Source organism: Somniosus microcephalus, chromosome 12, assembly GCF_052327205.1.
Source record: "Somniosus microcephalus isolate GS21.2 chromosome 12, FLI_Smic_1.0, whole genome shotgun sequence".
Lineage (NCBI taxonomy): Eukaryota > Metazoa > Chordata > Chondrichthyes > Squaliformes > Somniosidae > Somniosus > Somniosus microcephalus.
The window spans coordinates 202,754,918-202,899,096 of record NC_140998.1 but is presented as its reverse complement, the minus strand read 5'-3'; the positions used below and the strand labels follow the sequence as shown (position 1 = coordinate 202,899,096).

Below are 144,179 nucleotides of genomic sequence, written 5' to 3'. Positions count from 1 at the left end.
CAAGTAGGACCACCAGCTACAACCCCCGAGGGAACGGCCAGGTGGAAAGAGAGAACGCGACGGTATGGAAGGCCGTCCTCTTAGCCTTAAAGTCTAAGGGCCTCCCAACCTCCCGCTGGCAGGAAGTCCTCCCGACAGCGCTGCACTCCATCCGGTCACTACTTTGCACTGCCGTTAACGCCACCCGCCATGAACGAATGTTTGTTTTCCCCAGGAAGTCGAATACGGGAACCACTCTACCAACCTGGCTGACCTCTCCGGGGCCCGTCTTGCTGCGAAAGCACGTGAGGGCCCATAAAACAGACCCCCTGGTCGAGAGGGTGAACCTCCTGCACGCCAACCCCCAGTACGCCTACGTGGCTTACCCAGACGGGCGGGAGGACACTGTCTCCTTACGAGACCTCGCACCCTCGGGCACTCCGGAGACACCACCTTTACCCCCCCCACCACCCCCCCAATTCCAGCCCAGGTAGACGGCATGCCGGAACCCCACGAGCCTTCGCCGACCGCGCAGACACCAGCATTAACACCGGATAATGCAGCACCGCCGCTGCGACGATCGGAGAGGCTTACGAGGCCTCCGGACAGACTGACATACCAGAACTGGTAGTACACTTCACCCCGCTGGACTCAAATCTAAACAAGGGGTGAATGTGGTAAACCACTTTTATCGTTCACTATCGTTACACTATAGTTATCACTGTTGTACTGTTATCACTGTTCTCACTGTTGTATCACTATACGAGGTCGCCTCTTGTCGCGCTGTTATACCTGGGCTGACCACCTCCGACTCCGCCCATGGCTCCACCTACCTGCCCAGGTATAAAGGTAGTCGACTGGCTGGTATTCCTCCTTGTTGGACCCGATCACCCACGAGGGTGGGCTCTGTTATTTAGTCAATAAAAACCTTTAGTTACGTTCCTAACTCGTCGCTTTTTATTGGACGAATTGATAGGTATATCAATTTTATTGACTAAATTTTAAAGATGTCTACTACTGACCAGCCAGGAGCCCTCCCAGAAGCACAGCCACAGCAGCTTTCAGACACCGGGCTACACCAGCCACACCAGCCGGCTTGGCTGCAAGCCCTCAAACCACCGTACCTGGATCTAAACCCACAGGCAGCAAACTCAGCCCTCAACTTCAAACACTGGCTGGACTGCTTCGAATCCTACCTGGAAGAATCCGGCGTCCCTCAGAGATCCAAACTAAGAGTTCTGAACGCCCAAGCGAGCCCGAGAGTATACGCACTCATCCAGGACACGACTACATACGAGGCCGCTATCAACCTACTGAAACAGCAGTACCGGAGCCCGGTAAATTACATGTACACCAGGCACCTCCTCAGATCCCGCCCGCAACAGCCAGGAGAGTCTGTAGCTGAATTTTTATGGGCGCTAAGAGCACTCGGCAGGAACTGTGACTTTAAAGCGGTGACGGCTGTTGAAAATACGGAAGATAATATCCGCGATGCCTTTGTGAAAGGCCTACGGTCCGACTACTCACGGCAAAGACTGCTTGAAGCTAAAGACCTCGACCTGGACAAAGCTGAAGCCCTCGCTCTCTCCCTAGAGGTGGCCCATCAGGACCAGGAGGCGTTTTCCAGGTACTGCTCGCGACCCTGGGACTCGGGCCCGACCCCTACCGCAATACCCCTCGCAGCGCCGCCCCCGGGACCTACCTCAGCGTCGGCGTCCCAGACCCGACCGGGACCGCCACCCCCGGTACCGGCTCCGACATCGGGCACCCGCGATCGGGCCGCCGGCTGCTTCTTTTGCGGCCAGGAGAAGCACCCGAGGTCGCGCTGCCCAGCCAGGAACTCTACCTGCTCAACCTGCAGGAAGAAAGGCCACTTCTCTATGGCCTGCAGGAGCGGATCTTCAGAGGCCAGCAGTGCCTCATGCGAACTGTGGGGGCGGCCATCTTCTTTCAAGGCAACTGAGGCCAGCATCCCCACACGTGAGTCATGGGGCGGCCATCTTTGATCAAGGCAACCGACCCCAATAGTGCCTCATGTGAGCTATGGGGGCAGCCATCTTCTCCGCCATTTTGTCCTACCTCGTGGGAGACGCCATTTTACCCACCACGCCCGACTGCCACCGGGCCCCCGGACCCGACGACCGCCTCGCCCGCAGACGACAACGACTCGCTTACCTACACAGTAGCCTCCGTCACTCTGGATCAAGCCCACCCACACCACCTGTCCAAGTCGATGATGGACATCAAAGTAAACGGCCACGCCACGACCTGCCTGTTCGACAGCGGAAGCACGGAGAGCTTCATCCACCCAGACACGGCGAGCCACTACTCCCTGTCCTGCCAACGCACAACCGAATCTCGATGGCATCGAGGTCCCACGCCACGGACATTAGCGGCTACTGTGTTGTGACCTTGTCGGTTAAGGGTACGGAGTATAAAAATGTTAAACTCCTTGTCCTCCCCCAGCTCTGCGCTGCCGTCCTACTAGGGCTGGACTTCCAATCCCACCTCCAAAGTGTAACCCTAGCATACGGTGGACCCCTCCCCCCACTCACAGTCGACAACCAGCGAATGTTAAACCGCCCACCGCGTAACACCTGCAGCCTATCCACCCTCAAGGTGCCGCCACCTTCCCTGTTCGCTAACCTCACCCCCGACTGCAAACCTGTCGCTACCAAGAGCAGGCGGTACAGCGCTGGGGACAGAGCCTTCATTAGCTCTGAGGTGCGGCGCCTCCTGAAAGAGGGCATTATCGAGGGGAGCAACAGCCCCTGGCGTGCCCAGGTCGTGGTCGTTAAGACCGGTGATAAAAATCGCCTGGTCATCGACTACAGCCAGACCATAAACAGATACACCCAGCTGGACGCATACCCCCTTCCCCGCATATCTGACATGGTCAATCAGATTGCACAATACCGCGTATTCTCGACCATCGGCCTTAAGTCGGCCTACCACCAACTCCCTATCCACCCCGAGGACCGCCAGTACACCGCCTTCGAGGCGAATGGGCGCCTATACCACTTCCTTAGGGTCCCCTTCGGTGTCACCAACGGGGTCTCGGTCTTCCAAAGGGAGATGGACCGGATGGTTGACCAGAACGGACTGCAGGCCACATTCCCCTATCTAGATAACATCACCATCTGCGGCTGCGACCGGCAGGACCATGACGTGAATCTGGAGAAATTCCTCCGTACGGCCCAACGGCTGAACCTCACCTACAATAAGGGGAAACACCTCGCGCCTTGCCATCCTTGGCTGTGTAGTAGAGAACGGACTCATCGGCCCCGACCCCGAAAGAATGCGCCCCCTCATGGAGCTACCCCTCCCCCACTGCCCTAAGGCACTTAAGAGAACCCTGGGGCTCTTCGCCTACTATGCCCAATGGGTGCCCAATTATGCGGACAAAGCCAGACCCCTCATGAAGTCCACATCCTTCCCCCTCACGGAGGAAGCGTGCGCGGCCTTCTCCCTCATCAAGGGAGACATAGCCAAGGCCACAATGCACGCAGTGGATGAGTCCATCCCCTTCCAAGTGGAGAGCGATGCATCCGACTTCGCCCTAGCCGCTACCCTTAACCAGGAAGGGAGGCCGGTGGCCTTCTTCTCAAGGACCCTACAGGGCCCCGAGATCCGACACTCGTCGGTCGAGAAGGAAGCCCAGGCAATTGTGGAGGCGGTACGGCGCTGGAGGCATTACCTGGCAGGCAAACGATTTACCCTCCTCACCGACCAACGTTCGGTTGCTTTCATGCTTAATAACAAGCTGAGGGGCAAAATCAAGAATGACAAGATCTTGAGGTGGAGAATCGAGCTATCCACCTACGATTATGATATCTTGTACCGGCCAGGTAAGCTGAACGAACCCCCTGATGCTCTTTCACGAATTACATGCGCCAGCGCGCATATTGATAGACTTCAGACCCTCCACAACGACCTCTGCCACCCCGGGGTCACCAGACTTTACCATTTCATTAAGGCCCGCAACCTGACCTACTCCATCGAGGAGGTCAGGACCATGACCAGGAACTGCCAGACCTGCGCCGAGTGCAAACCGCACTTCTATAGGCCGGACAGAGCAAGCCTGATCAAGGCCACCCGCCCCTTCGAGCGCCTGAGCATCGACTTTAAGGGGCCTCTACCGTCATCTGACCGCAATGTGTACTTCCTCAACATCGTTGATGAGTACTCCCGTTTCCCTTTTGCCTTCCCCTGCCCAGACATGACCAGTACCACGGTCATCAAGTGCCTGAACGACCTCTTCGCCTTGTTCGGGTTCCCGAACTATATACATAGTGACCGGGGCTCCTCCTTCATGAGCGAGGAACTCCGTCAGTTCCTACTAGCGAGAGGTATTGCAGCAAGTAGGACCACCAGCTACAACCCCCGAGGGAACGGCCAGGTGGAAAGAGAGAACGCGATGGTATGGAAGGCCGTCCTCTTAGCCTTAAAGTCTAAGGGCCTCCCAACCTCCCGCTGGCAGGAAGTCCTCCCGACAGCGCTGCACTCCATCCGGTCACTACTTTGCACTGCCGTTAACGCCACCCGCCATGAACGAATGTTTGTTTTCCCCAGGAAGTCGAATACGGGAACTACTCTACCAACCTGGCTGACCTCTCCGGGGCCCGTCTTGCTGCGAAAGCACGTGAGGGCCCATAAAACAGACCCCCTGGTCGAGAGGGTGAACCTCCTGCACGCCAACCCCCAGTACGCCTACGTGGCTTACCCAGACGGGCGGGAGGACACTGTCTCCTTACGAGACCTCGCACCCTCGGGCACTCCGGAGACACCACCTTTACCCCCCCCACCACCCCCCCAATTCCAGCCCAGGTAGACGGCATGCCGGAACCCCACGAGCCTTCGCCGACCACGCAGACACCAGCATTAACACCGGATAATGCAGCACCGCCGCTGCGACGATCGGAGAGGCTTACGAGGCCTCCGGACAGACTGACATACCAGAACTGGTAGTACACTTCACCCCGCCGGACTCAAATCTAAACAAGGGGTGAATGTGGTAAACCACTTTTATCGTTCACTATCGTTACACTATAGTTATCACTGTTGTACTGTTATCACTGTTCTCACTGTTGTATCACTATACGAGGTCGCCTCTTGTCGCGCTGTTATACCTGGGCTGACCACCTCCGACTCCGCCCATGGCTCCACCTACCTGCCCAGGTATAAAGGTAGTCGACTGGCTGGTATTCCTCCTTGTTGGACCCGATCACCCACGAGGGTGGGCTCTGTTATTTAGTCAATAAAAACCTTTAGTTACGTTCCTAACTCGTCGCTTTTTATTGGACGAATTGATAGGTATGTCAACATTCATTTGGCTTGTAATACATTAACATAAACATAAACATTATAAAGTGCATTGGCAGATGTGCAGGCTTTAGAGTTTATTTGTGGAGTTCAGTAGGATGACAGCCCTGGGAAAGAAGCTGTTCCTAAATCTGGTCGTTCGGGTGCGAATGCATCTGTAGCGTCTCCCAGATGGCAGGAGGGCGAACAGACTGTGGCTGGGGTGGGTAGGGTCTTTGATGATGGTCACTGACCTCCGTAAACAGCGTTTCTGGTAGGTGTTCTCTATGGTCGGTAGCCGGGTGCCGGTAATGCGTTGGGCAGTTTTGACTACCCGCTGCAGGGCGTTCCGGTCATAGGAGCTACAGCTGCCATACCATACTGTGATACAGTTCGTCAGGATGCTCTCTATTGTGCAGCAGTAAAAGTTAGACAGAATCAGGGGTGACCGGTTACATCCCTTCAGCCTCCTTAGGAAATATAGGCGCTGCTGGGCCTTCTTCACCAGAGAGGAGGTATTGAGGGACCAGGAGAGGTCTTCCGTGATGTGGACTCCGAGGAACTTAACGCTGTCCACCCTTTCCACCTCAGCCCCATGGGCGTGGATGGGGGTGTGACTTCCGCCTTTAGACTTCCTGAAGTCCACAATGATTTCCTTGGTTTTCTTGATGTTAAGGGCCAGGTTGTTATCGGCGCACCACTTCACGAGATGCTGGACCTCCTCCCTGTAGGCTGACTCATCATTGTTGGTGATCTGACCTACCACCGTGGTATCATCCGCAAACTTGATGGTGTTGGAACCATGAACAGCCACACAGTCGTGGGTGAAGAGGGAGTAGAGGAGGGGGCTCAGCACAAATCCTTGTGGGGCCCCTGTGTTCAGGGTCAGCGGGGGGGGTGGAGGTGTGGTTACCTAATTTGACAGACTGGGGTCTGTTAGGAAGTCCAGGGTCCAGTTGCAAAGGGAAGTGTTCAGGCCAAGAGTGTGGAGTTTGGAGGCCAGCTTGTTGGGGACGATAGTGTTGAATGCTGAGCTGTAGTCTATGAACAGCATTCTGATGTAGGTCTCTTTACCGTCTAAGTGATTCAATGCAGAGTGTAGAGCACTTGTGATTGCATCCTCCGTTGATCTGTTTGCACGATAGGCAAACTGGTGTTGGTCAAGAGAGGCGGGAACACTGGCTTTGATGTGAGCCAGGACCAGTCTCTCAAAACACTTCATTATGATGGGTGTGAGTGCGTTTGCTTTGGCACAGGAATAATGGTAGCGGTCTTGAAGCATGTAGGGACTACTGCCTGGGCCAATGACAGATTGAAGATGGCGGTGAAGACATCAGCCAGCTGATCAGCACATTCCTTGAGTACCCGTCCAGGGATGCTATCAGGTCCAGCAGCCTTTCGTGTGTTCACTCCGCGTAGAACACCCCTTACGTCGGAGGTCGACAGAGTGAGCACCTGGTCTTCCGGGGGTGGCAAGGCTTTGGTAGCTGGCTCCCTGTTGTCCCTGTCAAAGTGAGCGTAGAAGTTGTTAAGGGAATCGATTTTTTTTAAAGAAGAAAGAAAGACTTGCATTTCTATAGCGCCTTTCACGACCACCGGACGTCTCAAAGCGCTTTACAGCCAATTAAGTACTTTTTGCAGTGGAGTCACTGTTGTAATGTGGGAAACACGGCAGCCAATTTGCGCACAGCAAGGTCCGACAAACAGCAATGTGACAATGACGCAGATAATCTGGGGTTTTTTTTTCTGATGCTGATTGAGGGGATAAATATTGGCCAGGACACCGGGGAGAACTCCCCTGCTCTTCTTCGAAATAGTGCCATGGGACCACCTGAGAGAGCAGGCGGGGTCTCGGTTTAACACCTCATCCGAAATCCGAAAGAAATGTTTCCATTCATACAAATTGTATTCAGCAATAGCGCATTGAAGATGACAGTATTCCGTCCAAACATTTGCTCCTTCACATGGTGGAATATTTCCTCTACGCCCTATATGTAACAAAATCCTCAGTTTATTTACAATAGTTACGATTTTGCTATACCTGGCACACAGAGGCAATGCTAGGCGGTCGTGGATAAAGAAGGGTTTGCTTGTTTCCCTGTTTTGTCCTACTCCTTTGCTCTAGCAACACCCAATTACATACACGTTTCACCTTGACCTCATTTTATTTGATTTTGAATTGAGCATGTTTTATCTCTTAAATTTATTGTGCTATACAAACCTCTTTGGTATATTAACATGTAGTGGTCACTTTAATGCAATCAGATCTTTCGCGTTAAGTCAAAGGCTGGGTATTCTGTGACAAGTGTCTCACCTCCTGACTTCCCCAAAGCCTTTCTACCATCTACAAGGCACAAGTCAGGAGTGTGATGGAATACTTGCCACTTGCCTGGATGAGTGCAGCTCCAACAACACACAAGAAGCTCAACACTATCCAGGACAAAGTAGCCCGCTTGATTGGCACACCATCCACCAGCTTAAACATTCACTCCCTCCACCACCAGCGTATCATGGCTGCAGTGTGTACCATCTACAAGATGCACTGCAGCAACTTGCCAAGGCTGCTTCGGCAGCACCTCCCAAACCCGGGACCTCTTCCACCCAGAAGGACAAGGGCAGCAGGCGCGTGGGAACACCACCAAGTTCCCCTCCAAGTCACACACCCTCCTGACTTGGAGATATAGCGCCATTCCTTCATTATTACAGGGTCAAATTCCTGGAACTTCCTCCCTAACTGTGGGTCTACCTCCACCACAAGGACTGCAGCGGTTCAAGAAGGCGGCTCACCACCACCTTCTCAAGGCCAATTAGGTATGGGCAATAAATGCTGGCCTTGGCAGCGATGCCCGCATCCCATGAATGAATAAAAAAATGGAGCACACCCACGGACAATGTACAAGGTCAGATGCCTTTGGATAATGAAAGAACCACAATGTGAAGCAGTGTCAATACCACTTGAAACTCAGAGAGGGCAAGTGAACAATTTCTCAACAACAGCTTGCTTAAAGCGCCTGTAACTTAGTAAATGTCCGAGGGTGCTTCACAGGAGCGCGAAACAGTCAAATCTTCCAGTGTCCCTCAGCAGGGGTTAATGTGTATTTTAAGATCTAAGAGCTAAAGCTTTGTTTAAACTTGTGTGTAAAAATCATTCATGTGGGTGTGATGGGCTCAACACGGACTGGTAAAACCTATCGGAGAATTACATAGTTTTTACAGCACAGAAAAAGGCCATTCGGCCCAACTGGTCTATGTCGTGGTGTATGCTCCACACGAGCCTCCTCCCACCTTATTTTATCTAACCCTAGCAACATATCCTTCTGTTCCTTTTTCCCTCATGTACTTATCTAAGTTCCCTTTAATGTATCAACATGCATTATAGTTTTATAAAAATTTACAATGTATTTAAACTGACAACTGAAGTATACTGCCCATCGTCATGTTATAGAATAAAGTGTGTTATCTACGAATATGTTAATTCTGGTTTCAGCCCCTTATTTTGGTTTCTCTGCAATACAATCTGCTCTGTTGTATGTTGAGAAAGGAACTTTGGCTAGAGCACCAGGAGAATTCCCTGCATTTCTTCCAATGCTGTCGTGGGATCTTTAATCCGAAGCATCGTAGCTCCGCCCGGACCATGCCCCCTTCAGTGCTGCACGAAGTGTGAGCATTTGGTCAGGACAGGTCCCCGCAAATCTCACCCAGAGCTTCAGCTGAGCAAGATTAAGTCACAGAAAAAGAAAGACTTGCAATTATATAGCACCTTACATGACCATCCGATGTCCCAAAGTGCTTTGCAGCCAATGAAGTACTTTTTGTAGAGTCATCGCTGTTGTAATGTAGGAAATGCGGCAGCCGATTTGCGCTCAGCAAGCTCACAAACAGCAATGTGATAATGACCAGATCATCTGTTTTTAGGTGTTGATTGAGGGATAAATATTGGCAAGGGCACAGGGGGATAACCCCCCCTGCTCCTCTTCGAAATAGTGCCATGGGATCTTTTACATCCACCTGAGAGAGCAGACGGGCCTCGGTTTAACGTCTCATCTGAAAGACGGCATCTCCGATAGTGCAGCACTCCCTCAGTACTGCAGTGAATTGTCAGCCTAGATTTTTGTGCTCAAGTCTCTGGAGTGAGACTTGAAGCCACAACCTTCTGACTCACAGCAAAGTACAAATGTTCTTTGTAACTGTTCATCACAAGTGTACCACAGTCTGTAGATACAGTACCGCTGTGTATTCACATCTATATCTGTGTCTGCATTTATGTATATTGCTCCCTAGCTGGTTTGACCTAATGTGAAAGACTAGCAGGAAAATCAACATTAAAATGTCAGACACATTCAATGAAAGTTAAATTTTAAATAAATTACTGACACTGATATTGTTACATTTAAGCCCCATCCATTAGAACTTAAAAATAAAACATTCTCGGAATGTGGGCGTCGCTGGCAAGGCCAGCATTTATTGCCCGTACTTTAGTTGCTCTTAAGAAGGTGCTGGTGGGCCGCCTTCTTGAACCGCTGCAGTCCATGTGGTGAAGGTGCTCCCACCATGATGTTGTGTATGGAAGTTCCACGATTTTGACCCATTGGAACTCGAAGAAAGAAAGAAGCAGACAGCCATTTTTGAAGTAGAAATCTGCACACAAACTTCCAGTTAAGAGAGGCAGAGTCGGACTGCAGTTTCCTTGTCTTGTTCCTTAATGACCCGTGCTCAGTAATTTGCTCCATGTAAGGAAGGGGCCTCCATCCTCATACATCAACTTTCTAAGCAGCTGACCACCACGGACTTTCAAGGTCCACGTCAAACAGAAAGCTATAAAAATGACTTATGCTTTCACAAACTGGTACGAAATATTGGTATTTTATCAAAGTTACAACGGAATAAAATAGCCCAATTCCCCCTGACTTGCGACTGTATAACTATTATGTTCAGATAGATTTTTGTTGTTTCCCTTCCCATGATCCCCTTGAGTGATTCACGTTGGCCCAGAAATTCGGGTCGGGGGCTTCCCGCGGGTGTAAGCCCCCGACCTGCACTTACCTAGCGCGTCAGCCGTTGAGCTGTGGGCCCATGGTATTGCGATCCTGGGCCTCCTTCAACTGCCGGCGTGCAGTGCTTGCGTATCCCAGGGGCGCAAGTTAGTTCGATGTGTCCCCTGGGATCACGTGGGCCATGGAGAGCCAATGGTAGCAGGGAATGCTTCATTCATAAGTTTGACAGGAAGACCTGTCAAACCTATAAATACTACAAGCCCCAAAACATAACTAAAACTTCAAATACATTAAAGAAAAGCCATCACATTTTTAAAATGAACTATAAATTACATGAAATAACTATTTTAAACAATAATTTAAATTTTTGAAAAAATTAATTACACTTTCCAACGGGGCTAAAAATAAACTTACCTTTCTTTAAAGTATTTAAAACTAATAAACCTGTGGAAAAAATGTTTAAATTTTAATTAATTCACCACTTACCTTGTAAAAAGCAGGCCTTGTGACTGTTTTTTATATGTCTAACTTCTGGAGACTTATCCTCCTGGGAAAACCTACAAAAAAAATGTAAGTTTGATGCGCAAGCGCTGCCTCTCCTGCGCACGCGTTCGACTTCTGAACCCCTTCGTTCAGGGGAACGGAAGTGCCGGTTTCCCATGCATGCGCAGTGCATGCACGTAACTGGCACTTCCATTGGGCTTATGGGTGAGTACCCCGTGCGTACTCACCCATGGAGACCTGAATTTCTGGGCCATTGTGTCTCCTATAGTCACAAGAAGACGAACAAAATCAAGTCCATTGTCTGGACTGGAGGGCTTATTTCCTTCCACAGTCGGGGCATGATTACTTAAATGATGCCTTTACGCGACGTTCTCCAAATTCTTTCTCTAACCGCCGGTGCAACCTTGTAATCTGCACTTAAATACTGTACCAGTGGATTGCATTTCCTACAACAGGGACATCAATCTTTGACAGCTGAGTTTACATTCAGCCTGAGGGGGGCAAATGTCTACTGTCTCCATTGACATGAGTTTGGATAATCTCAGTGCAAGCTCACAGCAGAAGACTCTCCGCAATTCAAAATGAAAGGACATATTTAGAAAAGATAGAGAAGGAAAAAGGGGAGGCGGAGTAGCTGTACTTATTAGGGATAACATAATGGCAGTGGAAAAAAGTGCTGCAGCTATCAGCAAGACAAGAATAGAATCCATATGGATAGAGATAAAAGATAATAAAGGATCAATCACACTAATAACGTGTAGTCTACAAACATCTAATAGTGGAAGGGAGGTGGTGGAAGAAATATGCAGACAAATTATGGAAATGAGTACAAAACATAGAGTAATAATCATGGGGGATTTCAACTATCCCAATATTAATTGGACAGAAGAGATAGGTAAAGGGGTTAGGGAATGGAGTTCCTACAATGTGTACAAGACTCCTTTCTAACACAATATGTAAAAAGCCCAACAAGGGAGGATTTGCTATTGGATCTAGTAATGGGAAATGAACCAGAGCAGATAAGAGAAGTAAAAGTAGGGGAACATATAGGCAATAGTGATCATAACATAATACGCTTTAAGATGAATTGCGAAGGACATAAGTATGATGGAAACCAGGGTAATAGATTGGAGAAAATAGCTGATTGTGAGTGGCTGAGAATAGAACTTGGGAAAATAGAATGGGCAACAATATTGGCAAACAACGATGTAGAACAGTAATGGGAAAAATTTAAAACGGTGTTCAGCAGAGTGCAGGAAAAATATATTCTGCTAAAAAAAAGAACAAGCTAAACAGTAATGAGGCACCATGGATGAATAAAAACATAAGAGAACAATTGAGGGTAAGGAAAGAGGCATACATTAAGTACATAGACAGCAGGGGAGTGCATGATAAGGGAGCATACCAAGAGATTAGGAGAGAAGTCAAAAAACAATTAGGAAGGCAAAGGGGAACTAAGAAATTAATGTATCAAGGAACATAAAACAAAATAGTAAAATATTTTACAGGCATATCAATTAAAAAAGGAATGTTGGGATGGGAATAGGGCCATTAAGGGATAGACAGGATAATATCACAGGTAATGACTGAGAGATGGCAGAAATAGTAAATAATTGCTTTGCTTTATTATTTATGAGGGAGATAGAACAGGTGGACATGACATTGGATGATGAGATTAGTAATGAAATAAGTGCATTTAAAATAAAAAGAGGAGATATTTTAAATGAAGTAATCAAACTTGACAAGGATAAAACCCCTGGTTCAGATGGATTGCATCCACGCATTTTATAAGAGTCTCGGGAAAAGATAGTAGAGGCATTATTACACATATTTAATAATTCATTAGAAAAATATGTACTGCCAGAAGATTGATGGATAGCTAACATAATACCTATATTTAAGAAGGGGGATAGAACATGTCCAGGGAATTATAGACCAGTCAGCTGAACATCAGCGGTAGGAAATATAATGGAATCCCTACTAAAGAAGACAATAGAAGAAGATCTAGAAACCAAAAATGTAATAATGAATAGTCAACATGGATTTCAAAAGGGAAAGTCTTGCTTGACCAACCTCATTGAATTTTTTGAAGAGGTAACAGAGAGAGTAGACAAGGGGAATGCAGTAGATGTAAATTACCTAGATTTTGAAAAGGCCTTTGATAAGGTACCCCATAATAGACAGATGAACAAGGTCGGAGAATGCGGAGTCAGGGGATAAGTAGCAGAATGGGTAGCCAGCTGGCTTCAAGACAGAAAGCAGAGTGTAGGGGTAAAGGGCAGCTATGCACAGTGGCAGAAGGTGGGTAGTGGTGTTCCACAAGGATCAGCGCTGGGACCGCTGTTGTTCACAATTTATATTAACGATTTAAACTTTGCAATCAAAAACACCATTTCTAAATTTGCGGATGACACCAAATTGTGGGGGGGGGGGGATAGTCAATACTGAGGAGGACTGAAACAAACTACAGGAGGACATAAATAAACTTGCAGAATGGCCATATAATTGGCAAATTAAGTTCAACAGAGAAAAATGTGAGGTATTACATTTTGGTAGGAAGATCAGGGAGGTCACGTACTACTTGGTGGGTGTGAGTCTAGGTGAGGTAGAGGAACAAAGGGATCCCGGAGTACAAATACAGAAATCACTAAAAGTTGCAACACAGCTTAACAAGTCCATAAAAAAAGCAAACCAAGCACTAGGGTTTGTTTCTAGAGGGATAGAATTGAAAAGTAGGGAATTTATGTTAAAATTGTTCCCAACCTTAGTTACACCACACTTAGAGTACTGCATACAGTTCTGGTCACCATGTTATAAAAAGGATATAGTGGCACTAGAGAGGGTGCAGAGAAGATTTACAAGGATGATACCAGAAATGCGAGGGTATACATCTCAGGAAAGGATGAACAGGCTGGGTCTTATTTCTATTGAAAAAGAAGGCTGAGTGGTGACCTTTAGAGGTCCTTAAAATTATAAACAGTTTTGATAGAGTGGATACAGAGAGAATGTTTCCACTTGAGGCCATCAATATAAGATAGTCACCAAGAAATACAACAGTGAATTCAGAAGAAACTTCTTTACTCAGAGAGTGGTGAGAATGTGGAACTCGCTACCACAGGGAGTGGTTGAAGCGAATAGTATAGATGCATTAAAGGGGAGGCTAAATATGAGGGAGAAGGGAGTGGAGGGTTATGCTGATAAAGTTAGATGTGAAAAGACGGGAGGCGGCTGGAGTGGAGCATAAACGCCGGCATGGACTGGAAAGTTGAGCCGAATGGCTTGTTTCTGTGCCGTATATTCTATGAAATCCGATGTGATCATCAGATTTCTACAGCATCTTTCATAACCCCAAGACCTTCCAAAAGCACTTTACAGCCAATGAGGTGCTTTGTAGTACCTGCTAACCACAGATCTTTTAACGAGACATTGGGCAGTGATACAGCGACTCTTGGGGAGGCCCCCTGCTACATTCTGTTCAGAGGCTTCCTGGTTTGCGAGCCAGATCAAACATGTCATTCAAAGTAAATAGACAGCTTGTGTACCTTGGTTAATAGCTGACCCAGACAAGAGAATTGCCGAGCAGTCGGCGACTGTAATGGTGAACACACTTGACTCAAGATGGGGGTGCAAAGTGTGAGGTCGATGGTTCTTTGCTTGTCTATTCCTGTAGGTAGGAAAGACATTATTGCGTGTGAGAGAAGTAGTGAAGAAAGCAATGAGGCAGGAAGGCAGATTCTCCAGAAGTCAATGCCCAGGAGTTAGCAACAGAGCGAACGCATATTTGCTCTTTCGCTGACACATCAGAGAGAACTGTGTCCTCTGATATTAAATTGGGATGTCCTCTTGTTCCATGTACAGGATGACACTGGTAATTTCAATAGGAACACTGATATTGCTTACTTTATCATTATCTATTCCATTCTTTAGATTACCCGCAGCCTTTTACCATAGCGGCAGTGGTTGTATAACATGCACCAGTGAGTCTCCATGTAGATTTCAGCCCATACATAATTTCGGTAAATTTGGTGTAAGTTGCTGGATATTAACATGTGTTCATTAACTGAGTGGAACAGCTCCCACCATCTGCCTTCTATATTTTTGGTGTGGAGATGCCGGTGTTGGACTGGGGTGGACAAATGTAAGAAGTCACACAACACCAGGTTATAGTCCAACAGTTTTATTTGAAATCACAAGCTTTCGGAGCGCTGCTCCTTCATCAGGTGAAGTGGAGAGATGCATAAAGACACAGCTTATATAGTCAGAGAATAATGCCAGATGATTACAGGTAATCTTTCCAACTGCCATTTATCACACCTCGGCAGAGAGATAATCACAGCAATCAAAGGTGTGGATGGTGTCCAAACAGGTCAGTCAGGAAAACATTACATCAAAGAACAATGAGGTGGGATCACAAGGGGTCAAATGTTGCAGATGCTGGGGTCTGTATGAAAAACAAAGAACAGACGTTAAAGAAGCCATCCCCTATGGACAAGCCCTGTGAATACACTGGATCTGCTCAGACAAGGAGGAAAACGATGGACACCTACAGACGCTGAAAGACGCCCTCGTAAGAACGGGATATGACGCTCGACTCGTCGATCGACAGTTCAGACGGACCACAGCAAAAAATCGCATAGACCTCATCAGAAGACAAACACGGGACACAACCAACAGAGCACCCTTCATCGTCCAGTACTTCCCCAGAGTGTAGAAACTACGCCATGTTCTTCGCAGCCTTCAACATGTCATCGATGATGACGAACACCTCGCTAAGGCCATCCCCACGCCTCCACTACTCGCCTTCAAACAGCCGCCTAACCTCAAACAGACCATCGTTCGCAGCAAATTACCCAGCTTTCAGGAGAACAGCGACCACAACACCACACAACCCTGCCACGGCAACCTCTGCAAGACATGCCAGATCATCAACACAGAGACCATCATCACACGTGAGGACACCACCCACCAGGTACATGGTACATACTCATGTGACTCGGCCAACATTGTCTACCTCATACGTTGCAGGAAAGGATGCCCCGGAGCATGGTACATCGGCGAGACCATGCAGGCACTGCGACAACAGATGAACGGACACCACGCAACAATCATCAGGCAGGAGTGTTCCTTCCCAGTCGGGGAATACTTCAGCAGTCAAGGACATTCAGCCTCCGATCTTCGGGTAAGCATTCTCCAAGGCGGCCTTCGAGACACACAACAACGCAAAATCGTAGAGCAGAAACTGATAGCCAAGTTCCGCACTCATGAGGACGGCCTCAACCGGGAACTTGGATTCATGTCACGCTACATGCATCCCCACCTGACGTAGGGTCATCCAGACTCGAGTCGTCATTGGCTTGCTCTCTCTACAGAGATGCGGCCAGACCTGCTGTGATTTCCAGCAAAAAAAATGTTTTTTGTCTGTTTTATTGTTTTTCATACAGACCCCAGCATCTGCAACATTTGACCCCTTGTGACCCCACCTCATTGTTCTTTGATGTAATGTTTTCCTGACTTTCCTGTTTGGACACAATTCACACCTTTGATTGCTGTGATTATCTCTCTGCCGAGGTGTGATAAATGGCAGTTAGAAAGATTACCTGTAATCATATGGCATTATTCTCTGACTATATAAGCTGTGTCTTTATGCATCTCTCCACTTCACCTGACGAGGGAGCAGCGCTCGGAAAGCTTGTGATTTCAAATAAAACTGTTGGACTATAACCTGCTGTTGTGTGACTTCTTACTTCTATATTTTTGATACAGTTTCTAATTATTGTTTTTATGCTCCTGCCCACAGTTGGATCTGAGATTTTGTACATTAATGTTGGGACTCTCATTTAGCAAATCGAAATCTTTGGCTGTCTTCAGCGAGGTAAGTGAACCGGACTCACGGCCAAGTTTGCTTTGGTTAATGTCTAACCTGGCTCATTGTACAGGAGTTGCCGTCCACTCGCTGTCTATAACGGGAGCGGACACTGATCTGTCAGGATGGAGAGGCCCCGGCTCACTGTCGTTGCTGTTTGTTTCTGTCTGTTGGCTGGTGAGGATGACTTTCTCATCTGGGTGTTGGGGATTAAACAGGAAGCGAGGGAAAGTTAAATACAAGTTAAATTAGCAATAGTGACACTGGTTGTGAAGTCTGCGCCATCCAGTCTCCCTTTAGTATTTACTTAAATAAATTGGTTGGATGTTAACACAGGTTTCTTAACTTCTTTCCCCCTCTGTAGTTGAATCTCAGCCTTTCACCGTCTCGATGGAGCAGAGTATCATTGATGCAACAGTCGGACATCCTGTGCTCTTTTCAGTGAGGCCGTCGGTGGAGGTGAGGAGTGGGGCCTGGAAGCACAACGAGAAGGATGTCGTATTGTGGATCGGGACAACTCCAGATATAAATAATAATTACATTGGACGGGTGGAGTTATTATTCCCTAACGCATCTCTCCTGCTCAAGTCAGTGAGTTTTCCAGACAGTGGAGATTACTCTGTTACCATGAACTCATTCACTGACACAGCAATAGTGAGGATCAATCTTCGAGTGTACGGTAAGTTTTATTGTTAAATATTTGGGAAATATTTTACTATGATTTAATAAGTATTCAATGTAATAGACTGGTTAAATATCTCAACAATGGGATGTTGTGGTCGTAACTTTGGGGTAGTGTATAGCGAAAGCATTCACTGGCAGATGAACAGTCTGATAGGGCAATGCCACAGGACCTTTAATTCACAGATTCACAGAAACCCCACAGTGCAGATAGAGGCCATTTCAGCCCATTGAGCCTGCACCGACACATATCCCACCCGATCCCCGTAATCCCTACACCAACACATATCCCACCCTATCCCCATAACCCCACGTATTTAATCCCCCTAGCACTAAGGGTCAATTTTTTTATCATAGCCAATCAACCTAACCCACACATCTTTGGACTGTGGGAGGAAACCGGAGCACCCGGAGGAAACCCACGCAAACACGGGGAGAATGTGCAAACACCACACAGACAGTCACCCGAGGCCGGATTTGAACCCGGGTCCCTGGTGCTGTGAGGCAACAGTGCTAACCACTATGCCACCGTGCACCAATCTACAAACATGATTAAAAAAATATACTAAAATTTACTAAAAGAGAATATTCCAAGACAACATTGGAATTCAAAACAGCAGATTAGCTTAGAAAAATATCATGCCGATTGTTGTTTTATAAAAATATTTCAATATTTCTCTTCGAGACCCCCTTCATTGTTTCCAATTCTATTCACAGAATTAATCTACTCTGCATATATTACATCCAGTGTTTCAAACCCGGTGCAAGAGAATGACTCGGTCTGTCTGACATGTAATGTAATTGGCAATTGTACCCGAAGAGTTTGGTCTGTCAATGGCAGAATTATCCAAGCGAATGAGAGGATAATATTATCCTCGGGAAATGTCACCATGACAATAATTGACGTTAACAGGACTGATTCCGGTGAATACCGATGTACTGGAAGGAGCCCTGTTAGTGAAATTGCAAGTGAACTCTACTTCTTGGAGATTGGCCGTGAGTACAGGGTGATCACAGATTCACTTATATTGAATAGTTACCAGCCTATTGTTTGTAATGTTGCGACTTGACGTCTTTTAGACAAGAAGGCCCCATGAATTTGACTTGTCATTGTAGGTGATCAAATCGTGCTATCCATTAATTAGTTTCCATTGCCATACCTCCCATGTAGATGCTGAGCTCCGGGGCACATGTAAAGGGGAGAAATTATTGTAATCCATATTAGTTAAAAATGGTGAATATAATGGGACTTTAGGATAGATAGATCTACAGGGCCTAATGGTTTCCAACACTGGGTATCAAAGGATGTAGGTGATGAAAATGCAGAAGAGTAAGTCATAATCATTCAAAGCTCTCTTGATTTGGGAATTGTGCCATTAGACTGAAAGATTACTAATGTGACTCCATTATTTAAAAAGGAACGAGAGAGAAACCAAGTAACAATAGGACAGTTTTTTTCAAAGGCAGTTTTGGAGCAGCTATTAGAATCTGCCATTATGGATATGGTGATTGAGCACTTCAACAGTTCAGAGATAGTCAGCATGGCTTTGTTCAAGGTAAATCATTTCTCACTAATCTCGTTGAATTTTTTGACGAGGTAATTGATAACATAGACAAAAGGAATCTCTATGTTTATGGATTTCCAGAAGGCATTCGCTGAGGTTCCATACACAAGGGATTGGCAAAAATGAGGAGGTATGGAATTGGAGGGACTTTTGAATTGGGTTGGAAATTGGTTGGGAGGAAGAAGGCAAACAGTGGAGATAAAGGGTATATACTCAGATTAGGCAGATGTGATGAGTGGTGTTTCCTATGGACCAGTACTGGGATCTCAAAGTTAACCATATTTATTACAAATAAAAAGAGAAAATGCTGGAAATACTCAACAGGTGAGGCAGCATCTGTAGAGAAACAGAGTTAACATTTCAGGTCGATGATCCTTTGTCAGAACTGGAAAAAGTTGGAGATGGAAAATATTTTTAAGCAAGTGTAGGGGCAGGGAAAGCGGGGAGGGGAGGAAAGAACAAAAGCGAAGGTCTGTGATAGGATGGAAGGCAGGAGAGATTAAGAGAGATTAAGAGGGATTAAGGGATGGTGTGAGGCAAAAGGAGATGGTAATGGGACAAGTTAAGAAACAAAAGAAGGCTCTAGAGGAAGTGTAAATGGCACTGGCAGAATGATCGACAGCTGCCATGTGAGAGAGAGGAAAAAATAGAATAAATGGCAAAAAAGGATAGGGGCCGAGGTTATGATCTGAAATTGTTGAACTCTATGTTGAGTCCAGAAGGTTGTAAAGTGCCTAATCGAAAGATGAGATCCTGTTCCTCGAGCTTAATTGAGCCTTACTGGAACAATGCAAGAGGCCAAGGACGGTGAGGTCTGAGTGGGAGTGGAGCGGAGAATTAAAGTGACGGGCGACCGGAAGCTTGGGGTCCCCCTTACAGACTGAATGTAGTTGTTCTGTAAAGCAGTCAACAATCTGCGTTTGGTTTCCCCAATGTAGAGGAGACCGCAAAGTGAGCAGCGAATACAGTATACTAAATTGCAAGAAGTACAAGTAAGTCGCTGTTTCACCTGGAAGGAGTGTTTGGAGCCCTGGACAGTGGGAAGGGTGGAGGTAAAAGGGCATGTGTTGCATCTCCTGCGCTTGCATGGGATGGTGCCGGGTGAAGTGGAAGGGTTGTTGGGGGTGATAGAGTAGTGGCGGGTTAGGGTTAGGGTCCCTTATAAAATGCTGAAAGGTGAGGTGAGGGGAAGATGTGTTTGGTGGTGGGATCACGCTGGAGGTGACGGAAATGGCGGAGGATGATCCATTGAATGTGAAGGCTGATGGGGTGAAAGGTGAGGACAAGGGGAACCCTATCAAGGTTCCTGGAGGAAGGGGAAGGGATGAGCGCAGAAGTGCGGGAAATAGAACAGACACGGTCAAGGGCTGTGTCAACCACAGTAGAGGGGAATCCTCTGTTGAGGAAAAAGGAAGACATGTCGGAAGCACTAGTATGGAAGGTGGCATCTTCAGAGCAGATGCGGCGGAGATGGAGAAACTGGGAGAATGGAATAGAGTCCTTACAGGAAGCGGGGTGGGAGGAAGTGTAGTCCAGGTAGCTGTGGGAGTCAGTGGGCTTGTAGTGAATGTTTGTAAATAGCCTATCCCCAGAAATGGAGTCAGAGAAGTCGAGGAAGGGAAGGGAAGAGTCGGAGATGGACCAAGTGAAGGTGAGGGAAGGGTGGAAATTGGAGGCAAAGTGAATGAAATTTTCTAGTTCAGGGTGAGAGCAGGAGATGGCACTGATGCAGTCATCAATGTACCAGAAAAAGAGGTGAGGGAGGGGACCCGAGTAGAACTGGAGCAAAGAATGTTCCACTTATCCCACGAAAAGGCAGGCATAGCTAGGACCCATGCGGGCTCCCATAGGCTCAAGGGCTGAATGGCCTCCTCCTGTTCCTCCGTTCCTAAATGTAATATTGGATAAACCCAACCCGTGTAACAATGGGTAGTCCTATCCGGTTACTGAGTGAAAAAAGTCACTATTTTAAAAAGGCAGTAATCTCGTCTTCAATATTTGAGTCTTATTCAACTTAAGCAAGAATACACTGGGCATCGATTTACGCGCGCCTTTAACATCTTTGTTTGTTTTGTAGGTTACCTTCAGTCAAATATTGAAACATACACCACCATTATGGCAGTTTTGGGGGTAGCCCTGGTCGTGGCTTTATTCACTATAGGAATCTTAGCCTTTAAAATGCGAAGAATGGCGCGGAGGGAAATGTCTGGTAGGTTAACGTTGCAATAAAATTGATTTACTCTCCGGGAACACATGCCACAGCGATTAATGTTGATTCCGTCAGAAATAACAACATCGTCAGATGCAGTGACCTTTGAGGAGGAAGGAGCTGATCTTACCTGTTCACTCTGTCCAGTAAGATCATAAAAGTGTTTGTGAATCTAAAGCCTATTTACCTAATAAAGGGTGGTGGGAAATGAATGGCAGGGGTCCCTACGCTTTTGGGCGGATTATCTCAAAACCACGGTGGCACATCAATGAATCTTCCAGCTGTAAATAGGGAAATCCCCACCGATGTTATGGCATTTCAAAGGATTCCACCATGGGCTTGATGAATACAAATGCCACACTGCTACATCTAAGTCTAGGTATTGTTCCCTATGTTCCTACAGCAGGACTTTTTGGCATGTTGGCACCGCAACTCCTGGTCTGCTATTTGAATCAGTTGTAATGCCAGAGAGAGAAATATTGAATCAACTTGCGGCACATTCATAATCCACTGTCAAAAAGGGCAAATTCCAGGCTGCACAAAGTAATGGACATTTTACTCGCTCACTCTGGGAACATGGTGACAAAGTTCAACTCTAGCCAGCTGAACTGCATCATTTTCTGCCCCCAGTCAGAATTTCTAAGATGCTGGGTCTCACTTTGATTGACTTAACACCAGAAGTATTGGTCATCCCCAGTTATCACATGCACCATGCGAAATGGTGGCCGAGTGGGAACAGAGGTTTCCGAAACTCGTTCCAAAATATCACCTAGTGGAGAGAGTCCGCAACTACATCGGATCAGTTGAACGACCAGCATTGAATATTAACAGCAACATTTACAATGGCAATTATGAATAGATTAGTGCGGCCAAAAATCGGGACAATGGGGATGAAAGTTTGTGTGTCGTAAAAACATATCCAAAGAAATATATTTAATAATATATGGAATAAGGAACTTCATAGGATTACATAGGCCCAACCAGTCCATGCTGGCGTTTATGCTCCACGCAAGCCTCCTCCCGTCTTCCCTCATCTAACCCCATCAGCATAATCCTCTATTCCCTTTTCCCTCATATGCTTGTCTAGCCTCCCCTTAAATGCATCTATACTATTTACTTCAACCACTCCCTGTGGTAGCGAGTTCCACATTCTCGCCACTCTCTGGGTAAAGAAGTTTCTTCTGAATTCCCTATTTGATTTCTTGGTGCCTATCTTATATTGATGGCTTCTAGTTATACTCTTCCCCACAGGTGGAAACATTCTCTCTGTGTCCACTCTATCAAAAACTTTCATAATTTTAAAGACCTCTATTGGGCCACCCCTCAGCCTTCTTTTTTCCGAGAGAAAAGAGACCCAGCCTATTCATCCTTTCCTGATACGTATACCCTCACATTTCTGGTATCACCCTTGTAAATGCTCTCTGCACCCTCTCCAGTGCCTCTATATCCTTTTTATAATATGGTGACCAGAACTGCACGCAGTACCCCAAGTGTGGTGTAACCAAGGTTCAATACAGGTTCAGCATAACTTCGCTACTTTTCAATTCTATCTCTCTAGAAATAAACCCTAGTGCTTGGTTTGCTTTTTTTATGGCCTTGCTAACCTGTGTCACAACTTTTAGTGATTTATGGATTTGTACTCCGTGATTCCTCTGTTCCTCTACCCCACCTAGACTCGTACCCTCCAAGTGATAAGTGACCTCCCTATTCTGCCTACCAAAATGTAATACCTCACATTTATCTGTGTTGAACTTCATTTGCCAATTATATGACCATTCTGCAAGTTTATTAACGCACTCCTGTAATTTGTTGCAGTCCTCCTCAGTATTGACTATCCCCCCAATTTGGTGTCATCCTCAAATTTAGAAATTGTGTTTTTGATTCCTAAGTCTAAATTATTAATGTATATTGTGAACAACAGTGGTCCCAGCACTGATCATCGAGGAACACCACTACCCACCTTCTGAATTTCATTACACATTTGCTTAAATCTGTTAGATGCAAAACATGAGAGAAATGTCTTGCAGTCATACCCGGGTCACCAGGACAGTCAGGTAATAACCATTACTTTTTCCCCCCCAATGTGAACGCCTGGTAATGCAGGAATATTTTCAGTTACTTCTAGATTTTCTAAACCAGTAGCTATAATCACAAACACTTCGGGTCTCCACGGGTGAGTACACACGGGGTACTCAGCCGTAAGCCCAATGGAAGTGCCAGTTTCATGCATGCACTGTGCATGCACGGGAAACCAGCACGTCCGTTCCCCTGAAAGAAGGGGTTCAGAGGTGGAACGCGTGCGCGGGAGAGGCAGCGCGTGCGCATCGAACTTACGTTTTTTTTTCCAGGTTTCTCCGGGAAGGTAAGTCTCCAGAAGTTAGACATGTAAAAAGCAGTCGCAAGGCCTGCTTTTAACAAGGTAAGTGGTGAATTAATTAAAATTAAAACATTTTTTCCAGAGGTTTATTACTTTTAAATACTTTAAAGAAAGGTAAGTTTATTTTTAGCCCCATTAGAAAATGTAATTAATTTTTTCAAAAATTTAAATTATTGTTTAAATAGTTATTTCATGTAATTTATAGTTTATTTTAAAAATGTGATTTAAAAAAAATGTATTTGAAGATTTAGTGATGTTTTCGGGCTTATAGTATTTATAAGTTTGACAGCCCTTCCTGTCAATCTTATGAATGAAGCATTCCCTGCTCCGACTGGCTCTCCATGGCCCACGTGATCCCAGGGGACGCATCGAACTAACTGCGCCCCTGGGATATGCAAGCACTGCGCGCCGGCAGCTGGAGGAGGCCCAGGATCGGAATCCCATGCGGGCCCACAGCTCAACGGCCGGCGCGCTAGGCAAGTGCAGGTCGGAGGCTTGCACCCGCGGGAAGCCCCCGACCCGAATTTCTGGGCCATTATGTTGTAGCTTTCAATATCCTGGGCAATAATCTTGATGTTGTCATTGCAGAAATGTACACTCTTGCGACGGTAAGCGGTACGCTCGGCACAATGCCAACATACGAAACCTGCCTGCCGTCCGTAAATGCAGAGGTAAGTGGTTATGTTAATCATGTTGGCCTTGAAATGATGCTGGATTCAAGGCATGCGCTCAGTCATCATAATTGAAAGGCTCAGCAAGCTCAGGTGCTCTACATGCGCTGTGAACCAAAATTAAAATCAGTTTCGCGGGTGCAGAGTTGGGTTATTTGCCCAACAACTGGCCAGCAATTGCATACGAAACTTTTATGCCTGGCAAAGCAGACGTAGGGCCAGCTTTGATCAGTGTAAGTGTTATTATAAACATAGAAACATAGGAGATAGGAGCAGGAGTAGGCCATTCGGCTCCTTGAGCCTGGTCCGCCATTTAATGAGATCATGGCTGATCATCCAAACTCAGTACCCGGACCCTGCTTTCTCCTCATATCCCTTTAGCCTTAAGAAATATATCTAACTCCTTCTTGAATATATTTAATGAATTGGCCTCAACTGCCTTCTGTGGAAGAGAATTCCACAGGTTCACCACTCTCTGGGTGAAGAAATTCCTCCTCATCTTTGTCTTAAATGGCTTACCCCTTATCCTTAGACTGTGACCCCTGGTTCTGGACTCCCCCGCCATCGGGAACATCCTTCCTGCATCTAGTCTGTCTAGTCCTGTTAGAATTTTATAAGTTTCAATGAGATCCCCTCATGGGGCTGATTCGCTGGTCTGACACTTCCATGGGGCAGCAGCATTCAAAAGGGGTTGTTCGCTGCAAAATTACTTTCCCACCGCCCCCGGTTTTAGCTCCATTCATTTCAATTAATGGGACATTAGAAGCTGGGGACCCAGGATTTACAGGCTGGCATTCCCTATGATTGCTGCTCCATGCCGGGAGCGGCCAGCCGTGGATTCAGCCCTTTGATTTCAGTATAGTTAATGCTCAGAATAATTTAGCTCTGGAATCAAAGCTCCCAAGAGACCCGCGGCCTCCACAATCTAGAAGGACAAGGGCAACAGGCGCATGGGAACACCACCACCTCCAAGTTCCCCTCCAAGTCACACACACCATCCTGACGTCGTTCTTTCATTGTCGCTGGGTCAATATCCTGGAACTCCCTCCGTAACAGCACTGTGGGCGAGCCTTCACCACACGGACTGCAGCGGTTCAAGAAGGCGGTTCACCACCACCTTCTCGAGGGCAATTGGGGATGGGCAATAAATGCTGGCCTTGTCAGCGATGCCCACATCCCATGAACAAAAAAAAACACATGTTTTCTATGTTTCTATGTGAGTGAGCTGCCCAGTAGATTGACTGCACCCGTCCAGTCGGAAACTATAAGTTGGGAGCTCTGATTGTAATTTGATCCCACTCCACATAATATCGAGAGAGAACAAGGTGCCTGAAGTCTGAATCTCACCTATAAAACCAAAGATAAGGGGTAGGCCATTTAGGACAGAGATGAGGAGGAATTTTTTCACCCAGAGAGTGGTGAACCTGTGGAATTCACTATCACAGAAGGCAGTTGAGGCCAATTCATTAAATATATTCAAGAAGGAGTTAGATATATTTCTTAAGGCTAAAGGGATCAAGGGATATGCGGAGAAAACAGGGACAGGGTACTGAATTTGGATGATCAGCCATGATCTCAGTAAATGATGGAGCAGGCTCGAGGGGCCGAATGGCCTACTCCTGCTCCTATCTTCTATGTTTCTATGTCCCATTATGTAGCACCTATTAAGATAGTGGTCTGTTGCTCTCTACCCACTCACTGATCAATGACACATGTCCCATTATGTAGCACAGATAAATATTGAAAATATTACGGCCTAGAAATTCACTAGCCTTAGCGCCGCTTTTGAGGCGCTAGAGGGACTAGCGCCAGAGTTATGGCCATTTGAAAAATTGAGTGGGGCCCTAAAGCGGCATTGCACCGGTAGCGCTGTGCCGGCACCGATGACGTCATCGGTGTGCGCAGCGTCCCGGTTGCCGTGGTAACCCGCCCGAACTCCGAAATTGAGTTGCGGCCGCCTCGCCCGTGGCAGCCGCAAGCAACGTTCTGTAAAAGGTGCCTTGCTGAAGTTAGTGCCGGCGCATTAAGGTCGTGCGGCGGCCGGCCGCTTCCCCGGCGGCCGCCTGCCCGCACCTCCCTCCCCGGACTCCTCCAAGACCCCCCCGCGGCACAGATGCGTGTGGGCCGCGAGCCCGGCACTTCTCCGAGGTGCCGGGCTCATTTTTATTCAGCCGTCAACGGCCAGCGGTCGGGTGCAGGCAGCTCCTCCTTAACGGAAGGAGGAGGCCTGCACTTCCCCAGCCTGCCGCACCGCATCGGGCGCCGCAGCGCCGGAACAGCACCGCAATGGGGCAGGTAGCGCCCATTGGGAGGTGCTGAAACCCTCCAGTAGCGCCGGCAGCCGTTTGGGCGCGGCGCTACTGAATTTTTGGCGCGCGCAGGGGGACTTAGCGCCGGCACTAACTTCCGGCGCTAAAGCCCTGGCTGCGCCAAAACCCAATTTCTAGGCCTACACCTCTTACTTTTTGCAATATTTGTGTATCTTCACAGAATGAATGTAAGAATCAAGATCAATCAGAGTCAAGCTACATGGTACATAACTCCTTATTTTATTCATTTCAGACACTTCTATTGTTGCAATTAATATCAATAGTTGTTTTTGTCTCTTTTCACAGGCTCTGCAATTCAGAAACGAGTCAGTTTACGATCAGCTTAAAAGGTACATTCATTTTATTGGCTCGCAAACAAACCGGTGGTGGAATTAAATCCTCAGTGAAATGTCAGCGGTAGATTTTCAACCTATCGCCTAGGCTTAAAACTGACGTTGAAATCGATTGACATCAAAATCGGGCGGTCGTTCTAATGGGTGGTCCGTCCGTAATGCCACTTGGCAAGTTTAACAGTTGCTCTCGGAAATGGAATAGGACATTGCACGAGTGTAAAACGGGCTACCGCATTGCGGCCACCCTTTTTAGGCCCTCTGGTCAAGAGCGCTTTCATCACCAAAGTCTCCTCCCGTGGATGGACGCCCAGTTTCAGCAGCTCTCCGTGAAGCCCCTGGGGACGTCTTATACACTGAAGGTGTTTTATCGATGCAAGTTGTTATTGATCTCGGAGAATTAGCCACTACATTCGCATGCAGGCCGAAACAATTTGGGGTGAACTTGATCTTGCGCGGTAGGGCAAAATGGCCCGTGGCCAATTCGCTATTGCACATTTAGCGCCACCAATCTTATCCCTCTTGCTTATAGTCTAGGCTGACATGCCGCTGCAGGACTGAAGGAGTGCTGCACTGTTGGACGTGTTGTGTTTTGGGATGAGACGTTTTACGACCACCTCTCAGGTGAAGGTAAAAGATCCTAAGGCACTATTTCAAAGAAGATCAGGGGCGTTCTCCCTGGTGTCCTGGAGCAATACTTACCCCTCGACCGACACCTCTAAAGCAGATTATCAGGTCATTGTCACACTGCTGTTAGTGGGAGCATGCTGTGCACAAATTGCCTGTCCCGTTTCCTGCCTTACACTTCAAAAAGACCTTCATTGGCTGCGAAGCGCGTTGGAACATCCCGGGGATGTGAAAGTCGCTCTATAAATGAAAGTTGATCATTCTTCTTTTACGTGTCAGCTGGATTCAGTCAGAAGGGACTGCTGCAGATGCCTGCTCACACGCATGTGCAAAAGCCCAATCTTTTCTGGTAGATTTTAAATGTACTGAGAAGTTTGGGCGTAAAGGTTCGCCTTTCTCACAACATGGAAAGAGGTTCTGCTGAAGATTATAACTTCCAACCGCCGCTGACTCTGCCTGATATTGCTCTGCCGCAGCGGGATCAGACTCTCTCTTCTCTTAGGCAGTCCCTCGGAACTGAGGATGACTTGCTTCCACACTTGAAATGAGTTCTCAGGTGACTGATGAGCCCAATGCGGGACCTACAGGACCAGTCACAGGTGGGGCAGACGGTGGCTGAAGGGGCGGGTGTGTGTGGGGTGCTTGGGTTGACGTACGCTCCTTCCGTTATTTGTGCTTGGCTTCCGCTTGCTCCCGGCGAAGAGACTCGAGATGTTTGGCGCCTTCCCGGATGCTTCTCCTTCACTTTGAGCATTCTTGGGCCAGGGATTCCCAGGTGTCGGTGGGGATGTTGCACTTTTTCAAGGAGGCTTTGAGGGTGTCCTTGAAGCGTTTCCTCTGCCCACCTCATGCTCTCCTGCCGTGTCAGAGCTCCGAGTTGAGCACTTGCTTTAGGAGTCTCTTATGGGGCATGCAGATGATGTGGCCCGTTCATCGGAGCTGATCGAGCGTGGTCAAAGCTTCGATGCTGGGGATGTTGGCCTGAGCAAGAACATTGACGTTGGTGCGCCTATCCTGCCAATGCATTTGCAGGATCTTGTGGAGGCAGCGTTGGAGGTACCTCTCCAGTGCTTTGAGGTGCCTGCTGTACATGGTCCATGTCTCTGAAGCAAACAGGAGGGCGGGTGTGGTAAACCACGTTCACTATCGTATCACTGTTAGTAGTTAGCACTGTTCACCACTGTTCGTTATAACTGTATCACTGACCACTATTGTATCACGGTACGAGGTCGCCTCTTGCCACACTGCTATACCTGGGATGACCACCGCCGACTCCGCCTTGGCTCCACCCACCAGGCCAGGTATAAAGGTGAGCGACTGACTGGTATTCCTCCTGCTTGGATCGGATCACCCACGAGAGTGGGCTCTGTTATTTAGTCAATAAAAACCTTTAGTCACCTTCGTAACTCTTCGCCTTTTATTGGAGGAATTGATAGGTATATCAATTTTATTGACTAAATTTAATGATGTCCGACAACGAGTCACAACCGGCGGAGGAGCCACCAGCGCAGCTCCCAGGAGCACAGCCACACCAGCCAGCTTGGCTGCGAGCCCTCAGACCGCCGTACCTGGACCTGAACCCACGAGCAGCAAACTCAGCCGCAGACTTTAAACACTGGCTGGTCTGCTTCGAATCATACCTGAGAGAATCCAGCGTCCCTCAGGCATCCAAACTAAGTGTCCTGCAGGCGCAACTGAGCCCGAGAGTATACACTCTCATCGAGGACATGACTACCTACGAGACCGCCATCAACCTGCTGAAACAGAAGTACCGGACCCCGGTAAACTACATGTACGCTAGGCACCTCCTAAGATCACGGCCGCAACAGCCAGGAGAATCAGTAGCCGAATTCTCACAGGCGCTATATGCACTCGCCAGGAACTGTGACTTTAAATCGGTGTCGGCAGCCGAAAATACTGAAGATAATATCCGCGACGCATTCCTGAAAGGCCTACGGTCCGAGTACTCACGGCAAAGACTGCTGGAAGCTAAAGACCTCAGCATGGAAAAAGCTGAAGCCCTCGCTATCTCCCTGGAAGTGGCCCACCAAGATCAGGAAGCATTCACCAGGTACTGCTCGCGACCCTGGGACTCGGGCCCGACCCCTACCACAGCACCCTTCCCAGCGCCGCCCCCGGGACCTACCTCTGCGTCGGCGTCCCGGACCCGACCGGCCCCGCCACCCCCGGCACCGGCCCCGACATCGGGCATCCGCGATCGGGCCGCCGGCTGTTTTTTTTGTGGCCAGGAGAAGCACCCGAGGTCGCGCTGCCCAGCCAAGAACTCCACATGCAGAACCTGCCTGAAGAAAGGCCACTTCTCCAAGGCCTGCAGGAGCGGATCCTCAGAGGCCAGCAGTGCCGCATGCGAACTATGGGGGCGGCCATCTTCGTTTAGGGCAACTGAGGCCAGCATCCCCACACATGAGTCATGGGGGTGGCCATCTTTGTTTAGGGCAACTGAGGCCAGCATCCCCACACAGGAGTCATGGGGGCGGCCATCTTTGATTAAGGCAACCGACCCCAATAGTGCCTCATGTGAGCTACGGGGGCAGCCATCTTCTCCGTCATTTTGCCCTACCTCGTGGGAGACGCCATTTTACTCACCACGCCCGACCGCCTCGCCCGCAGATGACAACGACTCGCTCAGCTACACACTAGCTTCCGTCACCCTGGACCAAGCCCGCCCGCACCATCTGTCCAAGTCAATGATGGACATCAAAGTGAACGGCCACGCCACGACCTGCCTGTTCGACAGCGGAAGCACGGAGAGCTTCATCCACCCAGACACGGTGAGCCACTACTCCCTCTCTGTCCTACCAACGCGCAGCCGAATCTCGATGGCATCGAGGTCCCACGCCACGGACATCAGCGGCTACTGTGTCGTGACCCTGTCGGTTAAGGGCACGGAGTATAAAAACTTTAAACTCCTCGTCCTCCCCCATCTCTGCGCTGCCGTCCTACTAGGGCTGGACTTCCAATCCCACCTCCAAAGCGTAACCCTAGCATACGGTGGACCCCTCCCCCCACTCACAGTCAACAACCAGCAAACGTTAAACCGCCCACCGCGTAACACCTGCAGCCTCTCCACCCTCAAGGTCCCGCCACCCTCTCTGTTTGCTAACCTTACCCCTGACTGCAAACCCGTCGCTACCAAGAGCAGGCGGTATAGCGCCGGGGACAGAGCCTTCATTAGCTCTGAGGTGCGGCGCCTCCTGAAAGAGGGCATTATCGAGGGGAGCAGCAGCCCCTGGCGTGCCCAGGTCGTAGTCGTAAAGACCGGCGATAAAAACCGCCTGGTCATCGACTACAGCCAGACCATAAACAGATATACCCAGCTGGACGCATACCCCCTCCCCCGCATATCTGACATGGTCAATCAGATTGCACAGTATAAAGTATTCTCGACCATCGACCTGAAGTCGGCCTACCACCAACTCCCTATCCACCCTGAGGACCGCCAGTATACCGCCTTCGAGGCGAATGGGCGCCTATACCACTTCCTTAGGGTCCCCTTCGGTGTCACTAATGGGGTCTCGGTCTTCCAAAGGGAGATGGACCAGATGGTTGACCAGAACGAACTGCAGGCTACATTCCCCTACCTAGATAACGTCACTATCTGCGGCCGCGACCGGCAGGAACATGACGCGAATCTGGAGAAATTCCTCCGTACGGCCCAACGGCTGAACCTCACCTACAATAAGGAGAAATGCGTGTTTAACACCACACGCCTTGCCATCCTCGGCTGCGTAGTGGAGAACGGAATCATCGGCCCCGACCCAGAAAGAATGCGCCCCCTCATGGAGCTACCCCTCCCCCACTGCCCTAAAGCACTTAGGAGAACCCTGGGGCTTTTCGCCTACTATGCCCAATGGGTACCCAATTACGCGGACAAAGCCAGACCCCTCCTGAAAGCCACTTCCTTCCCCCTCACGGAGGAGGCGTGCGCGGCCTTCTCCCTCATTAAGGGAGACATAGCCAAGGCCACGATGCACGCAGTGGACGAGTCCATCCCCTTCCAGGTGGAGAGCGACGCATCCGACTTCGCCTTAGCCGCCACCCTAAACCAGGAGGGGAGGCCAGTGGCCTTCTTCTCAAGGACCCTACAGGGCCCCGAGATCCGACATTCGTCGGTCGAGAAAGAGGCCCAGGCGATCGTGGAGGCAGTACGGCGCTGGAGGCACTACCTGGCAGGCAAACGATTTACCCTCCTCACCGACCAGCGTTCGGTGGCTTTCATGTTTAATAACAAGCTGAAGGGCAAAATCAAGAATGACAAGATTTTGAGATGGAGAATCGAGCTCTCCACCTACGATTATGAGATCTTGTACCGGCCAGGCAAGCTGAACGAATCCCCTGATGCCCTTTCACGAATGACATGCGCCAGCGCGCATATCGATAGGCTTCAGACCCTCCACGACCAGCTCTGCCACCCCGGAGTCACCAGACTCTACCATTTCATTAAGGCCCGCAACCTGACCTACTCCATCGAGGAGGTCAGGACCATGACCAGGAACTGCCAGACCTGTGCGGAGTGCAAACCGCACTTCTATAGGCCGGACCGAGCAAGCCTGATCAAGGCCACCCGCCCCTTCGAGCGCCTGAGCATCGACTTTAAGGGGCCCCTCCCGTCCCCTGACCGTAATGTGTACTTCCTCAACATCGTTGATGAGTACTCCCGTTTCCCCTTTGCCTTCCCCTGCCCCGACATGACCAGTAGCACGGTCATCAAGTGCCTGAATGCCCTCTTCGCCTTGTTCGGGTTCCCGAACTATATACACAGCGACCGGGGCTCCTCCTTCATGAGCGAGGAACTCCGGCAATTCCTCCTAGAGAGAGGTATTGCAGCAAGCAGGACCACCAGCTACAACCCCAGAGGTAACGGTCAGGTGGAAAGAGAGAACGCGACGGTATGGAAGGCCGTCCTCTTAGCCTTAAAGTCTAAGGGCCTCCCAACCTCCCGCTGGCAAGAAGTCCTCCCGACAGCGCTGCACTCCATCCGGTCATTACTTTGCACGGCCACTAACACCACCCCCCATGAACGAATGTTCGTTTTCCCCAGGAAGTCGACTACGGGAACCACTCTACCAACCTGGCTGACCGCCCCGGGGCCGGTCTGGCTGCGGAAACACGTGAGGGCCCATAAAACGGACCCCCTGGTCGAGAGGGTGAACCTCCTGCACGCCAACCCCCAGTACGCCTACGTGGCGTACCCAGACGGGCGGGAGGACACTGTCTCCCTACGAGACCTCGCACCCTCAGCCGATCCGGAAACACCGCCACCACCCCCCCCAACCCCAGCCCAGGTAGACGGCATGCCGGAACCCCACGAGCCCTCGCCGACCACGCAAACACCAGCATCAACACCGGATAAGGCACCAGCACCGGATAAGGCAACACCACCGCTGCGGCGATCGGAGAGGCTTACGAAGCCTCCGGACAGACTGACCTACCAGAATTGGTAGTACACTTCACCCCGCCGGACTTAATTCTAAACAAGGGGTGAATGTGGTAAACCACGTTCACTATCGTATCACTGTTAGTAGTTAGCACTGTTCACCACTGTTCGTTATAACTGTATCACTGACCACTATTGTATCACGGTACGAGGTCGCCTCTTGCCACACTGCTATACCTGGGATGACCACCGCCGACTCCGCCTTGGCTCCACCCACCAGGCCAGGTATAAAGGTGAGCGACTGACTGGTATTCCTCCTGCTTGGATCGGATCACCCACGAGAGTGGGCTCTGTTATTTAGTCAATAAAAACCTTTAGTCACCTTCGTAACTCTTCGCCTTTTATTGGAGGAATTGATAGGTATATCAGCGGGTATCACTATTGCTCTGTAGACCATGAGCTTGATGCTGGGTTTGAGGTCCTGGTCTTCAAACACTCTCTTCCTCAGGCGACCGAAAGCTGCACTGGCACACTGAAGGCGGTGTTGGACTTCGTCATCGACGTCCACCTTTGTTTAGAGTAGGCTTCCAAGCGGGATCAGACAGCCTGTGACTGAACACTTCATACCGCTGTCCCATCAGCTAATGGAATCAGATTTATACTGTCACTATTCCATTACTACCATGCTGAGGATTGGGAGTGCACATTGCTGTTAGTGTAAAGTTTAAAAAAATGAAACTGAAGGCGTTTCCACCAGAGCATTTATAGCTGAACTGTAATGATTTAGTAATAGTGGACATGTACTTTTATTAATATTTTTTATTTACTCGTGATATTTAAGTACTGTCCATTATTGTTTCGTTTTCTAGGGTTTAAATGAATTGCTAGAAGATTGCACACTTAATTTTGGTTGGTCGCTCAGATAAAACTCTCCAGAAAATGTCCTTCTGTTGTAAGGTTCAGAAAATTCTCCAGATTCCCCCAAACCAAGAAGAGAAGAGATTTTTGGACTGTTTAAAAGAATATTGTGGCAAAAGAGGCTGAAAGTCAAAACTCCAGGATTTTGGCTATTTTAGAAAGGCATGTCCAGGCCTGTGGAATTCTGCGACAAAGGAGTTGGGATGGGCCCCTGTAAAACAAACAGTTTGAGTATTGGCATAAGCCAGATTGTTTGGGAATGTTCTGGACCATCTCAGTCATTCATACATAAATACAATAGGCCTACGGAAGGACAGTCCCCGCCAAAACTACAGAGCCATCAAAAATATGAATAATACAGTACATGCCACTAATCAACAAAAGGGACCCTGGCCCCAGCAGGAGAAGACAATCGAACAACAGATTAACCACTCAGAGGAACATCCAAAACCACTTCACACACTTAAACCGATTTCGAAGCAATCCCAAAACTAGTTAAAAATCAATTGAAGATAGATGGGACCAAGTCGAAACTCGATAAAGAACTTGAAACTATTAAAGTTAACGAGCCCACCAAAATTTAACAATGGGCCAGAGAAGATTTGGCGGGCAGATAAGCCAAGCCTCAAACAGTATAATTGAGGCCTGCTTTTACACAGAAACAGTCAGAGAGTCATACAGACAGTCAGTGAAGATTATTCGGACGGTGTGTGAACTTGAAGGTACAGTTCATACAGACAGATGCACAGCTCATTCGAAACACATCAGCCTCGGGACAATCAATCGACGAAAGGACAACAGGAGGAGAACGGAAGGAATCGCGGCAGCCAAGGGCCCCAAGAAACAAACAACCAACAATATTACCAACAACTAGATAATATTGGGCCACCGCGACCAACAAGAACCCAACTCGGAAGAAACCGAAGATCTGCAAGTTTTTCCCACTCTACAAACTATTCCTGTGTTTGGTGAGCATTTCCCTGGTCCTCTGGAATCCAACCTAGTTAGTGTAGTGGGATTGGGAGGGGTGAAGTATTTTGTCTATTGTCATTCTCCCTCGTATATTCCGAAGTGTTCCCCCTTTTAGAGTGATAAGATTATTGTGTTGTGTATATTTTCTTGTCTCAGATAAAAACCAAAGTTCTTGCATCAAATTCAGTTCTTTACTGCAATTTCATTACAACCCCCAAATAAGTCCGGGTCTAGAACCAAGGGAGTGGGAGCGATTTGAACCGCTCAGGAGTCCGAGGCAAAGCTGACCACACACACCACCCCTTACACTGTTGTCAGGCCATGTGCCATGTTGACGAATAAGCCGAGATTCTGGCTGCATGGTGATATGTTATATTATATTGAAATAATAAAAATGTTATATTAAAACACGAGGGCAACCTGGGCCAGTGTTTAGCAAAAGATTGAGAAGTATGTTCAGCGATAAAACAAGACCTTTGCTTGACTTTGGGGAGCACTGGGTTTCCGAGAGAAAAAATAAGCCGATGAACTAATCAATCAATCAATCAATGAAGAAATGAATTTAACCTGGCAAAAAAAGCTTGATTATATTTTATCTACTTTCCCTTCTAACACCGTTAATTTATGATCCATTACTCATGCGGAAATTTGCTTTCCTGGGATCCCAGGACAGCTCTGGTACCTGGTTCATGTGGCCATTCCAGGCTGTGTCGACCTGGAGCAAGGCAGGAAATCCCAGCCATTGCCCTGTCTTCACCATTTTCACACAAGTGCTACACTCGGAAGCAAGGATCACTGGTCTAGGTTTGGGGTTGGGTAAAGACGATGGGCTACGTTCTCGCCAGTCCTGGCAGAGTGAGGTCAAATGTACATGTACAAGTGAGGTCGCCTAACCCAGCACAGACCCGGGGCAGAAACTTAGACTTGTCGAGCCTCTTTCCCTACCATATCACATGATGACTCGATTCACCCAGACTTGGAGGGAAGCAATTCAATAAAGTTCTGCAGCCACAGGGTCGCATCTCACCACAGACACTGAATGAGATATTTGGCAACGCCACAGCAATTCTTGGGGAGGCCCCTGCGACATTCTGTTCAAATGCTTCCGGGTTTGCGAGCCAGCTCACATATCCTTAAAAGTAAACAGACACCTTGTGTACCTTGGTTAATAGCTGGCCCACACAAGAGAATTGCCGAGCCGTCGGTGACTGTAGCGGTGAACACACTTGACTCAAGATGGAGGTGCAACTTGTGAGGTCGCTGGTTCTTTGCTTGTTTATATCTGCAGGTAGGAAATGCGTTACTGTGTGTGAGAGTAGTAGTGAAGAAAGCAATGAGGCAGGAAGGCAGATTCTCCAGAAGTCAATGTCCAGGAGTTAACAACAAAGCGAACGCATAATTGCTCTTTCGCTGACACATCTGAGAGAACTGTTTCCTCTGATGTTAAATTGGGATGTCCTCTTGTTCCATGTAGAGGATGACACTGGTAATTTAAATAGAAATATTGATATTGCTTACTTTATCGTTATTATCTATTCCGCTCTTTAGATTACCCGCAGCCTTTTACTATAATGGCAGTGGTTGTATAACACGCACCAGTGAGTCTCCATGTAGATTTCAGCCCATACATAATTTCGGTAAATTGCATGTGCGTTGATGTTACCGCATTTCATCTCCTGTTCGTTAACTGAGCTGGACAGCTCCCACTAATTCAATTCAATTCAATTCAATTTTATTTGTCATATATGCAGCAGACGTGTGTACTGCACAATGAAATGTTGATTTTTACGAGTCCTCCCAACATTGGAATAAATATGGCATAACAATGATAAAATACTAATAGAAATACAGAAATAATAAATAAAACAACAGTAATAAATAAAAATAAATTATACGTTCATGAGTCTTATGGCCTGGACGTAGAAGCTGTTTCGAAACCTGCTGCTACGAGACCGTATGCTTCGGTATCTCTTACCAGACGGGAGCAAGGCGAAGAGGTTGTGGCTGGGGTGGCTCGCATCTTTAATGATTCTCAGGGCCTTCCCCCGGCACCTCTCAGGGTAGATATCCTGGACAGCAGGTAGTTTAATTCCTATAGTATGTTGTGCAGCTTTCACCACCATCTGTAGAGCCTTGCGGTCTGTGGCGGTGCAGTTGCCATACCAGGTAGTGATGCAGCCGGACAGGATACTCTCGATGGTGCACCAGTAGAAGTTGGTGAGAGTCTGGGGGGCCATTCCAAATTTCTTCAGTCTCCTGAGGAAGAACAAGCGTTGTCATGCCTTCTTTGTTGCGATGTTGATGTGATGTGACTACCTGCCTTCTATCTGTTTTTGATGCAGTTTTTAAGTGTTAACTTGCTTTTGCCAACAGCTCCAATATTTGCATCTGAGGCTTTCGACATTAATATTGTGACTCTTTTTAAAAATCAAAATCATTGGCTCCTTTCAGCGAGGTAACTCTAACCCGGAATCGTGGCCATGTTTCCTTTAGTTAATACCTCTTGGAACCGGAATTGCATTCTGCTCACTGTCGATAATGGGAGCGGACACTGCTCTGTCAGGATGGAGAGACCCCGGCTCACTGCCATTGCTGTTTGGCTCTTTCTGTCTGCTGGTGAGGGTGACATTTCTCATCTCGGTGTTGGGGATTAAACAGGAAGTGAGGAACAGCGAACTACAACTTCAATGAATAATAGTGGCACTGATTGCGAAATCTGTACCATCCAGTCTACATTTTTGATATTAAGAAGGACTTTTTTTCTCCAGTTGGAGATACTGGAAGTCTTACCATCTCGGTGGTGCAGAGTCTTATCAATGCTGCTGTAGGGGACTCTGTGCTCCTATCCATGAGGCTGTGCGGGAACGTGAACATAGAAACATGGAAGATAGGAGCAGGAGTAGGCCATTCGGCCCCTCGAGCCTACTCCACCATTTAATGAGATCATGGCTGATCATCCAAATTCAGTACCCTGTCCCTGCTTTCTTCCCATATCCCTTGATCCCTTTAGCCTTAAGAAATATATCTAACTCCTTCCTGAATGTATTTAATGAATTGGCCTCAATTGCCTTCTGTGGTAGTGAATTCCACAGGTCCACCACTCTCTGGGTGAAGAAATTCCTCCTCATATCTGTCCTAAATGGCTTACCCCTTATCCTTAGACTGTGACCCCTGGTTCTGGACTCCCCCGCCATCGGGAACATCCTGCATCTAGTCTGTCTAGTCTTGTTAGAATTTTATACGTTTCAATGAGATCCCCTCTCATTCTTCTAAACTCCAGTGAATATAAGCCCAATCGACCCAATCTCTCCTCATACGTCATTCCTGCCATCCCAGGTATCGGTCTGGTGAATCTTCGCTGCACTCCCTCCATGGCAAGAACATCCATCCTCAGATAAGTAAGAGTGGGAGCTGAAAACACAACGGGGCAGATATCGCAATGTGGGCCCCAAGAAATCTAAATATAAAGAATGATTACAGGGAATGGGTGGAGTTATTGTTCCCTAGCGCCTCCCTCTGGCTCAACTCAGTATGTCTTTCAGACAGAGGAGAATATACTGTTGGCATGGCCACTGACAGAGGTAGTTCAGTAACAGCGAGGTTGGATCTGCGTGCGTTTGGTAAGTTGCTTTATCATTAAATAGCTAGGAAAAAATCAATGGTTTTAAAAAATATCTTAGTAATGTATCTCAAAAGTCCGATGTTGTCGTCATACTTTCAGTGTCGTGTGAAGTGGCGGAAAGATTAACAGGCTGATTAACAGGTCGCGAGATGAACATGCCTGATTGCCAATGTATGATGGCCAGTCCTATGTTGCATTCCGCAGTGACTTCTTACCCCATATATCCCCATCCATCACAATGGCTTCCTACTTCCACCTCCAGAACATCTCCTGTCTTGTCTCCTACCTCAGTCCACCGACCACTGAAACTCCTACATGTATATTTCTCTCCACCCGAAGCAATTACTGCCATGATCTCCTTGTCATGGTCATCTTGCACTCCCAATCACTTCCCAAATATTGCTGCTTATACAGAGCAGGGAGGTCATGCTAGAACTGTATAAAACACTAGTTAGGCCACAGCTAGAATATTGCATGCAGTTTTGGACAGCACATTACATGAAATTTGGGATTACACTAAAGAGGCTACAGAGGAGATTTACAAGGATGTTGCCTGGGCTCGGGAATTTTTTTGATGCGGTAGGATTGGATAGGCTGGGGTTGTTTTCTTTGGAACAGAGGAGGCTGAGGAGAGACTTGATTGAGGTGTATACAATTATGAGGGGGCTAGATAGAGTGAATAGGAAGGACCTATTTCCCTTAGCAGAGAGGTCAATAACCAGGGGGCATAGATTTAATGTAATTGGTCGAAGGATTAGAGGGGCATTGAGGGGAATTATTTTCACCCAGAGGGTGATGAGGGTCTGGAACTCACTGCTTGAAAGGGTGGTAGAGGCAAAAGCTCTCACCGCATTAAAAAAGTACTTGGATATGCGCTTGAAGTGCAGTAACCTACAGGGCTATGGACCAAGAGCTGGAAAGTGGGATAAGGCTGCATTGCACATTTTCGGCCGGCACAGAAATGATGGGCCGAATGGCCTCCTAATGTGCATTATACTTCCTTGATTCTATGATTTTATGATTCTACACCGGTCACCATGTCTCACTAATCCATCAATCCTCGCCCTTTGTAAACTGAATTGGTTTCCATTCACCCATCCCCTGAAGTTGAACCTTTTGGACTTGCCTTAACTCCCTCCATGGCCTCACCTGGTAAACCTTCACCATCACAAAATATCCATTCCTTTGACTAGAACTGGATCTCCCTGCTTTTGCCCCATCATTGGCGGAGGTGCCTCAAATCCTGTGGTCCACACTCTGGTGTTCCTTCCTTAAGGCCTTACGCCTCTGTACCAACATCTCCTTCTTTGAGAACCTTTTTAGACCGTCCTCTTTGATCAGGCTTTTAGTCATCCCTCCTAATCCCTCCTTCTTGGGCTTGCCTTCCATTGTCCTTATGCCTCCGTAACGCTTCATAGGATGTTTGCGCCACATTAACAGTGTTTACTAACGGCAAGTTGTTGTTTGATTTACACTGCAAATCTTTGCTCACACGTGATCAGCACCTGAAAGACTGGACAGATTCCAATGTTACATTGGGCCGGATTTTGCATAGAAACATAGAAGATAGGAGCAGGAATAGGCCATTCGGCACCTCGAGCCTGCTCTGCCATTCAATGAGATCATGGCTGATCAACCAAACTCAGTACCCTGTCCCTGCCTTCTCCCCATATCCCTTGATCCCTTTAGCCTTAAGAAATATATCTAATTCCTTCTTGAATATATTTAATGAATTGGCCTCAACTGCCTTCCGTGGTAGAGAATTCCACAGGTTCACCACTCTCTGGGTGAAGAAATTCCTCCTCATCTCAGTCCTAAATGGCTTTCCCCTTATCCTTAGACTGTGACTCCTGGTTCTGGATTCCCCTGCCATCGGGAACATCCTTCCTGCATCTAGTCTGTCTCTAGTCCTGTTAGAATTTTATAAGTTTCAATGAGATCCCCTCTCAATCTTCTAAACTCCAGCGAGTATAAGCCCAATCGACCCAATCTCTCCTCATACGTCATTCCTGCCATCCCAGGTATCAGTCTGAAAGGAAAAATAACAAAACTGAATTTGTTAAACTGAGTGTGGGCGCCGCACTTTAGGAAGGATGTAAAGGCTTAAGAGAGGGTGCAGAAAACATTTACGAGAATGGTTCCATGGATGAGGGACTTCAGTTACATGGATAGACTGGAGAAACTGGGGTTGTTCTCCTTAGAGCAGAGAAGATTTGATAGAGGTGTTCAAAATCATGAGGGGTCTGGACAGAGTAGATAGAGAGAAACTGTTCCCATTGTTGGAAGGATCGAGAACCAAAGCACACAGATTTAAAGTGATTGGCAGAAGAACCAAAGGTGATATGAGAGGGAAAACTTTTTTACGCAGCGAGTGTTTAGGATCTGGAATGCACGGCCTGAAAGGGTGGTGGATGCAGATTTAATTGTGGCTTTCAAAATTGAATTGGATAAGTAGCTGAAGGAAAAAAAGTTACAGGGCTCCAGGGAGAGGGCGTGGTAGTGGGATTGGCTGAAGTGCTCTTGCAGAGAGCCGACACGGGCTCGACGGGCCGAATGACCTCTTCTGTTACTGTAACCATTCTATGAATATTTATAAACGTGGTACAAGATGTCCCCTCTCAGAAAACAGGTCTGAACCCACTTTTGACCCTGTGAGCTTCTCTGCCATCCGAGACGCGACTTCGGTAGAGGCAGCGACGAATTAAGTCACTGACCCAGCACCGTGTTAATGGCTCGGGTCAGTAATTTCACACACGTAAATAATGAATCTGGGAGCAGGAATTAACACTTCTTTAGGGAAAACAAGTTGTTTTGCAACCGCCCTTATGTAATGTTAAATATATACTTGGCATTAAACTTTACTTCTATAAATATAAATTCTTAAATTTCTCAATGTGCAGAGCATAAAATGATAGAAAGATTGGCGATCAAACATTAATTGCATTGACAGAAGTAGATGAACAGACAGTAAAAGATACTGGAATGGAAATCGTGGTCGGAGGCTTGCCGCGCACGTACGCCTCCGAATGTCTCCGGAACTTCCGACTGTTCCGGTCCTGGGCCTGCAGGTGCAGGCCTGTATAAAGATCTACGGATCCCAGAAGTGCACGCACTTCGCAAGCATTTGACTGGCTCTGTTCCTATTACAGCCTCAACATCTCAGTAGCTGTTGGCAACTTAGTGGCTAAGATTATGTTCAACTCCTGTGTGAATTTAAATTAAGAAATTGTTTGGGCAGTGGCCAAGGCAAGGCAATAACAAAGGGGGATTCCCATTATGCTCATGAGGATTCCAGTTACGCACAGGATCACCATAAGCATAACTGGAAGTTACCTAAAAATACAATTTCACAACACTGAAATAAAAATAGATGATTACAGGGTCAAAAATAATTAAAATGCAATTTAATTCAACATTTAAAACACAAATTTAATTCTTTGAAAAATAAATGTATGCATTTTTAACCGGGACAAAATTGACCTCAACTAATTTTAAATGTAAGTGATTGTTTAAATCATTTTTTAAATTTTATTTTAATACTAATTTTGAACCTTATGCTGGTAAAATATATTTTTTATGCCTGCTTTTAACAGGCATAAGGGTTTCGTGGGTATTCGCTGGGCATTAGTTGGGCACATAGGCCAACCCTGCACCAGCACAAGTGAATTTCCAGTGGATGGGTACGATCTGTCCATGCAAAACTTGACAGATCATGTGGGCCCAGAAATTCGGGTCTCCAGAGGAGAGTACGCACGTGGTACTCACCCATAAGCCCAATGGAAGTGCCGGTTTTGTGCATGCACTGTGCATGCGCGGGAAACAGGCACTTCCATTCCCCTGAAAGAAGGGGTTCAGAGGTCGAACGCGTGCGCAGGAGAGGCAGCGCGTGCGCATCGAACTTACGTTTTTTTTGCAGGTTTTCCCGGGAGGGTAAGTCTCCAGGGCCTAGAAATTTGGTATAGCCCTGCTTGGGGCATTAGAATTGGCGGAGCGCAAATTTTATAGCCAGACGCAACTTATCGACACCTCGTGCGATATTGGGTTGCAGCACCCCAAAGGTGATTGAGGCGCGAGTTCAGGCATTACACGGGGCACCTAAGGCGTTAACATGCCGGCGCAACCCAATATCGGGGCATCCAGCCACAGCGCAGGTGCTCTCAATTACCCATGACCACGAGACTTCCAGGCGCCGGCCAGCTCTTAAAGGGGTGGGTCAGGCAGCTCAAGCATCCACACTCTGCACCTTGTAGGCCTGCAAATCGGCGCAGGCCCTTCTCTGGTGCAAAAAACTTGGAGCATATGAAGAGGGTGAGGCAGAGAGCAGAGCGCTTCACCAATGAGTCTCTGGAGGAATTGGTGTTCGCAGTGGAGCGCCGGCAAGATGTCCTCTACCCCGACAATGGCAGGAGGCCTAATCATAAGGACTACCGACGAGCTTGGAGGGATGATTCTCAGAGGGTCAACTCCAGCAGCATGGTGACCAGGAGCCCTGTGCAGTGCAGGAAGAAATTCAACGACCTCACTCGGGTCGTCAGGGTGAGTGGAGTTAATGTAAACTTATGCATCCCTCCATTAGCACCTGACTTTATGGCTACAGGGTGTGCTATGCCCCAATGGCCATCTGTCAGCAAGCACCCATGGCCCTTTCTGGTCACACACATCCACATTTGACTCAGGGCATCATGTAAGGGCTGTTCCACCATGGGGGGCATGAGATGATAACCCAGGGCATCATGTAAGGGCTGTTCCACCATGGGGGGCATGAGATCATCACTCAGGGCATCATGTAACATCACTTCCCGTCCTTTGCCCTGCAGGCCAAGCTGGCGAGAAACCGCAAGGAGCAGCTTCGCACCGGAGTAGGCCGTCCTCAACTGGAGCCTCTGATGGATCGCGAGGAGAGAGTCCACCAGATTGTGGGAGGACGTCTGAGTGGTCCTGTCACCACTGCAGCTGCCGACCCCATTGTCCACAGCGATGGTAAGGTTCTCAACTATTACAGCTGTCACCTTCCAGTTGTTTCCCCCGCCAGCATGCTTTCTCAATGTGGACCAATGTCATAGCATTGCCGCACTGTTGCATCCCTTGCTGCCAAACTGTCCTTTTGCTAAAGCCACTCTTGAACCTCCCTGCTTTCAGATGCTGCATCACCAGCTCGGGAGCCGGCCCCAGTGCCAGTGCCTCCGGAGGCGACGACCAGGAGGAAGCCGGACCATCCGTGCCAGCCTCAGGGGAGCCACCGCATGTGGAGACTGGGGATAGTAGTTCCCTTGAGGGGAGGGGGGTGGGGCTCTGATGAGGAGCCAGTTGCAGGAACCAGTGGCCTGCAGCAACGCGCAGGGGGTAGGGATGCTCGGGGGCCGTCTCCCCGGAGGGCGAGGCAGGCCACCATGACTGCTGCACAGATTGCAGAGGAGGAGCGTAGCCTTGCCGAAATGAGCGCCCAGGCCCAGCTCAGGCACACTGAGCTTATGGCTGCAGTGGGGAGGGTGCCTGAGTTGATCGACACACTGGCAAAGAGTGTGCTGGACTTTGGGACAGCAATGGAAAGGACTGTCCAGGGCTTTGGGGCAGCAATGGAAAGGTCTGTCCAGGGCTTCAGGCCACCAATGGAAAGGTCTGTCCAGGGCTTGTCCGTAGCAGTGGAAATGTCTGTCCAGGGCTTGTCCGAAGCAGTAGAAAGGACTGTCCAGGGCTTGTCCGAGGCAGTGGAAAGGACTGTTCTGGCCTTGTCCGAAGCACTGGAAAGAACTGTCCATGGCTTCTCCGAAGCACTGGCACCTGCCACGCAGGTCCTCACTGCTGCCACGCAGTCACTTGCTGGCCTCGCCAACATGCAAATTGAGGCCACGCAAACACTCACTGCTGCCACCCTAGCTGCATCAGGCAGGATCACCCCAGGCCCTTGCAGCACCTTAGCAGGCCATGAATCTGTGGAGCATTCGATTGTGCTGGAGGATCCGGTGCGGCACCGTCAGAGTGCCAGTGTGTCAGCCGACCACGGTGCAGGTGTCCTCTCTCTGCATGTGAGCAGTCCTGATGCCACTGCTGGCACGTCAGCAGTGCAGCTGCCACCACCTGCGCGGCAGACTGCTAGCAGACATGCCCAGTTGGAGCAGCCTGCTTGTGGGCCCTCCAAGCCCAGAGGTCGTCCAGGCCGTCCCTCAGGGGCTTCAGCACTTCCAGACACTCAGCAGGCGTCCCCCAGCCTTGACGCAGCCACTGAGGTCCAATTACGGAGGAGCTGCAGGGAGGGAAGGGGCCGACCTCGTAAGAGGAGTCGGTCTCCATCAAGGGGTCACCAGTAGAGGGAGGTGCTAGGACGTGTGTTTTTTTGGATTTAAGGCCGTCCACACATGCTGTGTTTGTTTGTTATGTTTTGGTTAGTTTCGCCGGGTTGCCAGACAGTTATCTGTTAGTTTGTTAGTTATGATTTCTGTTACCATTACGTTGTCATGCTGGAAGGAAGCACTTGTTTGAAAATAAAGAAAACTTTTTATTTACATTCGAGCCGTAGACTATTTACAATAATCGAGGCCTTCATAGGCTTACTGCAAACCGGAGGGCGCTGTTCGAATCACAACCACCATTCCGTCCAAGGGGCCTAGAACCGAGTCCTTATGAGCCTCTGACGAATGGCCCTTCGAGTTTCTGGAGCCCTCCCATCTTCCTCCTCCTCCTCCTCCTGATCCTCCTCGCCCGCATGCTCCTCCTCCTCCTCCTCCTCCTCGTCCGCCTGCTCTGCTGGACCTTGAGGGTCGGCTGGCATTGGCTGGGTGCGTCGAATGGCCAGGTTGTGGAGCATGCAGCAGACAACAACGATGCGCGCCACATGCTCCGGCGAGTACTGTAGGGCGCCCCCCGAATGGTCTAGACAACGGAAACGCTGCTTCAGCACACCAATTGTGTGCTCCACAATGTTCCTGGTGGCCTGATGGCTGGTGTTGTAATGCTCTTCTGCCGGGGTGCTGGGCAAACGGAGCGGGGTCATGAGCCAGGGGCAGAGAGGATAGCCCTTGTCGCCAAGAAGCCAGCCTCGTGGGTGAGCCGGGGCCTCATAAAGTTCAGCCACTGAGGTCTGCCGCAGGATGAACGCGTTATGGCTGCTGCCAGGGAATTGTGCGTTCACCGCCATGGTCATCTGCCAGTGATCACAGACCAGCTGCACATTAAGGGAGCGGAACCCCTTGCGGTTGCGGACCTCCTCAGGATTCTGTAATGACGCCCGCAAAGCCACGTGTGTGCAATCAATGGCCCCCTGCACCATGCGGAAGTCTGCAATAGCCGCGAAGCCCTGCGCGCCCTCCCCCTGCTTCTCCAAGGTCACCGGGAAGGTGATGAATTCACGCCTCCTTCTGTAGAGGGCAGCTGTCACTTGCCGGATGCAGCAATGCACCACAAATTGTGAGATATTTGAGATGTCCCCAGTTGCTGCCTGAAACGAGCCGCTGGCGTAAAAGTTGAGCGCAACAGTGACTTTCACGGCCACCGGCAGAGAGGTCCTGCACCGTATCCGCGGCTGCAGATCCCCAGCAAGCAGGTGGCACAGCTCAGTCACAACATCCTTACCGAATCTGAGCCTTCGCAGACACTGCTCCTCCGACATGGTAAGGTACGAGACCTGCTGCCTGAAAACCCTGGCAACGCATGGTCGGATTTGGCGACGTCCATTGGCCCTCCTCCTTCTGGCCAATCCCAGCCCTCTCTCCCTTCGTCTCTGTGCCCTTGCCAATTGTTCAGCCAGGATGACGTTCCCCTCCAAAGCAGCTCCCATTATTCTGGCAGATGAGTAAGACGCAGTTAGCTTTCTGTATCCAACTGTTCTGGACAGGGCTGATGGTCCCAAGGCTCCTCTGGCTCAATGAGAACAACTCTGTCCAAGTGAAGGTCTGCAACTCTCTCCAGCAGCGAGCAGGATGGCCAGGCCAAATGGCTGCCGCTTTTATACTAGTGCTGTCCCCTTTACAGAGCCACCCCCGAGTCCGAGAAGGACCTGGTAAGGTTCCATCCAACTGTCACTAATAGCGCCAGGCGGAACGGAGGGGGGCGCCACTGAATTTCCGGTACGGGGCACCAAATAGGCGTTGCACAATGAAATGATGTCATGATCTGGCTGCGCCCGCGAGCGGGCGCAAAGAATTAGCGCCGGTGCTAACAGGCTACTCAATATTGCAGGATGCGCTGGGATCACTGCGCACGTCCGAAAATTGGGTAACGCCCCAAATCTCGGGTTCATTTGGCGCTAATCGCTGGCGCAACCAACCGAATTTCTAGGCCCAGAAGCTAGACATGTAAAAAGCAGTCGCAAGGCCTGCTTTTAACAAGGTAAGTGGTGAATTAATTAAAATTAAAACATTTTTTCCACCGGTTTATTATTTTTAAATACTTTAAAGAAAGGTAAGTTTATTTTTAGCCCCGTTAGAAAATGTAATTAATTTTTTCAAAAATTAAAATTATTGTCTAAAATGGTTATTTCATGTAATTTATAGTTTATTTGTAAAATGTGATTTAAAAAAAAATGTATTTGAAGATTTAGTGATGTTTTGGTGCTTATAGTATTCATAGGTTTGACAGCTCTTCCTGTCAAACTTATGAATGAAGCATTCCCTGACACCATTGGCTCTCCATGGCCCACGTGATCCCAGGGGACGCATCAAACTAATTGCGCCCCTGGGATACGCAAGCACTGCGCGCCGGCCATTGGAGGAGGCCCAGCATTGGAATCCCACGGGGGCCCACAGCTCAATGGCCGGCGTGCAAGCTGAGTGCAGGTCGGGGGCTTACACTCGCGGGAAGCCCCTGACCCAAATTTCTGGGCCCATACGTTCCGGGTTTTGGTGTATGCGCATCGCCTGCGGAAACCCGGAACTTGCGGAGACATTCTGAAGGATTCCAACAGCGTACGCTGCCGGAAGCACCGTAAAATCCCGGGCCATCACCAGTGTGATAGACAATTGAGTTGGATGGAAATCTGACGTTAGAAAAGAAAATGCTCCCTAATATAAATAGTCAGCCTCTGGAAGAAATAGGGAGGTTAGCTTTTCGTTTGAGAACCTTCATCGCCCAGTAACACGAGACCACGCTGCGGGTTCTGAGAACCCACGACCTTGTGAATTGCTACTCAGTGACATGCGACCACTAGATGGTGCAATTAACCTGCGCGTTTGAAATGGGAACATACCTTGAAGGTGAAACGAGCCCAAAACAGTCCAATGTCAATTTTCTTTATGATGGCATGACATTAAGCGGCGTAATGAAGTCTGTCGTCTTAAATACCATCACCCAATCGCAAGAGAGCATTGTCTCGTCGTCTGCGCTCCTCCAATTCTGGCCTCTTGCGCATCCCCGATTTTAATCGTTCCATCATTGGCGGCCGTGCCTTCAGCTGCCTGGGCTCTAAGCTCTCGAATTCCCTCCCTAAACCTCTCCACCTCTCTCTCCTCCTTTAAGATGCTCCTTAAAGCCTACCCCTTCGACCAAGCTTTTGGTCGCCTGCCTAATATCTCCTTATGTGGCTCAGTGTCAAATTTTGTTTGATAACATATGGGATCTTGGGCTTCATAAATAGACGGATTGAGTACAAAAGTAGAGAAGTTATGCTAAACCTTTATAAAGCACTGGTTAGGCTACAATTGGAGTATTGCGTCCAGTTCTGGTTACCAAACTTTAGGAAGGATGTGAAGGCCCTTGAGAAAGTGCAGAGGAGATTTACCAGAATGGTTTCGGGGATGGGGGATCTTAGCTACAAGGACAGGTTGGAGAAGCTGGATTTGTTTTCATTAGAGCAAAGGATGTTGAGGGGTGAGTTGATAGAAGTGGCCTTTATTGCAAGGGGGTTGGAGTATAAAAGCAGTAAAGTCCTGCTACAACTGTACAGGGTATTGGTGAGACCACACCTGGAGTATTGCGTACAGTTTTGGTCTCCTTATTTAAGGAAGGATATACTTGCATTGGAGGCAGTTCAGAGACGATTCACTCGGTTGATTCCTGAGATGAAGGGGTTGACTTATGAAGAAAAGTTGAGCAGGTTGGGCCTATACTCATTGGAATTTAGAAGAATGAGAGGTGATCTTATTGAAGCATATATGATACTGAGGGGGCTCGACAGGGTAGATGCAGAGAAGATGTTTCCCTTCGTGGGGAAATCTAGAACTCGGGGGCACAGTCTCAGAATAAAAGGTCGCCCTTTTAGAACTGAGATGAGGAGGAATTTCTTCTCTCAGAGGGTCGTAAATCTGTGGAATTCTCTTCCCCAGAGAGCCGTGGAGGCTGGGTCATTAAATACATTTAAGGTGGAGATAAGACAGATTTTTACAAGATAAGTGAGTGAAGGGTTATGGGGAGCGGGCGGGGAAGTGGCTTTGAGCCCAAGATTAGCCATGATCTTATTGAATGGCGGCGCAGGCTCGAGGGGCCAAGTGGCCTCTTCCTGCTCCTATTTCTTATGTTTATTGACAGTGGGTGAAAGTGTAAGAAGCAACTCCAGAGGTAAAGATGCCTCCTTAATGTCCATTTGCTTGTAAGTTCAAATAACTTTCTGCGTGACAAAAGACTGAAAAAAGTGCTGCCAACTGCAACACATACACGTACACACAGAGTGGTCCCCGGTGCACCGAGATTAGAAATTTACTGAAATTGGTCTCAGTTTTGTAACCGCTCGGTGCTCTACAGGCGCGTTGGTGGATCTCCGTTGCTGCCTCCCTTCTCTCAATATTTCCAGATAATTTCACTTTTCCTTTCGGCCTTCTGAGGTCCCGCAGAAACTCCGTATGAGTCCTTGTCATGTCCTCTCGCCCTCGCCCACGTCTGCCAGCTTGGCTCAGAGTCAGAAATTTGTAGGTACAAGCATCCCTCCAACAGCAACGCGTATTTATATAGCGCCTTTAATGTAGTAAAGCGTCCCAAGGCGTTTCACAGCAGCGTTATGAAACAAAATTTGACACCGAGCCACATAAGGAGATATTAGGGCAGATGAAGAGGTAGGTTTTGCATTTGACTTGCATTTATATAGCGCCTTTCACAACCACCGGACGCCTTACAGCCAATGAAGCACTTTTGAAGTGCAGTCACTGTTGTAATGTAGGAAAAAGGAGGGGTGGAGAAATGGAAAGGTTTAAGCAGGGAATTCCAGAGCTTAGAGCCCAGGCAGCTGAAGGCACGGCCGCCAATGGTGGAGCGATTAAAATCAGGGATGCTCAGGAGGCCAGAATTAGAGGAGTGCAGATATCTTGGAGGGTCCTGGGGCTGTAGGAGATTACAGAGATAGGGGGATGCGAGGCCATGGAGGCATTTGACAAAAAGTATGAGAGTTTTAAAATCGAGGCATTGCTTAACCGGGAACCAAAGTAGGTTAGCGATCACAGGAGTGAACGGGACTATTCCTGCTCCAGGCAGTCAGGCGAATGGAAACTTCATCTCCGGCTCTGAGTTGAAATTCAGCTGGCGTGGATGCCACCCTTCCCCCATGTGGGTTGTGAGAGCCCATAAAGCTCGCCTACAGTAAAGAAATAACCACTCTGTAGGCTGGTATAACATCATCTCACTCACCTTTAGATATGTATAAATCCTGCAAAGGAATGATTGATCTTTCGCACTGTCCATGTCTCCATTTATAAATAATGGGAATATATCTTGTAAGACGACCTTCTTTAAACTGGCAACTAATCGGCTAATGTGTGATCATTACTGTTGTTTGTTAATGCACTGAATCATTGACTTTGATTGGAACCCCATCCACCAACTTAAACATTCACTCCCTCCACCACCGGCGCACCCTGGCTGCAATGTGTGCCATCCACAAGATGCACTGCAGCAACTCGCCAAGGCTTCTTTGGCAGCACCTCCCAAACCCGCGACCGCTACCACCTAGACTGACAAGGGCAGCAGGCGCATGGGAACACGACCACCTCCAAATTCCCCTCCAAGTCACACACCATCCTGACTTGGAAATAAATCGACCGTTGCTTCATAGTCACTGGTTCAAAATCCTGGAACTCCCTCCCTCACAGCACAGTGGGAGCACCTTCACCACACAGACTGCAGTGGTTCAAGAAGGCGGCTCAACACCACCTTCTCATGGGCAATTAGGGATGGGCAATAAATGCTGGCCTTGCCAGCGACACTCCCATCCCATGATCGAATAGAAAAAATAACACTGACCTCCCGATTCCACTGATGTTATATTCTGTAGACAATGTAATGTGTTTTAGCAGTATATATATCGACCTCATTCTACCCTTAATGTGGAGCTAACGAAAAGACTTAGGGGTAGACATTCGTCGTGGATGGTAATGCTAAACGGGCTCGCAGCCCACCTGTTCTACGCCATGCTTCATATTGGCCCAGAAATTCAGGTCTCCACGGGTGAGTACGCACGGGGTACTCACCCGTAGGCCCAATGGAAGTGCCGGTTTCCTGCATGCACTGTGCATGCGCGGGAAACCGGCACTTCCGTTCCCCTGAAAGAAGGGGTTCAGAGGTCGAACGCGTACGCAGGAGAGGCAGTGCGTGCGCATCGATCTTACGTTTTTTTTTGCAGGTTTTCCCAGGTAAGTGGTGAATTAATTAAAATTAAAACATTTTTTCCACAGGTTTATTATTTTTAAATACTTTAAAGAAAGGTAAGTTTATTTATAGCCCCGTTAGAAAAAAAAATTGTTTTTTTCAAAAATTTAAATTATTGTTTAAAATAGTTATTTCATGTAATTTATAGTTTATTTTAAAAAAAAATTATTTGAAGATTTAGTGATGTTTTGTGGCTTATAGTATTTATAAGTTTGACAGCCCTTCCTGTCAAACTTATGAATGAAGCATTCCCTGCTACCATTGGCTCTCCATGCCCCACGTGATCCCAGGGGATGCATCGAACTAACTGCGCCCCTGGGATACGCGAGCATTGCGCGCCGGCAGTTGGAGGAGGTCCAGGATCGGAATCCCACGGGGGCCCACAGCACAACGGCCGGCGCGCTAGGTAAGTGCAGGTCGGGGGCCAATAAGTTCTATTGAAGTCAAGGGAACTCATTATCAGGCCGGAAGTATAACGAGCGGTCGATACCATAATGCCCTTTTTGCGCTAGGGATCAAGATGTATTTCTACCCCTAGCCTCACGTTTAATTCATGGTCCAATTTCTTGCACTTCACAACCGTTGGGCATCTGATTGCTGCATGTTAAACTAGCCATCACTGGATCTGTGCCCATGTGCTATCATTTAACCAACCATTGTAACAGTGAGTCGTAACACCAATCAAATAAGCACCCTGCTGTCGTGACAATTTGTGAATAAAAATTGTATTCCCTTCCATATGCGCACAGGCAAGAGCGGGATAAAATCAGAAAGTCTCCCCTCCGGATCCTGGCTATCTCTAGTGTGGTATAGAGTGACATGGCTGGACGAAATTCTAAATCAGTAAGTGGTTTAGTGATTCTGACTTTGTTTATTGTGCCAGCAGAAGGTGGAAAACCTCCCACACCTCCCCCACCCCAATTTTATTCCACTCACTGTGATTCATATTTCAGCAGTAGGGGGCAATCCAATTGAAGATAAGGGCTTTCCCAGATGTAAGGAGGGAATTTTCCACGGAGAGTCATCCTGAACCATCATTGCCTACCACATTTCCAAATGGACCTGATGGAACTACTCTGCCCAGCTCACACATTCAAATAGAATACAAGGGAGAGCGACAGGAAATGGGGAAAAGATGAGGAGGGATGTTCTTGCCATGGAGGGAGTGCAGCGAAGATTCACCAGACTGATACCTGGGATGGCAGGAATGACGTATGAGGAGAGATTGGGTCAATTAGGCTTATATTCGCTGGAGTTTAGAAGAATGAGAGGGGATCTCATTGAAACTTATAAAATTCTAACAGGACTAGACAGACTAGATGCAGGAAGGATGTTCCCGATGGCGGGGGAGTCTAGAACCAGGCGTCACAGGCTAAGGATAAGGGGTAAGCCATTTAGGACAGAGATGAGGAGGAATTTCTTCACCCAGCGAGTGGTGAACCTGTGGAATTCTCTACCACAGAAGGCAGTTGAGGCCAATTCATTAAATATATTCAAGAAGGAGTTAGATATATTTCTTAAGGCTAAAGCGATCAAGGGATATGCGGAGAAAGCAGGGACAGGGCACTGAATTTGGATGATCAGCCATGATCTCATTAAATGGCGGAGCAGGCTCGAGGGGCCGAATGGCCTACTCTTGCTCCTATTTTCTAAGTTTCTATGATCAAACAGGGAAATGATATCCTCAAAACAGAAAAAAAGATAAGTAGTTAGTGCATCTCACCAAAAAAGAAGAATTCTAGTGTGACAGAATGAAACTTTTCGCCACTTGCTATGTACTTGAAATGGGGTCCACCCAGTCACCACAGTTATGTGTCACCTTGAGCAAGCCCGTGCCGACTTTTTATGACTTCATTCACATGACAGACTGTACTCAGTTAATTACAAATAAAACTATTTATTTTAATGCCAGAAAAAAAAACCAGGTTAGATTTATATTGAAGCAAGCACGCCAATGTAATCCGGACCATTTACAAGCCATTCCAAGGGTGCCAACTCGAGAATACCCGTAAACCTTCGTGATACAGCAGAGTCCACTCCATATTTCTGTGACTGATATTTTTCGGTGCAGCAGCAAGGCAGGATTGAAAAGTTGGCAACTGGTACATATTAGAATGGCACTATAACAAAACTCTATCACAAGCCGATTGTTACAGTAACCTGCGCCTTTGAAAATAACCCAGCGCGGCGAAAGTTCCATGGCCGGGCAATGAAAGCCAAGGTGCACTCCATATTGTACCAGCCCCTACGAGGTTTTAACAACAGGGTTCATTTATCAATATGAAAGCGATTTCAGCAGTTGACAGACACCCCAGGAGAGGAATTGGCAGCATTTGCTTCTGAGTGTTCCTTCGCGTAGTCTGAGCGCGTAGCAAAATTTCTTCCGTATCTTATCCGCCTGTCCAATATAAAGGAAATCGCATCAATTGAGAAGCAATCGTGAGATCGTAAACAACTAGCAACAACGACAACTTGCATTTATATAGCGCCTTTAATGTAGTAAAACATCCCAAGGTGCTTCACAGCAGTATTAAAATACAAAAAAAATTTGACAGTGAGCCACATAAGGAGAAATTAGGGCAGGTGACCAAATGCTTGGTCAAAGAGGTAGGTTTTAAGGAGAGTCTAAAAGGAGGAAAGAGGTAGCGAGGCAGAGAGGTTTAGGCAGGGATTTCCAGAGGTTAGGGCCACGGCAACAGAATGGTTGAGCGATTATAATCAGGGTTGCTTAAGAGGGGAGAATTAGAGGAGCGCAGATATCTTGGGGGGTTGTGGGGCTGGAGGAGATTACAGAGATAGGGAGGGTGAGGCCTTGGAGGGATTTGAAAACAAGGATGAGAATTTTGAAATCGAGGTGTTGCTTAACCGGGAGCCAATGTAGGTCAGCGAGCACAGGGGAGATGGGTAAACGGGACTTGGTGCGAGTTAGGACACGGGCAGCTGAGTTTTGGATGACCTCAAGTTTACCTAGAGTGGAATGTGGGAGGCCAGCCAGGAGTGCCCCGACTATGCACCTGAAGGGGTCGCAAGATACGGCCTAAGGCTGTATTTTCTGATCGGAGGCTTCCTGCGGGTGGAGACCTCCGACCTGGAAAAAATCCACGGAATTACCTGAGGACTCCCGAGGTCCGGAAACCTCCGCTCCAGGGCCTCTCCAACTCGAAATGCGCAGGGCTCATGTAACCCAGAGGCGCATGTGGTTCGCAAGCCTCCCTGGGATCACGTAGGCCATGGGGAACCAATAGGAGAAGGGAATCTCCCTTCATACACTTGACATATAGACCCGTCAAATATATGAATGGAGATCACCCCCAAAAACATAGTAAAACATTAAATACATTTTAAAAAACCAACACATTTTTAAAATTAGTTGAAATTACAATAAATTACAAATTTTAAACAAAAATCAAATTTTTTGAAAAAAAATTAAAGTTTTTTATGGGGCTAAAAATAAATTTACCTTTTTTAACGTATTTTTAAATGATAAATGATAATTTTTTTTTACTTTTTCCAAATCTTATGCTGATGTGTACACACCTCGTACACCCCTGTAGCGATCGGAATATACGACCCAATGCTTTTCAGATCTAGTAAAGAAAGGTTTCAGTGAGTGTTGCCGAGTTAGGAAGTCAAGTTAGGAGGAGGGCCAAAAATTCGAATCCCCACGGATGAGTACGCACTGGGTACTCACGTGTTGCCCTAATGGAAGTGCCGGTTTCGTGCATGCACTGCGCATGCGCGGGAAACCGGAACTTCCATTCCCTTAAGGGAAGGGGTTCACAAGTCAAACGCGTACACCGGGGAGGCAGCGCGTACGCCTGGAACTTCCATTTTTTTTGCAGGTTTCTCCGGGAGGGTAAGTCTCCAGCAGTTACACTTTTAAAAAGCAGTCGCAAGTGGTGAATTAATTAAAATTAAAACTTTTTTTCCACAGGTTTATTATTTTTAAATACTTTAAAGAAAGGTAAGTTTATTTTTAGCCCCGTTAGAAACTGTAATTAATTTTTTTTAAATTTAAATTATTGTTTAAAATAGTTATTTCATGTAATTTTTAGTTATTTTAAAAATGTGATGCTTTTTTAAATTTATTTGAAGTTTCAGTTATATTTTGGGGCTGATTTGTAATTAGTTTTGACAGCTTTTCCTGTCAAATTTATAAATGAAGCATTCCCTGCTACCATTGGCTCTCCATGGCCCACGTGATCCCAGGGGACGCTTCGAACTAACTGCGCCCCTGGGATACGCAAGCACTGCACGCCGGCAGTTGGAGGAGGCCCAGGATCGGAATCCCGCGCGGGCCCACGGCTCAAGGGCCGGCGCGCTAGGTAAGTGCAGGTCGGGGGCTTGCACCCGTGGGAAGTCCCCGACCCAAATTTCTGGGCCATTAGCCCCCGACCCAAATTTCTGGGCCATTATGTTTCAATTGAAAAAAAAATCCTTTTCGGGAAATTCCTTCAGGGTTCTTCAGATCAGCTGGCTGAACAGTGGTGTATACCCCGGTTTAATTGTTTTGGGGTCATTTGAATTTGGGTAATGTTGCAAAATGAACAATATCGATAAGCCTGCCCAATATACATTCGAGAATATATATGTCGAGAGGAACATTTAATGTAGTTTGCATGGTTTGTTTGGCTGAACTGTGAGGGCAGAACTCAAGGAATAAGGAATCCAATTAACGACACTTGGGTAGATCTCGACTTTGTGCGATATTGTAAAATGCATGATATCAAGGCAGGAAGGCGTTCTTCATCTCTGCTTATATTTATTTTTGTATCCTCTAAAGGCAATGCAAATTCAGATTCGGCAGGGATTCCAAACATGCTGTTAATCCGCTATCACCTGCTTTACAAAACTGCAGAAAGGCAAACTAGCCGCAATTGTGTCATTCTTCACTGATAACAGAGGATGGAAATGGTTGAACCCACGCAATCGAACCTTTACTGTGCCAGCCGTGGCTGATTGGCAGCACCCTCTGCTCGGAATTGGATGAGGGGACCAAATGTATTGGCCCAGAAATTCGGGTCGGGGGCTTCCCGCGGGTGTAAGCCTCCGACCTGCACTTACCTAGCGCGCCGGCCGTTGAGCTGTGGGCCCGCGTGGGATTCCGATCCTGGGCCTGCTCCAACTGCCGGCGCGCAGTGCTTGCGTATCCCAGGGGCGCAGTTAGTTCGAAGCGTCCCCTGGGATCACATGGGCCATGGAGAGCCAATAGTAGCAGGGAATGCTTCATTCATAAGTTTGACAGGAAGAGCTGACAAACCTATAAATACTATAAGCCCCAAAACATCACTAAAACTTCAAATAAATTTTAAAAAAATACCACATTTTTAAAAGAACTATAAATTACATGAAATAACTATTTTCAACAATAATTTAAAATTAAAATTTAATTACATTTTCTAACGGGGCTAAAAATAAACTTACCTTTCTTTAAACTATTTAAAAATAATAAACCTGTGGAAAAAATGTTTTAATTGTAATTAATTCACCACTTACCTTGTTAAAAGCAGGCCTTGCGCCTGCTTTTTAAAAGTGTAACTGTTGGAGTCTTACCCTCCCGGAGAAACCTGCAAAAAAACGTAAGTTCGATGCGCACACGCTGCCTCTCCGGCGCACGCGTTCCACCTGTGAACCCCTTCTTTGAAGGGAACGGAAGTTCCGGTTTCCCACGCATGCGCAGTGCATGCACAAAGCCGGCACTTTTGTAGGGCCTACACGTGAGTACACAACGCGTACTCACGCGTGCGGACCCGAATTTCTGGGCGAATGTATGCACATTTGCTGATGATACAAAGCTGGGTGGGAATGTCAGTTGTGAGGAGGGTGCAAGGAGGTTTCAAGGGGCTATAGACAGGCTAAGTGAGTGGGCAAGAACATGGCAAATGGAATATAATGAGGAGAAATGTGAAGTTATCCACTTTGATAGGAAAAATAGAAAAGCAGCATATTATTTAAATGGTTAGAGATTGGGAAATGTTGGTGTTCAGAGGGACCTGGGGTCCTTGTACATGAATCACTGAAAGTTAACATGCAGGTACAGCAAGCAATTTGGAACACAAATGGTATGTTGGCCTTTATTACAAGAAGGTTTGAGTATAAGAGTAAAGATGTCTTACTGCAATTATCCAGGGCCCTGGTGAGACCACACCTGGAGTATTGTGTACAGTTCTCGTCTACTTACCTAAGGAAGGATATACTTGCCATAGAGGGAGTGCAGCGAAGGTCCAACAGACTGGTTCCTGCATGGGGGGATTGTCCTATGAGGACAGATTGAGTAGACTAGGCCTACATTCCCTAGAGTTTAGAAGAATGAGAGGTGATCGCATTGAAACATGCAAAATTCTTACAGGGTAGATGCAGGGAGGATGTTTCCCCTGGCTGGGGAGTCTTGGACCAGGAGTCACAGTCTCAGGATAAGGGGTCGGCCATTTAGGCCTGAGCTGAGAAGAAATTTCTTCACTCACAGGGTGGTGAATCTTTGGAATTCTCTACCCCAGAGGGCTGTGGAGGCTCAGTTGTTGAGTATATTCAAGACAGAGATCGATAGATTTTTGAATATTAAGGGAATCAAGAGATATCGGGATAGTGCAGGAAAGTGGAGTTGAGGTACAAGATCAGCCATGATCTTATTGAATGGCGGAGCAGGCTCAAGAGGCCAAATGGCCTATTCATGCTTCTATTTCTTATGTTCTTATGATTCAGAAGGTTGCGGATTCACTCAAGAGACTTGAGAACAAAATCCAAGCTGACACTCTAGTGCAATACTGAGGGAGTGCTGCACTGTCGGAGATGCGGTATTTTAGATGAGACAATTAACCGAGGCCCCGTCTGCCCTCTCAGGTGGGTTTCAAAGATCCCATGGACAGTATTCGAAGTAGAACACGGGAGTTCTCCCCGTTGTCCTGGGGCCAACATTTATCCTACAACCAATTCACCAAAAACAGATTATCTGGTCATTATCGGATTCCTGTTTGTGGGAGCTTGCTGTGCGCAAATTGACTGCCACGTTTCCTACTTTACAGCAGTGACTACAAAATGATTTCATTGGGCAGATGCATGGCAGATGCAGTATAATGTGGATAAATGCGAGGTTATCCACTTTGGTGGCAAAAAGAGGATGGCAGATTATTATCTGAATGGCAATAGATTGGGAGAAGGGGAAGTGCAATGAGACCTGGGTGTCCTTGTGCACCTGTCGCTGAAGGTAAGCATGCAGGTGCAGCAGGCAGTTAAGAAAGCAAATGGTATGTTGGCCTTCATAGCGAGAGGGATTGAGTACAGGAACAAGGATGTCTTGCTGCAGTTGTACAGGGCCTTGGTGAGACCACATCTTGAGTATTGTGTGCAGTTTTGGTCGCCTTATCTGAGGAAGGATGTTCTTGCCATGGAGGGAGTGCAGCAAAGATTCACGAGACTGATACCTGGGATGACAGGAATGACGTATGAGGAGAGACTGGGTAGATTGGGCTTATACTCGCTGGAGTTTATAAGAATGAGAGGGGATCTCATTGAAACTTATAAAATTCTAACAGGACTAGACAGACTAGATACAGGAAGGATGTTCCTGAAGGCGGGGGAGTCCAGAACCAGGGGTCACAGTCTAAGGATAAGGGGTAAGCCATTTAGGACTGAGATGAGGAGGAATTTCTTCACCCAGAGAGTGGTGAACCTGTGGAATTCTCTACCACAGAAGGCAGTAGAGGCCAATTCATTAAATATATTCAACAAGGAGTTAGATATATTTCTTGAGGCTAAAGGGATCAAGGGATATGGGGAGAAAGCAGGGACAGGGTACTGAATTTGGATGATCAGCCATGATCTCATTAAATGGCGGAGCAGGCTCGAGGGGCCGAATGGCCTACTCCTGCTCCTATCTTCTATGTTTCTATGTAAAGCACTTTGGCACATCCTGAGGTCATGAAAAGCGCTATAAAATGCAAGTTCTTTCTTTACTGGGGCCTCAATGTTTTTATGTTCACCACCTAAAATTGACAAATTCGAATATTCTGGCAAGTGCTGGTACCACTTGATCCTGGTGTCAATGACTTTGGTTAAGGTGTAGGCATATGAAACTGAGCAAAGTAAAATCATATATTTGGATTACGCTGTTTGAAGATTGCACACGCGCAGATGGCAATAAGGACCAGGAGACCAACAACAGCCGCAGCGATCCAGGACTTATTCTCATAATCGTCAAGATCCTTTGTTTCTGAAAGAAAGGAAAAACACAATTGTCACAATGCTAACGATGAAATAACTATTCTTCACACGCCAGGGAACACCAAACAAATTATATTTTACAATTATATTTATTCAAGATATTGCTCATTTAGCTCCAGTTATCATAATTCAAGTGGTCTATTATTACAGAGTAAAATTATTTAGCAATGAAACGAGTTCTCTCCCTGTGCTGAGGACTATGCCCCATCTTCTACCCATTTCTCTATGCAAAAAAGTTGGATCCAGTAGCCTAGTGATTATGGTACCCGTCTACCAACCCAAAGTGCACATCCCCCATGGAAAGTTCGGCAGCTGAATTCAATCCCAGAAATTCGGGTCTCCACGGGTGAGTACGCACGGGGTACTCACCCGTAGGCCCAATGGAAGTGCCGGTTTCCTGCATGCACTGCGCATGGGCGGGAAACCAGCACTTCCATTCCTCTGACCGAAGAGGTTCAGAGGTCGAATGCGTGCGCAGGAGAGGCTGCGGGTGCGCATCGAACTTCGTTTTTTTTTAAACAGCTTTTCCCGGGAATGTAAGCCTGCAGAATTTAGAAATGTAAAAAGCAGGCGTAAGTGATGAATTAATTAAAATTAAAACATTTTTTCCACAGGTTTATTATTTTTAAATACTTTAAAGCAAGGTAAGTTTATTTTTAGCCCCATTAGAAAATAAAATGATTTTTTTCAAAAATTTAAACTATTGTTTAAAATAGTTATTTCATGTAATTTATAGTTTATTTAAAAAATGTGATTTAAAAAAAAAATTATTTGAAGGTTTAGTGCTATTTTGGGGCCATAGTATTTATAAGTCTTGACAGCACTTCCTGTCAGACTTATGAATGGAGCATTCCCTGCTCCGATTGGCTCCCCATGGCCCACGTGATCCCAGGGGACGCTTCTAACCAACTGCGCCCCTGGGATACACAAGCACCGCGCGCCGGCAGCTGGAGCAGGCCCAGGATCGGAATTCCACGGGGGCCCAGAGCTCAACGGCCGGCACGCAAGGTAAGTGCAGGTCGGGAGCTTACACCCGCGGGAAGCCCCCGACCCGAATTTCTGGGCCAATATATCTGCTAAGTTGTAGCTCGAAGTACCAAAGTGATCATGAAAGCTGCCTGATTGTTGTAAAAATCCCATTGGTTCACTGAAATCCTTAAGGGACGTGAATCTACCACATCTGGACTACATATGACTTTAGTCCTTCACTAACCACCTCATTCTTATAAAGAATGGGGGTAAGATTCAGTTGTTTGCAGCTCCTGTTAGCACCTTAATAGGACGCTAATGGGGCGCAAATCAACTCGCGCCTGGCACGGCAATGTTTGCGCCGCTCACGAAATTAACTAGACATTTTGTGGTGGCACTAAACACTACCGCCACGATCTCCTGCGCCGGCAGATCGTGATGTCAGTCGAGTACGCAACGCCCCGTTAGCGCCCTGGACCAGATATTGAGTGGCACACCCTGTCTTACCGCCCGCCGCTAGCAACGACAGGTTGAGAGGAGCGTTATGCTGTCAGAAAGGGATTGGGGGAGCGCTATTTAAAGGCGACCGCTTCCTGCCTTTTTTTGTCGGTGACATTTTTGCACCTCGCATTCTGAGAGAGAGAGAGAGAGACTTCTGGAGAGATTCAACGCTGTGTAAAGGAGTTTTGAGTACTGAGCAGCACTTTGCAGGTTTATTTTTATTTGCCCTTCCTTGCTTCACCAGCGCTCTGAGGTAGCGCCTCGCTCCTCGGCCTTTGCGCCTTAAGACAGGTGTGAAGCGCCTGAATTAGCGCTCCACTCACCTCCAGGGGCGATAAAAGCTAAGTTTGCTGTCGGAGGCGATAATAAGCACCAGGCGATAAACATTGAGCATGGCCAATAATGGCACCCCAAATGGGGCAATACCGAATTTTTCCCCCAATGGATTTATATTTAGGTGGGGTGCACACAGGCGGTGATGGAGTGGCTGCCGTTTGAAACATCATTTGGTTTCCCTTCCCATTCAATAAGCAAATATACTATAATAGAGGAAAGTGGTTATGTTACTGGACTAGTAATCCAGAGGCCAGGACTGATAATCCAGAGACGTCAATTCAAATCCCACCACGGCAGTTGGGGAATTTAAATTCAGTTAATTAAATAAATCTGGAATAAAAAGCTAACAGCAGGAATGGTGACCATGAAACTACCAGATTGTTGTAAAAACCATTTGGTTCACTAATGTCCTTTAGGGAAGGAAATCTGCTGTCCTTACCCGGTCTGGCCTATATGTGACTGCAGAAACACAGCAATGTGGTTCACTCTTAACTGCCCTCATGAAATGGCCACTCAATCAAGGATGGCCACATCCCGTGAACGAATAAAAAAAAAATTGCGACAGAAATAAGATTCATTGACAGGAAGTATATGTTGCTTATAAGATTATTGGTACTACACGTCAATCTCCCTTGGCGTTATACGTGGATCTCCCTTGGCGTTATACATGGGAGTCAAGATCAAGTTTGGTGTTCAGGTGAAGTGACGGTTAGACATTGAGCAATAATCCATAATTTGCTGACCAGGGTAAAGTCATACATTCGGCCCTTATTTTAATTCTTCCATTATAACCCTTATTTCCACATTTATAATGGCAGATGCCTATGCAAATTCCTCATGTTGTAACCATGCCCTTCCAAACCTGTTGTTGTCGTGGCGCCTCCACAGACAGAATAGTATAATTACAGCGCCAAACACCTCGAGTCTCTTCGCCGGGAGCAAGCGTAAGCCAAGCGCAGGCAGCACAAGGAGCGCATGTCAACCCAAGCACCCCACCCACCCGCCCCACCTGTGACAGAGACTGTAGGTCCCACACTGGACTCATCAGTCACCTGAGAACTCATTTTTAATGTGGAAGCAAGTCATCCTCGGTTCCCGAGGGACTGCCTAAGCGAAGAGAGATAATTACAGCATGGCTCAGCTTAGGCAGTTTCAGCAAACATGTTAACATAGGAATTTATCATGTAAAAATTGAAAGGAAGTGCACAAAGATCCATTTTAACATATAGATTTGTGCATAAAAAGTAACATAATTCTCAACAGATTTGTTTGATTCTCTCATCGAATGTTGGAATAATTATAAACGATCCATACTTTTACTGGCCCTCTCCACTGTTTCCTCCTTATCTATACACACACACACGCCAACACAAACCTTGCTCACGTACATCCATAATATAGCTGGTACTGATAAGCAAACAGAGCGATAACGCTTCCATCTTTGCCATATTGATGAAATCTAACAACCGACGGATCATTTTCTGTGAATTTGATGGTAATGCATTTTGACTCTTTTCTACATTCGCCCTGAACAATGTAGAATGTTTATTGCAGCAACCTGAAAATAGGTACCCGCTAAATTTATATGCCCGCTATTGCCATGCCTTGAAGGACAATGACGAAAGCTCAGATCAGACTTGGAGACTGGAAACTGGGGCGAGACCTCATTGCAGTGGCTGTCTTCCCCATCTTTAAGTGTGGAAATTCGCACTGGCAGGGGCCCGGCAACAACTTACACCTGTCTCTCGCGAAGTGACATCACCCAAAGTCATTGAAACGTATAGAATTGTGACAGGACTAGACAGACTAGATGCAGGGAGATGTTTCCCCTGGCTGCGGGGGGGGGGGGTCTAGAACGAGTGTCACAGCCTCAGAATACGGGGTAGGACATTTAGGACTGAGATGAGGAGGAATTTCTTCACTCAGTGGGTGGTGAACCTATGGAATTCTCCACCACAGAAGGCTGTGGAGGCCAAGTCACAGAATATATTTAAGAAGGAGATTGATATATTACGAGTCACAAAAAGCATCAAGGGGTATGGAGAGAGAGCAGGAATATGGTATTGAGATAGAGGATCAGCCATGATCATATTAAATGGCGGAGCAGGCTCGAAGGGCCGAATGACCTCCTTCTGCTACTATTTTTCTATGTTCTATATTTCTAAGCGACAGAACTTGCGGGTTGACGTTCACTCGCTACAGACGCTCTTCATTTTCATGGGCCAATGAACGGTAAGCCTTAATAAAGCAGACATACCCATTTCAACAACATGGCGGTAGAGCTTAACACCATCGGCTGCCCATCACATGCAACCAAGAATTAGGCGGATTTTGAAAATGATTACTCAGCCTAACTGGCCCCAATCCTCTGACGGAACGGCAAAGGCTGATATTCTTGCCGGCATCTCCAGAGGGGACATCCAAGGAGTGCCATTACCAGTGCCGGTGTCTGACCCCTATAAGTTAATGACGCCCTGCCCTGGATTAGGGACGGGGTCAAACGCGGAGTATAATAGCAATTGCGGAGCGGGGCTCCAGGAACTTTGGCACAATATGCCTAAAAAGTTTTTACCCTGAGAACAAAATGTCAAGGTGCTCATATTTTGCAATATTGATCATCACGTTTATGATAAAAGTACCTGACAGAATAACTGGTATGCTTTTCCATTTGCTGAGCTTTGTTTTCTTGTTATAGGTCTCACATGTATAATTTCCGGAGTTATTCCGGGAAATGTTATTGATGATCAATTGATTTTCGTTCTGTAGAAGTGAGATTCCGTTGAGATACCATTTAAATTCAGAAGGTGGTAGTGATGCCACCGTGCACGTGAGGGTAACATTTGATCCGTAGTGGAATATTTGCTCCTCTGGATCCATTAATATCTGGGGTTCATCTGGTCCATCTGAAATATGTCAACATATTAATGAATCAGTATAACTGTAGGTAGCATTGCAATCAGGTCGGAGATGCGCACCGTTTTGCAAGGAGCGGTGCACAGTTTTGGTCTCCTTACCTGGGGAAGGATATGCTTACCTTAGAGGCGGTGGAACGAACGTACACTAGATTGATTCCTGCGATGAGAGGGTTGTCCTCTGAGGGGAGATTGAGTCGATTGGGCCAATACCTCTTTGGAGTTTAGAAGAATGAGAGGTGATCTCTTTAAAACATCTAAGCTTCTGAGTTGGCTTGACAGGGTAGATGCTGAGAGGTTGTTTCCCTTGGCTGGGGAGTCTAGAACTAGGGGGCATAGTCTCAGGATAAGGGGTCAGCCATTTAAGACTGAGATAAGGAGGAATTTCTTCTGAGGGTTGTGAATCTTTGGAAATCTTTACCTAAAGGGCTGTGGATGCTGAGTCGTTAATTGCCCAGAAGTTCGGTCGGAGGCTTCCCACGGGTGCAAGCCCCCGACCTGCACATAACTAGTGCGCCGGCCGTTGAGCTGTGGGCCCGCATGCTATTCCGATCCTGGGCCTCCTCCAACTGCTGGAGCGCAGTGCTTGCGTATCCCAGGGGCACAGTTCATTCAATGTGTCCCCTGGGTTCACGTGGGCCATGGAGAGCCATTGGCAGCAGGGAATGCTTCATTCATAAGTTTGACAGGAAACCTAGAAATACTATAAGCCACAAAACATCACTACAACTTCAAGTAAATGAAAAAAAAATCACATGACTATAAATTACATGAAATAACTATTTTAAACAATAATTTAAATTTTTGAAAAAATTAATTACATTTTCTAACGGGGCTAAAAATAAACTTAAAATTCACCACTTACCTTGTTAAAAGCAGGCCTTTCAGGGGAACGGAAGTTCCGGTTTCCCACGCATGCGCAGTGCATGCATGAAACCGGCACTTCCATTGGGCTTACGGGTGTGTACCCCGTGCGTACTCACCTGTGGGGACCCGAAGTTCTGGGTCATTGAGTTTAATCAAGGCTGAGATCGATACATTTTTGGACTGTATGGAATTAAGGGATATGTGGATCGGGCTGGAAAGTGGAGTTGAGGTCGAAGATCAGCCATGATCTCATTGAATGGCGGAGCAGGCTCGAGGGGCCGAATGGCCGACTCCTGCTCCTATTTCTTATGGTCTCATAATGAGACAACCGGAGCTTTAACATGATGCCTCCAAGGAACTATTGCTTGAAAATAAAATGTGCTGGCTTTAGATTACTTAACGATACGGTATATGTAACATGCCTGGATTTTGCACTATAATCAATCATTAGTCAATCGACCAATAATGCAATCAATCATTTAATCAATCAGTTCGTCAATCAATCAATTTGACAGCCAGTCGAAGAATAAACCAATCAACCAGTTAACACTCAATCAGAAGGTCAATCAATCTCTCAGTTAGTTAGTCAACCAAGCAATCATTATCAACTGTTGCTGGCAGGTTGAACAGAATTTTCTGAAGCTCAACTGTGCCAGTAGAGCGTTGGAAAAAATGAACGGGTTCATTGAATTGCGTTGCCTGCAATTTTTATTTTTGGTAAGCCTCCTGTCCATTTTACACGGTTTCAATTTTTAAAAAAATGATCCTTTTCTTATCTCCAAGTTAGAGTTCCCGGGTGGCTACAGACAAATATCCCAACACATTGAGGTTATACGCATACATCCACTTGCCCCAATGTGCCAAAAGGTTTCCTCTGTGTGAGGACGCAAGAGGCAGCGTCGCTCGGGAGTGAGAGCGCGATCTGACTTTCAAATGCGCTAAGCTAAATGAGTGTTGAATCTGCTGCTAGAAGCAGCCTGGCTGTAATTGTGCCGGGCGCCATCTGGGGAAATACTGGTGTGAGGCCACTTATCTTAAAAGGGAATTATGCTCGCTTGGCCCATTGTAACTTGCCAGCACTTTAAAACCTTTGTGTAATGGTCCTGATTTGGCGGTCGGAGGCGTACCTTGCGGAGTACGCCTCCGACCCACCAAAGATCTACGAATTTACCTCCTGGCTCTAGAGCTTGGGAGAGTTCGGGTCCCCATGGATCCCAGGGACACAGGTGGTTCAGAAGCGTTCCTGGGATCACATGAGCCAGGTCCTCCAATGAAAAAGGATGATTCTCCATAAACCCTACCGAAATCCCCAAATAATTAAACAATTTAGACAACTGTAATATAAAAAAGTTCTGATTTTCAAATTTAATTAAAAGTCCCTTCATTACAGCAAATACAATAACAAATTATGTTTTTTGAAAAATGATTTTAAACATTTTCATCTGGGCCAATATTTGTATAAACTAATTTTGAGTGCATGTGCCTCATTTTTAATTTAGACATTTTTTATTTTAAGATTTATAATAACCCTTACGCTGGCCCTACACCTGCTTTTACCTGGTGTAAGAGTTTTGTGGGCAATTGCTGGGCAGTAGTTGCTCAAATAGCCCCACTCTACAACCCTACACCAGCAAAAGTGATTTTCTCAGTGGTTCGGATGATCTATCAAGATGGACCTTATGAGATTGCAAGTTCCAGGTTTTCGCGCATGCAGGAACCCAGAACTTGCGAGGCCTTTTAGAAGGCTTATGACGGCGTACACTGTCATGGGGACGGGAAATTCTGGGCCATGGGGTCAATTTTCCTGGAGCCGTCAGGCGGGGTTTCAGGCATGGGGGGGGGGGAGGAAATCCCGAATTCGGGGGTCCCGATACCATCCCGCCCAAAAACCACCCTCCACGCAAGTTTCAGAGGAGGCGGGTACCTGCCCCACACTGGGACCCACCGACCCCAGGCGGGAAGGGATTAGTGCCAATTAACTGCCTGTTAACAGGTAGTTAACAGGCAGTTTTTAGCCTAATCCCTATTTTGAAGGGTGTCATGTGGGATTCCCGATGGCTCCAAACCATGCCAGGTTAGAGCAGGTGGGTCGTCGGGTTGAAGGACTTGGCGGGGTCGCGATGTCGGTGTTCAGGTGAGTGATGGGTGCATGAGTGCAAAGGTAAATGTGTTTGCTGTGTCTAAAGTGTGTCGAGATCTTTTACTTACCTGTGCTTACCTTAACAGCCTTTCTTCCTGTAGGCGTCGGGAGCCCATCACTCAGCTGGCACTGAAAGCTGAATGGCTGCGATCTGTCAAAAGTGACAGTCTTCAGCTTTGAGTGCCGGTGAGAGTTCTAACTGAGTCTGTGTAGAAGGACTCAGGTTAGAACTCAGACTGTCAGTGTTTGACCACTTCAACCAGCTGTAAAACACTGATATTTCATCTGTCAGGACGCCCTGACAGATGAAATTTCAGTCTGTGACGTCACCTGTTGCCGGGTGGCCCTTAATTGGCCTGCTGAGCCCGCTGGGCGGGCTCAACAAGGTCAAGCAAGGGGAAATCGCGTGGATTGGCATGACGTCAATGGCGGCGGGACTAAAACCTGAAAGTTGTAGTCCCACCTCCTTCCCGACAGCTTAATGAAAATCAACCCCGATAACTCTGGTCTTACCCGCTATACTTCGCACGCTACATCTGCGAGGAGGGGATAAATGAAAGTTGAAGTGAAAATAAAGGAGATAGCAGTAATAGACCCGTATATCGAGCAGCAGCCAAAATGTGCATGCTAATGGCCACAGAAAGAATTCGGGTAACAGAGGCATGACCAGTACTAGGAGAGACATTCCGTGGTTGTAAACGTAGGACAGGGAGGAGTTGATGTGAGAGTATTGAATGGCAACCTCCCAGTTTCAGTGGTGGGATGAAGTTGACTTGTGAACAGGATGAAGCCAACTTGGAGCAGCCACAAACCAATGCCCGTGTTTTCAGATAATTGAAGAGAGGAAGTGAATCCAAGAACAATTAGAGGAGAAGTATATCAGCGGGAGCATAGCTAGAATCAGTCCCGTGGAAAAAGAGGGACAAGGCGGGATCAAGAGTCGACCACGGCCCATCATGATCCAGAGGTTCAGCAGATTCACGTAGTGGCCTTAGATATTAACAGTGCACACCAGTCGATTCAATATACCAGTGGAGGAGCGAAGATAAAGGGGGGGGATGAATGATAGATCCATGCGATCAGTACAGAGGAGGGAGTAGGTGCAAGGAACACTTGAACAAGATTGAGGAGCTCACAAGATTGTGAACAGTAACAGTAGCTGGAGTTGCCCGTCCGCCAAAAGAGAGAAATGTATTTATATGACCTCATGACCTCAGAACATCCCACAGTGCTTTACAGAAAATGAAGTACTTTTTGAAGTGTCGTCGCTGTTGTAATGTAGGAAACGAGACAGACAAATTTGGCATAACAAGCTCCCACAAACAGCAATGAGAAAATGACCAGATAATCTGTTTTAGGTGTTTATTGAGGGACAAATATTGGCCCAGGACACTGGGGAGATTGATTTGAATAGAAAAGGAAAATTGAACGTTTTCTATAACAGGTGGCCGACCTGCAGTGGCTACTTTAAGCTCCATTGGTAAGTCAAAAATGATTTCTACAGTCTCAGTAGAAAGCTGCGATCAAGGTAGTGATCACAGTAAAGGCCAGTGGAGATATGGCCTTTGGCACAGGAGAAGGTGGGTTTGTGTCCAGGACTTAACAGCAACAACAACAACTTGCTTTTATATAGCACCTTTAACGTAGTAAAACATCCCAAGGCGCTGCACAGGACTATTTTAAGACAAAAACTTTGACACCGATCCACCTAAGGATAAATTAGGGCAGGTGACCAAAAGCTTGGTCAAAGAGCTCGGTTTTAAGGAGCGTCTTAAAGGAGGAAAGGGAGGTAGTGAGGCGGACAGGTTTAGGCAGGGAATTCCAGAGCTTAGGGCCTAGGCAACAGAAGGCACGGCCACCAAAGGCCTCAGGCAGATGTTAGGGAGAGGGATGGAGTCAGTGGCTAGGGAACGGAGTTTGTAGCGGGGGCCGAAACCAGTGGCAACACCATGGCAGACTCAAGCTGGGAAGCCAGCAGTGCACTGATAGGAAATTCTTGGAGCTCACTTCAGCAAGTGGCAGCAGTAGGTAGGGTGGTTATGGATGCTGTAGACTGGAGAATACCACCTTCAGCTGTAAGCGATTGAGTGGTAGAGCAGAATCATGGCCGCCGAAACTTACAGTGTAGTCCAGCAGCATAGTTCAGTCTAGATGGCGGGGTCGTCCTTGCGGCTAATACTCACCTTCACTTCTTGGGTGAGGCATAATTTTAACTTTGTTAGACGGAGTTGAATTGGAAGTCCATTATACGCCACGCCTGGTTTTCCCTCTATTAAAAGCAGTGTAGAGGAAAATCGGGCGTGTTGTTTTATGGGGGTCTAATGTGAGTTCGCAGATTGAACAAAATCACCTAAAATTTAATTTTCCCCGGTGGACTGGATAGCCCGCCATGCATAGAACCCGCCTGATATTTAATCCATTCATTGCATTGGATTCAAAATTAGGCGGGTTGTATAGTGGGCAGGTGAGGGGGTGAAATTGGACACGGGCGCAACACAGGCAGTATCACATGGCTTGTCTGTTATACGGTCAGCCCGATATTTAGTTCCTGGACGCCAACGGAACTAATATCAGGTCTGTTGTACAGCGGTCGGCAAATCCGATTCTTCCTGTTTTGTACCCTGCCTAAAAACAACAACAACAATTTGTGTTTATATAGCGCCTTTAACGTAGTAAAATGTCCCAAGGCGCTTCATAGGAGTCTTAGAAGACAAGAAAATTGACACCGAACCAAATAAGGAGAAATTAGGGCAGTTGACAAGAGGTAGGTTTTAAGGGGCGTCTTAAAGGAGGAAAGAGAGGTCGAGAGGTTTACGGGGCGAATTCTAGAGCTTAGGGCCTTGGCAGCTGAAGGCACGGCCACCAATGCTGGAGCGATTATAATCAGGGATGCTCAAGAGGCCAGAATTAGAGGAGCGCAGATATCTCGGGGGGGTTGTGGGGCTGGAGGAGATTACAGAGATACGAGGGGGCGAGGAGGCCATGGAGTGATTTGAATTTTTTTTAAATCGAGGCTTTGCTTAACCTGGAGCCAATGTAGGTCAGCCAGCACAGGGGTGATGGGTGAACGGGACTTGGTGCGGGTTAGGACAGGGGCCTAGGTCCAATTTCACCCCGTTATGTACTGTAAGCTTAGCATTCACGTTGAAAATTATCCCCGGATTTCGAGCAATCAAGGGTGCGAAATTCCACTTTGGTGAGGGCACAAGTGGGTGGCAGTAGATTGGCTGCCCGTTCTAAACACCATCCATTTATCCTCTCCACTCAGCTCACTGGAGAAGAAAATAGGGCGGGGGTGTATAACGAGCGGCCTTTCCGCTACTCTGAGAGATAATCCAGTCTGACACTATTCTGCCTCCCCCTGCTGAATTTCTGGTATTTCAAGCGATTCGAATGAACGAAGGGATTCAGCAACAGGAACACTCCCAGGTCTTTGGCCTTTCTGCACTGAGGAGGTGGGAGCTGATGGATATTATGCTCTGTAAAACCTTAAACTCCCTGACCAGCTTCCAGAGCCGGAGACAAGTTGCATTGCCTTCAGTAGCAGAATAAGTGAGGGCTTACTCTTTATGGGGCTGAGGGCAGTATTTCAATTGCCCTAACACATTCTCGGAGATACTTGTGCCATTTGATGGACAAGCCACTTGTGACAAGACTTTGAATGCCAATTAAGTTTATGATTTCACGAGGCACGGATTAAATCATACCCCGGTTGTAATAACAAAACAACAACCTAAAACAGTTACTGCACAGTTCTGTTAAAAGACCGTTCAGTACTTACAGTAAATGGTTAGTTGGAACAGGTCACTTTCCTTGTTACCGATGGAACTCTCCGCTTTACACGTATAGTTCCCGGCGTCAGATCGTTGCACCGCGCTGATTGTTAACGTCTTATTTTCCTGCGAGAGTTTGGTGTTCTCACTACCCGGGAGCACATTCTGGTCCCTGCTCCAAACAAGAGAACGTAAACTACCAATTACATCACAGGTCAGCATCACCGTGTCATTGTGTTCTATCGGATGCGAAGAATTGGCAGTAATCTTTGGTTTGGAAATATCTCCTGCAAAAAAAAAACACATGTTTATTTATGGAACAGGACAATCATGTTTATTTGTGTGCTTTACTTAGAACTGCATTTACAGATCTGGAAAACAGGCTTAAAATTAGAATGTGGATCACAAAACCAAACTCATATGCCACTGTGCACTGCACAGGAAGTCTTATAGCAACTGTTCGTCTCAGTCTTATCTAATATTGTATCAAGTACCTAACAACATTGAACCAATAAACACGTAGCCATCGTGGGCCAAGATCGCGACTTATCATTGAGGTTGACCAGTCTATTTATTACTTCGGAAGATTTAGCCTCGATTCCCCCGAGTGGAAACATAGCAGAGGGCTGGGGGTGGGGGGGGGGGGGGGGTGCGGGGGAGGGGGGGATTTGCGGCGGAGTCTCGGCGCTCTTTTATTTCCCCGAGACAGCGATTCCCGTCTTCTACGAGTGGGTTGCTGAAGAGCTTGCATTCATCTCATGTGCAAGCCTCACTAAGGCCCATACTTATTGCAAACTTACTTAAATGTACATCACTATTGTGATTTATGTGAGCAAAAACGAAAATGCATAGATTTCGAGCAAAGCTGTTGGCTTGGATAGGGAATTGGTTAGGAGGTAGAAGACAGGGAGTAATGATAATTGGTTTGTACTCAAATTGGCAGGATACAACTATGGGTATGTACTGCGGCCCCAACTTTTCACTATATTTAAAGGTGACTTGGCTGAAGGAAGAGAGAGAAGTATATCTAAGTTCTATGATGAAACTAAGACAGGTAGCACAGTAAAAAGTTGGGAGCAGAAGGTACGTAGAATCATAGAAGAATCATAGAAATTTACAGGACAGAAGGAGACCATTCGGCCCATCTTGTCCGTGCCGGCTGACAAAGAGCTATCCACCCTAATCCCACTTTCCAGCACTTAGTCCGTAGCCTAACAGATTATGGCACTTCAAATGCATATCCAACTACTTTTTAAATGTGATGAGGGTCTCTGCCTCTACCACCCTTTCAGGCAGTGAGTTCCAGACCCCCATCACCCTCTGGGTGAAAACAATTCTCCTCAAATCCACTCTAAACTTCCAACAAATTACTTTAAATCTATGACCCCTGGTTATTGACCTCTCTGCTAAGTGAAATAGGTCCTTCCTATCCACGTTATCTAAGCCCCTCATAATTTTATACACCGCAATTAGGTCTCCCCTCAGCCTCCTCTGTCCCAAAGAAAACAACCCCAGCCTATTCAATCTTTCCTCATAGCTAAAATTCTCCAGTCCCAGGCAATCTCCTCTGTACCCTCTCTAGTGCAATCACATCCTTCCTGAATGTGGTGACCAGAACTGCACGCAGCACTCTAGCTGAGGCCTAACTAGTGTTTTATACAGTTCAAGCATAACCTCCCTGCTCTTATATCCTCTCCCTCGGCTAATAAAGGTAAGTATCCCGTATACCTTCTTCACCACCTTATCTACCTGTCCTGCTACCTTCAGGGATCTGTGGACATGCGCTCCAAGATCCCTCTGATCTTCTGCACTTCTCAGTGTCCTACCATTTATAGTGTATTCCCTTGCATTGTTAGGCCTCCTCAAATGCATTACCTCACACTTCTCCAGATTGAATTCCATTTGCCATTGTTCTGCCCATCTGACCATTCCATTGATATCTTTCTGCAGTCTGCAGCCTCCTTCTTCATTATCAACCACACGGCCAATTTTTGAATCATCTGCAAACTTCTAAATCATACTTCCTACATTCAAGGCCCAATAATTCAGATATACTACAAAAAGCAAAGGACCCAGTACTGAGCCCTGTGAAACCCCAATGGAAGCAGCGTTCCAGACACAAAAGGCTGCAAAGGGACATTGATAGCTGAAGTGAGTGGGTAAAACAATGCCAGATGGGCTCTACCAGTCCACCATTTGCCCATAAACTCAATGTTGTGCCTCCACAGTATTTGCATGTCTTTAACTCCCTCTTATGCCCCGGTCCTCATAGAGCCCTTGCAAATGCTGCAAATATATGCAAACTATTTTATTCATATTTTCTAAAAGATGCCCCTATTGCCCGGTGAAGGTAATTACCTTTCAGGTGCCACCGCAGGGCCTCATCACCTAAATTTGGTGCAGCAGCTCTTTAGAGGCTCCTCACACAAGGCTCAAGCTGGGTAGGAAGATGGTGGAAAATATTGGAGTGACCTATCCCTGCAGTGTGCAGCATCACAGCATTGCATAGGATCAGCGCGAGTATGGCCTGTAGTGGCCTCGACCGCCCTCTCTTTTTTTCATGGAATCATTGAAATTCGTATGTCGAAACCACAGGGACTCGCGTTCAGTTTAAATTTAAAGCACAACGGCCCAGATTTTCCGGGGCCCATGGCCACATACGCACAGCATGCATGGTCATAAGTGCCCCACAAGGTCTGGGTTTCTGCATGCGATGCGGTAGTTTCAGCTTGACAGATCGTACCCATCCGCGGGAAATGGACATTCGCTGGTGCAGAATCGGAGCTATTTGCCCGACTACTGCCCAGTGAATGCCGACAAAACTTTAACACCTGGTAAAAGCAGGTGTAAGGCCTTCTTTTACCAGCGTAATTGTTTACATAAATATTAAAATTATTTTTTAAATGATTTATCCATTCAAAAACCTTTAAAATTAGTTTGTTATTTTTGGTCCCTTGAAAAATGTTTAAGTTTATTTTTCAAAAAGTTACATTTTTGTTTTAAATGTTTAATTAAATTGCATTTTAATTAATTTTGACCATTTGATGATTTATTTTTATTTCAGTGCAGTATAAAGCAAGGCTTTTATCAACTTGTTTCAGAACATGGAGGTCTAGTTGTACTTCACTAGTTCCTGTCTTACAAAATGTCCCTGTAAAGCTGGGCCCACGCCCGAGTATTTATACTCCTTGGACGGCACCACCAGCTGGCCGTCCAGCATTATTTCATGAGTAGTTTCTTGTTGATGATGAGATTTATAACAAACCGCATGCGCCCCCGGTATACGTGGGCCTCTATGCGAGCGTACAACTGCAGGTCCAGGAGCGCAGGTCTTCGAAGGTGCGGAGGCACCAGGTAGGTGCGGAGTTTACTTGAGGTTTGGAGAGGCTCACCCGTGGCAAGCCTCTGACCGCAATTTCCAGCCCATTATTTCTTGCCCCAAATCAATGAAAGACTGGGGTAGATTTTCCACTTTCCACTTACAACTGGTATAGCGGAGCCAGAGCCTGTTATAGGAAGCGCTCAATCATTGTTTCCATTGTGGTGTAATTTGAATCTAAATCAGCTGGTGGAAAGCTAACATGATCAGATCAAACGGCCATGTAACACAGCATCTAATTTTACTTACCAGATAAATTATATCAGCTAATTCCTAACATTCACTTAATTATGAAATGTCTATTGTTTTCAACATACATGTTTAGCAACAGATCTGACTGAATACATATTCTTGCCCTTTAATTGTTGTAACTTCACATATGTTGTCCTTCTGGCCCATTCAGTGCTGTTTTGCACAACAAATGTTTTTGGCCTCTGAAAATGTGGTTCTGTAAGTAATTACTGAAACTGAACCAAGTAAAACAGCTGGGAAATGCACGCCACAGCTACAAACATCTGGAAAAGAAAACTATACGGGACAGAGGAGACTGACTTTTTTTAGATTTCAGCAAAGCTTTCGACAGCGTGCCTTAGAGCAGATTAGCCCCCTGGTCGGAAGACATGGCACAGGTGGCGCACTTCAGAAAGGGATCGGAAATTAGTCGAAGCAAGCTGAAGCAATGGGTGGTTGTCTGTAGACAATGAAGGAGGTAACTGCCAACCTTCCCTGCGAAGTAGACAGCAGGTTGGAATGCAGATAAAGCATCCAAAACTGGGAAAGGGGCAACACTCTCCAAGTCTGCAGATGATTCTGAACTGGCAAGTGTTCAAACTACTGTACAGAGAACAAGGTGATAAAATGGAGAATACACTTTGATAGATTGGGAAACCGTTCTGAGTAAAATCAGAGAACATTTAATGCAGACAAATGTAAATTAATGGGTGTGGAAAGGGTTAATAAATAGTGGCATTTACCAGCACCTAACTAGCCGGAAATCTCTGTCAACCGGCAAAATTCAGGAGTAGGTTCAGGTAAGCTTTGCTTCATATTAGTGGCAGTTCCTGGATCTGTGGCTGTGTAATCGGGGTTCCTGCACTTGTTGCTAAGCAACAGGGAAGCCTGGAGTTGTTGCTGTGTACGGAGCTCTCGTACCTTTTAAACTATACCTCTCTGTAATCCGGAATTTTTGATAAACCGGCACCACTTCGGTCCCGTTGGTGCCGGATAATAAAGAGGACATGATGCCATGCAGATGAGGGATTTGGGGACACTGATGCATAGATCATTGAAGCCATCAGCAGTAAGGAATGACAATCAGATTTTGGGCGGCATAGTCAGTGGAATAGAGCACAAACCTAAGCAGGTGATTCTGGAAGTGAAATTTGTCTTGAGCAACAGCCCATGGTCAAAGTGAAAAGCGGGCTGGTGATTCGCTGCCACCCCTTTTGCGTTATGGCCCAAGATGCATTTCACTCCCTCTGAGTTTGTGCAGAGTGCTAAAGTATTGGTCGCCTTGTTATAAGACAGACATCCTTGCAAACGATAAAGGGCAACCTAATTGAGAGCTGGGATTAGGCACCTCGGCCTAGAAATTTGCCCGGGGCAGTGTCACACACAGGGCAGTAGCAGATCAGCAGCCGTTAGGCACGGCGCCTGATATTCAGTTCCATTGCCAATCCGACAGAGACGTATTTGTTTTTTCATTCATTGGATGTGGGCGTCGCTGGCAAGGACCATCACGTATTGACCATCCCTAATTGCCATTGAGAAGATGGTGGTGAGCCACCTTTTTCCAAACTGAGGGGCAGTTAAGATTGGGTGACCGCTTTGCGGAACACCTCCATTCAGTCCGTAAGGGTGACCCCGAGCTTCCGGTCGCCTGTCATTTTAATTCACCGCCCCATTCCCACTCGAACCTCACCATCCTCGGCCTCTTGTATTGTTCCACGGAAGCTCAACGTAAACTCGAGGAACAGCACCTCATCTTCCGATTAGGCACTTTACAGCCTTCTGGACTCAATATCGAGTTGAACAATTTCAAATCATAACCTCGGCCCCTATTACATTTTTTCTTGTAATTTTTCCACTCCTTTCCCCCCCCTTTTCCTTTTGTTTCTCTCTCACACCTGGCAGCTATCTCTTAACCTGCCAGTACACTTCACATCTAATCTCAGCCTATTACCATCTCGTCTAGCTTCGAACACCTTTTATTGTCTCTTTTACTACTGCTGTTTCTTTTACTTCTTTTGTCCGATCGCAGCCCTGCCTTCAATCTATTTTCTTTTCTTTCCAGTTTTGAAGAAGGGTTCGACCCGAAACGTCAACTCAAATTTCTCTCCACGGATGTTGCCTGACCTGCTGAGTTTTTCCAGCATTTTCTGTTGTTATTTCGGATTTCCAACATCTGCAGTATTTTGCTATCGTAAGAGTCAGCCATATTGCTCTGGGTCTCGAATCGGATGCAGGAAGTATGTTCCCGATGGTCAGGGAGTCCAGAACCAGGGTTCACAGTCTAAGGATAAGGGGTAAGCCATTGAGGACAGAGATGAGGAGGAATTTCTTCACCCAGAGAGTGGTGAACCTGTGGAATTCTCTACCACAGAAGGCAGTAGAGGCCACTTCATTAAATATATTCAAGAAGGAGTTGGATATATTTCTAAAGGCTAAAGGGATCAAAGGATATGGAGAGAAGGCAGGAACGGGGTACTGAATTTGGACGATCAGTCATTGGTCACATTGAATGGTGGAGCAGTCTCGAGGGGCCGAATGGCCTACTCTTGCTCCTATCTTCTATGTCCATGTCTATATATAGGCCAGACTGGGTAAGGATGGCATATTTCCTTCCCTAAAGGACATTGGTGAACCAGGTGGGCTTTTACGACAAACTGACAGTCATATGATCCCCATTACTGGTGCTAGCTTTTTATTCCAGGTTTATTTAACTGAATTTAAATTCCCCAGCTGCATGGTTGGGATTTGAACACTTGTCTGCAGCCTACTGTAATTAGTTCAGGCCTTCTAGGATTACTAGTCCAGTAATATTACCACTATGCTACCATTCCTGGTAGAAATTGGACCTCGTTGGGCCCAAAGAGATATAATTATGATGACCAACCTCCTGCGCCCCAACGATGTCTGATAATTGGGTGTGATCATTACTCAGAGGTACCTCCGGCTGCCTAAACCAGATGCTGGGTTCCATACCTATGTAAATGTGGGGCCTCAGGCCTGCTTTGGGCCCCTTTGCAGAAATTGGATATCACAGATTCTTCAGCAACTGCTGCGGCCTAAACAACGGCCGCCAACAATAGGTAACATGCATTTTTAATAAAATATCTTTCTGTGCAGGCAGGAGTAGCAGGACTGTCCACCACCCCCACTCCACAGTGTCCCGATTGGCCACCCTACATGCCTTTTGCAGTTCCACCCATTCCCGGACTTACCTTCAGGCTGTTGCCTTTTATGCAAGCGGTCGGATATCGATATCTTCAATTGGACAAGTTGCCTATGCCCAACAGGCGCCGGAATATCGCCTAAATTACTTAACTGAGGCCCGAGGCCTAATTTCTAGCTGATTTGATTGAGGCACATTACGCGGTCAATGCTTATTCTGTGCCCGAAGTCAGGCCCAAACGCTTTCTGACCGAGTTAGTTAGATAGCATATCCTGCCCTTTGTGACACATGAGGCAACCAATTTCTTACATTGCAGTCTGATCAGAGTATCCCCTTGCCTTACATCCAATAGTTCCTGGTTCTCTACAGTTATTGGCCCAGAAGTTCGGGTCCCAACGCGTGAGTACGCATGGGGTACTCACACATATGCCCAACAAAAGTGCTGGATTCATGCATGCATGCACTGCGCATGCATGGGAAACTGGCACTTCTGTTCCCCTGAAAGAAGGGGTTGAGAGGTGGAACGCGTGCGCAGGGGAGGCAGCGCGTGTGCATCGAACTTACGTTTTTTTTTTCCAGGTTTCTCCGGGAATGTAAGTTAGACATGTAAAAAGCAGTCGCAAGGCCTGCTTTTAACAAGGTAAGTGGTGAATTAATTAAAATTAAAACATTTTTTCCACAGGTTTATTACCGTTAAATACTTTAAAGAAAGGTAAGTTTATTTTTAATCCCATTAGAAAATGTAATTTTTTTCCAAAAATTTAAGTTATTGTTTAAAATTGTTATTTCATGTAATTTGTAGCTTACTAGCTGGATTGCCCCGTGGTGCCGAGCATTTTTTTAGGGCATGTTGTTATGAAAAAAGTAGAAATAATTTTTATGTATATAAATGAGTTTGTCTGTCTGTCTGTCTGTGTGGGAAGGAGAGAGAGAGAGAGGGAAAGAGAGAGACAGAGACTGGGGGGGGGGGAGAGGCCTGGAGGGAGAAGAGAAAGACTGGGGGGAGAAGAGAGAGATGGGGGGTGAGAGAGGTTGGGGGGGAGAGAGCGACTGGGGGGGAGAGAGCAACTGGGGGGAAGAGGGAGAGAGACTGGGGTGGAGAGAGGGAGAGACTGGGGGGGGAGAGAGAGAGAGAGAGACTGGGGGGAGAGAGAGATTGGGGGAAGAGAGAGAGAGAGAGACGGGGGAGAGAGAGAGAGACGGGGGAGAGAGAGAGAGAGACTGGGGTGGAGAGTGACTGGGGGGGAAGAGAGAGAGAGAGACTGGGGGGAGAGAGAGAGAGACTAGGGTGAGAGAGAGAGAGAGACACTCGGGGGGAGAGAGAGAGAGAGACTGGGGGGGAGAGAGAGAGAGAGAGACTGGGGGGAGAGAGAGAGAGAGACTGGGGGGAAGAGAGAGAGAGACTGGGGGGAAGAGAGAGTGAGATGGGGAAGAGAGAGAGAGAGACGGGGGAGTGAGAGAGAGAGAGACTGGGGGGAAGAGAGAGAGAGAGAGACTGGGGAGAGAGAGAGAGAGAGAGAGAGACTGGGGGGAGAAGAGAGAGACGGGGGGAAGAGAGAGAGAGAGACTGCTGGACTTAGTTCAGGATTAGCCTGGAGAGAGAGGGGGGGAAGGAACGCCTCAGGTCTGGCCTGATGGACCCCTGCGAAGGAAGGAAGGAAGGAAGAAGGCGAGCTCTCCCTCCCTCTCCCAACCCCTCACTCTTTCCCTTCCATCACCCTCTCTCTCTCCCTCCCCCTCTCTCTCTCCCTCTCTCTCTCTCTCTCCCTGCCCCTGTCTCTCCCCTCTCTCCCTCCCTCCGCGCTCTCTCTCCCTCCCTCCCTCTCCCTCCCTCCCCTCTCTCTCTCCCTCCCCCTGTCTCTCCCTGCTTTCCTCTCTGTCCCTCCCTCCCTTCTCCCTCCCTAGCGCCTCAGGCCCGGGCACTGAGCCGAGCCCCGGGACCGGGCCGAGGGGGGGAAAGGCCGAGTCACCGGCCCGCGGCAGCAAACGGAGCCAAGCCCCGGGACCGGGCCGAGGGGGGGAAAGGCCGAGTCCCCGGCCCATTGCCGCAAATGGAGCTGAGCCCCGGGACCGGGCCGAGGGGGGGAAAGGCCGAGCCCCCGGCCCGTGGGCGCAAGTGGAGCCGAGCCCCGGGACCGGGCCGAGGGGGGGAAAGCCCAAGTACCCGGCCGCAAACGGAACCGAGGCCCGGGACCAGGCCAAGCGGGGAAAAAAACGAGTCCCCAGCCACAAACGGGGCATCCAGCTCCATAAGCTGGGGAGACCTTCCCTGGAAGACAACTGAGTTCCCTAAATACAATTTAAAACTGAATTAATTTGTTCTTTTCCTTAGTTCCCTGTATTAAAGTTCAGGTTTTTAAGCGCCCCATAGCTAAGAAGACAACTGCACTACATGATCTGGCATTAAGCCATATAGAACAGGAAGGTGGCAGCTGTTAAAATGTGAATAAAATAAAAGCTGAGGTAAAGATGGCCGAATTAAAGGCAGTTTGAAAGATTAGGCCCCGCCCACACACGACATAAAACGCCCCCCGTGATGCAGCGCGCTCCCCCCGTAGGATTGGTCAAACTTCACGTCACTCAACGCTAATGAGCGGATTTCACCCGCATGATTGGATAACCGCTAATGAGCGGCATTTTGAACGTTTTTTGTCTACTGTCTGAACAATTTTTGTCTGACCAAAAAGTAAATACGCCTAGGACACCCTCCTAATCATAACCTTTCTTTTGGTATAACATATGTGTAGGTACGCTCTATAACTTTTGAGTGATGCCCGGACAGACAGACAGACAGACAGACAGACACCACTATTCTTCTATATATATATATTTTAAAAATGTGACTAAAAAAAAATTTATTTGAGGTTTTAGTGATTTTTGGGGCTTATAGTATTTATAGGTTATGAACGAAGCATTCCCTGCTACCATTGGCTCTCCATGACCCACATGATCCCAGGGGACGCATCAAACTAACTGCGCTCCTGGGATACGCAAGCACTGCGCGCCAGCAGTTGGAGGAGGCCCAGGATCGGAATCCCACGCAAGCCCACAGCTCAACGGCCAGTGCGCTAGGTAAGTTCAGGTAGGAGGCTTGCACCCGCGGGAAGCCTCCAACCCGAATTTCTGGGCCAATGTTTATATTTACAAATCGGTATCAGGCTTGTCAGTGTTACTTTAACTTAATCCACCGTGTGGGAAATTGATAGCATCAGGTCAGCAGACTAGTTTGTATTCCATCCGATCTTACTCTCCATTGTATTCCTGATATAAAACCTTGGCCGACCCAATCCTGTTAATTTCCAGCCTGGTGGGTTAAGTTTATATTATCCACCTCCCCCCACCCTGTCCCATCCCCGGGCGGGTCTCTGGGTTGCTTCCGTAAGGAAATACACTTTTACATGAACGAGTAGTTTGCCTGACACACAACCAAGAGACTGTATAAAGTCTGGCCCTCGACCAATCGAGGTCTTTTGACTTCTCTGGCTGGATATCCCTCCCTGGAATTATGCTCCCACGAGCATAGCTCTCAGGGTCATATGAAGGAGCAAGCTCTCCCACCACGTCAAGGTGCACCCCATGGTAATTTATATAGCACCTTTCACGACCACCGGAAGTCCCAAAGTGCTTTACAACCAATGAAGTACTTTTTGAAATGCATTCACTTCCGTCAGCTGTGGCTCAGTGGGTAGCACTCTCGCCTTTGAGTCAGGAGGTTGTGGGTTCAGAGACTTGAGCACATAAAGCTAGGCTAACACTCCAGTGCAGTGCTGAGAGGGTGCTGCACTCTCAGAGGGGCCATCATTCCAATAGGACATTAAGCCGAGGCCCTGTCTGCTCGCTCAGGTGGATGCAAAAGATCCCATGGTACTATTTTGAAGAAGAGCAGTGGCGTTATCCCCGGTATCTTGGCCAATATTTATCCCTCAATCAAGGTTGTGGTGAGAATGAGGAACTTAAAGAGATTATTATTAGTAAAAAAACAGTACCAGTAAAATTAATGGGAGTAAAAGTCGATAAATCCCAAGGACCGGATGACCTACATCCTAAAGTTTTGAAAGAGGTGGCCATTGGGATAATGGATGCATTGGTTGTCATCTTCCAAAATTCTATAGATTCTGGAACGGTTCCTGCAGATTAAAGGATAGCAAATGTAACCCCGCTATTTAAGAAAGGAGGGAGAGAGTAAATGGGGAACTACAGACCTGTTAGCCTCACATCAGTAGTAGGGAAAATGCTGGAATCTATTATAAAGGATGCAATAACTGGGCACTTAGAAACTAATAGTAAGATTGGGCAGAGTCAACATGGATTTATGAAAGGGAAATCCTGTTTGACAAACCTAATGGAGTTCGTTGAGGATGTAACTAGTGGAGTAGACAAAGGGGAACCGGTAGATGTGGTGTATTTGGATTTCAGAAGGCCTGTGATAAGGTCCCACACAAGAGGTTGATGAACAAAATTATAGCACGTGGAATTGGGGGTAATAAACTAGCATGAATTGAGAATTGGTTAATAGACAGAAAACAAAGGGTAGGGATAAACGGGTCTTTTTCAGGATGGCAGGCAGTGACTAGTGGGGTACCGCAAATATCGGTGCTTGGGCCCCAGCTATTCACAATCTATATCAATGATTTGGATGAGGGGACTAAATGTAACTTTTCCAAATTTGCTGATGATACAAAGCTAGGTGGCAGTGTCAGTAGCGAAGAGGATGTAAAGAGGCTTCAAGGGGATCTCGACTGGCTCAGTCAGTGGGCGAGAACATGGCAGATGGAATATAATGTGGGTAAATGTGAAGTTATCCACTTTGGTAGAAAAAACAGAAAAGCAGAGTATTTCCTAAATGGTGAAAGATTGGGGAATGCAGATGCTCAAAGGGACCTGGGTGTCCATGTACATGAGTCATTGAAAGCGAATGTACAGGTGCAGCAAGCCATGAGGAAGGCAAATGGTATGCTGGCCTTCATTACAAGAGGATTTGAGTACAGGAGTAAAGAAGTCTTACTCCAGTTATATAGGGCCTTGGTGAGACCACACCTGGAGTACTGTGTACAATTTTGGCCTCCTTACCTAAGGAAGGATATACTTGACATAGAGGGAGAGCAACGAAGGTTCACAAAATTGATTCCGGGGATGGCGGGACTGTCGTATGAGAAGAGATTGAGAAAACTAGGCCTGTATTCTCTTGAATTCAGAAGAATGAGAGGGGATCTCATTGAAGCATACAAAATTATTACAGGGCTTAATAGGGTGGATGCTGGGAGAATGTTTCCCTTGGCTGGGGGTCTAGAACCAGGGGCCACAGCCTCAGGATAAAGGGTAGGCCATTCAGGACTGAGATGAGAAGAAATTTCTTCACACAGAGGGCGGTGAATCTTTGGAATTCTCTATCCCAGAGGGCTGTGGATACTCAGTCATTGGGTATATCCAAAACAGAAGTCGATAGATTTCTGACTAGTAAGGGCATCAAGAGATATGGTGATAGGGCCGGTGAATGGAGTTGAGGCAGAAGATCAGCCACGATCTCATTGAATGGTGGAGCAGGTTCGAAGGGCCGAATGGCCTGCTCCTGCACCTATTTCTTATGTTCTTATGTTCTTAACAAAAACAAATTATCTGGTCAGTATCACATTGCTGTTTGTGGGCCTTTGCTGTGCGCAAATTGGCTGCCGCGTTTCCCACATTACAACAGTGACTCCACTTTAAAAGTACCTCATTGGTTGCAAAGCACTTTGAGACGTCCAGTGGTCGTGAAATACTTTATCTAAATGCAAGTCTTTCTTTCTTTCACTGTTGCAATGTAGGAAATGCAATAGCCAATTTGCGCACAGCAAGCTCCCACAAACAGCAACTTGACAATGACCAGATAATCTGTTTTTTCAGTGATGTTGACTGAGGGATAAATATTGGCCAGGAAATTGGGGATAACTCCCCTGCTCTTCTTCGAAATAGTGGTCATGGGATCTTTGACATCCAACTGAGAGGGCTTACAGGTTTTCGGTTTAACACCACATCTGAAAAAGGGCACCTCCGACAGTGCAGTGCTCCCTCAGTACTGCACTGGAGTTCCAGCCTAGATTTTTGTGCTTAATTCTCATGGAGTGAGGACTTGAACCCACAACCTTTTGAGTCAGAGGGGAGAATGCTACCCACTGAGCTACAGCTATCACATTCGAAGTAGCAAAGCTGTTAATATTTAGACTAGAGATGTCAAGGCTCTAAGTGATCTCATTAATGTATAGAGACCCCAGACACGACAAACGTCACTACATAGTCAGAAATTCTACAAGAAAGCATTCTCTTACACTTAGAGGAGGATAGATTCAAACAGCAGTTTATAAGTAAATAATTCACACAAAGGGCAAATTTTTAAATTTGGACGTGGTGTAAAATATCGTGCTGGCCGCCAATTATTCCTTTCCATTGGTTTCAGCAGAAAGGTTAATCGCCCGATTTACATTATCACTCGAAGTTGGAATTGTCCCTGAATGTGGTGCTTGTTTAGAGTGGACTTTCAAGGGAAGCAATAGGGGCTGATTATAACAGCGACTTGATGAGAGTTTGACAAATGCTGGGACAATAAAGCAGTTCCTCAGGGCTTTCGGAGGCATGACCGGAGATGGTTGGTGAAGCGTTCACCTTCGATGGGTGTGTAAAATGGACAGTATTGGATTGACCACCTGTTATACCCAACACTCAATTTTCCTTGACTTTAATGGGAAGGAAAATCGGATGTGGTATGAAACCGGCGGGAGATTCGATGCTGCCCATTTGGCATCCCCATTGAAGTTGAAAGGTTTGCCTGACCATTCCTAGACTGTGAGACCTGTCAGTTGTGCTCCTGTGGTAATTTCTGGCACAGTACATTGCTACGTTACTATATGTTAACATTTCAATTAGCAACCTCCGCTGCTCTTTCAGGTGCTGACCAATATAATATTTGCTCCTATCATTTTCTATTTTCATATCAGGAGGCACAATTTTTTTACTCCTAACAGATGCCAGTCATGTGTAACTGCATCTTACATGACTACCGTGTTTGGTCACTTTCATCTCCTTCGTCTCTCTCTCTCTCTCTGCCTTAATTTCTCCTGGCATTCAACCTATCTGAATAATTAAAACCCTATTTTGCAGCTGACAAAAGAACTGTTAAAATACCAATTTGTAAATACTGATGAAGAAGCCTAACATGTTGATAATAGACACTTATTGTGGTACTATTTTTAATTCATTTACAGGATGTGGGAGTTGCTGGCAGTGCCGGCATTTATTGCCCATCCCTAATTTTCCTTGAGAAGTATGTGGCAAGCCGCCACTTACAGAGGGCAGTTAAGAGTCAACCACATTGTTGTGGGTCTGGAGTCACATGTAGTCCAGACCGGGTAAGGACGGCAGATTTCCTTTCCTAAAGGACATTAGTGAACCAGATGGGTACTTACGACAATTCAGTAGCTTCATAATCATCTAACTTTTTATTCCAGATGTATTTAATTAACTGAGTTTAAATTCCCCAGCTGCCATGGTGGGATGTGAACTCATATCTCCAGAAAATTAGTCCAGGGCAAGGTCCAGGTCAATCTGAGATTACTAGCCCAATAACGCAACCACTATGCTACCGTACACTGTAACATGCAGGGTATCTTCTATTGCAATCTTAGTCTATGCACTCTGAACAATGTAAGGTACTATTAGCATCGAAGCGCTGTGTACAACCTAAATTCCGGAAACTGACCAATGACACATTCCCATTCTTCTATCAGGAATATAGAATGAATTCCTTACCGACTTCAATGATTCGTTTTGTTGAGATGGCATATATTTTGGTGCGATTATTATAAGCCTTACAGGTGTAATTCCCAAAGTCAGCCTTGGTAATATTGAAAATGGCCAGCTCTTGATCATTCTGTTGAAGGACTTTTCCATTTAACAGCCACTCAAATGTGGCAGCCGGAAGTGAATCCGCAGAGCACTTGAAAGTGACGTTTGATCCAGGAATATATGCGTCTTTCTCTTCTATAATGATTAGTTGAGGTGCATCCGGTCCGTCTAGAATGAGGTAAATTATTGTCATTGTTAATGGAACACATATTATATCAAGTTGAGCTCCTAACTAAAAGTAAACCCTTTACTTCAGGCAAAGATCTAGCTCTTGGTCATAAGTGGTGCAAATATTATTTATATACATCGAACAGAATGCCAAATATTTGGTTAAAATTAGGAATGAATTCATCTCCAGTAGACTCCCTCAGAGTATGTTACTTTCAGTATTTAGGTAGGGACCTGGAGTACTGTTTACAGCTTTGGTTTCCTTACTTAAGGAAGGATATACTTGCCTTAGAGGGAGTGCAATGAAGGTTCACTAGACTTATTCCTCTGAATAGGGGATTGTCCTATGCGGAGAGCTTGAGTAGACTAGGGCTATATTTCCTTGAGTTTAGAAGAATGAGAGATGATCTCCTTGAAACATTAAATTCTTCAGGAGCTTGACATGGTAGATGCTGGGAGGATGTTTCCCCTGGCTGGGGAGTTTTGAAGTAGGGGTTGACATGAATCTTGTCATTCATGTGAAAATGACTTATATAATAATACTGGGCGGCCTGCTGGTGGCGCTGTCCAGGGAGAGTATAAATACTCGGGCATGGACCCAGCTTGTGCAGGACATTCTTTAACAGGAACTAGTGAAAGACACAACTAGACCTCCATGTTGAAAAACAGTTGATTAAAGCTTTGTTTAATACTCAGACCAAGTGCCCAGTAGTTTTCTTATGTCAGGGGTCACAGTCACAGAAAAGGAGTCAGCCATTTAGGACTGAGAAGAAGTGATTTTTTTTTCTCAAAGGTTTGTGAATCTTTGGAATTATTTAACCCACAGGGCTGTGGCTGCTCAGTAGTCGAGTATATTCAAGACAGAGGTTGATAGATTTTTGGAAACTAATGGACTCAAAGGATATGAAGATTGGGCGGGAAAGTGGAATTGAGGCAGCAGATCAGCCATTTTGATCTTAATGAATGGCAGAGCAGGCTCGAAGGGCCGAATGGACTACCCCTGCTCCTATTTCTATTTCTCTTATGAGCTGATCAATTGCCTGTGGGCGGACATCATACCTGTCTATAGAAAGTAAGTAGGGTATTATGGAATGTGGCTCCCAGTCAACATGACCTTCCAGAACTTGTCTGATTGCCTTTTGGGATAAGAGAGGAATTTCCCAAAGCTTTGTTCCTGTTCTAACTCAGTTTTTCTCTCTCCTTCTACCCCTCTAGTAGTTTGCCTGTCTGGAAGGTGGGTGATTGGGGTGGAGATGTAGATGATATGCCTAAATTAAACCATATGGTTTTACCCTTCCTTCTTTCATTGTGTGTTCATTATGTTCATTAGTAAAAGATAAGTTTAGCTGTAAAAGTCAGTTTCTATGAATATCTTCTAACAAGACTTGCGATGAGATCCATTATAGTCAGTGGAAAGGAAAATTGGGTGAATTGTAAAATGGGCGGTCACTCCGCTACTGTGCCACAGTTGAATGGGAAATTCTTCCACTATGTGCTTGCTTTAAATGAACTAATGGGTGGTCTCCAGGAGGTGAGACCAGAAACGTCAAGCATCATGACTTTGCGTTTGCAACAGCTCTCCAACTGAACATTGGTTCATTAACAGGTAGGGTCAAGACTTCGAATGAGCTGTTTTGATGTTTGTTTTATTGAAACTAATGCGAGATGGTTAATGGGTAAAATTTTCAACCTGCCTCTCATGGTAAAAAGTAACATTCAGGATCGGCCGCCAGTCATCCGATTTCCATTACCATTGAGTTCAAATCGTTCAAAACTCTAATAATGGTACTTCCTTAATTTGAATAAAATATTTCAATAAATGAACTTGGTATAAGAACAACGTCTGAAAACACAATCCCGTCACCATGGTGCTGTACTTACAGGAAACGTCGAGTGGAAAGGGATCACTTGTTTCGTTATTAGTATGGCCCCATGCCTGGCAGCTGTAACTGCCTGAATCCGATCTATTCACTGATGTTATAGTCATTGTCACATTGTCCGGTGATACCTTTATCCTGTTGTTATTCTGAATAAACTGGTTGGTCTCAAACCAGTAAAGGAATCTTACATCGCCAGTTACGTTACAAATCAAGGTCACTGTATCATTGTTTTCGATAGGGTGTAAAACATTCGCAGTAATTTTTGGCTTGGAAACGGGTTCTGAAAAAGAAAGGCACATGACTATTTTATATGGTTGCATAATCATTGATTATTACTGCACACAATAATTTGGCACTTAAGTAAAGTAAGATTTGTATTTCTATAGAAACATAGAAGATAGGAGCAGGAGTAGGCCATTCGGCCCCTCGAGCCTGCTCCACCATTCAATGCGATCATGGCTGATCATCCAAATTCAGTGCCCTGTCCCTGTTTTCTCTCCATACCCCTTGATCCCTTTAGCCTTAAGAAATATATCCAACTCCTTCTTGAATATATTTAATGAATTTGCCTCTACTGCCTTCTGTGGTAGAGAATTCCACAGGTTCACCACTCTCTTCGGTGAAGAAATTCCTCCTCATCTCTGTTCTAAATGGCTTACCCCTTATCCTTACACTGTGACCCCTGGTTCTGGACTCCCCGACCATCGGGAACATCCATCCTGCATCTAGTCTGTCCAGTCCTGTCAGAATTTTATAAGTTTCAATGAGATCCCCTCTCATTCTTCTAAACTCCAGCGAGTACAAGCCGAATCGGCCCAATCTCTCCTCATACGTCATTCCTGCCATCGCAGGTATCAGTCTGGTGAATCTTCGCTGAACTCCTTCCACAGCGCCTTTCATGCCCACCAGACATCCCAAAGCACTTTATAGCCAATGACGTTTTTTTAGGTGTACTCACTGTTGTAATGTAGAAAACGTGGCAGCCAATTTGCGCTCAGCAAGCTCCCACAGACAGCAATGTAATAATGACCAGATGATCTATTTTCGCGATGCTGTTTGAGGGATAAATATTAGCTAGAAAATCAGGGATAACTCCCCTGCTCTTCTTCAGAATCAGCCATAGGATCTTTTACGCAGACAGGCCCTCTCAACCGAAAGATCACACCTCCGACAGTGCAGTGTTCCCTCAGTGCCACATTGCAGTGTCAGCCTCGATTTTTGTGCTCAAGTCCCAGAAGTTTGATTCCGAATGCACAACATGGTGTCATAGTGTGATAGATTTATACAGCACAGAAAGAGGCCCTTCGGTCCATCGTGTCCACGCCGGCCATCAAGCCCTGTCTTTTCTAATCCCAATTTCCAGCACTTGGTCCGCAGCCTTGTATGCTATGGCGTTTCAAGTGCTCATCTAAATGCTTCTTGAATGTTGTGAGGGTTCCAGCCTCTACCACCCTTTCAGGCAGTGAGTTCCAGATTCCAACCACCCTCTGGGTGAAAAAGTTTTTCCTCAAAACCCCTCTAAACCTCCTGTCCCTTAACTTGAAATGATGCCCCCTGGTTATTGACCCCTCTATTAAGGAAAAAAGTTCCTTTCTATCTATCCTATCTATGCCTCTCATAATTTTGTACACCTCAATCAGGTCCCTCCTCAGGCTTCTCTGCTCCAAGGAGACCAACCCCAGCCTGTCCAGTCTAACCTCATAGCTGAAGCGCTCCAGCCCAGGTAACATCCTGGTGAATCTCCTCTGCACCCTCTCCAATGCAATCACATCCTTCCTATAGTGTGGCGACCAGAACTGCACACAGTATTCCAGCTGTGGCCTAACTAGCGTTTTGTACAGCTCCATGATAACCTCCCTGCTCTTATATTCTATGCCTCGGCTAATGAAGGCAAGTATCCCAGATGCCTTTTTAACCACCTTAACAACCTTCTGACTCGAAGGTTGTTAAGGTGGTTAAAAAGGCATCTGGGATACTTATGTTTCTAAAGCTGCCTCCTTTTACTGCAATTTAAAACAAAACGACGCTGAGGATTGTGCCAAAGTTGAAATGCATTATATTTTCCTGATATTTAGTAATAATGACTTCATTTTAAATCTGCATTGTCAGAATTCCCTTAGGATGGTTACTGCCCCGGGTAGATTCTAGATAATAAATACAGGCGTCACAAGTTTCAGCTTTGTCATTTAAAACCAGTCTGCTCATTCTACCCAGTATTTTGCTAAAGATTTTATGCCCCGCCCGATAATTAGTTCCACTGATGACACGAGGTACCGCTCATCTTGCAAAACAAATTTCTACCCCTATCAAAGGTCATTAGGTCTTGTGCGAAGATGCACAATTGGGTGTAATGCATCTGTCGCATGTTATACACCCCGCCCGAAATTCAGTTCTAATGAAGACCCCCCACCCCCAGCCAGATTTTAACTCTAGGTGGATTCCCCACTCAGGCCTGAGTTAAAATTACCATCAGGTCTCAATGATGTCAGGCTGCACCATGCATAAGCAAAGAAGGACCCCGTTGGCTCTGAGCACGTGTCCATGCTGTCTGTTCAGGAGAGCAGGTTAAAATTGCAGATGTTGGGATCAGGGTGGCTTTCAGCCAGTTAAGAGCCAGGCCGATTTTAACTGCCCACCTGCCAGGTTTCTGCTGATGGGGTAGGGTTACAATCGCCCCCAGTGGAACTGATTATTGGACGGGGCGTATAACAGCTGTCAGATTCGTTACTGCACATTTTACGTCCCCGCCCAATTCGATTTTCAACCGCATTACATTTTTTTGGTCATTTTCAATAGCTTGAGAAGAGTAATACAAGGTTACTGAATTCCTTATTTGCCTGTATGATTGATGGAAACATTACAGAGAACATGGGCTTTCTATACATCAAGCTATTCCGAAATAGCATCAACTCGATAATCCTTTAGTGCCAAAAATAAGCACTTTTGTTTTCACTTATTTTTCTTCCCTCAAATTCCTGGGCACACTGCAACTCAGTGTGCATGAGAGCGACCTTTATAGGCCTTGCTCTGAATTCCCTGAAAAGAAGCACTGACACACACTTCCGTTGCTTTGAACTCAGATAAATGAATAGAGCCAGCAGAATTTCCTGAGGCCCACGCAACCTGCAGCCCGCACCACTTCATGCAGCGGGAAACTTATTGGAATATAACAGGTGCACTGTCTACATTTTTGTTCATCAGTTATGTCAGTGCGCCTGATCTTTGATGAGACACCCGTCCCGAACCCCACCGCCAACTGGGTGGCTCCACCAATAGCTTGGGGCTTCTGAAAATTATGTCAAAGTGCAGAGATAGGATAGCATAAGATTACAGTAGGTATTCTTAGCTTTGCTGTAGATGGGGCAAAACATGATTTCAGCGAGCGCAAAACAGGCGGTAGCGGATGGGATGGATGTTATACACACAGCTGATCTTACTTTCCATTGAAGGCAATAGCGAGCAAAATCTGACAGGTGTAAAACCAGCGTTCAACCTGATCCTGTCAGTTTTCTGCAAGGCAGGTTAGGTTAATATTACCCCCAATGTATGACACATTGTGCATGATTTAACCTTTGGGCAACAGATAGTAAACTGGCGTGGCTGATTGACCACCCGATATAGAACGCACCTGATTTTCCTTTCTATTGGACGTATCCACAAATCACTAGAAGCTAACGTATAGCGACTGAAGTGGGGAAAGAGTTAAAATGACATCGCTGGCAGTTTCACTGAACGGTGTAAGAAAGACATGTGCTAACATGACAGGCCACATCCATAAAGATGCGGTCAAGATAGCTGACCTTTGAAGTCTAAAAACAGTTAAGTGGAGACAGGTTGTCCAGCATTTCAACTGCCCTTAGCAGCTTTATTATCTGGATCACATTCCAAGTTATCTTTTAATCAGCATTCAGCAGTTTTAATGAATGACTGTGGAGGTAGCTTACACATGTTTACCTTAGGATATATAACCAATCCGTGAAGGTACATGCGGGCCAAGATCCAATCAGCTTGCAGGAATGAATTGTGCATGAGGCTGCCATGCTTATTTGAATGTATGAAAATGTAGGGCTTGCTGTAACAATTTGGAAAAGTCTGGCTAAAGACAGAGCAGACTGTCTCCCCACCGGTGTAATAAAGTCAACTTGACTATCGATCTGAAAACCTTGTGTGGAGTGTTGGTTCAAAATCCACCACAACACTACAAAATATCTAATGGAATTCTTGGTCTTTATCTCAAGAGTGATGGAAATCAAAAGTGAGGAAGCGATGCTTCAGTTGTACAGCACGTTGAGCAGAAGCCATCTGGAGTACTGCATTATGTTTTGGGTTGTGCACCTCAGGGTGGATATATTGGTCTGGCGGTGGGTGCAGTGCACCTTCACCAGCATTGATACCAGGGCTTAAAGGATTAAATTATGAGGATGGGTTGCATAAACTTGGCTTGTATTCGCTTGACTATAGAAGGTTGAGAGATGCTCCATTCGAGGATTTAAAATGATTAAGAGAACCTTCAGGATAGAGACAACAACAGCAACAAGTTGTATTTATATAGCGCCATTAACATAGTAAAACGTCCCAAGGCACTGCACAGGAGTATTGTAAGGCAAAACATTTGACACCGAGCCACATAAGGATAAATTAGGGCAGGTGACCAACAACTTGGTCAAAGAGGTAGGTTTAAAGAAGGAAAGAAAGGTAGCGAGGCGGAGAGATTTAGCCCGGAATTACAGAGCCTAGGCAACAGAAGGCAGGGCCACCAATGGTTGAGTGATTATAATCAGGGATGCTCAAGAGGGCAGAATTAGAGGAGTGCAGATATCTCGGGGGTTTGTGGGGCTGAAGGAGGTTACAGAGATAGGAAGGGGCGAGGCCATGGAGGGATTTGAAAACAAAGATGAGAATTTTGAAATGGAGGCACTGCTAAACCAGGAGCTAATGTAGGTTAGCGAGCACAGGGGAGATGGGCGAACGGGACTTGGTGCGAGTTAGGACACGGGCAGCCGAGTTTTGGATGACTTCAAGTTTATGTAGGGTGGAATGTGGGAGGCCAGCCAGGAGTACTTTGGAATAGTCAAGTGTAGGGGTAACAAAGGCATGGATGAGTGTTTCAGCAGCGGATAGAGAGTAACTATTTCCACTGGCTGGGGGAATCTAGGACGACAAGCACAATCTTAAAATTAGAAACAAAAACAGATCTTAAAGTTAGATCTAGGCCTCTCAGGACTGTAATCAGGAAAAAGGCAGCAGGACAGGTAGATAAGGTGGTTAAAAAGGCTTAAGGGATACTTGCCTTCATTAGATGAGGCATAGAATATAAGAGCAGGGAGGTTATGATGGAGCTGTACAAAACGCTAGTTAGGCCACAGCTGGAATACTGTGTGCAGTTCTGGTCACCACACTATAGGAAGGATGTGATTGCACTGGAGAGGGTGCAGAGGAGATTCACCAGGATGTTACCTGGGCTGGAGCGCTTCAGCTATGAAGAGAGACTGGACAGGCTGGGGTTGTTTTCCTTAGAGCAGAGAAGGATGAGGAGGGACCTGATTGAGGTGTACAAAATTATGAGGGGCATAGGTAGGGTAGATAGAAAGGAACTTTTCCCCTTAGTAGGGGGGCAATGACCAGGGGGCATATTTTCAAGGTAAGGGGCAGGAGGTTTAGAGGGGATTTGAGGAAAAACGTTTTCACCCAGAGGGCGGTTGGAATCTGGAACTCACTGCCTAAAAGAGTGGTAGAGGCAGGAACCCTCACAACATTCAAGAAGCATTTAGATGAGCACTTGAAACGCCTTAGCATAGAAGGCAACGGACCAAATGCTGGACATTGGGATTAGAATAGACAGGGTTTGATGGCCAACGCGGACACGATGGGCCGAAGGGCCTCTTTCTGTGCTGTATAACTCTATGACTATGACTTTTTCACACACAAGTTAGAGAACATCTATAATTCGATGCACCCAAATGACTGGATGCTGCGTGACTTAAAATTTTCACTAGTCTTGTGGGTTCTATGATAGGCCTACTTTTACAACACCTGCTTACTACCTGGCGCACAAACTTAAAATCATTCCCATGGGCGTAACTTTCAAATTCCACAGAGTGCACAACAGGCAGTAGCAGTTTGACCGAGTGTATAAGATCTGCTACCATACCATTGGTGCTCCTGCTCAAGTGGAACTTTACCCCCATCCTATGTTTAAAGCGTTTTTATTTATTTATTCATGGGATCTGGGCAAGGCCAGCATTTATTGGCCATCCCTAATTGCCCATGAGAAGGTGGTGGTGAGCCACCTTGTTGAACTGCTGCTGTCTGTGTGGTGAAGGTGCTCCCATGGCGCAGTTAGGAAGGTAGTTCCCGGATTTTGACCCAGCGACGATGAATGATCAGCGATATACTTCCAAGTCAGGATGGTGTATGACTTGGAGGGGAACTTGCACCTGCTGCCCTTGTGCAGCGAAGATTCACCAGGCTGATACGTGGGATGGCAGGAATGACGTATGAGGAGAGATTGGGTCGATTGGGCTTGTACTCGCTGGAGTTTAGAAGAATCAGAGGGGATCTCATTGAAACTTATAAAATTCTAACAGGACTGGACAGGCTAGATGCAGGAAGGACGTTCCCGATGGTCGGGGAGTCCAGAACCAGGGGTCACAGTCTAAGGATAAGGGGTAAGCCATTTAGGACAGAGATGAGGAGGAATTTCTTCATCCAGAAAGTGGTGAACCTGTGGAATTCTCTACCAAGGAAGGCAGTAGAGGCCAATTCATTAAATATATTCAAGAAGGAGTTAGATATATTTCTTAAGGCTAAAGGGAGCAAGGGATATGGAGAGAAGACAGGGCCAAGGTACTGAGTTTGGATGATCAGCCATGAGCTCATTGAATGGCGGAGCAGGCTCGAGGGGCCGAATGGCCTACTCCTGCTCCTATCTTCTTTATTTCTATGTTTCTATGCCCTTCTAGGTGGTAGAGTTTGCGGGTTTGGGAGATGCTGGCGAAGAGGCGGTGATGCAGAAGAAAATTTACCAATATTTTATTGCAAAATAAGCAAATTTTTCACCTATTCTATGTGAAGCCCATCCTTGTAGAAGTACATTACACATTTTCGATTTGAACTGCGGCTTAAGGGCAACACGTTTACAATGAGAGGAGCTGTTTTCTCACCTATGACATTCATTGCTTTTGTTACATTGGTGTATTTTCTGGTCATATTGTTAAAGGCCTGACACGTGTAATTGCCGGCATCGTTTACACCAATGCTGGGAATGGTCATCTCTTCTCCTTTGAGCTGCAGTGGTTCACCATTGAGAAACCACTCGAATTCGGAAGGTGGAACAGATTGCACCGAACAGGCGAAAGTGACATTTGATCCCAAAGTAATGTCCCGATTGTCTGGATCAATGGACATTTGAGGTGCTTCGGGTCCATCTGTAACGGGTTAAGTATATATAGATATTGGAAAGAATGCAACAGACACGAAATGATAGTAAAACAAACGATATAATAATGAAACACACTCAGTCTTGTAAGCAAGAACATGATTACTGGAGCCATGTGAATGAAACTGTAAGTTTGAAATATGAGGCACTTTCACTAGTTCTCTTTTTACAAAGTTATAAATAAGTCAGGCAGATTGGCTAGAGTTACTGATGTGTTTCACTTTCGTTGTTAATATTCACAACTTTTCCCATATTTCCAATCTTGGGAATTTCCTGGATGGGCAACGCCTTGCATTTTTGTCTGCACAACACCAGCTGCCAGGCTGAGATAAGATCCCGTCCCTTTCCAGAAACTGTGAGCGCTGTAAGTTCAAAGCTGAGAACAGAATTCGTGGGGTCATGACATGGACCCGAACTACACCACACTCCCCGGACAGATCATCGTGTCTCAGATATGCTGATAAGACTTGTGTGAGAACGGTACATGGGAGATTTCTTTGAAATCATTGTTGGCCCTCGAGGACAATTTTGCTTTTCTTAGCTGGCGAGTTTCACGCATTACATCAATACATATAAATAACCTCCCCACTCCCCCACCACACACATACATATCTATACAAATAGATAGATAGACAGACAGACAGACATAGATAGGTAGATATTTGGACAGACAGACAGATAGATAGATAGATATTTGGACAGATAGATAGATAGATATTTGGATAGATAGATAGATAGATATTTGGACAGATAGATAGATAGATAGATAGATAGACAGACAGATAGATAGATATTTGGACAGATAGATAGGTGACAGACAGACAGATAGATAGATAGATAGTTAGATAGACAGATAGATAGATATTTGGACAGAGAGATAGATAGACAGACAGACAGACAGATAGATAGATGCTCATACTTACAGTAAACCGTCAGAGACAATGCATCACTTGTTTTGTTACTAATTGGGTTGTGCCCCTCGCATTGATAATTTCCCGAATCGGATCTGTTAACTGCTGTTATTGTTAATATATGATTGTCCGATGACAAATTCATCCTGTCATTGTATTGGAGGTATTGACCGTCTTTTATCCAAAGAATAGAAGGTGAATCGCCAGAGAGGTTACAGTTAAAGATCACGGTTCCATTGTACTCTAAGATTTGAGAAACGCTAGCGACAATTTCAGGCGTGGAAACAGGTTCTGCAAAATATAATCCATATGTCTGTAGACCACAATGTTAAATTCATAATTGTCAAATAGAATATCATGATTATCATATACAAATCAGATTTTAATAATTCTGCATGACGGAAACATAAACCTTACTGGCCCTTCCGTGCTATTTGTATATCTGTGATAAAACTCTGCATGAGGTAAAAAAAATATATTCACATTGTTTAGGCATCTGCAACAATACATAGTGAAGACGTGCATACCAATGCTAAACATCCGTTCTTAACAGCCACTAAGAGGTTCGCCCATACAACCTGGGCAACCTAGACAACATAAGAACTGTAGTTGAAAATATAATTACATCATGTGGGAAAAATAGGTTATTGTTGCAAGTTTATTGCTACAAGCCCTTATATTATGAAAACACACAGCTCTTAACTGGTGTAATTAAATGAAAATAACAAATTGCCTCATTGTTCAAACTTTGTCTGCAAACAATTGATTGTGCTGCTGTGTACTTACCATAATTCGCTGGGGAATCAGTAGTAAGTGAGTTCCTGCATCCGCTCGTCCAGCCAATACAATGAAATAGTGAACTGCCAGCTCCTGACCAGGCACGTGCTCAGCGCAGCATGTCGCCATTTGTCATCAATATATGGTGATATTGCAGCTTTACAGAAGCGTCCTACACTTTAGCTTTCAACGATGGTTTGGTGATGGCACGCCCGTCTTTTAGGCGGAAGGTCACTGTCGTGGGTTTAAGCCCCGCCCCAGCATGTGCACAAAATCTAGGCTGACATTTCAGGGCAGTACTGAGGGGGTGCTGGACTGTCTTTCGGATGAAATGTTAAACCCACCCTGTCTTCTCTCTCAGATGGACGTATGGATATAGAAACAGCCTTAGGCCGTTCAGCCCCTCGAGCTTGTTCAATAGATTATGGCTGATCCGCCTCTCAACTCAATTTGCCCGCTTGTTCTCCATATCCCCTGATACCCTTATCTAACAAAAATCTATAAAACTAAATCTTAAAAATTTCAATTAATCCAACATCCATTTCCAAGAGTTCCTCTGGTTTTCTGGCCAATATATATCCCTCAGCCAACACCAATTAAAATAGCCTAACTTGTCAATGATCTCATTGCTGTTCATGGGACTTTAAGTGTGCAAAATGGCTGCCTTGTTTTCCGATATTACAATAGTGACTACATTTAATAATTGGCTGTAAAGCACATTGGGACGTCCTAATGTCGTGAAAGGTGCTATATAAACGAAAGTTTGTTTTAATCTTTCCTTGAATCAATGATGACAAGGACTTTAATTACATCTACCAATATAAAACCTAAACCTGCAGCAACTTCCTGCTTCCTATTCCAGTAGAAATTCCGATGCTCATGTTTATTATCGAACTGCCAATGTAAATGAGTTACTGTGTAATTTTCCCCCTCCCACCAGCCACAATGTTACAGCGCCACTACTGGTGGGAGAATTTAATTACAGAATGACAAATTTAGGTGGAATTCATTACAAATGCGGAAATAGGAGTTTCTCATGGAACTATAAAGTTAAGAACATAATACCTGAATTTAAAAATACATTTTCCTGCCCTGTTCCAATTAACGCCGTCCCATGGTTAATACATGGTCATGGCTCCCCATCTGCAACACCAGAAGGAGATTGACTGATTTGACTAATACATATACATGTGTGTGTGTGTTTGTGTGAGGAAGACAATTTTACGGGTTTGACATACGCGCTAGCCTATCACTGTGCTTGAGAGTTTCCAAAAATATACATACATCGACATAGATGGAGTGTCTCCTTGTTTGAAACGGAGTGCAAAACCTCTCCTTATGGGGATACATTCCACTTCGCCTAAGTCTGGGCTCAACTGTGGGGAAGAGGACCGCGGGAGTTTAAACAGGTAAAGTCCCCTGGTTTACCAGCACATACCACAGATTAGCACCTGCTTCATGTCAAGTTAAGATATTGGCTTGTAGGATTATGTGGAGCCACATGGTAAGAAACAATGACGAAGAAAGAAGGCTACACTACTATGCCCAAGTAATGAGATAAACTACGTGGAGAATCACCTGCAGTGACTTGGAGTGGCGTCAGTATGCTTTGCTCGTATCCACATTGAGTTTGATAATACAATGTCACTTTTGGTGCATTTATCCAGCAAATGTAGTGTTGCTGTGAACTGGCTATAAGAACATAAGAGCATAACAATTAGAAGCAGGAGTTGGTCATAGGGCCCCTCGAGCCTGCTCCACCATTCAATAAGATCATGGCTGGTCATCGACCTCAACTCCACTTTCCCGCCCTCCCCCCATATCCCTTGATTCCCCTTGAGTCCAGAAATCTATCGCTCTCAGTCTTGAATATAATCAACGACTCAGCATTTACAGCCCTTTGGGGTAGAGAATTCCAATGATTCACAACCCTCTGAGTGAAGAAATTCCTCCTCATTTCAGTCATAAATGGCTGACCCCTCATCCTGAGACTATGCCCCCTAGTTCTAGACTCTCCAGCCAGGGGAAACGACCCCTCAGCATCGACCCTGTCAATGCCCCTCAGAATGTTGTATGTTTCAATAAGATCACCTCTCATTCTTCTAAACTCCAGAGAGGATAGGCACAATCTACTCAATCATACTGCTAAAGCTACTGTTTCACTCTATGGTAGACTTGCTCACTGACCTTAAAGGCAAGATGAGTAAGACATTCCAGAGGTGCTGATCCCATGCCATTAGGATTTGCAACCACTCTTTAATTTAGTCGATGTTTTAAAGCATGCGTGAGCGCCTGCCTGTGATCGCGGTCCATGCCTGCACTCCCAGAGTGCTTTGTTAGGCATAGGAATTGCCGTTCAAGTCCAGGAAAGAAATAAAACCTGTATTTATATAGCGCCTTTCAGAACACCGGAAGTCTCAAAGCGCTTTACAGCCAATGAGTGTATTCACTGTTGTAACGTGGGAAACGCGGCAATTTGCACACAGCAAGCTCCCACAAATAGTAATATGATAATGACCAGATAATCTGTTTTAGTGATGTTGATTGAGGGATAAATATTGGCCCCAGGACACCGGGGATCACTCCCCTGCTCTTCTTCGGAGTTATGGCCATGGGATCTTTATGTCCACCTGCGAGAGCAGATGGTGCCTCGGTTTAACGTCTCATCCAAAATATGGCACCTCCGACAGTGCAGCGCTCCACTGGAGCATCAGCCTACATTTATGTGCTCAAGTCCCTGGAGTGAGACTTGAGCCCACAACCTTCTGACTCAGAGGTGAGAGTGTTACCCACTGAGCCACAGCTGACTGGAGCATACAGGCCATACTGCTTGCCTCGAATCGATAAATGCACCATTTGGTACAATACAACAGTGACTCCACTCCGGAAGTACTTCATTGGCTGGAAAGTGCTTTGAGACGTCCGGTGAACGTGAAAGGCGCTATATAAATGCATGTCTTTCTTTAATCCTTCATCTCTAGGCACGTCATCTGCAAGACAGCTGAACCTCAAAAGAACACACTTACGTCCTCGCCAAGGGAAATGTACGCTAATAGATCATCAAACGAGTGTAAGTTTGACCCCTCCTTACACAGACAGCCGATTTATAGAATTCTTCGCCAGCAATACCGTCAGAAGCTGAACTCACCATGAACTGGTGGTTACAGTGCAAGAAAAGCTCTCTGGTCAGCCCAAGCAGCATATCAGGCCCTACTATAGGGGCTTTCCTACCGGGACAGGGTCTTGGTCATGAACTAGCTCTTGGTTGTTATGCTCTGTTTGGCCACGATGATTCCTTCCTTGCAATTGGTCAGAAGAGTTCAGAGACCTTGCATGGCCCGAAAAACGCACTGTGCCTCTACAGTTTTCTCAGTTGACCCGGTGAAAATGCTGAACAATCTTTTAGCTACAATAGGTAATAACTTTCCATCCTTAGACCCTGCAGATATGACTTTACATAAGGACTTCCTCATTTACTGGTCAAGTGCATTTTCCTAGGAATATGACTGGCAGGTCGTTAAATAGACTGGTAAGGTCATACTCTGCCTAAGCTGCCTGTCTATTACCTGGATCTGCTCCAACAGAAGCACTCCTCTAACCGCTATAATCGACCAGTCCATCCTTTATAACCATGCCTCATTTCAGAAGAATATGGCCGAGAGACGGAGAGAGAGAGAGAGACTTGCCGCATCTGAGGGGATCGCCACGTTCTGGGAAGGTTTAGATGACAGCAGATCGGGCAGCATGATGCCGAAAAGCATTAGCTGCCAAATCGTCCCTGTGCTCTACCGTCCTGCTGAAATAATCATATTGTCACTAAAATGGACCCTTAACCCATCAGGATTAATAAAGGCGCATTGCGGGCCAGGGCGGTTCCCGTTCGTTTTTAAATTCATTCTTGGGACGTGGGCTTCGCTTTTGTATTGATTGTTCTTTGAGTAGCGTAAAACAGAGGATAGCAAATCGGTAATCCATTTTAAGTCCGGTCAATTTTCATTTTCAATGAATTCAATATCGTTTTGCACCATCATTAACTACGAAGTTTATTTCCAGATTTTTAAAAAAAAACACTGAATTCAAATTCTCAAACTGTCATGTTTGGATTTGAACTCGGGGTTAATTTTCCAGACAGCTGGATAACCAGTCCAGTGGCTTAACCAAGACACTACCGGCTTCGTAATTGAAACAAAAATGACAGATATTACTAATGTTTTGAATTTTTTGATGAAGTTACAGCGAGGGTTGATGAAATGAATGCAATGGATGTTGTCTACATTGATTTTGGGAAGGCGTTTGGCAAAGTTCCACATAGAAGGCTGGTTAACAAAATTAAGGCTCATGGAATAGTTGGGTCAGTGGAAGCTTGGATAAGGAATTGGCTTAAGGACAGATAATAGCGAGTTGTGGTAAATGGCTGTTTTTCAGATTGCAAGATGGTAGACAGTGATGTTCCCCAAGGGTCAGTGCTGGGGCTACTGCTGTTTTGATATATATAAATGACCTGAATATTGGAATATTGAGTAGAGTTTCTAAATTTACCGATGACACCAAACTTGGGGGTGTGGCAACATGTAAGGATGATACCAATCGAATGCAACAGGACATAGAAAGGCTAGCAGAATCGGCAGACAAGTGGCAGATGGAATTTAATACAGAGAAGTGTGAGGTGATGCATTTTGGCAGAAGGTACAGGGAGAGGTAATTATACACTTAATGGCACCGTTTTAAAGAGTGTGCAGCGACAAAGGGACCTGGGAATTAATGTGCATCGGTGCCTGAGGGTGGCAGGACATATTGAGAGAGTGGTTAGCAAAGCATATTGGATCTTGGGCTTAATAAATAGAGGTGTTGAGTACAAAAGTAGAGAAGTTATGCTGAACCTTTATAAAGTGCTGGTTAGGCCACAACTAGAGTATTACATTCAATTCTGGTCACCACACTTTAGGAAGGATGTGAAGGCCCTTGAGAGAGTGCAGAGGAGATTTACCAGAATGGTTCCGGGGATGGGGATCAGGGGATCTTAGCTACAAGGACAGGTTGGAGAAGCTGGATTTGTTTTCATTAGAGCAAAGGAGGTTGAGGGGTGACTTGATAGAGGTGTACAAGATTATGACGGGTTTGGATAGGCTAGACGGGGAAATGCTGTTCCCACTAATTGATGGTACAAGGACTAGGGGACACAGATTTAAGGTTGTGGGCAAGAGATACAGTGGGGATGTATATATTTGTGAGGAAAAGCTTTTTTACGCAGCGAGTGGTGATGACCTGGAACTCACTGCCGTTGGAAGTGGTAGAAGAGGAGACACTCAATGTTTTCAAGGGGAGGTGGATAGACACTTGAAGAAAGTAAACTTGCAGGGGTACGGGGATAGAGCGAGGGAAAGGGACTGACTGGATTGCTCTACAGAGAGCCGGCACCTTATTGGTGGGCCGAATGGCCTCCTTCTGTGCCGTTATGACTCTATGACTCTATTGCTTGGAACGACCAGAAACTCTGCTGAACCACCTGAGCCATCTCCTGAAATTGGGGATTGGGTTCCACATGTAAGATTTCCTGTCACTCTCTGCCACTGCAATTCTTCTAACTCCTTGCCATCATCTCGCATCTGGATACTGATTGGTGGAAGGTTTTACCGTGTACGAAAAACAGGAATCCCAGTGAATGCTATCTTATCAGAACTGCTGGGACTTATGTGGTGCAGTAGCCAGTAACAGGTTGCTAATCTACTCCATGGATTCCTCCAGTGATACCCTATTTTATTATATTGCCTAGAATTATATCCAATTCATAGCATAGAAACAGGCCGTTCAGCCCAACTGATCTATGGTGGTATATATGTTCCAAACAAGCCGCCCCTTCTACTTCTAACCCTATACGTATATTCCTTTCTGCCTCATTCATCTATCTAGTTTTCCTTAATTGCATCTATTCTATTAGCATAGGTGCATCCATAGTTTTGAGGAAATGAAAAATCCATATTTTGCGTGTGTGTGCAATATTAGAGATGAAAAATTCTATATTGGGCCAGAAATTCGGGCCCCCACGGGTGAGTACGCGCTATGTACTCACGTGTAGGGCCAACGAAAGTGCCGGTTTTGTGCATGCACTGCACATGCGCTGGAAACTGGAACTTCCATTCCCTTGAAGGAAGGGGTTCACAGGTCGAACATATGCGCCGGAGAGGCAGTGCGTACGCCTTGAACTTCCTTTTTTTTTACAGGTTTCTCCGGGAGTGTAAGTCTCCAGGAGTTATGCTTTTACAAAGCAGTGGCAAGGCCTGATTTTAACAAGGTAAGTGGTGAATTAAATAAAATTAAAACATTTTTTCCATTTATTATTTTTAAAACTTTAAAGAAAGGTAAGTTTATGTTTAGCGCCGTTAAAAAGTGTAATTAATTTTTAAAAATATTTAAGTTATTGTTTAAAATAATTATTTTATGTAATTTATAGTTATTTTAAAAATGTGATGTTTTTATAAAAAATTATTTGAAGTTTATTTAGGTTTTGGAGCTGAATAGTATTCATAAATTTGACAGGTCTTCCTGTCAAATCTATGAATAGAGATTCCCTGCTCCCATTGGCTCTCCATGGCCCACGTGATCCCAGGGGACGCATGGAACTAACTGCGCCCCTGGGATACGCAAGCACTGCACGCCGGCAGTTGGAGGAGGCCCAGGATCAGAATCCCACGTGGGCCAACAGCTCAATGGCCGGCATGCTAGATAAGTGCAGATCGGGGGCTTGCACCCGCGGGAAGCCTCCAACCCAAATTTCTGGCCCAATTACCTTTCATCATAAATGATTGGTTATCTGGAGCACTGAGTAAGTAAATCCTGATAAGTTTGCTTTTGGGCCTAGGATGGTGTGCCACACACTGGTCCAGGATTTATAGAGTTGTTAGGCAGCATTCCAACAACAGATTCCTCATGTTTCGTTCCTTAGTCATGCCTAGGTACTTACTGAGTACCACAATCTGACATCTGATTACACACTGAATATTTTGCATGGCCAGTGGCACACCACGTTATTTTGTTTGGATTGGCCTCAGTTTATTTTTTTGTGTTTCATTTTCTTATTTTGAGTAGTTTTTTTTTCTTTTCCCTGGACCTCGAGCAGTGTCTCCCCTCTAAATCGACACATCTGCTGTAATCCAATGCATTAGGGCTAGCCCAATCACATTGTTTCAGCGATCAGACTTCAAAGAGGACCCTTTCATGTTATAAACATTCTTTGTGATACCAGTTCCTTTCTGGGCAATCCTACATTTTTTCCATATTCAAATCCTTTTACCATTTATCAGCCCATCTGTGCAATTAGTCGTAACCTTACTGAAAACGGTCAAGCTTCTTTCTGCCAGAAACATTTGAATCATCCACAACTTTACCCATACTACCAGAGCGATTCCAGTCCAAGTAAGTCTCATATATCAGAGATAGCAAGGATGCCAACTGAGATTCGTATGACATTCCATTTGTTATAACTTGTTCCCTAAGCAGAGCATTTTCCTTGAATTTGGTGCCAAGCTAATTATAATTCAATCTAGACAATGTGTCAGCTGCCATGACCCTCAACTTTCCGTATTAGCTTGATATGAGGAAATTTGTCCATCAGCATTTCCAAAACCCAAGCAATCTGCCTCTATGGAATTACCCTTGCGCATTAGCATACTCCCGCCTTCAGTGAATGAGAATCGGGTTGCAAGGCATGACCAACTATTATTAAGTCTGTGACAACGATACATTACAACATGTCTTCTTTAAACGCTCATGAATAGTAAATATTTAAATGTCTCTTAAGCATTGTGTGATAATAGATATTAGGACAACTGATCTATAATGAATAAGGTTCTGTCTGCTTTTTTAGAACTTTGCAGTTACACTACTGTTAGGAATCTTATGATCCATGAAGAAAGACTCATGAAATAACACTGGACGGCCAGCTGGTGGCGCTGTCCAAGGAGTATAAATACTCGGGCGTGGGCCCAGGTTGCCCAGGACATTTTGTAAACAGGAACTAGTGAAATATAACTAGACCTCCATGTTCTGAAACAAGTTGATTAAAGCCTTGCTTTATACTTGAACCAAGTGCGTTGTGAGTTTTATTATGTCATCCACCATATTCAAATTTTCGGAGTCTTCTGCACCTGTTGTGCCCTGGAACATATCAATAAAATATCACTAATTTCTTCCTTTAAATCCTCAGGACAATCTAATATTAATCCCGCTTGGTCGGGGAGATGTGCAGGTATGTATCCTTCTAATGTCTACTTAACACATTCCATTCTCGCTTCTACATTGATCGCATATTCATTTATTGTGAATAGAATGGCCTACGTTCTTCCTTGGTGAAAACTACTGCAAAGAATCTGTTCCACCAAACCTTGTTTATCCGCAACATATTTACCAAATTTATCTGCTAAGGCCCTCGCTCATCTTCTTTCTACTATTGACAGAGTTGTTAAACGTTCCTGCTCTCTGTAATTCACATTTCCACTGCTTGTTTCCTAGTATTTTCTTTAATAATTCCCAGTTGCCTCTTGTAGGACTTCTAATATTTCCTATCTTTTGCTTCCTTTGATTTTGTAAGTTTTTAAATTTGTTTGGGGATTCTTCTAAACACGAATTAAACCATTGCTTTTGAAGTCTTGCTGTGCATTTAAACATAATATGCATCATTTTTCCCCTGCTGCATAATAGCTTTAAATAGATCCATAAAGAGACACGGAAGACATTTAATTGTTAAGGAATGCAGCACCAAACATAAGAACCTGAAAAATAGGAGCGGGAGTAGGCCATTCGTCACTTTGAGCCTGCTCCGCCATTCAATAATTTCATGGCCAATCAACTACCTCACCTCCACCTTCTCGCACTATCCCCATTACCTTGATTCTCTTAATCTCCCGCATCGTTCCCTCTGGTGACCCCAAGAATCTATTCTTGGCCTCCAGCTATTTCTCATCTGCATGCTGCACCTTGGCGACATCATCAGAAAACAAAGCCTCAGTTTCCACATGCTGACGACACCCAGCTTTACCTTACCACCACTTCACTCGATCCCTCCAGGGTTTCTAAATTGTCAGACTGCTTGTCCGACATCCAGTTCTGGATGAGCCAATTTTTTATGCAATTGAATATTGGGAAGACATAACCCATTGTTTTTGGTTGCTGACACATAAGCCGTTCCCTAGCCATTGATTCCACCCCTCTTCCTAACCTTTATCTGATGCTGAACCACATTGTTCACAATCTTGGTGTCATATTTGACTCGGAAAGGAGTTTATGACCATATATCCACTGCATAACTTAGAATGCCTATTTCCACCTCTGCCCTTGCCTCAGCTCATCTGCTGCTGAAACCCTCATCCATGCCTTTGTTACCTCTAGGCTTGACTATTCCAATGCAGTCCTGGCTGGCCTCCCATGCTCTACCCTACATAAATTTGAGGTCATCCAAAATTCGGCCGCCTCGTGTTCTAGCTCGCACCAAGTCCCATTCACCCATCACTCCAGTGCTCGCTGACCTACCTTGGCTCCCGGTGAAGCAATGCCTCCATTTCAAAACTCTCATCCTTCTTTTCAAATCCCTTCCTGGCCTCACTCCTCCCTATCTCTGTAATCTTCTCCAGCCCCACAACACCCTGAGATATCTGTGCTCCTCTAATTCTACCATCTTGAGCATCCCTGATTATAATCGCTCAACAATTGGTGCCCATACCTTCTGTTGCCCAGGCCCTAAGCTCTGTAATTCCTTGCCTAAACCTCTCTGCCTCTCTACTTCTCTTTCATCCTTTAAAACGCTCCTTTAAACCTACCTCTTTGACCAAGCTGTAATTTCTCCTAATATGGCTCGCTGCCAAATTTTTGTCTTATATTACTCCTGTGAACACCTTGGGACGTTTTAGTACATTAAAGGCGCTATATAATTACAAATTGTTCCTGTTAATAGCCAAATATCTACCTATTTCCGCCTTGAGTATACTCAACGACTGAGCAACCACAGCCCTCTGGGGAAGAGAATTCCAAAGATTCAAAAGCCTTTGATTGAAGAATTTTCTCCTCATCTCAGTCCTAAATGGCCGACCCCTTATTCTGAGACTGTGAGCCCTGGTTCTAGACTGCCCAACCAGGGGAAAGGTCCTCCCTGCATCTACCCTGTCAAACCCTGTAGGAATTCTATATATTTCAATGAGATCACCTCTCATTCTTCTACATTCTATGGAATATAGGTTTAGTCCCTTCAGTCACTCCTCGTAGGACAATCCCTCCATCCCACGAGGTGAAACCTCGCTGCACTCCCTCCCTTTGTACCTCCTGCACAAATACAATATAGTCTAGGAACTCAAGGAGAAAATGTTGAAAAAGTACTGTCAGAAAGGGAAGGCAATATCCACGAGAGCATGGAAGTGGTAATAACGGGTCATTCTACAATAAGGGAAGTAAACAGCTTATTTTGCAGCTGTGAACAATAGTAACCAATGACACCCTCCCAATGCCAGGGTTAGGCACACAATAGAACAGATGGAAAAGCTTGTGGAAATGGAAGGAAAATCGACTCATTATCAATGATTTTCAATTGTAAGCGTTGGTTAACAATTCATATTGTCTAAGAGTCTTCTTAATTTTCGCAAATCTGCTTTCTCAAAGTTGGGTGTTACCACATTAATGTTTTCACTTTAACTTTGATCACAATATCAACACAACAGTGTTCAGTTTTGGTCTGCTCACAGGTTAGGTGATATGGAGGCTTTAAAAAGGTGCAGAGGAAGTCTACACTATCAATTCCTAGCTTAAAGCATTTAGTTACCGATATGGGCTCAAAGAGCTGTTTCTCGAAATGTTAGAGATTTAAAAAAATTCATTCTTGGGATGTGGGCGTCGCTGGCAAGACCAGCATTTATTGGCCATCCCTAATTGCCCTTGAGAAGGTGGTGGTGAGCCGCCTTCTTCAATCACTGCAGAACGTGTGGTGAAGGTACTCCCACAGTGCTTTTAGGTAGGAAGTTCCAGGATTTTGACCCAGCGACAATGAAGGATCGGCGATATATTTCCAAGACAGGATGGTGTGTGACTTGGAAGGGAACTTGGAGGTGGTGGTGTACCCATGCGCCTGCTGCCCTTATCCTTTTAGGTGGAAGAGTTCGTGGATTTGGGAGGTGCTGCCAAAGAAGCCTTGGCATGTTTCTGCAGTGCATCTTGTAGATGGTACACACTGTTGCCACAGTATGCCGGTGGTGGAGGGAGTGAATGTTTAAGGTGGTGGATGGGGTGCCAATCAAGTAGGCTGCTTTGTCCTGGATCGTGTCGAGCTTCTTGAGTGTTGTTGGAGCTGCACTCATCCAGGCAAGTGGAGAGTGTTCCATCACACTCCTTACTTGTGCCTTATAGATGGTGGAAAGTCTTTGGGAAGTCAGGAGGCGAGACACTCACCGCAGAATACCCAGCCTCTGACCTGCTCTAGTCGCCACAGTATTTATTTGGCTGGTAAAGTTAAGTTTCTGGTCAATGGTGACCCTCAGGATATTGATGGTTGGGGATTCGGCGATGGTAATGTCGGTGAATATCAAGGGGAGGTGGTTAGACTCTCGATTGTTGCAGAAAGTCATTGCCTGGCCCTTGTGTGGCGCGAATGTTACCTGCCACTTATCAGCCCAAGCCTTAACGTTGTCCAGGTCTTTTTGCTTGTGGGCATGGACTGCTTCATTACCTGAGGAGTTGTTAATGGCGCTGGACACTGTAGTCATCAGTGAACATCAGAGAATCGTAGATTTAGGTGTGATTTGATCGATGTTTGTAAGATGATGAAGTGATTAGATTTTAGTTGTGTACAAATAATTGTTTCAACTTAAAAGGTTCGTGAGGACCAGGGGTCACACTCTCAAGTTATGTAATGGAAGAACTAGATATGATGCTTGAAGGTTCCTCTGTCCCCAGAGAGCCTGGAGTGGAGATAACTTCATACAAGGGTTAGGTACGGTAACATTAATCCATTCCGGAATTGTTCCGTGACTAGTTTAGATCATCTAAGGAGATTAGAGTGGAATTGTCCAGATTTTCTGTGCTCTAATTAGTCTGGATTATTTGTCTGTTTTTTGTCTCTCCCAGGAGGTTATATGGGTTATGACGTAATAAAACTCACTCCGCACTTGGTTTGAGCATAAAGCAAGGCTTTAATCAACTTATTTCAGAACATGGAAATCTAGTTGTTTCCACTAGCTCCTTGTCTTTACAAAATGTCCCTGGCAAGCTGGGGCCAATGCCCAAGCATTTAGACTCCTTGGACGGCGCTGCCAGCTGGCCATCCAGTGTTATTTCATATGTAGTTTCTCGATGATGAGGTTTATGACAGGTTATATGGTGGGGTGGAAAATGTATGTATTTTAATTCATAAGACAAAACAATTGTGTGCGATAAGTGGATGAACCAGTAGGGGTTTTCCTGTATGTTATCGCTCGTATATTCGTGTGCATGAATAGCCTACAGGTGAAACAGACTGGCACATATTTTATGACCCTCACGGGACTGTGCAAATTCTGGGTTTAGGCATGCGAAGCGCATGCACTGAAAGCCGAAACTTGCGACCTGTCAAGACTTCTGTTGAGAAATCCAATGCATGCCCAAGAAAAGTGCCTCTGCGGGTGGAGATTTGCAATTTTTGCACAACTTCCACCCGCTGTAAGGCCATAGAATTCTTATGCCTGGTAAAAGCTTTTTAGCAGCATAACAGTTTAAAAAAATAGAAAAATCAGATTTTATCTCTCACTTATAAATTAAAAATGCTGTCCAATGTGTTAAGTATATATTAAGCCCCGTTAAAATATATTTAAGAAAATCAAAATATTAATTGTTTCTTTAACATATTTAATTATATGCCATTTTAATTAATTTTATACATGTAATGGTATTTCTTGATTTATTTCAGTGTGTTGGAGCATTTTTGTAGTCATCCCCATTCATACGTTTGACAGTTCTATGCATACGAAACTGTCAAAAGTATGAAGGGGGATTCCCTTCTTCCATTGGTTGAGCTTGCCCATGTGGCCCCCTGCGCATTTCTAAGAGGAGAGGCCCACGATCGGAAGCATCCATATCTCCAGGACCAGCAGGTAGGTTCGTAGATACTTTGCTGATCAGAGGCATCCGCCCGCAGGAAGCCTTTGATCGGAAATTCAGGACCTCATTTTCAGGTTTCTAATAATCCGTAATGCATTGCTGGACACCAACAGCAATACAGTATCTATCTCTAGTAGCCTGTCTCACATATTGGCCCAAAAGTTGCGATTGGAGGCCTCCCACGGGCACACGTATGGAACTCCCATACGTATGAATGGGGAGCACATAAAAAATACAAGAACACATGAAATAAACAAAATACAATGTCCCAGAAATTCGGGTCCCCATGGGTGAGTACGCATGGGGTACTCACCAGTAAGCCCAATGGAAGTGCCAGTTTCGTGCATGCACTGCGCATGCGCAGGAAACCGGAACTTCCATTCCCCTGAACGAAGGGGTTCAGAGGTCAAATGTGTGCGCGGGAGAGGCAGCGCGTACGCATTGAACTTACATATTTTTTCGAGGTTTTCCCGGGAGGGTAAGGCCTGCTTTTTACAAGGTAAGTGGTGAATTAATTAAAATTAAAACATTTTTTCCCCAGGTTTATTATTTTTAAATACTTTTAAGAAAGATAAGTTTATTTTTAGCCCCGTTAGAAAATGTAATTATTTTTTTCAAAAATATAAATTATTGTTTTAAATAGATATTTCATGTAATTTATAGTTTATTTAAAAAATGTGATGTTTTAAAAAAATTTACTTGAAGATTTAGTGCTGCTTTGGGGCCGTAGTATTTATAAGTCTTGAGAGCTCTTCCTGTCAATCATATGAATGGAGCATTCCCTACTCCGATTGGCTCCCCATGGCCCACGTGATCCCAGGGGATGCATCGAACTAACTGCGCCCCTGGGATACGCAAGCAGTGTGTGCCGGCAGCTGGACCAGGGGGCCCACAGCTCAATGGCTGGCGCAGAAGGTAAGTGCAGATCGGGGGCTTGCACCTGCGGGAAGCCTCCAACCTGAATTTCTGGGCCATTGCATATTTAAAATTAATTAAAATGCCATTTAATTAAACCCTCATCATATTGAGCACCTCAATTAAAATTTCCCTTAACCTTCTCTGCTCTAAGGAAAACAATACCAGCTTCAGAATACTTTGCACATAAAAGAAGTTCTCATTACTGCTACCATTCCAGTAAATCTCCTCTGTACACTCTGCAACGCCTTGACATCCTTCCTTGACATGTTGTGCCCAGAATGCGACACAATACTGTAACTGAGGTCTAACCAGTATTTTATAAATGTTTGCATTGCAGATATATCTTTAGAAAAGTAATAAACCACCTTTAGTCCAGTTCTTAAACATCCTCTGTTGCCTTCCATGCTTCTAAACTACAAATTAGATCAATATTTCGAGCTATGAATACCCCTAACTCCAGTAACTTAATTCAAATCTTTCTTTGATGACGACCCAACCAAATATTATTTTTTCTTATTTTAACTTCCTGTGTCTTTCTGTGACCTTTACTGATTCCCTTTCATTTGTTAAAAAAAGTAGACTTGAGCAAGAATTGTTAGAGTGTATATGGGATGGTTTCTTGGAACAATGGCCCAGAAATTCGGGTCTCCACGGGTGAGTACGCACGGGGTACTCACGCATAGGCCCAACAAAAGTGCTGGTTCCGTGCATGCACTGCGCATGCGTGGGAAACCGGCACTTCCGTTCCCCTGAAAGAAGGGGTTCAGAGGTCATATGCGTGCGCCAGAGAGGCAGTGCATGTGCATCGAACTTACGTTTTTTTCCAGGTCTTTCCGGGAGGGTAAGACTCCATCAGTTACACTTTTGAAAAGCAGGCACATAGCCTGCTTTAAACAAGGTAAGTGGTGAATTAATTTAAAATAAAACATTTTTTCCACAGGTTTATTGTTTTTAAATACTTTAAAGAAAGGTAAGTTTATTCTTAGCCCCGTTAGAAAATGAAATTAATTTTTTCAAAAATGTATATTATTTAAAATGTTTATTTCATGTAATTTATAGTTATTTTAAAAATGCTATTTAAGAAAAAAATTTGAAGCTTTACTGATGTTTTGGGGCTTATAGTATTTATAGGTTTGACAGCTCTTCCTGTCAAACTTATGAATGAAGCATTCCCTGCTACCATTGGCTCTCCATGGCCCACATGATCCCAGGGGATGCATCGAACTAACTGCGCCCCTGGGATACGCAAGCACTGCGCGCCGGCAGTTGGAGGAGGCCGAGGATCGGAATCCCTCGTGGGCCCACAGCTCAATGGCCGGCGCGCTAGTAGGTAAGTGCAGGTCGGGGGCTTGCACCCGCGGGAAGCCCCCGACCTGAATTTCTGGGCCAATATGTTGCGCAACCAACCAGGGAGAAGACTATTTTAGACCTGGTAATGCATTACAAGGCTGGAATAATTAATGATCTCGAAGTGAAGGATCCTCTTGGGAAGAGTGATCATAGCATGGTAGAACTACAGGTTCAGTTTGAGCATGAGAAAGCTAGGTCACAAACTAGTGTTCTGAACTTAAAACAAAGGTAATTACAAAGGTATGAATGCAGACTTGGTTAAAGTGGACTGGGAAAATATATTACAGGGTAAGACTGTAGAAAAGCAGTGGCAAACATTTAAGGAGATATTTAATAACATTCAGCAAAGATATAGTCCAGTGAGAAAGAAAGACTCTAAGAGAAGGATGAACCATCCGTTGATAGCTAAGGAAGTAAAGGATGGTATCAAATTGAAAACAAAAGCATACAATGTTGCAAAGAATAGTGAAAGGCCAGAGGATTGGGAAATTTTTTTAAAGCAGCAAAGGACGACTAAAAAAAAAATAAAGAGAGAGAAGATAGCTTATGAGAGTAAGCTAGCAAGAAATATTAAAACAGACAGTAAGAGTTTTTCAGGTATATAAAGAGGGAGTGAGTAGGTACAGTAAACGTTGGTCCCCTAGAGGATGAGTCTAGGGAATTAATAATGGGAAACAGGGAAATGGCGGAGACGTTGAACAAATATTTTGTATCGGTCTTCATGGTAGAAAACTCTAAAAGCATCCCAATAATGGATAATCAAGGGGTTTTGGGGGGGGGGGCTTAAAACAATCATTATCACTAGAGAGAAAGCACTAGGCAAACTAATGGGACTAAAGCTGAATAAGTCCCCTGGATCCGATGGCGTGCATCCTAGAGTCTTAAAAGTGGTGGCTGCAGAGATAGTGGATGCATTGGTTGTAATCTTCCAAAATTCCCTGGATTCTGGAGAGGTCCCAGAGGACTAGAATTCCGCAAATGTAACACCCCTATTTAAGAAAGGAGGGAGACAGAAAACAGGCAACTATCGACCAGTTAGCCTAACATCAGTCATTGGGAAAATGCAGGAATCCATCATTAAGGAAGTAGTAGCAGGACATTTAGAAAATCAGAATAAGCCATATATTCCAATCCCTACAGGTGTGCACGTGCTTGATTCAGGCATGCCAAGTGCATGCGCTGAAAAACGCTCTTGACATATCAGACACCTGCCCCAGAGAAGGGCCCCTGTGGGTGGATAGTACCGCTTTCTGGAGAACCTCCGCCTGCAGAATACCCTTAGAAATGTTACACCTGGTAAAAGCAGCATAAGAGTTGAAAAAATAAAAAATAAATTTTCACTCATTTATCATTTAAAAATATTTTTAAAAAGGTAAGTTTATTTTTATCCCGCAAAAACTTTCATTATTTTTCCAAAAATTAAATTTTCATTTAAAATATTAAATTGTAATTTCAACTCATTTTAAGTTTTACAGTGTTTTTGGGGTGATCTCCATTCATATATTTGTCATGTGTGTGAAGGGAGATTCACTTCTCCTATTGGCTCCCCATGCCACACGTGATCCCAGGGATGCTTGCGAACCACTTGTGCCTCTGGGAATACGTGGGTCCTGCGCATTTTGAGTTGGAGAGGCCCAGGAATGGAAGTGTATGCACCTCGGGAGCCCTCAGGTAATTCCGTTGATTTTTTCCGAATCGGAGGCCTCCGCACGCAGGAAGCCTCTGATCGGAAAATATGGGCCAATATAGTCAAGCAGAGCCAGCATGTTTTTATAAAATAGAAATCATGGGCCGGATATTCCGATCCCTATGGGTGTGTACGCGCTGTGTACTCACCCGTAGGGACATCGGAAATACCGGTTTCAGGCATGCACAGCGCATGTCCTGAAAACCGGCATTTCCGTTCTGTCAAGAATGCTCTTGACAGATCATACGCCTGCCCGGGAGATAGTTCCGCTTTCTGAAGAACCTCCGCCCACAGAAAATCCTTATAAATCTTACGCCTGGTAAACGCAGGTGTAAGGCCTGCTTTTACCAGCATAAGATTTGAAAAACGTTAAAAATATATATTTTTTTCACTCATTTATCATTTAAAAATTATTTTAAAAAAGGTACGTTTATTTGAAGCCCTGTAAAAACCTTTAATGATATTTTTCAAAAAATTAAATTTTTGTTTAAAATATTTAATTTATTGTAATTTCAACTAATTTTAAAAATGTGATGTTTTATTTCATTTATTTAATCTTTCAAATTGTTTTTGGGGTGATCTCCATTCATATATTTGACAGGTCTTCATTGACTGGCTCCCCATGGCCCACGTGATCCCAGGGATGCTTGCAAACCGCATGTGCCCCTGGGATACGTGGGCCCTGCGCGCTTGGATTTGGAGAGGCGCAGCATCGGAACTATAAGCACCTCAGGAGCCCTCTGGTAAGTGTTTTTTTCAGATCAGAGGCCTCCACACGCGGGAAGTCTCCGATCAGAAAATACGGCCCCATGTTTGACAAATTTGCTGGAGTTCTTTGAGGATGTAATGAGCAGGGTGGATAAAGGGGAACCAGTAGATATTGTGTATTTGGATTTCCAGAAGGCATTCGATAAGGTGCCACATAAAAGGTTACTACCCAAAACAAGAGCTCATGGGGTTGAGGGTAATATATAAGCATGGATAGCGGATTGGCTAACTAACAGAAAACAGAGGCTAGTAACTGTAACTAGTGGGGTGCCGCAGGGATCGGTGTTGTGGCCTCAACTATTTACAATCTGTTTTAATGACTTGGATGAAGAGACTGAATCTAAGGCAGGCAAATTTGCTGATGATACAAAGATAGGTGGGAAAGCAATTTGTCTGCAGGACACAAAGAATCTCCAAAGGGATGTAGATAGGCTAAGTGAATGGGCAAAAATATGGCAGGTCGAGTTAAATGTGGGAAAATGCGAGGTTATCCACTTTGGTAGGAAAAATATAAAACACAAATTATTATTTAAATGGGGAGAGATTACAGCATGCTGAGGTACAGAGGGATCTGGGGGTCCTTGTACATGAATCACAAAATGTTGGCATGCAGGTACAGCAAGTAATTAGGACGGCAAATGGAGTGTTGGCCTTTATTGCAAAGGGAATGGAGTATAAAAGTAGGGAACTCCTGTTACAGCTGTACAGGGCGTTGGTGAGACCACACCTGGAGTACTGCGTACAGTTTTGGTCTCCTTATTTAAGGAAGGATATACTTGTATTGGAGGCAGTTCAGAGAAGCTTTACGAGTTTGATTCTGGAAATGAAGGGGTTGTCTTATGAAGAAAGGTTGAGCAGATTGGGCCTATACTCATTGAAGTTTAGAAGAATGAGGGGATCTTATTGCAACATATAAGATTCTGACGGGGCTTGACATGTTAGAGGCAGAGAGGATGTTTCCCCTCGTGGGAGAATCTAGAACCAGGGGGCATAATTTTAGAATAGGGGGGGACCCTATTAAATCGGTAATGAGGAGGAATTTCTTCTCTCAGAGGGTCGTGATTTTTTAGAATTCTCTTCCCCAGAGAGCTGTGGAGGCTGGGTCATTGAATATATTTAAGGTGGAGATAGACAGATTTTTGAATGATAAGGGAGTCAAGGGTTATGGGGAATGGACAGGGAAGTGGAGTTGAGACCAAGATCCGATCAGCTATGATCTTATTGAATGGCGGAGCAGGCTTGAGGGGCCGAATGACCTACTCCTGCTCCTACATCTTTTATTATTATGTTCTTATCTTCTTAAAAAGTCCTCACAGCCAACCCCACATCAATTAGATTAAATCCTAGCTCACCACATTATTGATCCTTTACTGCCAATATCAAGCCGGTTTTCATGAAGCCTGTCCTGGCCGCACAGCTTCCAGCAGCACAGGACTGATCTCAGTGCCGTAGGAATCTAAGATTCTGCCTGATACATCAAATTGACTTATCAGATAATTTACTGTGTTATCCATCCTGTGCATGGCAGCGGGCATAGCCTGAGGCGATTTCTCTTGAGACACTGTGCTTCACTATAGGAGTTCACTCTTCAAATCTCCCCTGCTAGGCCTGCATCCTTTTTTGTACACGATTTATGGGCTGCTTTTGCCCCATTTACAGAAGTTATACACCCGTTCCACTGTGGCCCTTTTAGTGGCTTACTGTGTAGTTTGGAACTAAAGTCACCTGTAGTCGAGAGGTTGACAAGTTTGGTTCCCCTTTAAAACAACCAGGAGCATTCGCAGTTTTGTTTTCTGGTGCTAGTTTACTATCGGTAAGATTAATTGCATGGACTTAACTTGCTGGGACTGGAGCTCCTGAAGCCCGAGTTGCTGGTCTCATACCATAACTGCACCATTACCACACCATTTTGGGTCACACTTTCGGTGCTGAGAACTCTGTTCCAATTGGCTAGTCCTCATAACATAAGAACATAAGAAATATGAGCAGAAGTTGGCCATTTGGCCCTACGAGCCTGCTACAGCTTTCAATAAGATCATCAATGCTCCTCTACCTCTTCTCCACTTTCCTGCACTATCCCCATATCCCTTGATCCCCTCAATATTCAAAAATCTATCGATCTCTGTCTTGAATATACTCAACGACTAAGCCGCCACAGCCCTCAGGGGTAGAGAATTCCAAAGATTCACCACCCTCTCAGTGAAGAAATATCTCCTCACCTCAGTCCTAAATGGCTGACCCCTTATTCTGAGACTGTGATCCCTGGTTCTAGACTCCCCAGCCAGGGGAAACATCCTCCCTGCATCTACCCTGTCAAGCCCAGTAAGAATTTTGTATGTTTCAATTAGATCACCTCTCATTCTTCTAAACTCTAGAGAATATAGGCCTAGTCTACTCATTCTCTTCTCGTAGGACAACCCCCTGCTTCCAGGAACCAGTCTGGTGAACCTTCGTTGCACTCCCTCTATGGCAAGTATATCCTTCCAAGGTAAGGAGACCAAAACTGTACACAATACTCCAGGTGTGGTCTCACCAGGGCCCTGGATAATTGCAGTAAGATGTGTTTACACTTATACTCAAATCCTCTTGCAATATAGGCCAACATACCATTTGCTTTCCTAATTGCTTGTTGTACCTGCATGTTAACTTTCAGTGATTCGTGTACAAGGACGACCAGGTCCCTCTGAACACCAACATTTCCCAATCACTCATCATTTAAAAAATACGCTGCTAATCAACAAAGGTTTCCCACACTGGTTCCTCCTTACACTCCGAAGTCTCTCTGCCCCTGATCACCTTTATGCTTCGTTCTTTAACTATTTTTTCACTATTCACTCATTCTTCTTTCACTATAACTCAACAAATCACCTTCAGAACCACTGATAAAAGCCCGACTCTTCCATGATTTCTCATATCAACAATATTCTCCATCATGTGGCTCGAAGCCAGAGAGAAAGAACGACGGATTGAGAGACTGAGACTGCAAAGCACATGAATCTCCATAAAAGTAGCGTTCTATTTTCGTAGGCTGCATCAGGCTTTAGGATTCTTTGCTGAACAACAACAGAACTTGCAATCATATAGCGCCTTTAACATAGTAACATGTCACAAGGTGCTTCACAACATTTGACACCGAGCCACAAAAGGAGAAATTAGGGCAGGTGACCAAAAGCTTGTTCAAAGAGGTAGGTTTTAAGGAGCGTCTTAATGGAGGAAAGAGGTAGCGAGGTGGAGAGATTTAGGGAGGGAATTCCAGAGCTTAGGGCCCAGGCAACAGAAGGCACAGCTGCCAATGGGTGAGTGATTATAATCAGGGATGCACAAGAGGGCAGAATTAGAGGAGCACAGATATCTCGGAGGTTTGTGGAGCTGGAGTAGATTACAGTGATAGGGAGGGGCGAGGCCATGGAGAGATTTGAAAGCAAGGAGGAGAATTTTGAAATCGAGGCGCTGCTTAACCGGGAGCCAATGTAGGTCAGCGAGCACAGTGGTGATGGGTGTTCGGGACTTGGTATGAGTTAGGACACGGGCAGCCGAGTTTTGGATGACCTCAAGTTTACGTAGCATAGAGTATGGGAGGCCAGCCAGCCGTGCGTTGGAATAGTCAAGCCTGGAGGTATCAAAATTATGGATGAGTGTTTCAGCAGTGGTTGAGCTGAGGCAAGGGCAGAGACGGGCGATGTTACAGAGGTGGAAATAGGCAGTATTAGTTATGCCGCGGATATGTAATCGGAATCTCATTTCAGGATCAAACATGATACCAAGGTTGTGAACAGTGTAATTCAGCCGCAGAATGATGTTAGGGAGAGGGATGGAGTCAGTGGTTAGGGAACGGAGTTTGTGGGGACCAAAAACAATAGTTTCAGTCTTCCCAATATTTAATTGGAGAAAATCTCTACTCATCCAGAACTGGAGTTTGGGCAAGCAGTCTGACAATTTAGAGACCGTGGAGGGTTCGAGAGAAGTGAGCAGAGAGAGGCGGAGAACCGGAAGGGTTTAGGGAGGGAATTCCAGAGCTTAGGGCCCAGACAGCTCAAGGCACGGCCACCGATGGTGGAGCGATGGAAATCGGGCAAACGACAAACTTTTAACAAATTTTTTTCGGAAAGTACAATAACATTTTAAAACTCTTTGCATTTTCTTCACTAATGCAGGGGACAGAACTCGAAACAATGCCTCCTATGAATGCATTAAGCTGTGCACAGATTTTAGAATCACAGATCTCTGTTGTGTTAATGATAGGAAAAATAAAACTGACATGATGATTCACCTCCCACCCGACCCCACCCCGTACAAATATGTATGCTTCACGGCGACTTACCAAGCACATTCAGATCGATGCGTGATGTTACCGAACGGTTAGAGAATGGTGGGTTCATGGTAACGAAGTATTCTCCGCTGTCATTAACGGTCAGGGATTGTAGCGAGAGAGATCCGTTAGCGAGAAGCTCGGCTCGACCCGAGTACTCGTTGCTGATATCCGTCGTGTTGCCAATCCAGAAGGCTACGTCCGTGCAGTTGAACCTCCAGCTACCGCTTCTGACAGTCGCGGCCGCCCCTCCACTCAGGAGGATGTGGGCCCCTGCCGCCGCATCCACCGTCTGCTGTCCGTTTGCGATCGCGAAAAAGTGCGATTCGGCTGAAACAGAAGGACCCGTACCAAGTTAAAGTGCGTTCAGCTTGAAAGCCAACTCACTTTTAAATCACAGTCTAAAATATATATATATATATATAATATATATACATGGGATGCAATTCTCACCAGAAGCCATACAGAAAGTGCAAACGAGCAGGGGGAATCCGAGGCTCCTCATCTTGCCGGAGCAGAATGGCTTTCTGCTGCTGTCTGCTTCTCTCCAGCCCCGTTTCGTTGAGCTCAATGATCACAAAACACACACGCACAGGCGCAGTGCGAACGTGGCCATTGTCCAAATTCCTGTTCTTATCTCGGCTGAAACGCCCTGGAACAGTCAAAACAACTCCCATAAAGGCAGGAAGTGCCGGCCAATTACAATCCTTTGGCACTTCCTTTCACAAGCTGCAATTGTTTACATTGGCGGCTGAATATTTTGAGAGTAAACCGATGGTGTGTGACTTAACGGTCTCCCCCCCGCATGCCTCCCCCCTCAATTAACTGCCTATGAAAGCTTAACGGATTGTGGTTAAACATATTGAACGGCTAGAACCAGAATATATAAATAAAAATTCTAAAATCAGAAAAGTTCCTTGGCTGCTGAGAGAGCGACTTTGGTTCTGTTTCCCTGCTGTGGAATGTTGCAGCCGCTGCCAGTATTTTAACTTGTTCTCCCCCACAGCACATACTTTAAATGGTACAGAATCTACGCAGGAAATAACTGGCTATTGTAGCCCGCTGAGGTTTACTTTCACAAGCTTTTCGCGTTTATATTGGCAGCTAGTTGATTAGCTCAGCCCATGAGCATTTTTTCGCCGCGAGCTGTAATGAGGAAAGGATATCAAAGGGCGGCCACTCCCTTAGACCGGTTTCTACATGCAGCACCTGCTTTGAAACCGAGTCTCATCAGATCAATGCCCTGCCTAGCTTTCGCTGTTTGGATGGGGCAGGGTATGTCGAGAGGGTGCAACCAATGGTAAGGATATCCCGATGAAATAATCAAACAATAAACCTAAAATATCGATTGTATAAAATGTTTAACTCGTTAATTAATACATAAAACAAGGTTAGAGATGGCAGGGCAGGTGGTGTGTCGTAACTGCAGCATGTAGGAGTCATAGAAAACATAGAAACATAGAAGATAGGAGCAGGAGTAGGCCATTCGGCCCCTCGAGCCTGCTCTGCCATTCAATGCGATCATGGCTGATCATCCAAACTCAGTAACCTGTTCCTGCCTTCTCCCCATATCCCTTGATCCCTTGAGACTTAATAAATATATTTAACTCCTTCTTTAATATATTTAATGAATTGGCCTCAACTGCCTTCTGTGGTAGAGAATTCCACAGGTTCACCACTCTCTGGGAAAGGAAATTCCTCCTCATCTCTGTCCTAAATGACTTACCCCTTATCTTTAGACTGTGACCCCTGGTTCTGGACTCTGGACTCCCCCGCCATCGGGAACATCCTTCCTGCATCTAGTCTGTCTAGTCCTGTTAGAATTTTATAAGTTTCAACGAGATCCCCTCTCATTCTTCTAAACTCCAGCGAGTACAAGCCGAATCGGCCCAATCTCTCCTCATACGTCATTCCTGCCATCGCAGGTATCAGTCTGGTGAATCTTCGCTGCACTCCTTCCATGGCAAGAACACCCTTCCTCAGATAAGGTGACCAAAACTGCACACAATACTCAAGGTGTGGTCTCACCAAGGCCCTGTACAACTGCAGCAAGACATCCTTGCTCCTGTACTCGCATCCTTTCGCTACGAAGGCCAACAAACCATTTGCCTTCTTACCCACCTGCTGCACCTGCATGTTTACCTTCAGCAGCCACAGAGTCTGTGGAGAGCATCCCAATCCTGAGCTACCATATCTGCAGTGTCTGTGACTCACGGAACTTCGGCTCAGAATTGTTGAGCTGGAGTCCGAGCTGCAGACATTGCGATGCATCAGGGAGGGGGAGAGTTACCTGGAAACTTTGTTCCAGGAGGCAGACACACCTTTTAGGTAAAGTAATACTTTAGAGTACGTCAGTGGTCAGGGACAGGAGGTGTGACTGCGAGTCAGGAAGGTATGGGGACCTAGGATGTAGTGATGGAGGAGCCTCAGCCCTGGGCCTTGTCCAACAGTTACGAGGTACTTTCTACCTGTATGGAAGGGGAAAAGGACTGCAGGGAGGATGGGCAAACTGACCACGGCACTGTGGTACAGGGGGCCATCCAAGTGGGGGGAGAAGGAATGAATGTGGTAGTAGTAGGGGCAGTATAGTCAGGGGGATATATACTGTTCTCTGCAGCCGTGGAAAAGAGTCCCGAAGGCTTTGTTGCCTGCCCGTTGCCAGGGTTAAGGATATTACCTCATGGCTGGAAAAGGACTTGGAATGGGAGGGGGAGGATCCAGTTGTTGTGGTCCATGCAGGAACCAAAGAAATAGGTAAAACTAAGAATGAGGTTCTTCTGAGGGAGTTTGAGGAACTAGGGTGGAAATTAATAAGCAGAACCACAAGGGTAATAATCTATGGATTACTACCTGAGCCACGCACAAATTGGCATAGGGTCAAGCAGATCAGAGAATTAAATGCGTGGCTCAAAGAGTGGTGTGGGAAAAAGGAGTTTCAGTTCATGAGGCACTGGCACCAATACTGGGGAAAGAGGGAACTGTTCCTTTGGGACGAGCTCCATTTAAACTGGGCTGGGACAAGCGTCCTGGCGAATCGAATAACTGTGGCTGTAGATAGGGCTTTAAACTTAAAAAGGTCCGGGAGGGGGTCAGGTGAGGGGAAATTTACAAATCTAAGTAGAAATGTCAAGGCAATAGAGCAGTGTAGCGATTTGTGTAAAAATAAGCAGTGTGACAGGAAGGGACAGAGCGTTTAATGGCAGCAGTGCAGCCGAGAATAAGGTCGAAGCAGGGAATAATGTTAAACAATTTAAATAAAAGGCTCTTTATCTGAATGCACGAAGCATTCGCAACTAGATAGATTAACTAATGGCACAAATAGAGATAAATGGGTTTGATCTAATAGACATTACAGAGACATGGTTGCAAGGTGGCCAAGGATGGGAACTAAATGTTCCAGGGTACTTGACGTTTTGAAAAGACAGGCAGATTGGAAAGGGAGGGAGGGAGGGGGAGTAGCCCTGATAATAAAGGATGACATGAGGACAGTAGCGAGAAAGGATCTCGGCTCAGAAGATCAGGAAGTAGAATCAGTATGGGTGGAGATAAGGAATAACAAGAGACAGAAAACATTGGTAGTGATATATAGGCCCCCTAACAGTAGCTATACTGCTGGACAGAATATTGATCAAGAAATAGTAGGAGCTAGCAAAAAAGGTAATGCATTAATGTTCGGGGACTTTACTCTTCATATAGACTGGACAAATCAAATTGGGAAAGGTCGTCTGGAGGACGAGTTCATGGAATGCATTTGGGATAGTTTCCTAGAACAATAAGTCATGGAATCAACCAGGGAACAGGCTATTTTAGATCTTGTATTGTGTAATGAGACAGGGTTAATTAGCAATTTCATACAAAGTATCCTCTGGGGCAGAGTAATCATAATATAATAGAATTTGACATTAATTTTGAGAGTGATTTGCCTAAGTCCGAAACGAGGGTCTTAAACTTAAATAAAGGCAATTACATAGTTATGAGGGGCGAGTTGGCTAAGATAGATTGGAAAAATAGATTAAAAGGTATGGCGGTAGGTAAGTGGCTAGAATTTAAAGTAATTATTCAAAATTCTCACCAAAATACATTCCATTGAGAAACAAAAACTCCACGGGAAAAGAGATCCAACCGTGGGTAACTAAAGAAGTTAAGGATAGCATTAGATTGAAAGAAGAAACTTATAATGTTGCAAAGAATAATAGTATGCCTGAGGACTGGGAAAGTTTCAGAAACCAGCAAAAGTTGACCAAAACATTGATAAAAAGCGAAACAATAGAATATGAGAGAAAACTAGCAAGAAATATAAAAGCAGATTTCAAGAGTTTCTACAAGAGTGTAAAAACAAAAGGCTAGCAAAAGTAAAGATTGGTCCCTTAGAGGCTGAGACAGGAGAAATTGTTATGGGGAATTTAGAAATGGCAGAAACCTTAAACAAGTATTTACTATCTGTCTTCACAGTAGAAGACACAAAACGCATACCAAAAATGGTGGGGAACCAAGGGTCTAATGAGGGTGAGGAACTTAATGTAATTAATATAAATAGAGAAAAATACTGGAGAAACTAATGGGACTAAAAGTTGACAAATCCACTGAACCTGACGGCCTACATCCTAGGGTTCTAAAAGAGATGGCTGAAGAGATAGTGGATGCATTGGTTTTGATCTTCCAAAATTCTCTGGATTCTGGAATGGTCCCAGCGGATTGGAAGGTCGCAAATGTAACACAGCTATTCCAGAAAGGAGGGAGAGAGAAAACGGGGAACTACAGGCCAGTTAGCTTGACATCATTCATCGAGAAAATGCTGGAATCCATTTTTAAGGAAGTGGTATCAAGTCACTTAGAAAATTATAATATGTTCAGGCAGAGTCAACATGGTTTTATGAAAGGAAAATCGTGTTTGACAAATTTATTAGAGTTTTTTGAGGATGTAACTAGCAGGGTAGATAAAGGGGAACCAGTGGATGTAGTATATTTGGATTTCCAAAAGGCATTCGATAAGGTGCCACATAAAAGATTATTACACAAGATTAGGGCTCATGGGGTTGGGGTAATATAGTAGCATGGATAGAGGATTGGTGAACGGACAGAAAACAGGGAAGAGGGATAAACCGATATATTTCAGGTTGACAGGCTGTAACTACTGGGGTGCCGCAAGGATCAGTTTTGGGGCCTCAGTTATTTACCATCTATATTAATGACCTAGATGAAGGGACCGAGTGTAATGTATCCAAGTTTGCTGATGATACAAAGCTAGGTGGGACAGTAAGCTGGGAGGAGAACACAAAGAGTCTGCAGAGGGATATAGATAGACTAAGCGAGTGGGCAGTAAGGTGGCAGATGGAGAATAATGTAGGGAACTGTGAGGTTATTCACTTTTTTAGGAAGAATAGAAAAACAGATTGTTTTTAAATGGTGAGAAACTTTCAAATGTTGGTGTTCAGAGAGATGTGGGTGTCCTCGTGCAAGAAACACAGAAAGCTAGCATGCAGGTACAGCAAGGAATAAGGAATGCAAATGGCATGTTGGACTTTATTCCCAGGGGGATGTCATATAAGAGTAAGGAAGTCTTGCTACAATTGTACATGGCCTTGGTGAGGTCACACCTTGAGTACTGTGCACAGTTTTTGTCTCCTTATCTAAGGAAGGATATATTTGCCTTGGAGGTGGTGCAACGTACGTTCACTAAACTGATTCCTGGGATGAGAGGGCTGTCCTATGATGAGAGATTGTGTAGAATGGGCCCTTACTCTCTGGAGTTTAGAAGAATGAAATGTGATCTCTTTGAAACATACAAGATTCTGAAGGGGATTGACAGGGTAGATGCTGAGAGGTTGGTTCCCCTGGCTGGAGTGTCTAGAATTAGGGGGCATAGTCTCAGGATAAGGGGTAGGCCATTTAAGACTGAGATGAGGAGGAATTTGTTCACTCAGAGGGTTGTGAATCTTTGGAATTCGCTGCCCCAGAGGGCTGTGAATGCTGAGTCTTTGAGTATATTCAAGGCTGAGATGGATATATTTTTGGACTCTAGGGGAATCAAGGAATATGGAGAATGGGTGGGAAAGTGGAGTTCAGTTTGATGATCAGCCATGATCTTATTGAATGGCGGAGCAGACTGGAGGGGTCATATGGCCGACTACTGCTCTTATTTCTTATGTTCTTAAATCTAATTGTTCCCAGTGTACAGACAACAGCTTTCAAAATGATTCGCCCTCTGTGTGAAATAAATTAATAAGTTTACGTGCGAAACAGTTGCCCTTCAGTTTATATTTCCACACATTAAAATAGAGAACGGTAAGTAGAGATTTAATACTTAACTGGAGGATTGTATCCAATTCTGTGCACCACACCTTAGGAAGGATGTCAAAGCCTTGGAGAGGGTACAGAGGAGATTTATTAGAATGATACCAGGGATGCGGGTCTGTAGTCATGTGAGAGAATAGAGCAGCTGGGGTTGCTCTCCTTAGAAGAAAACAGATTAAAGGAAAGTTTAACAGGGATGTTCGAAAAGTATGAGGGATTTTATAGAGTAGATGGGGAGAAACTGTTTCCACTAGCAGGAAGGTCGGGAACCAGAGGACACAGATTTAAAATAATTGGCAAAAGAAGCAAGAGTGAGATGAGCAGATGTTGTTTTATGTAGTGGGTAGTTATGATCTGGAATGCACTACCTGAAAAGGGAATTAGATATATATTTCAAAATGAATAATTTTCAGGGCTAGGGGGAAAGTTCAGGCGGTTGTGTCTAATTGCACAGCTCGTTCAAAGAGCTGACAAAGGGACGATGGGCCGAATGGCCTCCTTCTGTGATGTACATTCCATAATATAGGTTTTCAAAATGAGGAAGGACTTTGATAGAATGAGTAGGGAAATATTATTTCCTCTCGCTGGCAGCCATTGACCAGAGATCACCGATAGAAACTTGTTACAGCGAGAGTGAGGAGTGAGGTTAGAAGTGACTGTTCCATAAAGAAAATAAATAAATGTTTGCATTTCTACAGCGCATTTCACGGCCTCAGGACGTCACAAAGCGCTTAACAGACAATGAAGTACTTTTGAAGTGTGGTCACTGTTGTAATGTAATAATCGCAGCAGCCAAACTGCAAACAGCGAACTCCCTCAAACCGCAATGTGATAATGGCCAGATAATCTGTTTTATTGATATGGATTGAGGGATAAATATTGACCAGCATACCGGGGATAACTCCCCTGCTATTTTTAGAAATAGTGCCATGGGACTTTTTTACATTCAGCTGTAAGAGCTGTGGTTTAAATGTTTCATCCAAAAGGCGACACCTCTGACAGTGCAGCAGTCCCTCAGTACTGCACTGGAGTGTCAGCCTAAACCTTTGTGCTCAAGACTCTGGGACATAAGTGCATAAGAACATAAGAAACAGGAGCAGAAGTAGGCCAGTCGGCCCCTCGAGCGTGCTCCACCATTCAATAAGATCATGGCTGATCCAATCTTGGCCTCAACACGACTTTCCCGCTCGCTCCCCATACCCCTTGACACCCTTGTAGTTGAAATGTCTGCTAATCTCCGCCTTGAATATATTCAATGACGTCGCCTCCACAGCTCTTTGGGGTAGAGAATTCCAAAGTTTTACGACCCTCTGAGAGAAGAAATTCCTCCTCATCTCCGTCTTAAAATGGGCGACCCCTTATTCTGAAACTATGCCCCATAGTTCTAGATAACCCCCCACTAGGGAAACATCTTCTCAGCATCCACCCTGTCAATCCCCCTCAGAATCTTATATGTTTCAATAAAATCACCTCTCATTCTTCTAAACTCCAATGAGTATAGGCCCAGCCTGCTCAACTTGTCCTCATAAGTCAACCCCTTCATCCCAGGAATCAACCCAGTGAACCTTCTCTGCACTGCCTCCAATGCAAGTATATCCTTGCTTAAAGAAGGAGACCAAAACTGTAAGCTTTACTCCAGGTGCGGTCTCACAACGCCCTGTAATGTTGCATCAAGACTTCCCTACTTTTCTACTCCAATCCCTTGCAATAAAGGCCAACATTCCATTAGCCTTCCTAATTACTTGCTGTACCTGCATGCTAACTTTTTGTGTTTCATGTACTAGGACCCCCAGATCCCTCAATACTGCAGCATTTTGAAATCTCACTCCATTTAAATAATACTTTGCTTTTTCATTCTTCCTTCCAAAGTGGATAACCTCATATTTTCCCACATTATACTCCATCTGCCAAATTTTTGCCCACTCTCTTAACCTATCTATATATATCCCTTTGCAGACTCTTTGTGCCCTCCTCACAACTTGCTAACCCACCTATCTTTTTTAGTGGGACTGGAACCCACAACCAGTCAGACTCAGAGGCGAGAGTGCTATCAACTGAACCACGGCTGACACGCACAGTGAATTATGAGAGTACCGAAAGCCTTGCTGCATAAAGTGGCTGAGGCAGAGACGATTGCATCCTTTCGGGGAAGAGTAGATTAACGTATGGAGGAGAAGATATGGATGTTTTGGGGAGAGAGAATGGCAGTGGGACCACTCTTGGCTACAGAGCCAGTACTGACACAATGGAAGAAGAAGAAGAAAGAAAGATTTGTATTTCTACAGCACCTGTCAGGAACTCAGGATGTTCCAAAGCGTTTTACAGCCAATGAAGTACCTTTGAAGTGCAGTCACTGTTGCAATGCAGGGTGTGCACTGAATGGTCTCTTTCGGTGCTTTAAGGTTATATAGTTCTAAATTACTTAGTTTTCTTCTCCTGATCCAATGTGAAAAAATAAATCTGCGCATCTGTTCTATTTACGATTCTATCCATCTTTTAATCCTCTTCATTTCTTCAATTCAATTATGGGCCTTCTACCATCAAGGTAGAAAATTTCGGTCACAATGCTATTTAACAATCTAATTTTAATTGAAACACATTTGGCTTCTTTAGTTCTTCTCTGAAATCGTTGATTTCCCTAATCCTGTTGTTTGATATATATTCCCATAGAGAAGTGGGGAATTCAGCACAGCAGCAATGAGTTATTGACAGCAAAAAGAATGCGGGGACGTGATCTATGTTTGCTGTTTCTAATCAAATTAATAATGGGCTAGAACTTCGGGTCTCCACGGGTGAGTACGTGCTGGGTCCTCACACGTAGGGCCCAATGAAAGTGCCAGTTTCGTGCATGCACTGCACATTGTGCTGGAAACCAGAACTTCCATTCCCTTGAAGGAAGGGGTTCACAGGTCGAATGCATGTGCTGGGGAGGCAGCGCGTACGCCTGGAACTTCTGTTTTTTTTTGCAGGTTTCTCCGTGCGGGTAAGACTCTAGTGGCTACGCATTTAAAAAGCAGTCGCAAGACCTGCTTTTAACAAGGTAAGTGGTGAATTAAATAAAATTAAGACATTTTTTCCACAGGTTTATTATTTTTAAATACTTTAAAGAAAGGTAAGTTTATTTTTAGCCACGTTAAAAACTGTAATAAATTTTTTCAAAAATTTAAATTATTGTTTAAAATAGTTATTTTATGTAATTTATACTTATTTTAAAAATGTGATGTTTTTTAAAATTTATTTTAAGTTTTAGTTAGGTTTTGGGGCGAATCTCTATTCATAGATTTGACAGGTCTTCCTGTCAAATCTATGAATACAGATTCCCTGCTACAATTGGCTCTTCATGGCCCACATGATCCCAGGGGACGCATCGAACTAACTACGCCCCTGGGATACACAAGCACTGCGCGCCGGCAGTTGGAGGAGGCCCAGGATCGGAATCCCCCGCGGGCCCACAGCTCAACGGCCGGCGCGCTAGGTCAGTGCAGGTCGGGGGCTTGCACCCGCGGGAAGCCTCCGACCCGAATTTCTGGCCCAATGCGTTCTTAAAAAAACAAATTTACATTCCGATCAAAACAGCAGAGAAAATTGGGCCAAAAATTGTAGTCAGGCGTACACCCAGAGTACGCCTCTGTCCCATGAAAGAATGATGCTCTTACCTGATGGCGGCAAGGCTGCGAAAACTGGTGATCTGAGGAGGCGAGGCACAGGGCAGCGCAATGGTCCCACGGATCCTGGACACGCAGGCAGTGCGGAAGCATACCTGTGATCACGTGGGCCTGGTCCTCCAATCACAAAGCAGAATTCGACTTTAATCATTAAATCCCATAATGAGGTGTAACAGAATCCCGAAATCCAATCTGATTACAATTTACAGAATTTAAATTTAGATCGTAATTAATTTCATTCCACCAAACTCGCTAAAAATTAATTTTTTTGATGATAATTTTCAACGTCATTAAAACTCTAATCCGGGCCAATATTTGCAGAATCTCATTTGATTTAGTTTACGTGTATAATTACCGATATGGAAATATTTCAATCATGCCTGAAAATTCCGCTTACACTGATGTAAACAGGCCCTGAGCCTGTTTGCACCAACCATAACATTTCCGTGCACAATTGCTGGCCAGTCAGTGGGCAAATAGTCCAACTCTGCACTGGCAATTGTTTTTTCATTGCCTCTGTGGATGACCTGTCAACGCGTACCTTGACAGACTGCAAGTTCCGCATTTAGCGCATGCACAAGCGCATGCAGAAAGCCCTAACTTGCAGTCGATTTCAAAGGACCTATGGTGGCATACTCTGAGATTATGCCACCATACCGACTGCAAAATCTGGGCCATTATTTCTCTATATTTATGATTCAATTACTGCACACCAACTATAGGAAATGTCTCCTCAAAACTACAATGTTTCATGTTTGCAAGGGTTGCAACTTCGTTCTTTTAATAGTACCCGTACCTATGAGCCAGAAGGCTATGAATTCAACCCAGAAGTGACCCCAGAGTATACCAACTCAAGGCTAACCTCGATTCGAGCTCCATTTATGAACCCTTAACCTTTGTGTCCTGATGGTCAAGCTAATATCTACCAGTGTCGCTACATTTCCTCTTATACCATTCGACTAAATTTATGTAACAGCCTTCCTGTGAGACAGTAGATCACTTTCTGAAAGTCCATATACAACACATCCAACGCATTCTCTTTAACTACCCAATTGGGTCAAGCCTTAAAAACTATATTAGTTTAGTCTTAAACGACTTACTTTTAACCTAAGTGTGCTGGCTGGCTTCGATTGGTCCCTGATTTTCTAAATGATCTTTTGTTCATCATTCTTACTCCACATATTGTCCACTGTACTTGTGAAATAATCTCGATCATTCTTGTCCTTTTTATGAACTTCCTTCTATACAATGCTCATATTTGTTACTAATGACACTGTACATTGCAACATCGGTGCAGGCCGAGTGCACCAAGTTTATATTCCCATTTTAATGTTATATTAGCCCAGCACTATGCGACAAATGTACTTCAAGACATCTTGTAAATGAACATTTGTGAACAAAATGTTTCAAACTTTCTCAGGAAATCTATTCATGATCAGTCAATTCCATAACAATATACACAACAACAACAACTTGTATTTATATAACGCCTTTAACATAGTAAAACGTCCCAGGTCACTTCAGTCGAGCATTATAAGAGAACAAGTTTGACACTGAGCCAAATAAAGAGAGATTAGGGCAGGTGAACAAAAGCTTGGTCAAAGAGGTACGTTTCAGCGAGGTTTAGCGAGGGGATTCCAGAGCTTAGGGCCTAGGCAACAGAAGGCACAGTCACCAATGGTTGAGCGATTTTTATCAGGGATGCTCAAGAGGATAAAATTAGAGCAGCGCAGATATCTCGGAGGGTTGTTGGACTGCAGGTGGTTACAAAGATAGGGAGGGGCGATGAGGCCGTGGAGGGATTTGAAAAAAAGGATGCGAATTTTGAAATCGAGGCATTCCTTAATCGGGAGCTAATGTAGGTCAGCAAGCACAGGTGTGATGGGTGAATGGGACTTGGTGCGAGTTAGGACACGGGCAGCCGAGTTTTGGATGAACTCAAGTTTACATAGGGTGGAACGTGGGAGGCCAGCCAGGAGTCTGTTGGAATATTCTAGTCCAGAGGTAACAAAGGCATGGATGAGGGAGTCAGCAGCGGATAAGATGGGACAAGGGCGGAGACGGGCGATGCTACAGAGGTGGAAGTATGCGGTCTTAGTTATGGCATGGATATGTGGTCAGAAGCTAATTTAAAGAGTCAGGTATGACACCAAGGTTGCAACCAGCGTGGTTCAGCCTCAGAAAGATGTTAGGGAGAGGGATGGAGTCAGTGGCTAGGGAACAGAGTTGGAGGCGGGGACCTGAAAAAATGGTTTTGGTCTTCCCAATATTTAATTGGAGAAGACATGAGATATATGTTTCCTAAATGCTTAGGTCCTTATTTTGCTGGATCAGGGCAACTTAGAACGCTTTTCCCACCTACCCATTACCTCACATCATTGCTCCTATCTCATTCCACTCCACCGACGGTAGGGATGTGGGAATTTCTAGACCTAAAATGATCAGGATCCATCTAGTTCGCCTTCCACCATCCTGGTAGTCCCATGAAACAACAATAATTGAGTTGTTGATTAATCATAGCAATCAATCTCTATCAATTATTCTACAACAGACCCAGACGTGACACGAGGAAAACGCCCAGTGTTGGATCGTTTACTGAGCCATTGGTCCAAAGCCACCTGTTCCTCCCAAGCAAGCTACACTTGCCATGAGCCATGTGTCAAATTTCCAAAATGCTAGTATCTGAAATAAATATATGAAGGAGATTGCATTCTCCTGGAGCTTTTATATTTCACATAATTTGGTCAATTATTATTATTAATGTTCTTCACTGACCAGATACTCCATCAATGTGACTGAAGAGGTTAGAGTTTTTAGCGATCCTTAATATTAAAGGGTTGTAAATGTGCCCACGTTCATTTAATGCAAAAGGAACTCTGTGCAAAATAATTTTGGTCCTTTTCTTTTGGATGTGTTATTTCTGTTCCCGGACTCTATCATTAGTCAAAGGGGCGCCATAATGATAAGTTTTCAAATATCTGACATTGTTGAGCTATTCTATTCGAGGAAGATGGGCCGGATATTCCGATTCCTAAGGGTGGGTACGCACTGTGTACTCATCCGTAGGGACATTGGAAATGCCGGTTTCAGGCATGCACTGCGCATGCGCTTGAAACCGGCATTTCCGATCTGTCAAGAAAGCTCTTGACAGATCGTCCGGCTCTCCGGGAGAAGGGCCTCTGCCGGCGGAGATTTCCGCCTGATGCTGCCTGACCTGCTGAGTATTTCCAGCATTTTCTGTTTTTATATCTTTAACCAAGCTTTTGATCTTCTGCCCTAATTTCTCCTTATATGGCTCGGTGTCAATTGTTTTGTCTTATCACACTCCTGTGAAGCGCCTTGGGACGTTTTACTACGTTAAAGGCGCTGTATAAATACATTGTTGATCTTGTTGTTGTGTGGCTGTCTTTAGATGCATTTTACAGAGAAAACCCTGGCTTACTGCCTTGCAGTCACTGAGGTAAGCGGGTGGGAATGAGCTGAAGGGAGACGGTTCTGGGATCTGGCGACCCCTGTTGGTCTGGTCATTGTAAGGCGATCTGCTTCTTTAATTAGCTGGTACTCGTCTCTGCATCACCTTATTTTGTCCTTTCCTTTTTTTACGGTGTAGCCATTCCCATCTCAGGAGTAATGGCTGCTCCTGCTTTTGCTACTGCAATAATTTGCTGATTTTACTACATTTCTTATTTTTTTTAAAGAACTTCACTTTGCCAGTCACTTTTACATCCCAGTTTGTCTTCCTCCATCCCCGCCTCTACTTTCAGTGGCCGGTAGTGTAGGATGAGTCAAGCCGCGTTTCATTTAGGAGATTTTAGGTTGGCAGAAGCTTCCTAGCTTATTAGAAACGGGCAAAGGCTCTGGGGAACATTCTGCAGCTGCTGTGAGAAGCGGACAAGCAGGGGCTGCAGATTTCCTTAGAGCCAGTGCGACGCCAGGAGGCTGAACAAAGGCAGGGGCCAATAACAGCAGCAGTTTGTATTTGTATAGCACCCTTAATGCAGAAAAGGTCCCAAGGCGCTTCACAGAGTTGCAATGAAACAGAAAAAAAGGTTTTGAGCCAATATGAACATAAGAACATAATAAATAGGAGCAGGAGGAGGCCATTTGGCTCTTCAAGCCTACTCTGCCCTTCAATAAGATCATGGCTGATTTTCTACCTCATCGCCACATTCCTGCACTATCCCCTTATCCCTTGATTCCTTTAATATTCAACAATTTATCGATCTCTGTCTTGAATAAACTCAAGCACCGAGCGTCCACAGCCCTCCAAAGATTCACCACCCTCTCAGTGAAGAAATCTCTCCTCATTTCATTGGTAAATGGCCTAACCCTTATTCTCAGACTGTGACACCTGGTTCTAGACTCCTCAACCAGGGGAAACAGCCTCTCAGCATCTACCCTGTCAACCCTGTAAGAATTTAGAATGTTCCAAAGAGATCCCCTCTCATTCTTCTAAACACTAGGGAATATAGGCCTAGTCTACTCAATCTCTCCTCATAGGACAATCCCCCCATCCCAGGAACCAGTCTGCTGAACCTTCGTTGCACTCCCTCGATGGCAGGTATATCCTTCCTTAGGTAAGGAGACCAAAACTGTACACAACACTCCAGGTGTGGTCTCACCAGGGCCCTATATAACTGCAGCAAGAGGTCTTAACACTTATACTCAAATCCTCTTTTAATAAAGGCCAACATACCATTTGCTTTCCTAATTGCTTCCTGTACCTGCATGTTAACTTTCAGTGATTCGTGTACAAGGACACCCAAGTCCCACTGAACACCAACATTTCCCAATCTCTCATCATTTAAAAAAGACTCTGCTTTTTTATTTCTCCTACCAAAATGGATAACTTCACATTTCTCCACATTATAGTCCATTTGCCATGTTCTTGCCCGCTCACTTAGCCTGCCTGTGTCCCCTTGAAGCCATTTTGCATCCTCCTCACAACTTACATGCACAACCAGCTTTGTATCATCAGCAAACTTGGATATATTACATTTGGCCCCCTCGTTGAAATCATTGTTGAGTCAATTAGAGTGCTATGATGAGACTCAGTGAAGGCATCATCAAACAGCTAGATATAAAGGAGGTGGAGGAGATGGGGGTGATGGACCGGTGTAGGAGTTAAGGAATGATATTACAGAGCATGGTACTGAATGGCTGAAGAGTCCGTCCTCAATGATGGGACAAGGGTGGTCGAGCGGCATTAAAGGCCAGATTCAGACGATTGGAGAATGTTAGAGGGCGTTGGAAGGTCAGGAAGGATAAGGGTGAAAGGTTATTGGGACCGGGTGTGAGACAGGATGTCGGCAGCAGAAGTTCAGTTGAGCTGAATTTATAAAGGATTAAGGAAGGGATGTTGGCCAGGAGATCACAGGAACAGTCCAGTATGGTGACAAGGAACGGCATGGATGAGGGATTCAGTGGCTGATGAGCAGCGACAGGGGCAGAGGCGTGGCATTCCATGGAATATGAAGAAAGCAGTCTTTGTGATGGAGAAGACATGGAGCCAAAAGTTCAGCTGGGCCTTCAATAGGACTCTTCGACTGCAAACAGTGTGGTCAAGCCTCAGAAGGTGGCCGTGGGAGGGATAGATTCAATAAATAGGGCGCAGAATTTGTGACAGGGAAGGATAACGATGGCTTTGGCCTTCCTAATGTTTAATTGGACAAAATTATTATCATAGAAACAATGTCACAACACAAAGGCAGTGGAACGGTCGAGCTAGAGCTGGGCGTCATAGACGTATATATGGAAGCTGATCCTATGTCTGTGCATGATATTGCCAAGGGGCTCTTAGAGAAGAGGAAGAGGACGGGACCAACAGATCCTTGAACTCTGGAGGTAACAGTGTGGGCTTGGGAAGAAAAGCCTTTGCTGGAGATTCTCTGGCTAAGATCAGATTGGTAAGAGTGGAATGAAGCGACGGCAACCCACTGAGATGGGCAATGGAGGAGATTCATTTCGACAGAAAGGCGTGGTCGGCTGTGTCAAAGGCTGCAGAGAGGTAAAGGAGGAAGGAAAAGCATAATACACTATGGTCTCAGTCACAGAGGATGTAATTTGTGACATAGGTCCATTCAGTGCAGTGTCAGGGATAATTATCTGAGAGATTCAAACGTGGAGCTGTGAGTAAGAAAGACATAAAGACGTGCAGGGAGGATGTTTCCCCTGGCTGGAGAGGCTAGAACCGGGGGTCACAGTCTCAGAATAAGGGGTTGGCCATTTAGGACTGAGATGAGGAGAAATCTCTTCACTCAGAGGGTGGTGAATCTTTGGAATCCTCTACCCCAGAGGCCTGTGGAGGCTCAGTCATTGAGTATATTCAGGACAGAGGTCGATAGAGTTTTGAATATTAAGGGAATCAAGGGATATGGGGATAATGTGGGAAAGTGGAGATGAGATAGAAGATCAGCCATGATCTTATTGAATGACGGAGCAGGCTCGAGGGGCCAAATGGCCAAATCTGGGTCCCATTTCTTATGTTCTTATTTGGGAGGCGACAATATGTTGAATGACCTTGGAGAAGAAGGAGACCCAGAATTAATAACTTCTCTATTATTCCTGATAAGGTGAAAGAATGCAATATATTTCAATATTCCCGATAATAATTAAATTATGTGCTGCATTTTTTATTAGATGACATTGAATTTGGCCTAAAATTTCTGGACCATCTGGCAGAAGAAAAGGTCAGGGAAATAATAAAACTGAAGCCCTAGATGGCGGAGGGAGGGGATGTGCCTTTAGGGTGAACAATTGTTTTCCAATAGTACTTGCACAGTTTCAGTTGTAAGTTTAAATATTTTCGATAATGAAGTATGTTTTTATTCACTATATATACAGGGGCGCAGGCAGTTTGCAAGCGCCCCTGGGATCACGTAGGCCATGGGGAACCAGTCAAAGAAGGGAACCCCCTTCACATTTTTGACAGGTCTCTCCGCACAGACCTGTCAAACGTATGAAGGGAGATCACTCAAAAACACAGTAAAATATTAAATACATTTAAAAAAACCATCACGTATGTAAAATTAATTAAAATTGCATTAAATTAAATATTTTAAACAGCATTTTAATTTTTTGAAGAATATAATTGAAGTTTTCTACGGGGCTAAAAATAAACTTACCTTTTTTAAAAGTATTTTAAAATTATAAGTGAGTGAAATTTTTTTAAATTTTTAAAATAAACTCTTAGTCTGGTAAAAGCAGGCCTTACGCGTGCTTTTACCAGGCGTAAGATTTTTAAAGGTTTTTAACGGGCGGAGGTTCTGCAGAAAGCGGAGCTCTCTCCCCACAGAGGCACTTTTCCCGGACAGGCGGATGATTTGTCAGGAGGATTCTTGACAGATCGGAAGTGTCGGTTTAAGTAGTATAACCTTCTCTCCTCATCCTGTTTTATCCCTTCACTGGGTTGGGTGGTTCCTGCATTTTAAAGGTTAGAGGGTGGATTTAGATGAATAACTCGCTTAAGTCCATTTGACCCCGCTTTTCAGGTATATAAAACCTAGCGTCTTATATTGCAATAAAATAAACCCGGCGCACTAAAATGAAATACCCTTCCCCTTGCTATCCATTGCGTAGAGGATACTGCCTTTTGCAAGTGGAGATAGGAAGAGCTGGACTTGCGAGTGTTGCAAGATTTTATGGGGTTCCACACGCGATAAAGTTTGAAAATCACTGTGGTGTGTGCTGCTGTTTAAAATCGCAGTCGCTGTATCGCGGATTCCCATTTAAATGTGAGCAGATAAAACCTGCGACCGTCGATAGCTTAATTCTTGCGCATCGTAGACTCCCTTGTATGCAGGCGTTTATTGTTGAGAAATGGCATTAAAAATAAAGGTTGCGCGCATTCTAAAAGTGGCGTTTTCTTTCTTCCCCCGCTATTGCCTGCAATTATTCTATTGTAATTGGCATTCGCCCGTGCAAGTTCCGCCGATGACTGGATCTAGATGAGATAAATAAGCCAACTTTCCCATTGCTTTGGCCTCAGGTACAGTTAATCAGCATTGGACCTGCGCAGAATTTATCACTGTTCCGGTTCTCTGGGACTGGTTGAGTCACATGACCAGCGCGGTTGCAGCCCTGTGGCTGTTTCGGTCACGTGAGCGACGTTTGCAGCTAGCTCGCTGATTCAGAAACAAGCTAAAGGAACCCGGAACCGAGGACATTGCTCGCCTCTCTTGCCAGCGCATGTCCACTGAGCGCCGTTGCTACCAAACACACGCAGTCAAGGGAAAGCCCTTCGCTGCCGCAGATATACAGATCAACTTGACTTTTACAACTTCTTCTGTTGAAGCGGCATGAACGTCAGGTGCAGAATGAGCACGTTAGATCCCAGTAAATCGTGGAAGCGGAGGGAATTTCGCGTGATTTTTCTGACGCTCAACGTGTATTGCAAATGTCCCATTACATAGAAACATAGGAGATAGGAGCAGGAGTAGGCCATTCGGCCCCTCGAGCCTGCTCCGCCATTCAATGAGATCATGGCTGATCATCCAAATTCAGTACCCTGTCCCTGCCTTCTCCCCAGATCCCTTGATCCCTTTAGCCTTAAGAAATATATCCAACTCCTTCTTGAATATATTTAATGAATTGACTTCTACTGCCTTCTTTGGTAGAGAATTCCACAGGTTCACCACTCTCTGTTAGAAGAAATTCCTCCTCATTTCTGTCCTAAATGGCTTACTCCTTATCCTTAGACTGTGACCCCTGGTTCTGGACTTGCCGACCATCGGGAACATCCTTCCTGCATCTAGTCTGTCTAGTCCTGTCAGAATTTTATAAGTTTCAATGAGATCCCCTCTCACTCTTCTAAACTCCAGCGAGTATGAGCCCAATCGACCCAATCTCTCCTCATACGTCATTCTTGCCATCCCAGGTATCAGTCTGGTGAATCTTTGCTGAACTCCTTCCATGGCAAGAACATCCTTCCTCAGATAAGGCGACCAGGACTGCACACAATACTCAAGGTGTGGTCTCACCAAGGCCCTGTACAACTGCAGCAAGACATCCTTGCTCCTGTACTCAAACCCTCTCCGAAGGCCAACATACCATTTCCCTTCTTTTACAACTTCTTCTGTGGAAGCGGCGTGAACGTCAGGTGCAGAATGAGCACGTTGGATCGCAGCAAAGCGTGGGAGCGGAGTTGCTGTACTGGCCTTCTCCTACTGTGTATTATTCAAGTTGAGAAGTGCGGAGGCAATTTCGCGTGATTTTTCTGACGCGTATTGCAAAGGTCCCATTCTCATTCAAGTCTTGACAAGTTATTTTTCTGAGCTGAAATATCCCTAAAATATTCTGAAAACATTTGACTTTCTTGCAATCACGCCCGAAAATCCACGATCAGATCCGATCACTTGCCCTAAAGTTGCGAGTCGCCACTTTAATGCAGAGCCGACGTTTCATGCAGTTCGGCCTGAAGTAGGAGAGCATGCCAACGGTTCTATAAACTCGAACCAATCAGCTTTGCTCACCAGCAGATATTGAATGAACAGTAAGTTCCAGCTCAGTTTTAGTGTGAGAAAGGGGGACTTGCTTTGAGCCCGCACTAAACAGGAGGACTGGAAATACAATCTCACTCATAGGAGATTTGACAGAGGTGTTCAAAATCATGAGGGGACTAGACAGAGAAGCTGGAGAGAAACTGTTCCCATTGGCGGAAGGGTCCAGACCCAGAGGACAGAGATTTACGGTGATTGACAGAAGATCCAAAAGCGATATGAGAAAAAAACATGTTTTACGCAGCGAGTGGTTAGAATCTGGAATGCACTGCCTGAAAGGGTGGTGGAGGCAGATTCAATCACGGCTTTCAAAAGGGAGTTGGATAAGTAACTGAAGGAAAACATGCAGAGCTACGGGGAAAGGGCGCGGGAGTGGGACGAGCTGAAGTGCTCTTGCAGAGAGCCGGCACAGGCTCGAGGGGCCGAATGGCCTCCTTCTGTGCTGTAACCACTCTATGATTCCATAGCATAAGATTTTGCAGTTCGTAAACGGTAGATAACAAAGAAAGAGCATGCATTTAGATTGCCTCTTAAACGTCACAGCCAATGAAGCACTTTGAAGTGCAGTCTCGGTTGTAATGTAGCAAGCGCGTAAACATGCGCACAGCAAGGTTTCACAAAGATCACTGCGATAAAAGACCAGGTTTATGGGTGTTTTTTTGAGGGATGAATGTTAAACCTGGCGTACTCCCCTAGGATCTTTTACCTCTACTTTGAGAGGGCACTCTGTTTGTCTTATCCTGAACCAGTCACCGCCGGCTGGGTAGCACTCCCCGAGTACTGCACTGATGTGTCAGCATAGATTACCGGCCCAGGTATCCAGAGAGGATCCCAAATCCACGACTTTCTGACTCAGGAGCGAGAGTGCTTACCAGTGAGCCACGGCTGACACCTCAGAATTCAAGAAATATTACCCCGTGAAAAGTCGTGGTCGTTCCGGGGATGGGAGGATGTCATCTAATGCTAAGCCTATCTATATATATAAATCGGTCGATCTGTCTGTCCTTCTGTCTGTCCGTCTGTCTGTCCGTCTGTCTGTCCATCTGTCTGTCATCGCGTGTGCGTCTGTCGGGCTATGCGCTCGAAAGTTACAGGGCGTACCTACGCGCGCGTTACCTCCAAAGAAAGCTTACGCTTCCAAGACGGTTTTAAGCATATTTACGTTTCGGCCGGGCTAAAATCGCGCCCGCAGTATCCGAAAAACCTTAATATTCCGCTCATTAGCATCTCATTATCCGCTCATTAGCGACAGAGTGACCTCGAGCTCGACCAATCGTACGCCGGGTTGCTGGCGTGTGCCGCTGGGCCAATTGGTGCGTGTGTGGGCGGGCCTTATCATTCTGAACCGAGGTGAGTAGCCGCCATCTTGCTTCCATTCTTTTTGCTGCTTTCTGCGTCTTTCTTTTCAAATATACATTTCCAGCAAAATAAAATTGAATTTATTAAATTGTTTTAAAATAAATCACTCATTTGTAAATATTTTATCTAACCTGAAGATTCTTTTTCTGACCTTTAACCGTTTTTTTCTTAGGTCTGAAAGCCTGGGCCTTTCTTGCCCAACCAGGCCCGAGCTAGGTAATTGGGAATTGGGCTTCTGCTAAGCTCCTCACCCGCCCCCCCCCGTGTCACGTTACCCGGGGCAACGGCATCAGCCACGAGGGTCAGGGTACGCGCGCAGCAGGAGCAGGTGAGACGCAGTGTCTCTCTCTATTCCGCGCTCAGCTCGGGCGGGGCTCTCGAGAGTGCGGATCTCGGCCTTGGTGAGCGGGGCTCTCGGGAGTGCGGGGCGGGGCGGCTGGGGCTTGGAGAGCGAGGCTGTCGGCCGGGGGGGGCGGGGCTCGGGGCGGGGCGGCGCGGCAGGGTTACCCCAGCAACCGGTCGTGGCCATGGCCGTTTCTCAGCCTCAAGCCCTCCCTTCCCCTCCCCCCTTCCCCTTCCCCTCCCCCCCTCCCCCCCTCTCCCCTCCCCCCCTCTCCCCTCCCCCTCCCTTCCTTCCCCCTTCCCCCCCCCGCCCTCCCTTCCCCCCTCCGCCCCCCGCCCTCCCTTCCCCCCTCCCCCGCCCCCCCGCCCTCCCTTCCCCCCGCCACCTCCCTTCCCCCCCGCCGCCCTTCCTTCCCCCCCCACCCCCTCCCTTCCCCCCCACCGCCCTCCTCCCTTCCCCCTCCGCCCTCCCTTTCCCCCCACCCTCTCTCTCTCTTCCCCCCAGTCGCTCTCTCTCTCTCTCTTCCAACAACAACATGCCCTCAAAAAAGCCTCGGCACCGCCGGGCACTTCAGCTAGTTCTTTATAAATGGGCTCATACTTTCCGAGTAGAGCAGTCTAAGCCCAGGTGACAACATCAGGTTGCATTTCAATTGCAAGTTAGGGTTAGTGGCAGGCGAGCTCAACTCCCAACTGACGCTGGTCTGGCAGTATAGAGTCAGAGACTGGGCTGACTGTCGGAGAGACTGTCTGGAGAAAGAAGCTCCCTGCTCATTTAGGTTAGCAGGGCAAGGATTATAAATGGAGGGCGGTATATAACCTGGATGCAGAATCACAGAGGAATAGAAACATAGAAACATAGAAGTTAGGAGCAGGAGTAGGCCATTCGGCCCCTTGAGCCTGCTCCACCATTTAATGAGATCATGGCTGATCATCCAAATTCAATACCCTGTCCCTGCTTTCTCCCAATATCCCTTGATACCTTTAGCCTTAAGAAATATATCCAACTCCTTCTTGAATATATTTAATGAATTGGCCTCAACTGCCTTCTGTGGTAGGGAATTCCACAGGTTCACCAATCTCTGGGTGAAGAAATTCCTCCTCATCTCTGTCCTAAATGGCTTACCCCTTATCCTTAGACTGTGACCCCTGGTTCTGGACTCCCCGACCATCGGAAACATCCTTCCAGCATCTAGTCTGTCTAGTCCTGTCAGAATTTTATAAGTTTCGATGAGATCCCCTCTCATTCTTCTAATCTCCAGCGAGTAGAAGCCCAATCGACCCATCTCTCCTCATACATCCTTCCTGCCATTCCAGGTAACAGCCTGGTGAATCTTCGCTGCACTCCTTCCAGGGCAAGGACATCCTTCCTCAGATAAGGCGACCAAAACTGCACACAATACTCAAGATGTTGTCTCACCAGAATATGTTGCATTCTTTTATACATTTGTAAACCCATCCAATCTCCACTTAAAGGTTGAGAGACCAATGATTGCACCTTTCCCGCTTCATAAATATGACGGGGTTTGCTTTCCTACTTTGTTGTGGCGATGGGCAGAGGCAGCGAGGTAGAAATTTGCCTTTAACGGTAACGCAAGACAGGCGGAATCACATCGGACCAACGTTATATGTTCGGCCAGACTTCAACTCCATTATAGATAAGATAAGAGGAATTTCTTCTCCCAAATGGTCGAGAATCTTTGGAATTCTCTTCCCCAGAGAGCAGTGGAGGCTGGGTCTTTGAATATATTTCAGGTGGAGAAAGACAGATTTTTGAATGGTAAGGGAGTCAAGGGTTATGTGGAGCGGGCAGGAAAGTGGAGTTGAGGCCAAGACCAGATGAGCCATGATCTTATTGAATGGCGGAGCAGGCTCAAGGGGCCGAATGACCTACTCCTGCTCCGACGCCTTATGTTCTCATGTTATGTTCTTATAACACAGAAGAAAAGGAGGCCATTCATCCCATTGAATCTGCGCCGGTTCGTTCGAAGAGTAATCCAGTTAGACCCACTCCCCCGCTCTTTCTCCACCTCCCTGCATTTTTCTCGCCTTCAAGTATTTATCCAATTCCCTTTTGAAGCCTACTATTGTATCTATTTCCACCACCCTATCAGACACTGTATCCCAAATCCTAACCACCCATTGCGCAAAAGATTTTCCTCATGTCACCTCTGGTTCTTTTGCCAATCAACTTAAATCTGTGCCCGCTGGTTATCGACCGTTCAGCCATTGGAAACCATTTCTCTTTATTCACTCAATCTAAAACCTTCATGACTTTAAACACCTCTATCAAATTTCTGCTTAGTCTTCACTGCTTTAAGCAGAGCAATTCCAGTTTTTCCAGTCTATCCACGTACCTGTAATCCCTCATCCCTGGAAACATTCTTGTAAATTCCATCAACAAGAGTGGCTCGGTAGCATCACTACTGACCGAGCTGGCCGATTCCTGAAGGGAATAACTGCCAGTCTAGGCCTGCGATAGGTGGGGAGTAAACCAACACGAGGGAAACACCTACTTGGCCTCGTCCTCACCAATCTACCTTTCACAGATACATCTGCCCATGTCAATATTGCAGCAGTGACCACCGTACAGTAATTGTGGAGACGAGGTCCCGTCTTCAAACTAAGGACATGCTCCATCATGTTGTGTGGCACTACCACTGTGCTAAATGGGATAGATTCAGAACAGATCTAGCAGCTCAGAACTGGGCATCCATAAAGCTCTGAGGGCCATCATCAGCAGCTGAATTGTATTCCACCACAATGTGTAAGCTCATGGCCCGGCATATCCCCCACTCTAACATTACTATCAGTTCAGGGGACCAATCCAGCTTCAATAAGGAGTGTAGAAGAGAATGCCAAGAGCAGCACCAGGCGTACCTAAAAATGAGTTGCCAACCTGGGAAAGCTGCAACACAGGACTACATGCCTGCTAAAATGCAGAATCAGCGTGCTATAGACAGGCTAAGAGATCCCACAATCAACGGATCAGATCAAAGCTCTGCAGTCCTGCCACATCCAGTCGTGAATGGTGGCGGGCCATTAAACCACTAACGAGAAAAGGAGGCTCCATGAATATCCCCATCCTCAATGATGCTGGAGCCCAGCATGTGAGTGCAAAAGACAAGGCTGAAGCGTTTGCAACCATCTTCAGCCAGAAGTGCCGAGTGGATGATTCATATCCGCCTCCTCCTAAGGTCCCCACCATCACAGAAGCCAGTCTTCAGCCAATTCGATTCACTACACGTGATATCAAGAAATGGCTGAGCCCACTAGATACAGCAAAGGCTATGGGCCCCGACAACATCCCGGCTGTCGTGGCATCTATCCGACAATGTGGAAAACTGTCGAGGTATGTCCTCTCCACAAAAAGCAGGACAGATCCAATTTGGCCAATTAACGCCCCATCAGTCTACTCTCAATCATCAGCAAAATGATGGAAAGTGTCAGCGACAATGCTATCAAGCAGCATTTACCCGCCAATAACCTGATCAATGATGCACAGTTTGGGTTCCACCAAGATGACTAGACTCCTCACCTCATTACAGCCTTGGTCCAAACATGGACAAAGGAGCTGCATTCCAGAGGTGAGATGAAAGTGACTGCCTTTGACATGAAAGCGGCATTTGACTGAGTGTGGCACCAAGGAGCCCTAGTAAAACTGAAGTCAACATGAATCAGGGGAAAACTCTCCACTGGCTGAAGTCATACCAAGCACAAAGGAAGATGGTTGTGACAGACCCAGGACATCGCTGCAGGATTTCCTCAGGGCAGTGTCCTAGGCCCAACCATGTTCAGTTGCTTCATCAATGACCTTCCATCCAGCATAACGTCAGAAATGGGGATGTTCACGAATGACTGCACAGTGTTCAGTCCATTCACAACTCCTCAGATAATGAAGCAGTCCGTGCGTGCATGCAACAAGACCTGGATGATGTTTCTGTTAAGTCTGTGTGTTCTAGTTATTGTTAATAAGAATCACTGCACACAGACCACAAGAGTAAATTCAACAGGTCTTTACTAGTCAGAGGTCAGGCTGAACTGCCCAATAAATCATTACACAGCACTTATATACCAGTGTGGTCACCACCGGTATTACAGTATACAGCAGCCAAGATAAAGTAGTGCATCTCTTAAAATAGTTCTCTTAAAGGTGGAACGGTTACATACACCACAATCCTCCCTTTTTAGCTTAACAGTATATATTCCCCATTAAACATAACATAATAACATATATACACAACTTCATGTAAAAACAGTTCACAGATTCAGTCTCTGAGGAGGCCTCCTGATCCGAGACGGATAACGCCTTTCAGGGGTCTCTGGTTCTCGTTGCTGGGGTGACTCATCTAGTTGATCCCCTATGGATAGGACATCATCATCAGGTATATTCACTTCTGAGGTAGATGCTTCAGGTTCACTAACGTCCTCCA

The 144,179-nt window shown here is 45.9% G+C and overlaps 2 protein-coding genes across 6 annotated transcripts; one reads left to right on the top strand and one right to left on the bottom strand.

Annotated features, from left to right (window-relative positions):
• Positions 1-16,470: 16,470 nt before the first annotated feature.
• Positions 16,471-34,900, top strand: LOC147109910 (cell adhesion molecule CEACAM2-like). Of its 3 annotated transcripts, none has more exons than XM_086003936.1 (8): positions 16,471-16,650; positions 17,006-17,320; positions 18,040-18,318; positions 20,965-21,096; positions 24,062-24,144; positions 26,635-26,676; positions 26,760-26,803; positions 33,698-34,900. In XM_086003936.1, the coding sequence occupies exons 2-8, from the start codon at positions 17,032-17,034 to the stop codon at positions 33,702-33,704; spliced, it is 876 nt and encodes a 291-aa protein (XP_085860062.1). In that variant the 5' UTR covers positions 16,471-16,650; positions 17,006-17,031; the 3' UTR covers positions 33,705-34,900. The 3 variants fall into 3 exon arrangements, with proteins under 3 accessions (XP_085860062.1, XP_085860060.1, XP_085860061.1); XM_086003934.1 differs by lacking the exon at positions 16,471-16,650 and adding an exon at positions 16,699-16,818; XM_086003935.1 differs by lacking the exons at positions 16,471-16,650; positions 26,635-26,676 and adding an exon at positions 16,703-16,818.
• A 17,885-nt stretch (positions 34,901-52,785) lies between these two features.
• Positions 52,786-119,168, bottom strand: LOC147109909 (cell adhesion molecule CEACAM5-like). 3 transcript variants are annotated; one of them, XM_086003929.1, is made up of 10 exons: positions 119,043-119,167; positions 118,602-118,919; positions 95,683-95,961; positions 94,485-94,748; positions 87,323-87,601; positions 85,178-85,441; positions 70,631-70,909; positions 63,570-63,833; positions 59,009-59,113; positions 52,786-53,302 (listed from the first exon to the last, which is right to left on the bottom strand). In XM_086003929.1, exons 1-10 carry the CDS (start codon positions 119,092-119,094, stop codon positions 53,295-53,297), a joined length of 2,112 nt encoding a protein of 703 aa, XP_085860055.1. In that variant the 5' UTR covers positions 119,095-119,167; the 3' UTR covers positions 52,786-53,294. The 3 variants fall into 3 exon arrangements, with proteins under 3 accessions (XP_085860055.1, XP_085860056.1, XP_085860054.1); XM_086003930.1 differs by lacking the exon at positions 119,043-119,167 and having other exon boundaries at positions 95,683-95,983; positions 118,602-118,625; XM_086003928.1 differs by lacking the exon at positions 52,786-53,302 and having other exon boundaries at positions 56,558-59,113; positions 119,043-119,168.
• Between the last annotated feature and the right edge of the window lie 25,011 nt (positions 119,169-144,179).

Excerpts from the sequence above, each read along its gene's own strand:
- LOC147109910 (XM_086003934.1), top strand. The coding sequence starts at position 16,767 with ATGGAGAGGCCCCGGCTCACTGTCGTTGCTGTTTGTTTCTGTCTGTTG. Across the intron at positions 16,819-17,005 it reads TTGTTTCTGTCTGTTGGCTG|TTGAATCTCAGCCTTTCACC; the intron begins GTGAGGATGACT and ends CCCCCTCTGTAG. Across the intron at positions 24,145-26,634 it reads TGCCGTCCGTAAATGCAGAG|AATGAATGTAAGAATCAAGA; the intron begins GTAAGTGGTTAT and ends GTATCTTCACAG.
- LOC147109909 (XM_086003928.1), bottom strand. The coding sequence starts at position 119,094 with ATGAGGAGCCTCGGATTCCCCCTGCTCGTTTGCACTTTCTGTATGGCT. Across the intron at positions 95,962-118,601 it reads CATCGATCTGAATGTGCTTG|AACCTGTTTCCACGCCTGAA; the intron begins GTAAGTCGCCGT and ends TATATTTTGCAG. Across the intron at positions 94,749-95,682 it reads ATTGTCTCTGACGGTTTACT|ATGGACCCGAAGCACCTCAA; the intron begins GTAAGTATGAGC and ends AACCCGTTACAG.